The sequence below is a fragment of the Cibotium barometz genome, chromosome 56 (genome assembly GCF_041138505.1).
Source record: "Cibotium barometz isolate CiBa-2024 chromosome 56, ASM4113850v1, whole genome shotgun sequence".
Classification (NCBI taxonomy): domain Eukaryota; kingdom Viridiplantae; phylum Streptophyta; class Polypodiopsida; order Cyatheales; family Cibotiaceae; genus Cibotium; species Cibotium barometz.
Genome location: NC_141101.1, coordinates 19,272,490 through 19,416,668, shown reverse-complemented (window position 1 = coordinate 19,416,668; position 144,179 = coordinate 19,272,490). Strand labels below are relative to the sequence as shown.

The 144,179-nt window shown below is 40.1% G+C and overlaps 2 protein-coding genes across 4 annotated transcripts; both read right to left on the bottom strand.

Moving 5' to 3' along the window:
• Positions 1–37,331: 37,331 nt before the first annotated feature.
• LOC147606991 (wall-associated receptor kinase-like 6) lies at positions 37,332–89,437 on the bottom strand. 3 transcript variants are annotated; one of them, XM_086791100.1, is made up of 4 exons: positions 88,450–89,432; positions 38,868–38,924; positions 38,268–38,784; positions 37,924–38,229 (listed from the first exon to the last, which is right to left on the bottom strand). In XM_086791100.1, exons 1-4 carry the CDS (start codon positions 89,402–89,404, stop codon positions 38,070–38,072), a joined length of 1,689 nt encoding a protein of 562 aa, XP_086647226.1. In that variant the 5' UTR covers positions 89,405–89,432; the 3' UTR covers positions 37,924–38,069. The 3 variants fall into 3 exon arrangements, with proteins under 3 accessions (XP_086647225.1, XP_086647226.1, XP_086647227.1); XM_086791099.1 differs by having other exon boundaries at positions 37,332–38,784; positions 88,450–89,429; XM_086791101.1 differs by lacking the exons at positions 37,924–38,229; positions 38,268–38,784; positions 38,868–38,924 and adding exons at positions 86,801–88,212; positions 88,296–88,358 and having other exon boundaries at positions 88,450–89,437.
• LOC147606992 (uncharacterized) lies at positions 38,933–40,114 on the bottom strand. The gene has a single exon (XM_086791123.1). The coding sequence runs from the start codon at positions 40,016–40,018 to the stop codon at positions 38,933–38,935; it is 1,086 nt and encodes a 361-aa protein (XP_086647249.1). The 5' UTR covers positions 40,019–40,114.
• Positions 89,438–144,179: the final 54,742 nt, after the last annotated feature.

Below are 144,179 nucleotides of genomic sequence, written 5' to 3'. Positions count from 1 at the left end.
TCAACAAGAGAATGCCCTATATAAATATCAAGCATACCAAGGGGCTCAACCACTTTCTCTTTGTCTTTATGTGATGTATCAACAACATTTCGAGGACTGGTATTATGATGTAGCCTGCCACTCCATGGTCTATTAACAGAACCGTTGGATGTGGACTCTCCTGCTCCACTCAATGACTATGATTGCTGCATTCAGTGCAACCATGTTTCCACTTACATCAGCCCTAATAACATCTTTTTCAACAGCATACCATCTACTCATCTCATCGAATACAACATCCGTGCTTATCCTCAATTCATGTGTAGTAGGATTATAACATCTATATCTCTTTTCCTAAAGGGAATACCCAATAAACACACATTTTTTTGCCTTTGGATCCAGCTTGGTATGCAACTCATCTAGCACATGCACATATGTAATACATCCAAAAAATTTCAAGTGAGACAAATCATATTTCCTGGTAGTAAACTTCTCATCTGGTGTTACATTATGTATGGCTGCAGTAGGAGTCCTATTCATGATGTAGACATAGCCTCAGCCCAATAGCTATGTGGCATATTCTTCTCTACCATCAATGCTCGTGCTGTCTCTAAAATGTGCCAATTTTTTCGCTCAACAACTCCATTTTGCTACGGAGTATATCTACATGTAAATTGTCTCTGAATGCCATTCTTTCGTAAGAATTCAGAAAACTCATTGGAGAAGTATTCTCCCCTCCATCTGACCATAGGCACTTCACATGCTTTCCTGTTTGTTTTTCAGCCATCACTCTTAAAGTCTTAAAATGAGTGAACACTTCACTCTTCTCCTTCACGAAATACACCCACACTTTCCTCGTGTGGTCATCAATGAATGTTACGTAGTACCTATAGTCCCCCATAGACATAGTCTTCGCAGGACCCCATACATTTGAATGGACAACATCTAGTACATTCCTGCTCACATTTCTGTCATGTGGAAATAAATGCTTTGTTTGCTTCCAAATTGACATGCTTCACATACTTTCTGCATACTTTCAACCTTAAACTTAGGTAGCCTTGTCACAATTTCTTTAGTCTACATAGACTTCATTCTTTGCATATTTACATGCCCAATTCTCTTATGCCAAATGTATGTATGTGCAATAACTCCTGAACCATTTGCAAACATTACAGCACTCACTTCAGTTATATTTACATTCAATGTAAACATTCTTCTCACTCTGTTACCTTTTACAACAACCAACCTGCACTTATCTTTAAAGTCTTCTACATAACAGCCATCCGGACCTACAAACCCTACTCAATCATCTAGCCAAGTAAAACCATCTAGCCTACTCAATCATCTAGCCAAGTAAAACCAGATTCTTTGTAATGTTCAGAACTAGAAGTACATCTGGAAGATACTTCACCTAACCATCCTACATAGACAATGGCACATCACCAACATGGTGGGCGCAGTGCCAAGTAAAACTAGATTCTTTGTAATGTTCGGAACTAGAAGTACATCTGGAAGATACTTCACCTAACCATCCTACATAGACAATGGCACATCACCAACATGGTGGGCGCAGTGTCATCCCCTGTTTCAAAAAATCCTAGTCTTTCAAGACTCTTCATTTCCTTGAACTACTCACCATGACTTGTGATGTGATTCAAAGCACCTAAATCAACACACCATACATCATCCTTATATGCTGTTGCATCATTTCTAGACATAGAATTAACCACATGTTGCATAACAAACAATCTCTCATTATCCTCATTATTTTTGTTAGAGGATGTATAGTTGTTTTGCTGCACTTTTTCATTTCTCATGTGACTTTGCTTCTTATACCAATCTGCTTGCACTCACATGTCCAGGCTTACCATATTAAAAATAGCCTCATGTATCATTATGCTTCCTTTGCCAATTACCTCGACCTCGTTCGCTCCCCCTGCCTCTAAACTGGCCTCTTCCACCTGTGTGTTGTTGTGAATCCTGGGATTGTTGCTGCTCTGCTGACTATAGTTTTAATTACCTATTTGACCACCACCTTGGCCACATCCACGTCCACGTCCACGTCCACGACCTCTACCTCATCCTCTACATGAACATGTGTAGAAGGCTTGCTCCTCTAAATTATTTTTGTTTTGTGAAGACTATTGATCTTCACCCAAATTCTTCTCTTAAATGATAAGCATTGACACAAAATTTGTGAAGTTGGGAATGTTCTCCTGAGTTTGAATAGACGTCTTGAACACCTTGCATTGTGGCCCGAGACCACGTAGTCATCATCAACAAGAACACCAATTGATGATGCAAGGGATTCCACAACGCTCTTGATCTTCAAGGCATAATCATTCACATACCTATTTTTCTTCTCCACAGTATGAAGCTCATTATTCAACTAAATGTTTTGTGCCTTGGTGTTAGTTTCATATAGCTTCACCAAGGTATCCAATGCCTTCTTAGGTGACTTGGCATCCTGTATATGCCCAATCATAGTGTCCTATATACCAATAGAAAACCAATACATGAATTTCCTTGCTCCTTGATTCCAATCCTTGAATTATCTTACATCTACACCAGTTGGATTAATCTCCAGTATCTTTGGTGCCTTCTCATGTTCATCTTCAATGTAGTCCCAATAACCTTTTCCCATTAGGAAATTTTTCAATTTGAACCTCTAAGCATGGAAGCCGTTTATTTCATCATTCGACATCTTTTCTGCAACACAAATTTACCAAAAACAACACTCAGCTTGTTTGACCTGCATGCTATAAACTATTGTATTCTTTGTAGCGGTACTATACTGCACCAAACTATCACAACTAATGACTCCAATTTTCATACATACAACCAATGGCAACTTTGAGACATCTTTGAAGTACACACAGTGTCTGCATAACCAATCGCCCTTCCTACAATTCCAAAAACAAAGTTCTGTAGAGAATTGAAACTTACCCGTAGTGCGCGTGAATTCTTGTGAACTGAAAAATGAAGGTCCATATACAGACAGTAAAGTTACTCTTTGTAGCTCTGCTCCCACGAAGAAAGCTCCTCAATCAGAGTTCGTTTTCCAATTTCTCCCAAAGATCTGCCGACAAGGATGTAGTAACGAACATAAAGGGGGAAGAGTGGATGAAGCTCTTACCCTCATACCGCTTCCTGTGCTTCTCTTGCTTGTTGCTTAGTCCTTAGCATGAACTAGGCTATGATATCATAAAAAGATACAAGGGAGAAGGGAGCTTGAGCTCTTGCAAGCACACACACACTCACACAAACCCTAGAAGAGAACACACAAGGTGAGAGGCTAAAAAAACTTCCTCTTCTTCACAAAACAAAAGAGGTCTACAAAGAAGATAAAGTGACGAACACACATAATAGAGTATATATAAGTTGCCCATAATGTGAACACGCTAAGTTGAGTAGGTAGGTGTGGACTAGTCAATGTAGTCCAGCTATAGAATCTCTGGGGCGACGATATGTGAGTGCCAACTACTACCAAACCCGTCAGTGATGTAAATGTCGAACGCTCATGCAGGCGCCTCGTGAGTGTTAGCTCATGTTGAGCTTGACATCTCAACATCTCTTAAATAGTGCAGACATATCTATCTTTCTCTTTGTTGGTTCATGAGGGGGGCTGAGGGCACTGGGTGCAAACCAATAAAGTAAACAAAGACGATGAAAAGAAATAGTATTCGAAAGTCAAAACATTTTACAGGCTTAAGATATGTGAACAGAACCTCCATGCACCATCTCTCCCTGAAGGATTGGGAATGGAGGAGATGGATGGGAGACTGCCAATCTCTGATTATATGCCTCCACCCACTGTAGGATTTAATCAAAGAGTGGTAGGTAATCCGTGAGATGGGCAGCGATAGTCTATAAAGAAGCAAGGGCTAATTCACTGGTGGTGGTGCGAGTCACTCCAGATTGAGCATGGGAAACCTGGCTCCCCTGGCTCCAGGTAGAACCCAAGAGAGCAGAAATTTCATGTCCTTCATTGTCACCAGCACTTTCTTGCGATATGATGAACTTGGGCTTTGACTAGAAAGTTCCACCACCTCATCCACTAATGTCCACTTAGATTGGATCTCCTGCAGCTTGCCAAGCACCTCTTCCATTGTGGGCCTTTGATGCCCCTGCATAGCCAAGCAATGGATTGCTAGCTGTGCAACAGCTTGGATGGATGCCAACACGTTTGGGTGTGTGCTTAATCGAGGGTCGATGAGATATGTCAGCTTCCCAGCTCTAAAACGAGTTTGGAAGTGATAGGCGAGAATCCCTAGCTTTGTGCCAAGGTCCGCTGGCATGGCCGAGATGAGCTCAAGCAAGATAACACCAAAACTATACACATCACTTTTATTAGTGAATTGGCAGCTGAGGTGGTACTCAGGGTCCAGATAGCCATGGGTGCTTACCACTGCGGGCGAAGATGAGGTGGGTCGTGCCGGAGGTGAGGAAACGCGAGGCTCCAAAGTCGGCCACCTTGGGGTTGTAGGACATATCGATGAGGATGTTGGTGGACTTTATGTCCCGATGAAGAATAGGTGGGCTCATCTTGTGGAGATAACTAAGTGCCTTAGCGGTGTTCACCGCAATGCCAAGCCCTCTCCCCCAGCTCGACCCTAGCAGGCTTCTTTGGGCGGGGTCTGTGCCTGGATGCAATGATCCCAGAGTGTTCCATTCTCCACAAATTCATACACAAGGAGAGGCACTCGGGTCTCTACGCAGCAGCCCAATAGCCTGACAACATTTTCATGCACGGTCTTCCCTAACAGGAGTATCTCGAACACAAAGGATTTCATTTGGTCCTCTTCCCTGTCCGCATTAATGGCCACCTTGCCGTGGTTGATTAGGTTGCCCCAATAAACTGTGCCATAGCCCCCTTTTCCGAGCTCATGCTCCCGAGAGAAGTTGTTTGTGGCTCTCCTCAGCTCATCTTCAGAAAATAGCATGGACCGCAGCTCTTCACCTCCGTTGCGATGGAAATTTTCCTCTCTCTGTTGCTTCCGTCTGCGAGCTCTTCTCAACCAGCGGACGATGATAATGACTACGGTGATGATGAAGGCACCAGATAGAATTCCTGCGCAACGTTAATTTTGATGACTTTAGACTAGGGCTTCAACAGTAGTGTGGTACAATAATCTATGGCGCTCGCTTACCAAGAATTGGTAGTATGACCATAATCCATGGGTCGAAGTCATTTCCGAGCTTGTATAAATTGTCTAAAATGTAAAAAAAAACACAAGTTTAGAGTAACTTGAAATAGAAGGGATGTCGAAGCATTGTATGGTACGGATGTCCGGACAAGAGACTAATCCGGTGGCTCTTCTAACACCAAACCTAGAAAAAACTTCCCTCGCCCAGAAAACATAAGCGCTTCCTCCGGGAAAAATCTTCTAACATAGTCAAGAGCCTTAACTATCTTTTGTATTCCAACCGGACTCGCGGGTCACATGGCCAAATTAAAGGAGGAACTTGCACTTGGTTCATAGAGACCAACGCTTTTTTTCCCATCAAAAGAGGCACATCCGTTGATTCTTTTCTATAGAACAAGAATTATCCAGTGACTTACTTCAACTATCGTAACTTGAACATAATTGAATTTTATTATAGGAATCCATCGATCCAGCCTACCCCATCCAATCCCATGGGTTAGCCAACCGCCCAACCAGTGTATTGATAGGATCCATTATAAAAAATTTGGTTATGTTTTGTCTCGGGTAGTACCAGAAAAAAGAGTTCCCAGGTCCCCTAGTAGCCGGCTCTCATGCAAAACTTAAATAGACACACCACTTACCCAATATGAAATTGCCTTTTCTTAGACTCAACTATTTCCAAAACAGCACTGCAAAACCACAGTGTTTCTATCATAATCCTCAGTATTCCGGTTCCATGTCCAAATTCCAATCATTCCTTCCTCAATGTACCTATGGCATTATTGGCAACCAGAACGCTCACCACCTGCTCACTTGAAAAGATGTAGGGGAGAAGAGAGTTTGAGCTCTTGCAAGCACACACACACTCACAAAACCCTAAAAGAGAACACACAAGGTGAGAGGCTGAAAATCTTCTTCTTCACACAACACTCAGCACACCATATACAAAGATAAGAGTGCCCGTATATGAAAAGGTACTTAACCAAATACATACTAGGGTTCTCTATAGTGTGAACCCAACTAAATGAGCTGGCGTTATAACTATGCCAGTATATGGAATGGCTGTCACACAGCCTGTTATCCCACTGGCCACATATCACCCATGATCTCACCAACCATGCCAGTGGTGTAAGTGTAGGGCCTATCCCCCAGGCGGGTCATCAGCACCGCCTCACTAGATGAGCTCGATATCTCAACACTCCCCCTTGAGCTCAACTCTATCTCATGTACACCAAGCGAAGCCCTGAATCTGCGGAGCTTCTTTGTACCCAATGCTTTGGTGAAGATGTCAGCGACCTGATCCTGTGTGTTGACATAAACAAGGTCAACGTCTCTGCCAAAACTTTCTCTCTGACAAAATGGTAGTGGACCTCTATATGCTTCATACGTGCATGAAAAATGGGTTCCTGGCCAACTGTATACTGCTAATGTTGTCACAGAAAATGACAACTTGTCTATCCACCCAAATCTGCAAGTAGCTTTCTCAACCAAGCTACCTCACATGCTGCCATAGCAGCACCTCTGTACTCGGCCTCTGTAGTACTAGATAGAGCAACCGTAGGATACTTCTTGATGCTCCAAATTCTGATCCAATGGCACTGAGATAGGCTTATAGCCTGTCATACCATACTTGGACAACATGTACTGTCTCTTATTGGTTACATGAAAGCCAATAGTGACAAGATATTCAGAAATCTTGTCAGACCATGCTCTTGGTGCTTGTTTTAAGCCATACAAGACTTTCTTCAACTTGCACACATGCTCGAGGTGACTCACATCCTCATAACCAGGTGGTTGCAACATATATACCTCTTCTTACAAATCCCCATGCAATAATGCATTCTTTACATCCATCTGATGTAAAGACCATTGCTTTGATGCAGCCACTGCTATCACAACTCTCACTGTTGCCATCTTGGCAACTGGGCTGAAAGTTTCTCATAATCAATGCCATATGTCTGTGCATATCCTTTCGCTACCAATCTAACCTTGTACCTGCTTATGCTTCCATCACTGTTACGTTTTACTTTGTACACCCACAGTTTGCATCCCAATGGCTTTCTTGCCTTCAGGCAATTGCACTAAATCCCAAGTCTCATTTCCATATATGCATCCATCTCCTCATTCCCATAGCTTTCTCCCAACACACATTTCCAATAGCCTTATCAATGCATGTGGGCTCTACAACCTGTACAACTTTTGCCATGTATGCATAGTGATGTGCCACATCACCATCATAGGTAAACCTCTGCACAGGATTCTTCACTCTCCTAGATCTTCGCAGCTTTGCATTCATGGCTTCCATAGCCTTCTTTACACCAGGTGTTCTTATAGCTGGTATGCCAAGATCCTCATCAAGGCTCATCTCTGAGCCACTAGACTCTCCATCAATATGAGAATGCCCTGCAGAAATGTCAGGTATACTAAGGGGCTCAATCACTTTCTCTTTGCCTTTATGTGATATACTAATCATATTTGTAGGACTGGTATTATGACGCAGCCTACCACTCCATGGTCTATCAACTGAACCACTAGATGAGGACTCTTCTGGTCCACTCAAAGACTGTGATTGCTAACTTGCATTCTGTGCAACCACATTTCCACTCACATCAGCCCCAACAACTTCTTTTTCAGTAGCATACCAGGTGCTCATCTCATCAAAAACAACATCCCTGCTTACTCTCAACTCACATGTAGCAGGGTTATAACACTTGTATCCCTTTTGCTGAAGGGAATATCCAATAAACACACATTTTTTAGCTTTTGGATCTAGCTTAGTTCTCAGCTCATCTGGCACATGCACATATGCAATGCATCCAAAGACTTTTAGATGAGACAAATCAGGTTTTTTACCAGTAAACCTCTCCTCTGGAGTTACATCATGTATGGCTGCAGTTGGAGTTCTGTTCATGATGTAAACTGGTGTAGAAACAGCCTCAGCCCAATAGCTATGCAGCATATTCTTCTCTCCCATCAATGCTCGCGCAATCTCAGCAATGTGCCTGTTTTTCCGCTTAGCAACTCCATTTTGCTGCGGAGTGTATCTACATGTAAACTGTCTCCGAATACCATTCTTCTTAAAAAAATCAGAGAACTCATTGGAGAAGTGCTCTCCCCCTCCATCTGGCCTTAGGCACTTTACATATTTCCATGTTTGCTTTTTAACCATAACTTCAAAATTCTAAAAATGAGTGAACACCTCACTCTTCTCCTTCATGAAGTATACCCACACTTTCCTTGTGTGGTCATCAATAAATGTCACATAATACCTGCAGCCTCCCATAGACATGGTCTTCGTAGGACCCCATACATCTGAATGCACAACATCTAGTGCATCTTCGTAGGACCCCATACATCTGAATGCACAACATCTAGTGCATTTCTGCTCACAATTTTGTGACGTGGAAATACATGCTTTGTTTGCTTTCCAAATTGGCATGCTTCACATATTTTCTGCACACCTTCAACTTTAAACTTTGGCAGCCCTGTCACAATTCCTTTAGTCTGCATAGACTTCATTCTCTGCACATTCACATGTCCAATTCTTTTATGCCAAATGTCTGTGTCTGTAATAATTCCTGAACCATTTGTAAACATCGCAGCACTCACTTCAGGCATGTTTACATTCAATGTAAACATTCTGTCCACTTTGTTGCCTTTTGCAACCAACCTGCACACTTGTCTTTAAAGTCTTCAACATAACAACCATCAGGGTTAAACCGAACCTGCAAACCCTCCTCAATCATCTAGCCAACTGAAACCAGATTCTTTGTTATGTTTGGAACATGAAGTACATCTACAAGGTACTTCACTTTGCCATCCTGCATACAATGGCACATCTCCAACATGGGCAATTAGATGAGCAGTGTCATCCCTTGTTGTTTCCACAAAACCTGGTCTTTCAAGGTTTTTCATCTCCTTGAACCACTCCCTATGACTTGTCATGTGGTTCGAAGAACCTCAATCAACATACCATACATCATCTTTATGTGCTGCTTCAACATTTTCAGACATGGCATTAACGACATGCTACATAACAAACAACCTTTCATTATCCTCATTGTTTCTGCTCGAGGATGCATATGTTTTGCTGCAATTTTCCATTTTGCATGTCAGCCTGCTTCTTATAACAATCTGCCTGCACATGTCCAGGCTTACCACAATAAAAGCATCCACGTGTATCATTATATTGCCTTTGCTAATTTCCATGACCTCTTTGACTCCCGCTGCCTCTGAATTGGCCTCTTCTACCTGTGTGTTGTTGTTGTTGTAAATTCTGGGAGTGTTGTTGTTGCTCCTCTGCTGGCCATAATTCTGATTACCTGTTCGGCCACCTCCTTGGCCGTGTCCACGGCCTCGTCTACCTCGTCCTCTTCCTGAACTTGTATAGAAGTCCTGTTGCTCTGAACTGTTTTTGTTTTGTAAAGGCTGTTGGTCTTCACCCATGCTCTTTTCTTCTATAATCAACATAGACACTAAATCCGTGAAATTGGGAATGTTTTTCCGAGTCTAAATAGATGTCTTGAACGCCTTATATTGTGGCCGAGACCATGTAGACAGACTTCCATCTTATCATCATCATCTACTAAAACGCCAATAGATACAAGGGATTCCACAATACCCTTGATCTTTAATGCATAGTCATTCACAGACATACTCTTTTTCTCCACAGTATGAAGTTCATTCTTCAACTGTATCTTTCGTGCCTTGGTATTCGTTTCATAGAGTTTTACCAAGGGATCCCACGCCTCCTTGGGAGACCTGGCATCCTGTATGTGCCCAATCATGGTGTCATGTATACTGATAGAGAGCCAATACATAACTTTTCTGGCTCCTTGGTTCCAATATTTGAACTCTTTCACATCTGCAGCAGTCGGATTGTGATCTCGGATATCTCCGGTGCCTCTTCATGCTCACCTTCTATATAGTCCCAGGAACCCTTTCCCATCAGGAAATTTGTAAACCTGGACCTCCAAGCATGGAAGTTATTCTTATCAAGCTTCTCAGCAACAATCTGGTTTATGCCATCATTTGACATCTTGCCAGACACACAGATTTACTAGAAACAGCACTCTGGTTTGTCCTGCACAAGCTGCTATATTTTTTGCAGCGGTATTGTACTACACTCAAATGTCACAACCAGTGACCTCAATGTGCATACATACACCCAATGGCAACTATTGACCTCCTTGCAGCACACACAATGTCTGCACAACCAATCTGTCTTCTTGGAGTTCTTAAAACGGAGTTCTGCAGAGAATCGATGACTTACCCGCAGTGCTCGAAATCTCTTGCTTTCTGAAAAACGGAGGTTGTAACGCGCCCCAAATCGTTTTCGTACCGAAAAGAAGTTGTCCGATAGGACAGTATAGTTGCCTATAGCTTTACTCCCACGAAGAAAGCTCCTCAATCAGAGATCGTTTGCCGGTGCCTCCCGTAGAGCTCCCGACAAGGGTGTAGTCGCCGCTAACACAAATAAGGAAGAGTAGTTTAAGCTCTTACCCTCGTACGGCTTCCTGTGCTTCTCTTGCTTGCAGCTCAGCCCTTAGCATGAACTAGGCTCTGATACCATGAAAAGATGCAGGGGAGAAGAGAGCTTGAGCTCTTGCAAGCACACACACACTCACAAAACCCTAAAAGAGAACACACAAGGTGAGAGGCTGAAAATCTTCTTCTTCTTCACACAACACTCAACACACCATATACAAAGATAAGAGTACCTGCATATGAAAAGGTACACAACCAAATACATACTAGGGTTCTCTATAGTGTGAACCCAACTAAATGAGCTGGCGCTATAACTATGCCAGTCTCTAGAATGGCTGTCACACAGCCTGTCATCCCACTGGCCGCATATCACCCATGATCTCACCAACCATGCGAGTGGTGTAAGTGTGGGGCCTATCCCCCAGGCGGGTCTTCAGTGTCCACTGCCTCACTAGATGAGCTCGATATCTCAACATCACTCAGGGGCCTTTTCAATAGTACTTAGCCCATAGTACCCAGGAATATAATCAGTATTTCATTCATTCTTTCCTCAGTGTACCTATGGCATCATTGGGAACCAGAACGCTCACCACCTGCTCACTCAGGGGCCTTTTCATAGTTCCTAGCCCATAGCACCTAGGAGTGTAATCATATAAAATACATATAGACTCTCCATTGAAGATCAGCTAGATCAACCAACAAGATCCATGTAAAAGAGCCATGAACTCATCTGTTGAACACCAACAAGGCCAATCAACCAGATCCATGTCCGTGTTCCGAAAACAACTCCAACTCATTTTCTTCCTTGATGCACGCGCCGCCAACCCAGAGCTCGAGCACCGTATGGTCTTAACAACCTCTAGGTTCCTTCGTAGGTGACCTAGCGCTTCACTCATAGCCCGCTTCCTTGGTCCCTTGTCCACCGTACCAAAAGCTCACCATTTGAACAGAGCCGAGGCGGTCAAGATCTTGCCATGCGAGACATCCTTCTTTGACTCTTTGTCAGCTATTGCAACATTTCCACTTATGTCCCCCATGACCTCATTCCATAAGATAGTCAAAATGCTTGCCCCAGCATTCTTGATGTAAAACAGTCTTTAAAAAAATAGGTTTTACATACAAATACAATTTTCAAACAAAATTCCCACCTTTCCTCATCATTACACATCCCCATCTTTTCTCATCTTCCCACAACCTATCACATCACATCATTCCCACATTAATTCACATCCAATCGCATCCAATCACATCATCCATACATCAATTCACATCCAATCGCATCATTCACACATCAATCCACATCATCCATACATCAATCCACATAATCCACATCATCCATACATCCATCCACATCAATCCACATTATCCACACATCCATCCATGTCTTCCATACATCCATCTACATCAATCCACACGTCAATCCACATCATCCATACATCCATCCACATCAATCCACATCAATCCACACATCAATCCATACATCCATCCATCCACATCAATCCACATTATCCACACATCAATCCACATCATCCATGCATCCATCCACATCATCCACATCAATCCACGTCATTCACTCATCATACACACATCATCCACATCAATTTATATCATCCACTCATCAATCCACATCATCCACATCATTCACTCATCATACACACACCTATCCACATCATCCACATCAATTTATATCATCCACTTATCAATCCACATTATCCACATCAATCCACATTCATTTCATAAGTATTCCCATTCTCATCTAATCACATCTTTTTCTATCTCATCACTTATTTCCTCATTTATCCTCATCAGATCTCATCCACTTGCATCTACCCATACATCTCATCACTTCACATACATTGACATCTATCCAGTTTCATCGCATCTTATCACATCCATTTCACATCCCGATTCACATCACATCAGATCCATTCACATCCCATACCATTCCTTCTTATCCCGATTCACATACCATCACATTCATTCACATCCCATATCATTCATTCTCATCCCAATTCACATATCATCACATTCATTCATTCACATCCCGATTCACATCACATCACATCCATTTACATCCCATACCATTCATTCTCATCCCGATTCACATACCATTACATTCATTCACATCCCATACCATTCATTCTCATCCCATACCATTCATTCTCATCCTGATTCACATACCATCACATTCATTCACATCCCATACCATTCATTCTCATCCCGATCCACATGCCATCACATTCATTCACATCCCTTATCATTCATTCACATCTCGATTCACAGGCTATCACATTCATTCACATCCCTTATCATTCATTCATATCCTGATTCACATGCTAGCACATTCATTCACATCCTGATTCACAAGCTAGCACATTCATTCACATCCCTTATCATTTATTCACATCCCAATTCACAGGCTATTACATTCATTCACATCCTGATTCACATGCTATCATATTCATTCACAGCCCTTATCATTCATTCACATCCTGATTCACATGCTAGCACATTCATTCACATCCCTTATCATTCATTCACATCCCGATTAATAGGCTATCACATTCATTCACATCCCTTATCATTCATTCACATCCCAATTAACAGGCTATCACATTCATTCACATCCCTTATCATTCATTTCTATCCAATTTACATCACATCTCATCGCCTCTATTCTCATTCATATCCATCACATTCACATCCACATATATTCTTCCACATACATCCACATCCATACTTATCACATACACATCCACATCTATCCTTTCACATACATCCACATCCATCCTTTCACATAAATAAATCCACATCCATTCTTTCACATACTTCCACTTCCATTCTTCACATACATCCACATCATTTCTTCACATACATCCACATCCATCCTTTCACATACATACATCCACATCCATTCTTTCACATACATCCACATCCATTCTTCTCATACATCCACATCCATACTTTCATATACATACATCCACATCTATTCTTTCACATACATCTGCTTCCATTCTTTACATACATCCATATTCATCCATCCATTCATTCACATTTATCTGATTCACATCACATCTATCCATCCATTCATTCACATTTATCTGATTCACATCACATCTATTCATCCATTCATTCTTTTATAAAAATCAACTTAAGTGGGAATAACATTTTTATTAAAAAAATCCTTTTATACATCTATTTATGCATAAATTCAATTTTAAGAAAAATCACACTTTTGAAATAAAATTAAATCCTTTATGCATCTTTCTATGCATAAAATAAAAATTAATGAGAATAACTCTTTTGAAAAAAAAATGAATTCCTTTATGCATCTTTCTATGCATAAAATCAAAATCAATGAGAATAACTCTTTTGAAAAAAAAATAAATTCGCATCTTTCGATGCATAAAATCAAAATTAATGAGAATACTCTTTTGAAATAAAAATGAATTCCTTTATGCATCTTCCTATGCATAAAATCAAAATTAATGAGAATAACTCTTTTGAAATAAAAAAGAATTTCTTTATGCATCTTTTTATGCATAAAATCAAAATTAATGAGAATAACTCTTTTGAAATAAAAATAAATTCCTTTATGCATCTTTGCATAAAATTAAAATTAATGAGAATAACTCTTTTGAAATAAAAATGAATTTCTTTATGCATCTTTCTATGCATAAAATGAACATTAATGAGAATAACTCTTTTGAAATAAAAATAAATTTCTTTGTGCATCTTTTTATCCATAAAATCAAAATTAATGAGAAGAACTCTTTTGAAATAAAAATGAATTCCTTTATGCATCTTTCTATGCATAAAATCAAGATTAATGAGAATAACTCTTTTGAAATAAAAATAAATTCCTTTATGCATCTTTCTATGCATAAAATCAAGATTAATGAGAATAACTCTTTTCAAAAAAAAATAAATTCCTTTATGCATCTTTCTATGCATAAAATCAAAATTAATGAGAATACTCTTTGAAATAAAAACGAATTCCTTTATGCATCTTTCTATGCATAAAATCAAAATTAATGAGAATAACTCTTTTGAAATAAAAATGAAGGCCTTTATGCATCTTTCTATGCATAAAATCAAAATTTGATGAAAGTAACGCTTTTATAATTTAAAAAAATCTTTTATGCATAAAAATAAATTTTGATGAAAGTAACACTTTTATAATCAAAATATTCCCAATATGCATCTTTCTATGCATAGAAATTAATTCTAATGAAAATAACACTTTTATAATAAAAGTATTTCTAATATACATTTTTCTATGCATAGAATAAAAATAACACTTTTAGAATACACAAGCGGTGGGGATTACTCTTTTTGAATAATAAAAAGATAAAACTTATTTCACCAAATTTAAGAAAATTTTGCCATAACCTCCTTTGTATGCGTGACCATTTTTCAAATTTTTCACTCTAAAATTTACCTAATCTTATCAATTTCCACTTTATTAAGAGTAAACAATATGGAAAGTTTAATTCCATCAATTTGATTACACATCTAGAATAAAGAAAGGCTGAATTCAATAATGAAGAGAAGGGGGACAGCCTTTCCAGCAAGGCATAACATCCATTTTCATTTTAAAGAGCAAAAATCACAAAACCATAAAATAGAATAAGAAAAAGTAGAATTTCTAACTTACTAGGAGTTTTGTGAGCTTTCCTTTGGCTTGATGGTTTGAGGGATCTACTCTTGTTTACAACAAGAGTGGCCACTGTTGAAATTTGAGCTAAATGATGAGCTATGGTGGATCATACACTAGAATCAACATGATTAACAAAGTGATTAAGAAATGATTAAGACGTAATTAGTGAATAATTAGCAGATAGATTAATGTAGGCATGGATACTCAAAAACCAGCAAATTCTCATTAGGGCTATGCCTCAATTTATAGAGTTTACATCAAGCATCAAATCCCATTGATTTCTCCATGATTCACTCCCTGAATATCTCCACCTCTTGCCTGATTCTCTCCACCTCTTCTCTTTTCCCTGAATATCTCCCAAAATATCTCCACACTCCTAAATTCCCTCATGCTACCCATTATTCTCTCCCAGTAGATTCTCCTAACCTTTTCACAGGTTCTTTCACAATTACATCTCCTCTTTTACAGCCTCTATCCAAGAGCTTGTTCCCACACACACCCTATTCACTTGTATATTTCAACACCTCCCCTCAAGTGAATACTCCTAGTACACCTAGACCCTATACCAAGTTTGCCTCCCCTTACTTGGTAGTCCGCGACCAGTGTCTACTCCTCCCCTCAAGTTATCTCAGCACACCTGGACCCTGTATCAAGTTTCTTTCTTACTTGATAGTCCGCGACCAGTGCCTCAAGTCCCTAAACTCCATAGTCCTTGACACTCTCTCTCTCTATGTGTCCAAGGCTACTATAAGTGCCCGCGACCTTGACTAAAGTGCTCACACATACATCTACCACGTGGCCTACATCATCGGTGGCTCAGAGGTGGTTTTACTTTATTGGGGCAGGTTACATTGGGTTGTGGGGTCTCTCTCTCTCTCTCTCTCTCAGAGATTTTCACATGGCTCCTCACTCTTTGGAGCCTCACATCTTCTCTTTTCTTCAGTCTTCTTGTCGTGGCAGCATCTCTTCTCGTGTCCATGTCTTCCTTCAGGTCTTCTTCTCGGTGTGGATCCTCTTCTTGGGAAGAGATATTCTTCTACTTCCATGGCTGGGGCCATGAGCTCGTCCGTTAGGTCTTTTTGCTCCATGTGAGCAACATGTTTCAATGTTTTGCTGACAGTTCCTTTGGGCTTTTTATGTTTATTTTGTATCATTATGCAATGCAAACCCAAATTTATGCGGGAGGTCTTACCTCTTGCCTTAATCTGGACAAGGGCAGTGTCTGTTCCCATTTTTACACTGATAAAATGTGTCCAATACATAATGCGTATAGCATTCATTCTCATGCACATTCCAAATGCAACTCTAGCTGTGAATAATCTTGTATTTGAATGAAATTTACAGGCATTAACCAAGGGTTAAATGCAAAATGTTGATTTTCATAAATTTTATCAGCACAATTTTCCCAGAAATTACACTAAATTAAGGGTAACCAATTTGTACGGGATGGTTGGAGTATCAAACCAACTCCGATTTGCAATCTGAAGCTTAAGGGATCTGTATCAGATACCTAATGGTTAATTTGAACCCTCAATTGCACCAAAGTATAGTGATTAGCACTGATTAATCACTGATTAGCAAATTAATGCTCTGGTTTGTGTGCAGAAAACAGAGTATGCGGGGAGTTCAGATCTGGTGCCTTCCACTTCAAATGAGCTCAAATGCTTTCAAAGGCATCAATAGCAATGAGTCTAGTAGAGGATTAAGCCAAGAAACACAAGATTTGACCAAATAATGAAAGCTTAATCTCTGTTTTACCAAAGTCACCTGCTGATTTGATGAAGAGCTTGGATCTCACTGTAGACTTGATGAAATTGATTTCTGTCTTCACCAGCTTGTAGAGCATGCTTGATTACCCTTTGTGCTAAGAGGAATTGAAGACATTTGAACTGAGCAAGTAGGAATCTTAATTCTCCTTCAGAAAAACGGCGCCCTTCATTCTGCGAAAATCTGCTGCTGCCGTCGGCGGTTTGATGCGTGGAGTGGATGGGCTGGTAGCCAAGGACCTTAGCTAGCTTATGTTAGAAGCACAAGACCTAATTTTAACTGTGCTAGATGCTAGAGACCCTCCACTGGCTGGGGGTGAAGGGGAAGAGTGAAAACTCACTAAAAACCTGATTTTTTGCTAATTACCTACTAATCTTGATTAATTCACTAATGGGCTCATAAATCTGGTTGATTCTAGGCATGGCTCTGATACCATGTTGAAATTTGAGCTAAATGATGAGCTATGGTGGATCATACACTAGAATCAACATGATTAACAAAGTGATTAAGAAATGATTAAGACGTAATTAGTAAATAATTAGCAGATAGATTAATGTAGGCATGGATACTCAAAAACCAGCAAATTCTCATTAGGGCTATGCCTCAATTTATAGAGTTTACATCAAGCATCAAATCCCATTGATTTCTCCATGATTCACTCCCTGAATATCTCCACCTCTTGCCTGATTCTCTCCACCTCTTCTCTTTTCCCTGAATATCTCCCAGAATATCTCCACACTCCTAAATTCCCTCATGCTACCCATTATTCTCTCCCAGTAGATTCTCCTAACCTTTTCACAGGTTCTTTCACAATGACATCTCCTCTTTTACAGCCTCTATCCAAGAGCTTGTTCCCACACACACCCTATTCACTTGTATATTTCAACAGCCACCAATTCTTTTGAAGAGGAAATGGTCAAAAACAAATGAATTATCAATGAATTCACTGTTTTTGGCTCTGGGGAGGAGTAGAGTAGCAGTGTATAAAACACTATTAACTGACAAAGGGGGAGGCTTCATTTATAGGAAAAAGTGATCCTCTAACCAAGCAAACTGATTCTAGAAATTTCCAGATTAGTTTGGTCAATTTTTGACCATTTTTACGTCAGTTGAGCTTACTTTTTGGATCTAGTTGAAGCAGGAGAGAGGAGAGTTGAAAATATCTCATTATTGTGAGTTTAAAACTCAACCACACATGTGAAATAGGCACCTCCTTCATGAGGGAAATTCCCCACACTGAGGTGTCAAAAATGCATCATTTCCTCTAAATATCTCTTCTTTTTTAACTAATAACCTTGTCCTTAGTCAACTCTTCATCTTATGTGAGTATTCACTCATTTTTTGGGGATTTTTCTTTTATTCTTTAATTTATCTCCTCCCTACATTTGGATTAATCAAATTGGTCCATAGGAACCTTAATTCAAAAATTTCACAAAATCTAGACCCTTAGGCTAAGGTCCTTTTTACCTGATTTCAATTTATTTCAATTGCACATTGGAAAGTTCCTTTTGAATATCTGTTTCAGGGGAAACCATTTTAGACACTAGGAGGATTTTTACATCAAAAAATATCTCAATTTTGGATTACCTCTCTCTAGACATTTTCTCTCTCTAGGCCAAAATAGGTAAAACAGGATCTTTCTTTTATTTTAAAGAGGGGAATAATTATAAGATCAGAAGGGGAGGTTCTTATGCCTGCACACCACAAAAGCTGGAGGGAGGAATCTTACACATCCACATCTGAGGCGGCAGGGTATTATCGAGTTACTTCCCAAACAAACCTTCTGCTCCACTCTTTCTCATTGGAGGCCCATCACAATGCTCGGTATTGTCTATGAAATACTTTCCAAAGCAATAGCAACAAGGCCTAACCCCCTTCTCAATAAATAAAGTTTGGTTTTATAGGAGGGAGATCCATATATGACAAAATATTGGCTATACAACTTGATATTGAATATGCTCAAGCCTCAAGACAGGAGATAGTAATACTGCAGCTTGACTTTGCCAAGGCCTTTGATAGTGTTTTATCAAAGCTATGATGGGAAAAATGGTTTTTGGAAACAAAATGTCAACATCATATATTTACTAGCATCAAATGCCACCTCTGTCACTTATATTAATGGTAGACTATCTGAGGACATTGTCATTGCCAGATTTATTAGGCAGGGCTACCTCCCCTACTCTTTGCCTTGGCCACTCATCCTTTATTCTATCTACTAGAATCTTACGCCTAGTTAGGTTAGATAATAGGATTGCAAGTCCACAACAAGAATATTATGGGCCTTGGGTTTATAGATGATACTTTCATGTTTTTAAAGGCTTGTAATGTGAATATAGCAATTTGTATCTTTGTTTTAAATATGTACTCTGAAGCTACTGGAATGAATTTGAACATTGATGAGTTTTGGCTCATAGATTTGTCTTCCTTTGACTTTGATGCTCTTATCTCGTATGGCAAGAGGTTACCTACTACTGGTCGTGTTTTTAGGTACTTGGGATACCCTCTTGGTGTGAATGTGTCTAATGTAATACTCATGGATTGGGTTCTCAATAAAGTCAAAGCCAAAGTTCAGTATTGGAAGGCAGATGAATGGTCATTTCATGTGAGACTAAGAATTGTCCAAGCCATTCTCCTTCCATACTTCATGTATTATTTCCTTCTTTTGGATTGGAAAGCTTGCCATGTGAATAAAGTAAGGGCTGCCTCATTTCTTATTGCTTCTTGGAGCTGCCTCATTTCTTATTGCTTCTTGGAAAGCTTATTGTGTTGCACTCCTTTGCCATAGGAAGGGTTAGATACACTCGTAATTCTTTGTGTGCTGAAAATGTTCATTGGAGGTTTATATTCAAAAAACCTCTTGCTAGGATTATTGGTTCTGCATGCAAATATATGCATAAGAAGGGCGTGCACATGTTGGCCCAAGTACTAGACTCTAAGGGCACGTTTGTTTCTTTTTTTGTAGCTAGAAGGAGATATCAACTTGGATTACCCTGTAAGATACCTTGACACTTGCTTTGTACCATGGTTTTGAAATTGTAAGTGCTGATGATGACAGTGAACTTAGTGGACAAATTCAGAGACTAGGCTATCCCACATACTAGTATCAATTGGTGGACTACTAAAACCAAAGTTTTTTATCTGTTGTTGCTGAGAACAAGACATCTTTTACTGGAGAAATGCAATCAATTTTGGAAACTATAGAAATCAGATTCATGGTGGGACAAAAGATTTGAGGAACTATGGAAGTGTGATTTGGACTTTAAGGTTGAGGTATTTCTTTGGAGGACTATGGTGGGTTCACTCACGAGGCACCTCGTGAGCTAACACTCATGAGGCGCCTGCATGAGCGTTCGACATTTACATCACTAATGGGTTTGGTAGCTGGCACTGACATATCCTCGCCAGAGATTCTATAGCTGGACTACATTGACTAGTCCACACCTACCCACTCAACTTAGCGTGTTCACATTATGGGCAACTTATATATACTCTATTATGTATGTTCGTCACTTTATCTTCTTTGTAGACCTAGACTTTTGTTCTGTGAAGAAGAAGAAGATTTTTCAGCCTCTCATCTTGTGTGTTCTCTTCTAGGGTTTGTGTGAGTGTGTGTGTGCTTGCAATAATAGCTCAAGATCCCTTCTCCCTGGCGTATCTTTTTATGATATCATAGCCTAGTTCATGTTAAGGACTGAGCAGCAAGCAAAAGAAGCACGGGAAGCGGTACGAGGGTGAGAACTTCATCCACTCTTCCCCCTTTGTGTTTGTTACTACATCCTTGTCGGGAGATCTTTGGGAGAAATTGAAAAACAAACTCTGATTGAGGAGCTTTCTTCGTGGGAGCAGCGCTACAGAGGGTAACTTTACTGTCTATATATGGACCTTCATTTTTCAGTTCATAGGAATTCACGTGCACTGCAGGTAAGTTTTAATTCTCTGTAGAACTCTATTTTTGGAATTGCAGGAAGGGAGATTGGTTGTGCAGACACTGTGTGTACTTCAAAGATGTCTCAAAGCTGCCATTGGTTGTATGTATGCAAATTGGAGTCATTAGTTGTGATAGTTTGGTGCAGTATAGTACCGCTGCAAAAGAATACAATAGTTTGTAGCATGCAAGTCAAACAAGAGTGTTGTTTTTGGTAAATTTGTGTTGCAAAAAAGATGTCGAATGATGAAATAAACAGCTTCCATGCTTAGAGGTTCAAATTGAAAAATTTCCTAATGGGAAAAGGTTATTGGGACTACATTTAAGATGAACATGAGAAGGCACCAAAGATACCGGAGATTAATCCAACTAGTAGAATGTAAAATAATTCAAGGATTGGAATCAAGGAGCAAGGAAATTCATGTATTGGCTTTCTATTGGTATATAGGACACTATGATTGGGTATATACAGGATGCCAAGTCACTTAAGAAGGCATCGGATACCTTGGTGAATTTGTATGAAACTAACACCAAGGCACAAAATATTTAGTTGAATAAAGAGCTTCATACTGTGGAGAAGCAAAATAGGTATGTGAATGATTATGCCTTGAAGATCAAGAGCATTGTGGAATCCCTTGCATCATCAATTGGTGTTCTTGTTGATGATGATGATAAGGTGGAAGTGTGTCTATGTGGTCTCGGGCCACAATGCAAGGTGTTCAAGACTTCTATTCAAACTCGGGAGAACATTCCCAACTTCACAGATTTGGTGTCAATGCTTATCATTTAAGAGAAGAATTTGGGTGAAGATCAATAGACTTCACAAAACAAAAACAATTTAGAGGAGTAGGCCTTCTAGTTCATGTAGAGGATGAGGTAGAGGTCGTGGACGTGGACGTAGCCAAGGTGGTGGTCAAATAGGTAATCAAAATTATAGTCAGCAGCAGCAACAGTCCCAGGATTCACAAAACAACACACAGGTGGAAGAGGCCAATTTAGAGGCAGGGGAAGCGAACGAGGTCGAGGTACTTGGCAACGGAAGCATAATGATACATGAGGCTATTTTTAATATGGTAAGCCTGGACATGTGAGTGCAAGCAGATTGCTATAAGAAGCAGAGTGACATGAGCAATGGAAAAGTGCAGCAAAATAACTATACATCTTCTAGCAAAAATAATGAGGATAATGAGAGATTGTTTGTTATGCAACATGTGGTTAATTCTATGTCTAGAAATGATGCAACAGCATATAAGGATGATGTATGGTGTGTTGATTTAGGTGCTTTGAACCACATCACAAGTCATGGTGAGTGGTTCAAGGAAATGAAGAGTCTTGAAAGACTAGGATTTTTTGAAACAGGGGATGACACTGCTCATCCGATTGCCTACCATGTTGGTGATGTGCCATTGTCTATGTAGGATGGTAAGGCGAAGTATCTTTGGAGGATTATGATCAGTGACTATGATTTCATTAAATGATTGTTTTAAAGACAACTGAATCTATGAAAAAGGTAATTTCATATTGGGTGTGTAAGTGCCTTTTTTACAGTTGAATCTGTGAAAAAGGCAATTTCATATTGGGTGTGTAAGTGCCTTTTTTACAGTTGAATCTGTGAAAAAGGCAATTTCATATTGGGTGTGTAAGTGGTGTGACTAGTTTTAACTTTGCATGAATATTTGGCTCGCGATTCGCAATTTTTACCTTGACAGCGGGTTCCATGCCTGTATCCATCCCCTGTTGTGGGCACCCATGGATCATAAAGACACTCCGCCTCATTAGAGCAAGCGTAATCCGACTCGTGCTTTACCGTATAGCAGTTCTCCGAAACGCTGAGAATGAGAGCCCATGATATGACCAGGACATCGCCCGGTAAATTGGGGGTGTAAGGGATGAGCACAGTTGAGAGCCTATGATATGACCGGGACATCGCCCGGTAGATCGGGGGTGTAAGGGCTGAGCAAAGTGGAGAATCCACAGACACCAGGGAAGTCTGGGGAGGTTACTCCGTTTCCACTGAGGTGGAGGTGCCGAGAGCCACGCGGTATGCGTTGGAGACAGCAGTCGCAGGGGTAATAGAAAGGTCCATCATCATAGAAAGGTTCATCATAGAAATAATCTGTCGACATGTTTCTGAGACACCGCTGATTGTAGCAATCAGTGCTGCACTGATTATTGTAGTAATCAGTGCTGCAATTCATAGTCGAAGTGAACGACAAGCCGTTGGAAGAGACGTTGTTGGAAGACGAGGTGACACAGGAGCCTTGGGATCGGCATCCTATCACGGCAAAGAAGTTACCATCGGAGAGGACGAAAGGCCCACTGGAAGGGAGCTCCAATGAAGCCTCAGTGTAGCCATCTGATTTGCCGCAGTTATGAGGAGTGGGCATGGCCTTAAGCTCGGTAGAGTTAACGGCTATTTTGTTGCCATAAAGGAACTCCAGTACCTATAGCTCTGGGGTGGAGGCCATGCCCACCTGGAGGAAGGGCATGAGATCCTGTAGCCCCACAGCCCGCATTCACTCGACATCCCAAAAGGATAGGGTATGTTCATATTCCCGCAAGTTTGTGAGGTGGAGTTGCAAGGGCCGGAGGCAGCAGCTACCCAATTTAGACTGCTGCACGCCCAATAGCCCAGCAGCAGCAGGAACACTCCAAAAGACATCCAATGCTCCATGGAAAACAACAGCCGAATTAATAAAACCGAGGACATCGCCGTTTATATAAAATTAGAGCCAACGCTGAAGACGCTACTCGCTCACGATTTTGTGAGTCAATCAAGGTGGTCAGGACAAAGATAGGCTCGACGTAGCCTAAAATTTGTTGAAATTTGTGGAGAACGAGAAGAATCTCTTTAAGTTTGAGTTATATTTGTAAAATTTATAATGAAACACTTTTTTAAAATGGTCAATTTCCTCTTCAAATTATTTAAATTTATCAAAAAAAATATTTTTAAAATGGTCAATTTCCTCTTTAAATTATAATGAGAAGGTTTTCAGTTATGAAACTCTTAAACTTTAAGGATTCATTTATTATATATTTTAGTTATAAAACCTGCATGTAGTACACATTTTGCGAAACCAAAACCCAGTAGATTGAGAAATTATCCATATTTTGAGTGGTTGAACATCTTGTTTTTATCAAGAACTACCTTGGCCCGTAGAAAAGCAAGCCTAAGTACGATTATGTCCTTACTCATTTTTGGTTGTCTTTACACGTTTTTTTTTAATTTCATTAGGCTCGTCAAAAAGCAAGCTTGAGTACGATTATGTCCTTACTCATTTTTGTTTGTCTTCACACACATTTTTTGTTGCCTTTAGTGAAAGGAAAGTTAGAAAATCAAATAGTATCTACTTTTCTATGATTTGATAGCTAATGGTTCTTTTTTAAATAGACGCTACTCGCTCACGACTCTCTAAGTCAATCAAGACTTAACAAACGTGGTTGGGACAATGTGAGCACTCAATCAAGACTTGACAAGCCCACCGTGGCCCTTTGTAAAAGGATCATAAGTAATGTCACAATAAGCAATTATTTTCTAACCAATGAAAAAAGGATCACAATCAAGCTCAACCGTTTTTATGGAAAGAAATCCATAAGTTAGTTTGTTTTATAGCTAAGATTTCAAACTCTTAAATCTTGAAATTGATTAAGGCTATTTTTTCTCGATTTGAGTCGTGAAAGTTTCACTTTTTCTTGACACTTATCAAAAAGTTCCACTAAAGCACACATGTAGCTCTGTACCTCTGGGGTAACGGTTGTGCCCACCCAGAAGTTTGTGAGGTAGCAGGCGCAGCTACCAAATTTAGACTGCTGCACGCCCAATAGCTCGGCAAACATCTAGAGCATCCCAAAAGACATTCAGTGCCCCATGGAGAACAACAGCCGAATTAAGAAAACCAAGGACATCGCCGTTACTATAAAATTAGAACCAGCACTACTCTCTCACGACCATGTATGTGAGTCAATCAAGACTTAACAAGCATGGTCACCGAACCACCGTACAAGCGAACCTGGTCCATTGTGTAAGCAAGGTCAGAATAAACATTAAAAAAAAACCAAGCTCAACCGTTTTTATTGACAAAATCGGTTTTATAACTAAAATTTTAAAATTTTAAATTTTGAAATTAAGGCTTAATTGGCAAAATTACAATTTACCGATTTTATAACTAAAATTTTGAGTTTTTGAATCTTGAAATTCAAGGCTTCAAAACTACAATTGATCGGTTTTTCTCCATTTGAACCGTGAAAGTTACACTAAAGAACGATTTTTCTTGACAGTGATCATCAGAATTAAGCATGGTTCTCAGTGCTAGAAAAAAATATTTTCCTCAAAGATATTAATAAAAAGGATATAAACATCAATTGGTTTTCCATTAAAAAATACACATAAAAAATTTACATAGCAATTGGTTTTTTAGACATCAATTGGTTTGAAAACAAAAGGCTTCAAGATTACAGCATTATTTTCAAGGCAAGCCAAATCTACAAGTCAGGTTCACATGAAACGTAACCTCACACATGCTTTAAATGTGTGTGTGGGGTGGTGTGCATGAAACACACACGATGACATGAGTCTTAAGCAATGTAAGAGGTGTGGGATTAACTATTACCTCATGTGTGTGGCAGGGGACACAAGAATTTAGGAGGATACAAGGGAGTCTATCTTGGCTATCCAAAAGAAAAAACAAAATATATTATTCAATCATAAAATTTGTACAAATTACAATCTAACAATAAGTCCAACAATTCTGTCTCTCATGTTTGTATCATTGATAGGCAATTTACCATCTTCCATCAATTTTGTTCTTAGAGCTGGCCAAGGTAACCTTGAAGAGAATATTCCTGGACCTTGAAACACTGTTGTGTTTCTAGACAACCATATCAACCATAGCATCCAAAACCTAAGATGAGTAATGATCCACTAAAGTTCCTCCATTGCATAGTGTAAAGTACCAAAAGTAAGTTGATAACATGAGGTCTGTATCCCCAAGCTTGTTGAAATTCATGTTGCTTATGCTAGATCAAGATGAGTGGAGGAGAGAGACCCACAAAATACAAGAACAATTCTTGTTTATTAAGTTACTTATGCATACAACTTGGCTCTTGCACAATACATAATGCCTTCTAGCTTCACCTTTAAATAAGTGAGCTAGTGGACCATAAGTCCATTCATACACACACCCTTCTCCTACCCTTTATGACCTTAGTCTTTTAATACCCTCCCTTAATACCAACTATGAAAGAATTGGAATAGGTGGTATTGGACATAGGTTGCCTTTATAACATTAGGCGTACAAGGTGAGGAATATAGGTGTTGTTACATTGAGATTTAAAACAAGTGCTTAGAGGAGTTAGAGGTTGATACAAAGTTAGCCTCTGACTCCTTGTTAGGACATTTAGAAGTGATATCACTACTACATATTAGCCTAATACCGGGGCTTGTACCGGCGCTATTAAACGGGGTCTAAAAAAGCCTCGTCATCGGTATAAGCGCCGGTATAAGCGCCGGTATCGTACCGTCGGTATACCTGTCGGGGGATAATACCGGCGCAGATACCGGCGCCTATACCGACGCTAACCGGGGGTAATACCGGCGCTTAAACCGGCCTTTATACCGACTTGTATACCGACGTCTAAACCGGCCCCTATACCGTACCATATACCGAAGTGTAAACCGGCACCTATACCTAGGTATATACCGACGCTGATACCAGGGCAAATACCGACGCTGTAGCAGAAATTTTTTTTTGGGCAGAATAGTGCTGCCTGGCTGTTGCCTAGCTGCCTGCAATGAGCAGGATCAACAACAGCAGACAGACAGCACCATTCTGTCTACAATAGAGCACAAAAACAACCGTGCTCGTTTGCATATTTTCCTGATATCGACAAACAAGAAATTAAATTAAACATTAATACTCAAGAATGTTTTGATCATATTTCATTAGTTTGAAGGTCATCTTACATCATGGTAATGCCTCCCAATTGACGGTCTCTCCTTCTTCTTCAAGCATCTCAAACAAGGCCACAAGGCCATGTTTGTGAGCGTACTTCTCCTCTCGCCTGCTTGGTGGGCGATTCATGGCCAACTCCTGCACACACGATTAACAATTATAACTTTTAAAAAATCAACATTTAGCCCACATACATACATTCAAATAAATAAAATTGCTACAAACACTTACGAATTCATGGCGCATGGTTTCGTAACCACCACTCCCGAGATGAGAAGCCCCTATTGTTTGCAGTCTTGCCCTTGCCGCCTCTCTTTGTTGTTGAAACCTGTCTGGTGTCTCGGTGAGCTCCTGAGCAATGGCTGCCCACTCCGTGTCATCTAGCCAAACAGGTTTCTCCTTCCCCTCTCTGAATGCGTCCCTCGCCTCTGACCTACGATGCCCCATCAAAATGCGAGCTGTATACTGTATCCACTCATTAGAGACGACATTCATAGGGTCAGATGGCTGGAACTCTTGCTTTATCTTTGTGTTTATATAATTTTTCTTTCCCTTGTCTTGCTGATCCCATTTAGTCATGACAGAGTCATGAAACTGTATAGTGCACAATTGTCGAATGCGTGTCTTCATTGCCTTCCCTGCACTATCCATTATTGGTGCCCCATCCCTAATTGTGTAAATCTTGCTGTTGTCATGGTCATGTGCACCCCAGGGAGTGGAAGGTGACCCTATGGGTGTGCTATCAACAGATGAGAGCGAAGGACGACGCTCACGTGGTGGTGGTGTCACAGCATCTGTGGCACTACCACCACAACAACCTCCACCTGAAGACCTACTACGTGAGCGCCGTCTATGTGAAGACGTGGTAGATCGAGCTGTAACAGGAGTGGAAGGCTGTGTGGTACGAGGTGTGGGAGCTGCTGTCGTACCCACGGGTGTGGGAACTGGCGTCGGGAATCCAGATGGTGAGGCAGATGTCCCTGCTCCAGAACCCCAATAACTCTGAGCCATGGCTCTCTGCTCTGGAGTCATGGACGAAAGAAAACCATATAACTGCTGGGGACTCATGCCCTGCGGTGTAGGATTAAATGAGAAATCTGGACTGTAGTCGTAGGGCGGTGAGTCACCCATGGCCTGTTGGACAAAAAACCATATGACAAACTTGTACGGAATGAAAATTACACGGTAAACAATGAATGAAAGAACCATAAGATAAACATTAACATTGATAAACAACATTGGTAAAACTATATCAACTTGCTCCTACAGTAGTGATTATGATGGTAAACATTAACAATGGTGAACAATGAATGGACCTTCAATGTCATAAAACCATTACAAATATGTCATAACTATTTGCATAATCATTAAGATACATCATTTTATAAATCATTATCTATTCTATCATCCTCATTAAGATCAGTAGCCCCAAAGAGATCTATGTCTATGCACATTTCAGCATCCTCATCATTAAAAGTCCCTTGATGAAGGATGTCTTCATCATCTATGTCTTCTTCCTCAACTTGATTTTCAGCTTCCTTCGTTTGCAAGGGACTCTTGTATCAGCCACCCTTCTGACATACTACCCTCTGGGCGAGCCATTTCTTCACACCGGTGTACCTAATCCCCCTTCGTACCGCTTTACCAAGCAATCACGGCACAAAGAGTTCAAGCCATTCTCCCCTTGGCCTCTCCAACCAATGCCAAGGTACCCTTACACATTGCTAGATTCTATAGAAACTTGAAGTGGTTGCAATGGTGAGTGTAGGTACAAAATGATGTGGATAATATCAAATGATAGAACAAGTTTGTTGGCTTACAAGCATTGAGCATGACTCATGCCCTTTTACAATTTAGAACTCAGCAATAAAGCATGGACTCATGCCTCAATCCATCATCCAAAAGCTCCATTGGAAATTAACAATTCACAATGCCCTCACCATGGCATTTGCATAAGCATTTGTTAACCACAATCAAGGCATTTGCAATTGCATTTTAACAATCCCTTTCATATAAGCCATATGCATAAGTCTACCTGCGTACGCTCTATGCATAAGCCATATGCATAAGTCATATGCATAAGCCTTATGCATACGCTCTATGCATAAGTCTTATGCATACGCTCTATGCAAGACTTATGCATAATCTCTATGCATAAGCTCTATGCTATATGCCTTATGCACTATTATGCTAACCCTTAATCCCTTTCACATAAGCCTTACGCACACGCTCTATGCATAAGCCTTATGCACACGCTCTATGCATAAGCCTTATGCATAAGCTCTATGCATAAGCCATATGCATAAGTCTACCTGCGTACGCTCTATGCATAAGCCATATGCATAAGTCATATGCATAACTCTTATGCATACGCTCTATGCATAAGTCTTATGCATACGCTCTATGCAAGACTTATGCATAAGCTCTATGCATAAGCTCTATGCTATATGCCTTATGCACTATTATGCTAACCCTTAATCCCTTAAACATAAGCCTTATGCACACGCTCTATGCAATTACGCTCTATGCATAAGCCTTATGCACACGCTCTATGCATAAGCCTTATGCATAAGCTCTATGCATAAGCCATATGCATAAGTCTTATGCGTACGCTCTATGCATAAGCCATATGCATAAACTCTATGCATAAGTCATATGCATAAGTCTTATGCATACCCTCTATGCATAAGTCTCTTGCATACGCTCTATGCAAGACTTATGCATAAGCTCTATGCATAAGCTCTATGCTATATGCCTTATGCACTATGCTAACCCTTAATCCCATCACCCAATGGTGTAATAAACATGATCTTGTTTTACGTACATGGATAATAAAGATTGCAAGCTTATTATAGGTTTTATGCATAGATATTAAATTAATCGTATGTGTTGTAAGCTTACAAGAACCCAAAACTAACCCTAAACCATAAAACAAGGATGCAAAAATTCATATGAAATAGCATAAACAAGAAAAATCAAAAGAGGATCTACCTCTTTTTCGCAAAGCTGAAGGAGAGCTCGAGGATTGGTGAAAGATTGGTGAGGTGAAAGAGCTGCAAAACAAAATATTAAACAAACTAATTAGTAAATTAAACACAAAAAAAAGAACTAATACAAAACCCTAAAATCTCTATGCATGCATTAGGAGATCTATGCATACATAGAGAGCTCTAGATCTCAACATGCATAGAGAGCCAAAAAAAACACAAAACCCTAAATGTCTTAATTTTTCAATTAAAAACTAAAAGCAATTGCAATAACATGTTAGGAGAAGGAGAAGAGGAGAAAAGAAGAATGAAGGAGAAAAGAGGAGAGAGGAAAAAAGAGGAGAGAGAGGGAAAGAGAAGAGGGAGAGAAATTACCTCTTCCGCTTGATTTCTGCGAAAAACCAGAAAATAGGCTCTCGGCTTGTGAAAAACTTACGAGCGTCGGTATATGCGACGGAATATGTGTCGGAATATTCGTCGGTATATGCTACGGAATATGCGTCGGTATCGGCGTCGGAATAAGCGTCGGTATAGGCGTCGGTATACGCGACGGGAAATGAAAATTTAAAAAAACCCCGCCATACTTGTCTCCTCCAACATGACGACGGACATACCGACGTTCGACATTTGCGTCGGTATTTTGGCGTCGGTATGTCCTCAACCTCTTGTAGTGTATGTCCCGTTTGTTTACACTTGTTACATTTCATCTTGTTGGGATATTTGATCCAACAATTATTTACAAAATGACCTACCTTTTTGCAATGGGTACACCTTACTTTGCTCACTTGATGTGACAAAGCTTGTCCGATATTCAATGGAGTAGATGCACTTGAAGATTCAGCTCCTCCCTTTGGTCCTTTTCTTCATCAAGACAAGATTGAATGACTCCTTCAAGGGTGGGATTAGGTATGTTCTTCAGGGTGGTGAGACTAAGGTGGGGTACACCTTCTTGACTGCTTTTAACAAAACAACCACTGCATCATCTTCATCCATTCTCGCATTCACTGATGCAAGTTGAGCCATAAGGCCCTTCAAATGAGAGATAAATGCTCCAATGCCATCTCCCTCTTTGAGCTCCAAGCTGAAAAATTCAATTTTAAGTGAGATCTTGGAATTCTTACCACGAGCTCCATCAAGCTTGTCAAGCTTATCCCATTTCTCCTTTGCAGTTGGAAGCTGGTCCACATGGTGAATAAGAGCCTCATCAAGATATAGCATGATGATGGCTTGTGCCCTCTCATCATCTTCAATATCTTCAGCCTTAGTTTGATCAATAACCTTAGTGCTGGAGATGAATGGCCAAAAACCTTTGGACATCATCTTATACTTGACAAGAACTTGCCAAGTGTGGAAGCCCTCTCCTGAGAACTTCTTAATTTGGGTGTTTTTCTTTGACATTGGGTATTGAAGGGAGATTACAAGAGTGTTAATGGGCTGATTTATGAAGAAGAAAACCAAAAAATTTGTGATGTTTTGGCTGAAGTAGAAAGAGAATGGCTTATGAGAGTGCAACAACCCTTAATCAAGCCAAGGATGTTGCATAAAAAGAGATTAAGTTGATGAAGCTTATGGTTTAGCACTTAGGGTTTGTGCCCAACCACTAATTCTGATAAAGATGAGCTTCATTAGTGTCAAAGAACACTTTCTTTGGTAATTAAGATCACCATTAGTGTTTAGCAATACTATTAGTACTTAAGAGCACATTTTTAGTGTCTAATGACACTTGCATTGGTGATTAGATGTACCATTAGTGTTTAAGAACACTCTTAGTGCTTAAAAGCACTTCGTAATGTCAAGAGGCTCCCCTTTGCTAATGGCTACACCCACCAATGGTGTTTAGCAACACCTTTAGTGCTTATAAGCACACTTTGGAATGTTGAACACTTGATGAAGCTTGATGAAGCTTGATGACAATGAGACTTATTCAACACCTCATGGTGTATGCTAACAATTTTAGAGGATCTAGAGCAAAAGCACTTAAGTGATTAAGATTAATTAATCAAAGATTAGTGTAAAAAAACATTATTTTAAAGCTTTTATTGAAGCTTCCATGGCTTCCTCACATAGCTGCCCTAGTTTTATGCTTCTTGCGCGTGTGTCGAGCAAGCATTGGAGCTCGTCTCTTGACTGGAGCACCTTGAGACTATGGGCTTCAAAAGCCCTAACCTTGTGTGGCTTGAACTTTCCCACAGTCTGCGTATTTCTGTACGAAATCAGCGTTGCAGTGAAAGCATGCGTCGGCCTACTCAGAGATTAATGACGTGGCTAAGAGAGATGAAATCCAAAAATTGGCTGTACGAACCTGAGCGCCCAGAGGTATTCTTCATCTTCCTAGTTGAAAGCACGCGAAGATATGGCCTCCACTAGCCGGGGTAGATGAGATGCACTCAAAGAACACTTTTTTGACCTAGTCTACACCTTGCAAGCTACCTAGCTCTAGATACCATGTTGAAATTCATGGTGCTTATGCTAGATCAAGATGAGTGGAGGAGAGAGACCCACAAAATACAAGAACAATTCTTGTTTATTAAGTTGCTTATGCATACAACTTGCCCTTTGCACACTACATAATGCCTTCTAGCTTCACCTAGGTGCCTCATGAGTGTTAGCTCATGTTGAGCTTGACATCTCAACATCTCTCAAATAGTGTAGACATATCTTTGTTGGTCATGAGGGGGGCTGAGGGCACTGGGAGGCGCAAGGAGGGAGGGGCGGATGGAAAAAAGAAATTAAACTCCATTGTAATTTTTCTGATGTATTTTAAGAAATATGTATGGAGGAAAATCTATCATCAGCGTAGCAATTTGGGAGCTATTAATTTCAAGAGATAGTGAAGTGATTAGTAGAAGGCATACACATGAATAGGTATATGTGCGTGTTGTTTCTAGTACATATTTATTTATTAACACACCAAATTTAATTATTATCTTTTTATCTTCTGAAAAACCAAATAAAAACTTGCTTGATTACAAATATCTTGAAAATTACTATGGAACTCTATAAGAGGTGGCACTTGGTTTTGACCTAACAGTAGTGAATCGGTAGAAGGTTTCTCATGGTGGCTAGATATTAAGTGAGTCTTCTACCTCAAAAGGCTAAACACACACACCTTGCTTCCCTCTCTCAATGCATGATTAGAGTCATGGAAGGTAGGTCCTTATTCTTAAAGTAATATTAGGTCTTAGATCACAATCATCTCTAGTAATCTCTTTGCTATCTCGCTCGAGCAAAAAAGAGCTCATATGAGATGATAGGAGCTCTTCTTTGATTATATTACTTATAGAATCTCATGGGAGTCATTGTGTGGTGGAAACTCTTATAATCATATAAGATCAACTAATTCAATGTAGAGGACCATGAAGGAGCCACTTATTCATATGATTAACATCACTAGTAGGTTCTTCTTGTCATCATCAAGAGTTCATATGTGACCTCATGAGCTCTTTAAAAGGTCTTACAAGTTCTAGAGCTTTTCTCAACCCATATGTGATCCTACGGGCTTGTAGGAAGTCTTGTGGGTCTTATGATCTCATTAGATATTTAACAAGATTTTTGAAATTATATGAGATCTTACATGAGAGAATTACATTGAAGACTAAAGTAGGTGTAGCCTAGGTTAGAGCCCCAAGGCCCCAATTTCGATCCATCATTCAATCCCATTTTTTCTCTAAGGTTGTCCCATTTCTTCTTCTCTTTTCCCATCATAACTAAGCTTCCCCCACATCTGTCTAATTACTTCTCAGCCAAATTGAAATCCCCCATCATAATACAAGGGCATTGGATGCCCAACTTCCTGATCCACTCCCACATTTTCCCCTTGATTTTATGGTTATGAGCCCCATAGATATTGATTAACCGTAGCTTCTCATCCTCTAACTGGATCTCAACAACTAGAATCATAGCATTGGGATGGTTGGCAATAATAGTAGGCTTTAACTGTTTCTTAATGATAGACAGAACCCCACTGTAGCTTGATTTCACCTCCCCATCCCCATACAATACTACCTAGTCCCTGAAACATTCTCTCTTCCCCCCTTTAGCATCCATTAGATTATGTTTCTATATGGCCATTATGGACAGATTCCAATCCTTCACCATCCCCAAAAAAGTTTCATTTTTTCTCTTATCCTTCAAACCTTTAACATTCCACGTACACCCTCTAAACTTTTTTACCTTATTCATTCGAAAGTAGTAGAAGCAAGAACCATCTCTACCCCCAGCCCCTCTTCTGCTCATGTTTTTATCCTTAGCTCTTCAGTCTCTGTTTGAAGCTCCCTCCAAGTAGGATCCACTTGGCCAATTGAACCTCCCCATGGATGAGGTCTCACTATCATCCCCTAGAGGGCTAAAGGGACTAGAGTTATATATAGGAGGACTGAGCCCTTCCACACACAGACTTACCTACTTCTACCCCTTTCCCTCCAATTCTAAGTTGATTATTTCTAGCTTCCCCGTTTATATTTCTGAGGTTATTTTTTCCCTTGGATCTTTCTGTAACCCAAGTTAACCTAAGATTTTAAATGTCCTTTCTCTGCATATTCATCTTCTCTTTTCATTTGTCAACTTTGTTAACCTATACTCCTGGAGTTTCCCCTTTACCTACTCCAAAGATTATCCCTCTTCCTTGTTCTATTCCGCATTTTTTTTATGTCACTGCTCGCTCCACAATTTCTAGCGATATGACCATTCCACACCTAAAGAAAGCTCCCAGAAAATTTCCAAACTTTAACTTTAGCTCTATTTTTTGGAATTTCCCTAGGTCCATGTCAAGAAGCTTTGGGGTTTCAAATATAGTATTCCAAGATACACATACCTTACTAGAGTGGCAACTGTTGTCTTTATAATTAGTAGGTACAAAGTTGGTCTTCAAAGTTGGTCTCAACCAAGGGGGAGACCTATTATGTCCACCTAGACTAGACATGATTCCCTGAGGCTCCGGTTGACAATAAACGTGGGGTCAAAGGGCATCACATGAATTAACTTCGATCCCATAAACAATTGGGCTTTTGCAAATAAATCAACTACTATCTGTCTTTAACAAATATCACATTGAAAAACCCTTTTCAAAGGTAGTAAACTTGAGATACAACTCTGTCGTGGAAAACTTCATCTTGAAGCCATCTCCCCAACTTCTCTTTACTAGGCGGTTTCCTAGAGCAAAATAGAATTCTGTTGCTCAAGGAGAATTAACCAATTTGTCTTTTGACCACTTTAGATGAGACGTTAATGCATACCTTATTTCTGCGTAGATTTCTATGTAGATTCTCAAGGCGTTGCTGAGTATTCAGAGACCATCAGAAATTCAGTCATGGGGTGTCACTTCTTCATCTCTTCATTTGAGTCCCATTCTCCACACCCCCCCTCTCCAGCCTCTTCTGGAAGATCCCAACCACCCACCATTGCATCACTACATGCATGTGCTCACGTAAGGTGACCATGGTACTGTTGCATGCATAGCCATGTGAGAGAATAAACTTTACCACTACCTCGTATCCCAACAAAACCTTCACCTCGCAACTCAAGATTTTTCAATCTTGTGCTTACTCAATTTGCTAATCGACTCTTAAGCCTTGCATACAATTTTAGCTAATACTTTGAGGATGGGATTCTATACAATTTATGAACTCAAAGAAACTTTTTCACGTAAAAACAATCTACATACATCTTTAAACTAATCTTTAGAAGCTATGTAGGTGGCTTCTACATAAAACATAAACCCTTTAAAACAATCTACATGCATCTTCATACTAACCTTTGAAAGCTATGTAGGTAGATTCTGTCAAAACACTCACTCTTTCTCACCATTCCCATGCTTGTAGGTTCATTTGAATATCGTTTTAAACTCCAAACTTATGAAAAGCCTCCTCTTCTACACATCTGGTGCATGTCCCATGGAGTTCACTAAGAAACTTGTAAGATGACACACATTTCAATAATAGTTTTTTTTTCTTTTGTGGAGTTATGGAAAAATTTACATACTTAAGCATTATCTTGATTCAAAAAGTGACAAAATTTTCCATACAAAAGAGGCACTTTTATCATTAGATCTAAATTTACATATTGGATATATATAAGTTATAAAAATCTGTAGTTAGGGCCCTTGAACACACATGTTGTATGGGGTTTTTACATATTTGGACTCAAAATGGATGGATGAGGTCTATTTCTAGGAGCACTCAAACCTCTTAGGGGCCTACCAAAAATCTCTTCCCTCAGAAAAGTGATTAGACGAAGAGAGCGCATGTTGTAAAACCCCAACTTCTACACATCTAGTGCATGTCCCAGGGAGTTCACTAAGGAACTTGTAAGATGGCACACACGTTTCAGCAATAGAATTCTTTTTTGTGGAGTTATGGAAATTTTACATACTTAAGCAGTATGTTGATTCAAAAAGTTATGAAATTTTCCATAGAAGAGGTACTTTTATCATCAGATCTAAATTTACATATTGGATGCATATAAGTTATAAAAATTCGTAGTTTTAGGGCCCTTGAACACACATGTTGTATGGGTTTTTTACATAGTGAACATGCGAGGGTGCATGTTTGATGTAGGTATATGGATGGATGATATGGGTGGTACGTGTAAATGAAGGTATTCCCTTTCACCTTGCTACATAGCTTTTGACTTACTCAGTAACGTCTAACCTTGTTGTTGAATGGCATGTTAAATGAAACACACACATTAACATATTACTAACATTCCCCTTATATTTTTACACATAATCCTAGCCTACCATGATTTTCCATTCTTTCAAGAAGCCACATTTAACATCTTTTCTAACATATTGATGTGTTGTAAATATTGCACAAAACTGCTAAAACACTTCTCTCAACCCCTAAAAAAAGAGTTTCAATACACTTTTTTACATATGACCATTCCTTATATAAAGTACACGGTCCTTTTATTCACCACTCAAACCAACAATGGTCGAAAAAACCATATTTTTCAACCAATCAAAATAAGGACAACTCTTACATCTATCACGTTTTTGTTTCCTAGATCTCCACAATATGCCAGTTTTATAACTAAAATATATGAAAAAATTTCATTAAAATAAGAGCTCCTTAAAATCTTAGCTCTTTTTTATTATTGTGCTAGTACAAATACACTAGAATTGTGTTTTTTTGGTGGACTGATGCTCATGAATCCAACCATGCCTAACCTATAACTTTAAATAATTATACTTACTCTAAAGACCTAGTAGGAAAAAACAAAGAGACGTCACCTAATACTACTTTCTTTCCCTTAGATAGTCCAAAATGTATGAAAAGTTATTTATATCTTTTTGTCTCACAAGCTTAAATAGGCGGGATTTTTGCTCTAGCCGTATTTAAATTTTACAGTTACATGATAAAAAGGAGAGAGAAATCTTAGGGAAGTGATTTTGATCTCCTTTGGATGCAAACCAATAAAGTAAACAAAGACGATGAAAAGAAATAGTATTCGAAACTCAAAACATTTTACAGGCTAAAGATATGTGAACAGAACCTCCATGCACCATCTCTCGCTGAAGGATTGGGAATGGAGGAGATGGATGGGAGACCGCCAATCTCTGATTATATGCCTCCACCCACTGTAGGATTTAATCAAAGAGTGGTAGGTAATCTGTGACGGGCGGGGATAGTCTGTAAAGAAGCAAGGGTTATTTCACTGGTGGTGGTGGTGCGAGTCACTGCAGATTGAGAATGGGAAACCTGGCTCCCCTGGCTCCAGCTAGAACCCACGAGAGATGAAATTTCATGTTCTTCGTTGTCACCAGCACTTTCTTGCGATATGATGGGCCTTATAAAATGCTCAATTGATGAACTTGGGCTTTGACTAGAAAGTTCCACCACCTCATCCACTAATGTCCACTTAGATTGGATCTCCTGCAGCTTGCCATGCACCTCTTCCATTGTGGGCCTTTGATGCCCCTGCATAGCCAAGCAATGGATTGCTAGCTGTGCAACAGCTTGGATGGATGCCAAGACGTTTGGGTGTGTGCTTAATCGAGGGTCGATGAGATATGTCAGCTTCCCAGCTCTAAAACGAGTCTGGAAGTGATGGGCGAGAATCCCTAGCTTTGTGCCAAGGTCCGCTGGCATGGCCGAGATGAGCTCAAGCAAGATAACACCAAAACTATACACATCACTTTTATTAGTGAATTGGCAGCTGAGGTGGTACTCAGGGTCCAGATAGCCATGGGTGCCTACCACTGCGGCGAAGGTGAGGTGGGTCGCGCCGGAGGTGAGGAAACGCGAGGCTCCAAAGTCGGCCACCTTGGGGTTGTAGGACATGTCGATGAGGATGTTGGTGGACTTTATGTCCCGATGAAGAATAGGTGGGCTCATCTTGTGGAGATAACTAAGTGCCTTAGCGGTGTTCACCGCAATGCCAAGCCGTCTCCCCCAGCTCGACCCTAGCAGGCTTCTTTGGGCGGGGTCTTTGCCTGGATGCAAGTGATCCCAGAGTGTTCCATTCTCCACAAATTCATACACAAGGAGAGGCACTCGGGTCTCTACGCAGCAGCCCAATAGCCTGACAACATTTTCATGCACGGTCTTCCCTAACAGGAGTATCTCGGACACAAAGGATTTAATTTGGTCCTCTTCCCTGTCCGCATCCTCCATGTGCTTGGGTTTCTTAATGGCCACCTTGCCGTGGTTGATTAGGCTGCCCCAATAAACCGTGCCATAGCCCCCTCTTCCGAGCTCATGCTCCCGAGAGAAGTTGTTTGTGGCTCTCCTCAGCTCATCTTCAGAAAATAGCATGGACCGCAGCTCTTCACCTCCGTTGCGATGGAAATTGTCCTCTCTCTGTTGCTTCCGTCTGCGAGCTCTTCTCGACCAGCGGACGATGAAAATGACTACGGTGATGATGAAGGCAATTGATAGAATAACTGCGCAACGTTAATTTTGATGACTTTAGACTAGGGCTTCAACAGTAGTGTGGTACAAATTATAATCTATGGCACTCGCTTACCAAGAATATGTAGTATTATATTCCCTAGGACGAGCAAATCAGTAGTATTATCATCGCCTAAAATGTCAAAAAAAACACAAGTTAAGAGTAACCTGAAATAGAAGGGATGTCGAAGCATTGTATGGTTTCTTGGGTTCACGGTTTTTACCATTCCTGTATCCATCCCCTGTTGCATAATTCGAGGGGCAACGGCAAGTATAACCGGGCACCCATGGATCATAAAGACACTCCGCCTCATTAGAGCAAGCGTAATCCGACCTGTGCTTTACCGTAGAGCAGTTCTCCGAAACGCTGAGAATGAGAGCCCATGATATGACCAGGACATCGCCCGGTAGATTGGGGGTGTAAGGGCTGAGCACAGTGGAGAATCCACAGACACCAGGGAAGTCTGGGGAGGCTACTCCATTTCCACAGCTGAGGTGGAGGTGCCGAGAGCCACGCGGTATGCGTTGGAGACAGCAGTCGCAGGGGTAATAGAAAGGTTCATCATCATAGAAAGGTCCATCATCATAGAAATAATCTGTCGACCTGTTTCTGATCAGACACCGCTGATTGTAGCAATCAGTGCTGCACTGATTATTGTAGTAATCAGTGCTGCAATTCATAGTCGAAGTGAACGACAAGGCGTTGGAAGAGACGTTGTTGGAAGACGAGGCGACACAGGAGCCTTGGGATCGGCATCCGATCACGGCAAAGAAGTTATCATCGGAGAGGACGAAAGGCCCACTGGAAGGGAGCTCCAAGGAAGCCTCAGCGTAGCCATCTGATTTGCCGCAGTTATGAGGAGTGGGCATGGCCTTAAGCTCGGTAGAGTTTACGGCTATGTTGTTGCCGTAGAGGAAACTCAGCACCTGTAGCTCTTGGGTGGAGGCCGTGCCCACCTGGAGGAAGGGCAGTAGGCCCGTGCCATAGCTTGGATTGAGCTTGCACGAGATCCTGTAGCCCCGCAGCCCGCATTCACTCGACATCCCAAACGGATAGGGAATGATCATATTCCCGCAAGTTTGTGAGGTGGAGTTGCAAGGGCCGGGGGCAGCAGCTACCCAATTTAGACTGCTGCACGCCCAATAGCCCAGCAGCAGCAGGAACACTCCAAAAGACATCCAGTGCTCCATGGAAAACAACAGCCGAATTAAGAAAACCGAGGACATCGCCGTTTATATAAAATTAGAGCCAACGCTGAAGACGCTACTCGCTCACGATTCTGTGAGTCAATCAAGGACAAAGATAGGTTCCACGTAGCCTAAAATTTGCTCGAGAACAAGAAGAAACTCTTTAAGTTTGAGTTATATTTTGTAAAATTTATAAAGAAACACTTTTTCAAAATGGTCAATTTCCTCTTCAAATTATTTAAATTTCTAGAAAAATATATTTTTAAAATGGTCAATTTCCTCTTTAAATTATAATTAGAAAGTTTTTAGTTATAAAAAACTCTTAAACTTTAAGGATTCATTTATTATATATTTTAGTTATAAAACCTACATGTAGTACACATTTTGGGAACCAAAACCCAGTAGATTGAGAAATTATCCATATTTTGAGTGGTTGAGAATTTTGTTTTTATCAAGAACTACTTTGGCCTGTAGAAAAGCAAGCCTAAGTATGATTATGTCCTTACTCATTTTTGGTTGTCTTTACACGTTTTTTTAAATTTCATTAGGCTCGTCAAAAAGCAAGCTTGAGTATGATTATGTCGTTACTCGTTTTTGGTTGTCTTCACACGTTTTTTTGTTGCCTTAGTAAAAAGAAAGTGTTAGCAACACTCCAAAATGTTGGCTAAATGATAATCTTGAAAACTTCAAAGAAAATCAAATAGTATCTACTTTTCTATGATATGATAGCTGATGGTTCTTTTTCAAATAGACGCTACTCGCTCACGACTCTCTAAGTCAATCGAGACTTAACGAGCGTGGTTGTGACCTTGTGAGCACTCAATCAAGACTAAAATTCATAGGTAAATCGGTTTTATAACTAAAATTTTAAATTTTTGAATTTTGAAATTATTTTCCTCAAAGATATTAATAAAAAGGATATAAACATCACCCACTGTAGGATCTCTGATTATATGCCTCCACCCACTCATAAGAGTGGTAGGTAATCTGTGACGGGCGGGGATAGTCTGTAGGGCTATTTCACTGGTGGTGGTGCGAGTCACTGCAGATTGAGCATGGGAAACCTGGCTCCCCTGGCTCCAGCTAGAACCCAAGAGAGCAGAAATTTCATGTCCTTCGTTGTCAGCAGCACTTTCTTGCGATGTGATGGGCCTTATAAAATGCTCAATTGATGAACTTGGGCTTACGCTACTCGCTCACGATTCTGTGAGTCAATCAAGGTGGGCAGGTTCGACGTAGCCTAAAATTTGCTCAAATTTGTGGAGAACGAGAAGAATCTCTTTAAGTTTGAGTTATATTTTGTAAAATTTATAAAGAAACACTTTTTCAAAATGGTCAATTTCCTCTTCAAATTATTTAAATTTCTAGAAAAATATATTTTTAAAATGGTCAATTTCCTCTTTAAATTATAATGAGAAAGTTTTCAGTTATAAAACTGTTAAACTTTAAGGATTCATTTATTATATATTTTAGTTATAAAACCTGCATGTAGTACACATTTTGGGAACCAAAACCCAGCCGATTGAGAAATTATCCATATATTGAGTGGTTGAAAATTTTGTTTTTATCAAGAACTACTTTGGCCTGTAGAAAAGCAAGCCTAAGTATGATTACGTCCTTACTCATTTTTGGTTGTCTTTACACGTTTTTTTTAATTTCATTAGGCTCGTCAAAAAGCAAGCCTGAGTACGATTATGTCCTTACTCGTTTTTGGTTGTCTTCACACGCTTTTTTGTTGCCTTTAGTAAAAGGAAAGTGTTAGCAACACTCCAAAATGTTGGCTAAATGATACTCTTGAAAACTTCAAAGAAAATCAAAGAGTATCTTCTTTTCTATGATATGATAGCTGATGGTTCTTTTTCAAATAGACGCTACTCGCTCACGAGTCTCTAAGTCAATCAAGACTTAACGAGCGTGGTTGGGACTCTGTGAGCACTCAATCAAGACTTAACAAGCCCACCGTGGCCCTTTGTAAAAGGATCGTTAAGTAATGTCACAATAAGCATTTTTTTCTAACCAAAAAGGATCACAATCAAGCTCACCCGTTTTTATTGAAAAAAAATGCATAAGCTAGTTTGTTTTATAGCTAAGATTTCAAACTCTTAAATCTTGAAATTGATTAAGGCTGGTTTTTCTCGTGAAAGTTCCACTTTTTCTTGACACTTATTAAAAAGTTCCACTAAAGCACACATGTGGGTAGCGGCCGTGCCCACCCGAAAGTTTGTGAGGTGTAATTGTAAGGGCCGGAGGCAGCAGGTGCAGCTACCAAATTTAGACTGCTGCTCCAGTGCCCCATGGAGAACAACAGCCGAATTAAGAAAACCGAGGACATCGCCATTACTATAAAATTAGAACCAACACTACTCTCTCACGACCATGTATGTGAGTCAATCAAGACTTAACAAGTGTGGTCGTCACGAAACCACCGTACAAGCGAACCTGTAAAAGCAAGGTGAGAATAAACATTTTAAAAAAAACCAAGCTCAACCGTTTTTATTGACAAAATTCATAGGTAAATCGGTTTTATAACTAAAATTTTTGAAATTTGAAATTATTTTCCTCAAAGATATTAATAAAAATGATATAAACATCAATTGGTTTTCCATTAAAAAATACACATCAAAAATTTACATAGCAATCAGTTTTTTAGACATCAATTGGTTTGAAAACAAAAGGCTTGAAGATTACGGCATTATTTTCAAGGCAAGCCAAATCTACAAGTCAATTGCACAATGCCAATTTTAGAAATCACATCAATCGGTTTCAAAACAAAAAATTTCAAGATGTTAGGCCTGCATTAAATGTAAGTCAATCTAATTAATTTTTATCTCTGAATATTTTTCAATCTTAGCCATAAAAAATATGCGAGAGGATAGCATTGATTGTTATAACAAGGCCACGCTTTAAAATTTAACTCCACATATTGGCCATTGAAAAGGGACATTTGACCTACTTCTCTCTTCTTCTGACTTCACAACTTGTTCAACTCAAGAGTGGTATATTTCCAAGAGCTTTCTTTATACTTTTCTTTGAATGTCTTTAAAAGATTTTATTTTTTACAAAAAATGCTTGGGGAGGTTCCCATGGTAAGTCACTTTAAATGTGTGTGTGTGTGTGTGTCCCCTCCCACAACACACCTAGAGCCCGATAACGATTCCCCCAATAGCTGTCTCTGCGAGCACCACACGATGATGTGATAAGGTCGTAGAGTCTTAATTTATACATATATATAAAACATGTTTTGTAGGAGGTTCACACAAAACATAACCTCACACATGCTTTAAATGTGTGTGTGGGGTGGTGTGCGTGAAACACACACGATGACATGAGTCTTAAGCAATGTAAGAGGCTCGGGGGGGTCACTATATGTAAATCCTCTATATCACGTGCGTTCACTACAAGGGATTGGGCTCATACCCGCGCTCCTAGCCGCTAAAAATGACTTGTGAAAAAAAGTAGCGGGCCCGTGTATCAGCACGTGTATCATCGCGGCCACAGACATGCGTGTAAAAGCACGTGTATTGCACTCTTAGACGCGCTTATACACGGGTGTGTAGCCGCGTTTTTTTTACAGACGCGTTGATACATGCCGCTATACACGCTTTTTTTTAATTTAGCCGCGCTTATACACGGGTGTATAGCCGCGTTTTGTTCAGTTCAGAAACGCGTTGATACCTGCGTCTATACACGCGTTTCTTTAATTTAGATGCACTTATACATGCGTAATTGTCAGTTTTGATGCATTAATACACGCGTATTTTACAGAGTATCCGCGTAGATACACGCGAGTTTTAGCAGTTCTGACGCGTTTATACACGCGAACAGAGAGCAAAAAAAAAAATCCAGAGAGTGCTTTTTGGTGCCTGAATACTGTTCCAGCATTCCAGCACCCAATAACACTCTCTGGATTTTTTTTTTGTGCATTAGACCATCCCATTAGACCATCCACGCGAAGAACATATGCACGAGGGAGATTAAGACAAGAACGACATGAATGCATACATTGTCAATACACGATTCAAGACAGACATGAATGTAATACTATCGATCAATCAATTCAATATTACTATCAAAATTTCATACATGTATACAAGGGAGTCCATATCTCGAAGTAGCCCATGGCTTCAGTTTACAAAAAAATATATACAATCACATCCTCAATATGGAATGTGATACTATAAGTCTGAGTACTACTCAGACCCAGATGATGACTCGGTGCTCCCTCCATGCTCAGATGAGCTCACATCGGTCGGAATGTTCGATGAGTAGTGCTCACGTCCACCCTCTGCAGTGGCGGCCGGTGGATCATCAGCAGCTTGTGCCTGTTCAAGTAATATATAGTATATAAGTATATATATATGTAATTCAATAAACCAAAATCATTCGTTTAGAATTTTCAAGTACCTGTCGACCGTATGGTCTCATGGCCATCTCAAATTGCGCGTCCGTAATACGTCCCTCGGCTCTGAAGATGGCCCACGTGTCACGTCTGCTATGCCGGCGAGCATACGCAGTATCGTGGGTTGTGGGCTTCCTCCCCGTAACCTGTCGCTGTATCATAATCAACACAATTTGTAAGATTAAAACAATCATAGAATCAATGAATTAAGTAAACAATCAAATAAAGTGGCAAGATACGAACTCTGCCTCCCATGACTCGACGCCGCCAGATCCGAAATGCAAAGATCCAATGGTCTCCATCTGGATCCGTCGTGCCTCCACATGCTGCCTGCTCTTCACGCCACCCTCTGCTCGTTTCTTTGCCTCCTTCCACTCGCGTTTGTGCGCAGTGGCAGGTTTCTCGGCAGGATAGCCACCCGCAGCTACATTTAGCCGGTCATCGTACGCGAGTTTTTTAAGGTGAGATCTTTTATTACTTAAGATCTCCCTTATTCGCGTCCTTCCCCATACATCCGAGAATGTAGCATGTGGGGGATTGGGGTACCGACTATGTACAGCCTCTATCACCTCCCCAACTAATCGGCTATTTTGATCTTTAAATTTAATAAAACACTACCCCACGCATGTACTCCATTACCCCCCTCCCCCTCGCATCCATCACTATCCCGCCCCTATCCGTCACATCGTAGCAGACCACTCTCTCCATCTCTCTCATCTCCTCCTCTTCCGAACTGTCTCCTCTAACTCTTCTCCCTCTATCTCCTCTCTCACCGCGTGCCCTACTACCTCCCCCACCTCCCCCACCTCCCCCACCAAAGCACCCGCCGCATCCTCCACTCCCACTCTTCCTACTGCTGCGGGTGGAGTCACGACTGGGGGATTGTCTACGTGACGGTGGCTGTGAGCCCTGACGTGACGGTGGCTCTAAGGGAGCACGTGATGGTGGCTGTGAGGGTGTACGTGAGTGTGTCTGGGACGAGGTATGTCTCCTCGGTGGACGTGGAAGAGGAGAAGCTGCATGCCGTCTCGTCGGACTCGGAGGAATAGACGGCACTGGAGTGCCCTGGATACTCGCTGTAGGGGTATAGACACCAGGCAGGGAAGGAGGGGGATGGGCATACATATACTCTGTAAGCTCAATCGGACTAGGATGGCGCCCAAAATGATTGAGCATCTCCATCTGTACGCAAATGGATTGGATGAAGAACCTGGAATATCCATAAAGAACCTGCAACAAACATCTTCATGTACATCATGGGCTGTCTCTTGACTCACACAAATATCATCATTCAAGTCAGTTGTGTTGCCTGCAAATCATGAATTCTGAAACGCAGTCTCGTGTATACACCCGTGCAGAAACGCGTGTATACACCCGTCACAAAACGCGTATATACACCCGTCCAGAAACGCGTGTATATCCGCGTGAACAGACTGTGCAGACAGATTACACGCGTTTTTACACGCGTTTCTACACGCGACCTGCGAAAATTTTTTTTCAAAAGGACCGACCCCCGACAAAGACAAAGTGTCCTTATAAAAGGACCATTGTCGCCCTTGTCAGAATCATTCACCCAATCGTGTGCACAGAAGCAAAAGGACGGAGACAAACCCAAAAAGCAAAGAGCAAATAGCATAAACAAATCTGAGGAAAAAGACAAGGCACAGGTTAAAGTGACTCACCTCTGAAAAAGTGAGTCTTCTCTGCTCCTTCTCTGCTCCCTCCTTCTCCCGTGTGTGCTCCTTTCTCTGCTCCCTCCTTGCTGTTGGAAGAGGCGAAAACAGGCGAAAACGCAAGCAGTGTTGATATGTTAGTTCAAAATCTATATTTGGAGAAGGCGGGCTATTTTTAGTTTAAACATATCGTCGCATTTATAAACGCGTGTATATTCGCGTGTATGATATTTTAGCTGCGTTAATACACACGTTTTGCAGAAATTACCCGCGTTAATACACGCGATTTTTAGGAAATAGCCGCGTGAATACATGCAATTTTTAGGAAATAGCCGCGTCAATACACGCGATTTTTGTACTTTCATTAAAAACATATTATGATTTTGTGTTTTCTGGTTTGTACACAGGATGTCATCAACCTCTTCCAGCAGTTCTGGGGAAGATGAGACAATGCGTCATCGTAATCGCGATGTGTGGTTGGGACAACAGATCAAATGTATGTGTAATCGATGTCAAGGATGCATTGTACGAGCATTTGATGTACCTCGTAAAGTCTTGCGACACTTTCCTATAATTCCTCGCATCAAACACATGTTCAAGTGTAAATCCATAGCAGAGCTCATGTCATGGCATTCCTCACATCGATCGGATGATGGCATGTGGAGAATTCCTGCAGACACTCCTGCTTGGAAGCATATTGAAGATGAGTGGCCCAGCTTTAAAACAGAGCCCAGAAACTTGAGACTTGGCCTGGGTATGGATGGAGTGAATCCATTTGGTTTCAAAAGCACCGCATACAGCGTGTGGCCAGTTGTGTTGGTGAATTACAACCTTCCACCATCAATGGCGATCAAGAAGGGACATCTTATGTTATCCCTTCTAATTCCAGGGAAACATAAAGTCAAGCATATGGATGTTTATCTTGAACCATTGATTGATGAGTTGGAGGAACTATGGAGAGGTGTTGCGGTGGTGGACATTAGTAGGCCTCCCTCCTCTCGACACTTCCACTTAAAAGCAGTGTTGATGTGGACAATGCATGACTTTCCAGGATACAGCGATTGTTCTGGTAAGAATTCTAATTACCTCCCTACTCTATTACTATTGGCTATATATATTAATTAGACGGTTTGACTTTATTATTTTAACTTTTATTTATATTTTAACAGGTTTGAAAACATCGGGTAAACATGCATGTCCTGTTTGTGGCCCTTCGTTAGTACATGAGTATGCTGACGGTTTGTGTAAGACTATATTCAATAATCATCATCGATTTCTCCCCTCAGATCATCCTAAATATGTTGCTAGTAAGAGTAACATTCCTCCACAGACACTTCGTGCAAAAGATTGGAAGCGTATTTGGGAGTCTACAACTATTCTTCCTCCAGATGGCATGAACAGGTATAGTGATGTTTTTTCAATCTTGTTTTGTGTAGTCTCTAATTGGATTAAAGGTCACATAGAGCAATCCCTTGTGTAGGTACTCCATTTTTTTTCGGCTGCCATATTGGACCCATCTTAAGATCAACCATCTTCTTGATCCCATGCACATCTTCAAGAATGTGGGATCTGGTATTTGGGAACATATTATTGGTAAACGAGACAATGTTACCGTACGTGAGGACTTGCGGGTCGCAGGACGTATGCGTCAAGCTTGGCCACGAGAGGTGGGTGGGCACGTTCGTCTTCCGCTTGCACCATGGATTATATCAAAGAAAGAGGAGAAGCAGGTAAAGCAGGCCATCACCACTTTGCGTACTCCCACTGGATGCATGAGATCATTGAAGGGAGCCTTTACAACCACTAAGAAAAGAGGCGTTGAGCAACTATATGGGTTGAAGTCCCACGATTGGCACAAGATGCTTCAAGTAAGTGTTTTCCAAGTCTTGTACGTACGTTGAAATTAAATTTTGTAATGCCATAAACCATACATACATGTGCTCTTATGTGCGCAGTTCATACTACCTACTAGCATCGACCATTGTGCAAATAAGAGTTTGAAAAAATGTATTTATAAGATGGGCGAGCTTGTGAGGTATGTAAAACCCATGCTCAGATCACCCTTCATTATACCTTGCAAAATGAACGTGCATGAGGTATAACGTACTATTTATTTATTTTTCAGATATGTTAGTTCCAAAGCAATTGATCCAGCCACGTTGGATGATGCGCGTGTTATGGCAGTGGAGGTGGTTTGTTTGGTAGAGGAGACTTTTCCGCGAACCATTCTCACGAGTCAACTACATCTCATTGTGCATTTAGTGGACGAAATTGCTTTATGTGGTACTGTGCATGCACGCTGGATGTTCTTCCTAGAGCGCTTCATGAAGACCTTAAAAGACTTTGTGAGGCAAAGTGTAAGGCCTGAAGGAAGCATGGCCGAGGGTTGGTTGATACAAGAGTCTCTTGTATATATTTCAGAATTTCTTGGTCAGGTGGACAGCTCTTTGCCACGACTATGGAGCAATGAAGAGGACTTGAGGATGACCTCTATTGTGCCTCAAGGAAAAGGACAGAGTAGAGTAATTGACAGAACATTGATTGATGATCTCAATTTCACTTGTATCCTTAATAGTGATGTGATGAGCAGATGGGTTACAAGATATGAGGATGCAAAGACAAAAAGGCAAGCAGAAAGAGCTCTCTTTCGGAGGCAACATGGCTCTCGGAAGGCGTACCCTAAGCATCTAGCAACACTTCCGAATGATATCCATGTTGATTGGTTGCATGAGGAAATGGAGAGAGCAGAGAGCGACGAGGGGCTGCATATCACGGCAGAAGAATGGGAGTATGCACGAGGATGCATGTCAAAGGTACATAGAACTAATGTTTTGCATTAGTTGTAAGTGATTTTCTTTTAATATTTATTCACATTGCTTATACAAATATTGCTTCTATTTTGGTCCAGTGCACTATGTTCAATGCTATATGGTGTGAAGGCAAGCATTTTCGAATACAAAGAATTGATGAAAAGAGAAATACACAAGATTGCGGTGTCATTAGTAGCTTTGAGGGAGCTAATGGAAAAATGGATGATTATTGTGGCATAATCCAAGACATATTTAGGCTTGACTTTCGTCGCTTCTTTGTGTATGTTTTGGATGTCAAATGGCAAATGAACGTGGTGGAAAAAGGGCCTGATGCAACGATAAAACGCCATGTAAGTGGATATGTAACTATTGACTCTACAAAGTTCTGGCAAACAAAGAAAGATAGGCTCGTATTGCCACAACAATGTGAGCAGGTATGCATTTTTTTACTAATGTGTTTTATGTACATATATATCTAAGCTCGCGTACCCCTTGACTTTTGATATGCTAATTAATTACTGTACTATGTGTATTTGAGTAGGTTATCTATCTACCAATGGTGCATGACATCAAATGGTGGTACGTCATCCCTATTGCACCACGTTCCAAAGTGATGTATAATACATTCACTGATATGGAGCATATGGAGGATGTAACAAGCCGCAATGAAGATGATGTCGAACATGCCATTGAAGATGTTGTGATCAATGATCAAGAAATAAGAGATGATCATGATAATGAGGATGAGCATGCCATTTCTCATGATCATGAGAATGACCCTACCATTGAGGATGATGGTGATATTGATGAGGATGATCAGGACATCGATACCATTATCAATGGAGTACAGAATATCGATAGTGGAATAAATTTAATCGTAGCCTTACAAATTGATGAAATGGATATTGATGTTGATCGTTTGGCAAGGATGGATCTTATTGAAGATGAGATCAAACCCTAACCAATCCGTCACACTGTACGTTCTAAATTGATGACATTTCTATCATCTCATATGCATGATTTATTTTTGAATATATTTCATTGTTGTAAATGCATGTAGTGGGATTGTGTAATGATGTATACTGTAATGTACTATGAGATGGTTTAAAGAAAATAGTTTTTAATTTTGTAAAGGAATTCAGTTTTTCTCTGCCATGCGTGTATTAATCCGTGTATAGTGGCGTGTATTGATCCGTGTATAATAGCGTGTATTAATCCGTAAATATTACCGTTGTTGGAATGACAAGAAAACAAAACACCTCTATAGCAAGGTCTCCCAAAAGTGCTCAAGATACAAGATCAGCTCCACAAATCACAACACACAATCCTCCATGAACCATGAGGATTCAAAGACATGATCTCATGGGAGTTTACTAGCACACGCCCACCCGTAAGATCACTCCATACATCCAGAAAGCATCTGTCTTGACACGGAATTACGACACATGTCTACCCATGCACTTAAAGGCAAAAGCTTCCTCTTTAGTAATTCAATACCCAAATCATTCACTTCAGCCATATCCCTCATAATTTGTATACATATGTAGGTAGCGTCCACTACACGGAATTACACCAAAGCTGCCGCAAACTGCAGCAAGATTGACGAGGAGGAGATGTTGTCCTGTGTTGACACTTCTCTATCTCTCTTCTGGCTTATCTAGATTGATTTCTACCTCAGTATTCTGATGCAGGATTCCACTTTCAAAATCTTTACAGACACAAATCTTTCCCTTTGTGTACCACACACTCTCCCTAACCCTCAGATTACATCACCATGCAAAGATACCACACATAGCATAGCTAAATATCAAAGAAGGAAATTGACACGACTGACATAAGCCCCTCTCTGTCTTCTTCATATACAAGATCATTACAACATCTCAACAACCTTGAGACATGGACAAAATCAGACAAGAGGAAGCTCCACAAAAACTCAGGTATCTTCCATAGCAGATAGACTCTAACAACAATACTTCAAAGCCCCTTGTTCAATGGACGCTGTCAAAGAAGAAAACGAACCGGATCATGTATTTAACAGAGGGGCTGCACTGAGAACCTTGGAATATATCATGACCAATTCTCTGGCATTCAACCCTCCCTTTGCTTGTTTCCATGGGCTGCTATTCACATGCTGCGCTGGCCATCACTGCAAAACTGAAAAGAACTATATCTACACTAACCTGCATGCGTTGAAAAAAAAAAATCAAACCTGCAGGAGTCCCTCCCATAAGCGTCCATTCCTTTCCTTTTTTGTGGCAGCCCGAACTGCGCTCACTTCCCCAGTCGATGCCGCCTTCACTTTCTCTCTAGAATTTTGCTCCACCCTATCTCCTCGTGATCATTATGTATCTTCTATTTTGGACTGCAGACCAGTGTTTTTCTTTTAGTTGCCACACGGGCCTTTTTCACCACTCTGAATTAACCATGCATCACCATTCTTTTGCCTTTACATTGTGTTTGTGAGGAATTTATTCTGCCCTTCACATATAACCCTCCTGGATTAAAGGGGAACAGTAAAATGTTGCAAAATCACTTAGCTGCACTGATCCTACTGCCCGGATGAACAACCTGCAGCCTGCTTTCAAACTACAACTGTGCCTTTTCCTCCGCAACTAGCTGCATCTCTTGGTCAACATCCACAAACTCTTTATTCTCCAACCTACTCACGGCATTCCAAATTTGATTATCTCCCATGCATTTTTCAGCATTCTCCTGAGCACCAAATAGCTCACCATCATCCATACCTATATACTCTTCAAACAAGTCATGGACACCTTCAGGGTGTCCTCCCACAGCAGATCCTCAACACTATCTACATCACACCTTCATCAGCTTATGCACACATATATACAATAGGTACAAAAGTTTTCCAAAATGCGCGTGACACCGTGTATAGATGCGTGTATTACTGCGTGTATATAAACACGTTGATAAATGCAAACATACACGCGAACTTAAATGCTAAAATACACGCGCCCGATTCTATTCAAATACAGACGCGACCATACACGCGTTCGTAATTTATCGCGTGTATGAAACGCGTGTATGGCAGCATTGTCTTGTAGTGGTTCAAGGCCTATTTAAAAAGTCCCTTATCTGTGAATTTTTTAGTGAATATAATGTATCCTTTCCTATTCAAATCTGTAATTTTTTTTAAAAATACAATAAATAAATCCCCTCTGTAAATATATTTCTGTAAGTTTTAAATATTTAAAATGACCTTCTGTTGAACCCACACGATACTTACATATTTATACGAGTGACCCCCCCCGAGGTAAGAGGTGTGGGATTAACTATTACCTCATGTGTGTGGGAGGGGGACACAAGAATTTGGGAGGATACAGGGGAGTCTATCTTGGATTTAAAAAAAAACAAAACAAAATATATTATTCAATCATGAAGTTTGTACAAATTACAATCTAACAATAAGTTCAACAATTATGTCTCTCATGTTTGTATCATTGATAAGCAATACCTTCTTCGATCGATTTTGTTTTTAGAGCTGGCCAAGGTAACCCAGAAGAGAATATTCCTTGACCTTGAAACACTGTTGTGTTTCTAGACAACCATATCAACCAGCATCCAAAATCTAAGATGAGTAATGATCCACTAAAGTTCCTCCATTGCATAGTGTAAAGTACCAAAAGTAAGTTGATAACATGAGGTATGTATCCCCAAGCTTGTTGAAATTCGTGGTGCTTATGCTAGATCAAGATGAGTGGAGGAGACAGACCCACAAAATACAAGAACAATTCTTGTTTATTAAGTTGCTTATGCATGCAACTTGGCCTTTGCACACTACATAATGCCTTCTAGCTTCACCTTTAAATAAGTGAGCTAGTGGACCATAAGTCCATTCACACACATACACCCTTCTCCTACCCTTTTACATGACCTTAGTCTTTTAATACCCTCCCTCAATACCAACTATGAAAGAATTGGAATAGGTGGTATTGGACATAGGTTGCCTTTATAACATTAGGCGTACAAGTTGAGGAATATAGGTGTTGTTACATTGAGATTTAAAATAGGTGCTCAGAGGAGTTAGAGGTTGATACAAAGTTAGCCTTGTTAGGGCATTTAGAAGTGATATGTCCTGTTTGTTTACGCTTGTTACATTTCATCTTGTTGGGATATTTGATCCAACAATTATTTGTAAAATAACCTACCTTTTTGCAATGGGTACACCTTACTTTGCTCACTTGATGTGACAAAGCTTGTCCGATATTCAATGGAGTAGATGCACTTGAAGATTCAGCTCCTCCCTTTGGCCTCTTTTCTTTATCAAGACAAGATTGAATGACTCCTTCAAGGGTGGGATTAGGTATGTTCTTCAGGGTGGTGAGACTAAGGTGGGGTACACCTTCTTGACTGCTTTTAACAGAACAACCACTGTATCATCTTCATCCATTCTCACATTCACTGATGCAAGTTGAGCCATAAGGCCCTTCAAATGAGAGATAAAGGCTCCAATGCCCTCATTTGTCTCATCTGAAAGTCTTTGGATGCATTGCATATGTGCATGTGCCAGATGAGCTGAGAACTAAGCTGGATCCAAAAGCTGAAAAATGTATGCTTATTGGATATTCCCTCGAGCAAAAGGGATACAGGTGTTATAACCCTGCTACACGTGAGTTGAGGGTAAGCAGGGATGTTTTTTTTATGAGATGAGCAGCTGGTATGCTGCTGAAAAAGAAGCTGTTGGGGCTAATGTGAGTGGAAATGTGGTTGCACAGAATGCAAGTTAGCAATCACAGTCTTTGAGTGGACCAGAAGAGTCCTCATCTAGTGGTTTAGTTGATAGACCATGGAGTGGTAGGCTGCATCATAATACCAGTCCTGCAAATGTGATTAGTACATCACATAAAGGCAAAGAGAAAGTGATTGAGCCCCTTAGTATGCCTGACATTTCTTCAGGGCATTCTCATATTGATGGAGAGTCTAGTGGCTCAGAGATGAGCCTTGATGAGGATCTTGGGATACCAGCTATGAGAACACCTGGCGTAAAGAAGGCTATGGAAGCCATGAATGCAAAGCTATGAAGATCTAGGAGAGTGAAGAATCCTGTGCAGAGGTTTATCTATGATGGTGATGTGGCACATCACTATGCATACATGGCAAAAGTTGTGCAGGTTGTAGAGCCCACATGCATTGATAAGGATGTTGGAAATGTGTGTTGGGAGAAAGCTATGGGGATGAGGAGATGGATGCACTATATGGAAATGAGACTTGGGATTCAGTGCAATTGCGTGAAGGCAAGAAAGCCATTGGATGCAAGTGGGTGTACAAAGTAAAACATAATAGTGATGGAAGCATAAGCAGGTACAAGGCTAGATTGGTAGCGAAAGGATATGCACAGACATATGGCATTGATTATGAGAAACTTTCAGCTGAGTTGCCTGCATTCTTGCATGGGGATTTGCAAGAAGAGGTGTATATGTTGTAGCCACCTGGTTATGAGGATGTGAGTCACCCCGAGCATGTGTGCAGGTTGAAGAAAGCCTTGTATGGCTTAAAACAAGCACCAAGAGCATGGTTTGACAAGATTTCTGAATATCTTGTCACTATTGGCTTTCATGTAACCAATGCAGATTTCTCCCTGTATGTGAGACACAATGATAGAGGGGTTGTGCTTGTTGTCATCTATGTAGATGATCTGATCATTACGGGGGACCATGATGTAGAGATCTTTGATATAAAGATCTTGCTTAGACAAAAGTTTGAGATGAAGGATCTGGGGAGCTCAGATATTTCTTGGGCATTGAGGTGATTAGGTCACCACATGGTATTGGATTGCTGCAAAAATAGTATGGCTTGGACATGTTCTCTAAGTATGGTATGACAGGCTGTAAGCCTATCTCAGTGCCATTGGATCAGAATGGCAAGTTGAGTGCAGATTCAGGAGAGATTTTGGAGGATCCTACTATGTATCGGCACATAGTAGGAAGCTTGATCTACATGACGATCACTAGGAAAGATTTGAGCTATGCTGTTGGGTTGGTGAGTCACTTTATGTAGGTTCCTCGAAAGCCGCATTTGGATGCATTGAGACGCATACTGAGGTATGTGAGGTCTACTTTGCATTGAGACGCATACTGAGGTATGTGAGGTATGCATTGAGACGCATACTGAGGTATGTGAGGTCTACTTTGCATTGTGGACTATTTTATGAAACTGGGACATAGATATGTGTACATGGGTAGGCAGATGCTGATTGGGCTGGTAGTATCTTAGATAGAAGATATGTGAGGTCTACTTTGCATTGTGGACTATTTTATGAAACTGGGACATAGATATGTGTACATAGGTATGCATTGAGACGCATACTGAGGTATGTGAGGTCTACTTTGCATTGTGGACTATTTTATGAAACTGGGACATAGATATGTGTACATGGGTACGCAGATGCTGATTGGGCTGGTAGTATCTTAGATAGAAGATCTACTAGTGGCTTCATGTTTTCTTTGGGGAGTGCTGCTGTGACTTGGAGCAGCAAGAAGAAGCCTACGGTTGCTCTATCCAGTACAGAGGCCGAGTACAGAGGTGCTGCTATGGCAGCATGTGAGGTAGCTTGGTTGAGAAAGCTACTTGTTGTAGATTTGGGTCTATCAGTGGATAGACAAGTTGTCATTTTCTGTGACAACATTAGCAATATACAGTTAGCCAGGAACCCAGTTTTGCATGCTCGTACGAAGCATATAGAGATCCACAACCATTTTGTCAGAGAGAAAGTTTTGGCAGGAGACATTGACCTTGTTTATGTCAGCACACAGGATCAGGTCGCTAACATCTTCACCAAAGCATTGGGTACAGAGAAGCTCTGCAGATTCAGGGCTTCACTTGGTGTACATGAGATGGAGTTGAGCTCGAGGGGGAGTGTTGAGATATCGAGCTCATCTAGTGAGGCGGTGCTGATGACCCGCCTACTGTGTAACAGTCATTCTAGAGACTGGCATAGTTATAACGCCAGCTCATTTAGTTGGGTTCACACTATAGAGAACCCTAGTATGTATTTGGTTGAGTACACCTTTTCATATGCGGGTACTCTTATCTTTGTATATGGTGTGTTGAGTGTTGTGTGAAGAAGAAGAAGATTTTCAGCCTCTCACCTTGTGTGTTCTCTTTTAGGGTTTTGTGAGTGTGTGTGTGCTTGCAAGAGCTCAAGCTCTCTTCTCCCGTGCATCTTTTCAAGTGAGCAGGTGGTGAGCGTTTTGGTTGCCAATAATGATGTATCAACAACATTTCTAGGACTGGTATTATGATGTAGCCTGCCACTCCATGGTCTATTAACAGAACCGCTGGATGTGGACTCTCCTGCTCCACTCAATGACTATGATCGCTAACTTGCATTCGGTGCAACCATGTTTCCACTTACATCAGCCCTAATAACATCTTTTTCAATAGCATACCATCTACTCATCTCATCGAATACAACATCCGTGCTTATCCTCAATTCATGTGTAGTAGGATTATAACATCTATATCCCTTTTCCTAAAGGGAATACCCAATAAACACACATTTTTTTGCCTTTGGATCCAGCTTGGTATGCAACTCATCTGGCACATACACATATGCAATACATCCAAAAAATTTCAAGTGAGACAAATCATATTTCCTGGTAGTAAACTTCTCGTCTGGTGTTACATTATATATGGCTGCAGTAGGAGTCCTATTCATGATGTAGACATAGCCTCAGCCCAATAGCTATGTGGCATATTCTTCTCTGCCATCAATGCTCGTGCTATCTCCAAAATGTGCCTATTTTTTCGCTTAGCAACTCCATTTTACTGCGGAGTATATCTACATGTAAATTGTCTCTGAATGCCATTCTTTCGTAAGAATTCAGAAAACTCATTGGAGAAGTATTCTCCCCCTCCATCTGACCATAGGCACTTCACATGCTTTCGTGTTTGTTTTTCAGCCACCATCACTCTTAAAGTCTTAAAATGAGTGAACACTTCACTCTTCTCCTTCACGAAATACACCCACACTTTCCTCTTGTGGTCATCAATGAATGTTACGTAGTACCTATAGTCTCCCATAGACATAGTCTTCGCAGGACTCCATACATTTGAATGGACAACATCTAGTACATTCCTGCTCACATTTCTGTCACGTGGAAATAAATGCTTTGTTTGCTTCCAAACCGACATGCTTCACATACTTTCTGCATACTTTCAACCTTAAACTTAGGCAGCCTTGTCACAATTTCTTTAGTCTACATAGACTTCATTCTTTGCATATTTACATGCTCAATTCTCTTATGCCAAATGTATGTATATGCAATAACTCATGAACCATTTGCAAACATTATAGCACTCACTTCAGTTATATTTACATTCAATGTAAACATTCTTCTCACTCTGTTACCTTTTGTAACAACCAACCTGCACTTGTCTTTAAAGTCTTCTATATAACAGCCATCCGGACCTACAAACCCTACTCAATTATCTAGCCAAGTAAAACCAGATTCTTTGTAATGTTCGGAACTAGAAGTACATCTGGAAGATACTTCACCTTACCATCCTACATAGACAATGGCACATCACCAACATGGTGGGGCAGTGTCATTCCCTGTTTCAAAAAATCCTAGTCTTTCAAGACTCTTCATTTCCTTGAACTACTCACCATGACTTGTGATGTGGTTCAAAGCACCTAAATCAGCACACCATACATCATCCTTATATGTTGTTGCATCATTTCTAGACATAGAATTAACCACATGTTGCATAACAAACAACTCTCATTATCCTCATTATTTTTGCTAGAGGATATATAGTTGTTTTGCTGCACTTTTCCATTTCTCATGTGACTCTGCTTCTTATACCAATCTGCTTGCACTCACATGTTCAGGCTTACCATATTAAAAATAGCCTCATGTATCATTATGCTTCCTTTGCCAATTACCTCTACCTCGTTCGCTCCCCCTGCCTCTAAACTGGCCTCTTCCACCTGTGTGTTGTTGTGAATCTTGGGACTGTTGTTGCTGCTGCTGACTATAATTTTGATTACCTATTTCACCACCACCTTGGCCACGTCCACGTCCACGACCTCTACCTCATCCTCTACATGAACATGTGTAGAAGGCCTGCTCCTCTAAATTATTTTTGTTTTGTGAAGACTATTGATCTTCACCCAAATTCTTCTCTTAAATGATAAGCATTGACACAAAATCTGTGAAGTTGGGAATGTTCTCCCGAGTTTGAATAGACGTCTTGAACACCTTGCATTGTGGCCCGAGACCACGTAGTCATCATCATCAACAAGAACACCAATTGATGATGTAAGGGATTCCACAACGCTCTTGATCTTCAAGAGCGTTTCTCCCAAAGATCTCCCGACAAGGTTGTAGTAACGAACACAAAGGGGGAAGAGTGGATGAAGCTGTTACCCTCGTACCACTTCCTGTGCTTCTCTTGCTTGTTGCTCAGTCCTTAGCATGAACTAGGCTATGATATCATAAAAAGATACAAGGGAGAAGGGAGAAGGGAGCTTGAGCTCTTGCAAGAACACACACACTCACACAAACCCTAGAAGAGAACACACAAGGTGAGAGGCTAAAAAATCTTCTTCTTCTTCACAAAACAAAAGAGGTCTACAAAGAAGATAAAGTGACCAACACACATAATAGAGTATATATAAGTTGCCCATAATGTGAACACGCTAAGTTGAGTGGGTAGGTGTGTACTGGTCCAGCTATAGAATCTCTGGGGCGACGATATGTGAGTGCCAGCTACTACCAAACCCGTCAGTGATGTAAATGTCGAATGCTCTGAGAACAAGACATCTTTTACTGGAGAAATGCAATCAATTTTGGAAACTGTAGAAATCAGATTCATGGTGGGACAAAAGATTTGAGGAACTATGGAAGTGTGATTTGGACTTTAAGATTGAGGTATTTCTTTGGAGGACTATGGTGGGTTCATTACCTCTAGAAACTAAGGTGCTCCCCTGTCCCTTACTTCACCTCAGTGCGAATGGACTTATGGTCCACTAGCTCACCTATTTAAAGGTGAAGCTAGAAGGCATCATGTAGTGTGTAAAGGGCAAGTTGTATGCATAAGCAACTTAATAAACAAGAATTGTTCTTGTATTTTGTGGGTCTCTCTCCTCCACTCATCTTGATCTAGCATAAGCACCATGAATTTCAACATGGTATCTAGAGCTAGGTAGCTTGCAAGGTGTAGACTAGGTCAAAAAGTGTTCTTTGAGTGCATCTCATCTACCCCCAGCTAGTGGAGGCCTTCCAGCTGCTTGTGGAGGCCATATCTTGGCGTGCTTTCAACTAGAAAGATGAAGAATACCTCTGGGCGCTCAGGTTCGTACAACCACTTTTTGGATTTCATCTCTCTTAGGCACGTCATTAATCTCTGAGCAGGCCGACACATGCTTTCACTGCAGTGCTGATTTCGTATAGAAATACACAGACTGTGGGAAAGTTCAAGCCACACAAGCTTAGGACTTTTGAAGCCCATATTCTCAAGGTGCTCCAGTCAAGAGATGAGCTCCAATGCTTGCTCGACGCACGTGCAAGAAGCATAAAACCAGGGCAGCTCTGTGAGGAAGCCATGGAAGCTTCAATAAAAGCTTTAAAATAGTGTTTTTTTACACTAATCTTTGATTAATTAATCTTAATCTCTTAAGTGCTTGTGCTCTAGATCCTCTGAAATTGTTAGCATACACCATGAGGTGTTGAATAAGTCTCATTGTCATCAAGCTTCATCAAGTGTTCAACATTCCAAAGTGTGCTTATAAGCACTAAAGGTGTTGCTAAACACCATTGGTGGGTGTAGCCATTAGCAAAGGGGAGCCTCTTGACATTATGAAGTGCTTTTAAGCACTAAGAGTGTTCTTAAACACTAATGGTACATCTAATCACCAATGCAAGTGTCATTAGACACTAAAAATGTGCTCTTAAGCACTAATAGTGTTGCTAAACACTAATGGTGATCTTAATTACCAAAGAAAGTGTTCTTTGACACTAATGAAGCTCATCTTTATCAGAATTAGTGGTTGGGCACAAACTCTAAGTGCTAAACCATAAGCTTCATCAACTTAATCTCTTTTTATGCAACATCCTTGGCTTGATTAAGGCTTGTTGCACTCTCATAAGCCATTCTCTTTCTACTTAAGCCAAAACATCACAAATTTTTTGGTTTTCTTCTTCATAAATCATCCCATTAACACTCTTGTAAGATCTTCCTATTTTTGCGTTCAAGGCTTCCATAGCCTTTTTCATACTAGGTGTCCTAATTGCTGGAATCCTAAGATCCTCATCAAGGCTCATGTCCGAGCTACTAGACTCTCTATCGCGACAACACAAGAATGCCCTATAGAAATATCAGGCATACCAAGGGGCCCAACCACTTTCTCTCTGCCTTTATGTGATGTATCAATAACATTTCCAAGACTGGTATTATCATGCAGCCTGTCACTCCATGGTCTATTAACAGAACCGTTGGATGTGGACTCTCCCTGCTCCACTCAATGACTATGATTGCTGGGTGCAACCATGTTTCCACTTACATCAGCCCTAATAACATCTTTTTCAGTAGCATACCATCTACTCATCTCATCGAATACAACATCCCTGCTTATCCTCAATTCATGTGTAGTAGGATTATAACATCTATATCCCTTTTCCCAACAAAGGGAATACCCAATAAACACACATTTTTTTGCCTTTTGATCCAGCTTGGTATGCAACTCATCTGGCACATGCACATCTGTAATACATCCAAAAAATTTCAAGTGAGACAAATCATATTTCCTGGTAGTAAACTTCTCGTCTGGTGTTACATTATGTATGGCTGTAGTAGGAGTCCTATTCATGATGTAGACACAGCCTCAGCCCAATAGCTATGTGGGATATTCTTCTCTCCCATCAATGCTTGTGCTGTCTCTAAAATGTGCCTATTTTTTTGCTCAGCAACTCCATTTTGCTGCGGAGTATATCTACATGTAAATTGTCTCTGAATGCCATTCTTTCATAAGAATTCAGAAAACTCATTGGAGAAGTATTCTCCCCCTCCATCTGACCATAGGCACTTCACATGCTTTCGTGTTTGTTTTTCAGCCATCACTCTTAAAGTCTTAAAATGAGTGAACACTTCACTCTTCTCCTTCACACGAAATACACCCACACTTTCCTCGTGTGGTCATCAATGAGTGTTACGTAGTACCTATAGTCCCCCACCATAGACATAGTCTTCGCAGGACCCCATACATCTGAATGGACAACATCTAGTTCATTCCTGCTCACATTTCTGTCATGTGGAAATACATGATTTGTTTGCTTCCAAATCGACATGCTTCACATACTTTCTGCATACTTTTAACCTTAAACTTAGGCAGCCTTGTCACAATTTCTTTAGTCTACATAGACTTCATTCTTTGTACATTTACATGCCCAAATCTCTTGTGCCAAATGTATGTATGTGCAACAACTCCTGAACCATTTGCAAACATTACAGCACTCACTTCAGTTATATTTACATTCAATGTAAACATTCTTCCCTCTCTTACCTTTTGTAACAACCAACCTGCACTTATCTTTAAAGTCTTCTATATAACAACCATCCGGACCTACAAACCCTACTCAATTATCTAGCCAAGTAAAACCAGATTCTTTATAATGTTCAGAACTAGAAGTACATCTGGAAGATACTTCACCTTACCATCCTACATAGACAATGGCACATCACCAACATGGTGGGCAATCGGATGAGCAGTGTCATCCCCTGTTTCAAAAAATCCTAGTCTTTCAAGACTCTTCATTTCCTTGAATCACTCACCCATAACTTGTGATGTGGTTCAAAGCACCTAAATCAACACACCATACATCATCCTTATATGCTATTGCATCATTTCTAGACATAGAATTAACCACATGTTGCATAACAAACAATCTCTCATCATCCTCATTATTTTTGCTAGAGGATGTATAGTTGTTTTGCTGCACTTTTCCATTGCTCATGTCACTCTGCTTCTTATAGCAATCTGCTTTGCACTCACATGTCCAGGCTTACCATATTAAAAATAGCCTCATGTATCATTATGCTTCTGTTGCCAAGTACCTCGACCTTGTTCGCTCCCCCTGCCTCTAAACTGGTCTCTTCCACTTGTGTGTTGTTTTGTGAATCTTGGGATTGTTGCTGCTGCTGACTATAATTCTGATTACCTATTCGACCACCACCTTGCCCACGTCCACGTCCACGACCTCTACCTCATCCTCTACATGAACTAGAAGGCCTGCTCCTCTAAATGGTTTTTGTTTTGTGAAGTCTATTGATCTTCACCCAAACTCTTCTCTTGAATGATAAGCATTGACACCAAATCTGTGAAGTTGGGAATGTTCTCCCAAGTTTGAATAGACATCTTGAACACCTTGTATTATGGCCCGAGACCACGTAGACACACTTCCACCTTATCATCATCATCAAACAAGAACACCAATTGATGATGCAAGGGATTCCACAACGCTCTTGATCTTCAAGGCATAATCATTCACATACCTATTTTTCTTCTCCACAGTATGAAGCTCTTTATTCAACTAAATGTTTTGTGCCTTGGTGTTAGTTTTATACAGCTTCACCAAGGTATCCGATGCCTTCTTAAGTGACTTGGCATCCTGTATATACCCAATCATAGTGTCCTATATACCAATAAAAAGCCAATACATGAATTTCCTTGCTCCTTGATTCCAATCCTTGAATTATTTTACATCTACCAGTTGGATTAATCTCCGGTATCTTTGGTGCCTTCTCATGTTCATCTTAAATGTAGTCCCAATAACCTTTTCCCATTAGGAAATTTTTCAATTTGAACCTCTAAGCATGGAAGCCATTTATTTCATCATTCGACATCTTTTTTGCAACACAAATTTACCAAAAACAACACTCTTGTTTGACTTGCATGCTACAAACTATTGTATTCTTTTCCAGTGGTACTATACTGCACCAAACTATCACAACTAGTGACTCCAATTTGCATACATACAACCAATGGCAACTTTGAGACATCTTTGAAGTACACACAGTGTCTGCACAACCAATCTCCCTTCCTGCAATTCCAAAAACAAAGTTCTATAGAGAATTGAAACTTACCCGCCCGCAGTGCGCGTGAATTCCTGTGAACTGAAAAATGAAGGTCCATATACAGACAGTAAAGTTACCCTCTGTAGCTCTGCTCCCACGAAGAAAGCTCCTCAATCAGAGTTTGTTTTCCAATTTCTCCCAAAGATCTCCCGACAAGGATGTAGTAACAAACACAAAGGGGAAAGAGTGGATGTTCTTACCCTCGTACCGCTTCCTGTGCTTCTCTTGCTTGCTGCTCAGTCCTTAGCATGAACTAGGCTATGATATCATAAAAAGATATGCAAGGTAGAAGGGATCTTGAGCTGTTGCAAGCACACACACACTCACACAAACCCTAGAAGAGAACACACAAGATGAGAGGCTGAAAAATCTTCTTCTTCTTCACAGAACAAAAGAGGTCTACAAAGAAGATAAAGTGACGAACACACATAATAGAGTATATATAAGTTGCCCATAATGTGAACACGCTAAGTTGAGTGGGTAGGTGTGGACTAGTCAATGTAGTCCAGCTAGCAGTGCCAGCTCCCAAACCCATCAGTGATGTAAATGTCGAACGCTCATGCAGGCGCCTCGTGAGTGTTAGCTCACGAGGCGCCTCGTGAGTGTTAGCAGGTGCCTCATGAGTGTTAGCTCATGTTGAGCTTGACATCTCAACATCTCTCAAATAGTGCAGACATATCTTTGTTGGTCATGAGGGGGGCTGAGGGCACTGGGAGGCGCAAGGAGGGAGGGGCGGATGGAAAAAAGAAATTAAACTCCATTGTAATTTTTCTAATGTATTTTAAGAAATATGTATGGAGAAAAATCTATCATCAGCGTAGCAATTTGGGAGCTATTAATTTCAAGAGATAGTGAAGTGATTAGTAGAAGGCATACACATAAATAGGTATATGTGTGTTTTGTTTCTAGTACATATTTATTTATTAACACACCAAATTTAATTATTATCTTTTTATCTTCTGAAAAACCAAATAAAAACTTGCTTGATTACAAATATCTTGCGAATTACTATGGAACTCTATAAGAGGTGGCACTTGGTTTTGACCTAACAGTAGTGAATCGGCAAAAGGTTTCTCATGGTGGCTAGATATTAAGTGAGTCTTCTAGTACCTCAAAAGGCTAAACACACACACCTTGCTTCCCTCTCTCAATGCATGATTAGAGTCATGGAAGGTAGGTCCTTATTCTTAAAGTAATATTAGGTCTTAGATCACAATTATCTCTAGTAATCTCTTTGTTATCTCGCTCGAGCAAAAAAGAGCTCATATGAGATGATAGGAGCTCTTCTTTGATTATATTACTTATAGAATCTCATGGGAGTCATTGTGTGGTGGAAACTCTTATAATCATATAAGATCAACTAATTCAATGTAGAGGACCATGAAGGAGCCACTTATTCATATGATTAACATCACTAGTAGGTTCTTCTTGTCATCATCAAGAGTTCATATGTGACCTCATGGGCTCTTTAAAAGGTCTTACAAGTTCTAGAGCTTTTCTCAACCCATATGTGATCCTATGGGCTTGTAGGAAGTCTTGTGGGTCTTATGATCTCATTAGATATTTAACACGATTTTTGAAATTATATGAGATCTTACATGAGAGAATTACATTGAAGACTAAAGTAGGTGTAGCCTAGGTTAGAGCCCCAAGGCCCCAATTTCGATCCATCATTCAATCCCATTTTTTCTCTAAGGTTGTCCCATTTCTTCTTCTCTTTTCCCATCATAACTAAGCTTCCCCCACATCTGTCTAATTACTTCTCAACCAAATTGAAATCCCCCATCATAATACAAGGGCATTGGATGCCCAACTTCCTGATCCACTCCCACATTTCCCCCTTGATTTTGTGGTTATGAGCCCCATAGATGTTGATTAACCGTAGCTTCTCATCCTCTAACTGGATCATCTCAACAACTAGAATCATACCATTGGGATGGTTGGCAATAATAGTAGGCTTTAACTGTTTCTTAATGATAGATAGAACCCCACTGTAGCCTGATTTCACCTCCCCATACAATACTACCTAGTCCCTGAAACATTCTCTCTTCCCCCCTTTAGTATCCATTAGATTATGTTTCTATATGGCCATTATGGACAGATTCCAATCCTTCACCATCCCCAAAAAAGTTTCATTTTTTCTCTTATCCTTCAAACCTTTAACATTCCACGTACATTCCACGTACACCCTCTAAACTTTTTTACCTTATTCATTCTAAAGTAGTAGAAGCAAGAACCATCTCTACCCCCAGCCCCTCTTCTGCTCATGTTTTTGTCCTAACCTCTCCAGTCTCTGTTTGAAGCTCCCTCCAAGTAGTATCCACTTGGCCAATTGAACCTCCCCATGGATGAGGTCTCACTATAATCCCCTAGAGGGATAAAGGGATTAGAGTATATAGGAGGACTGAGCCCTTCCACACACAGACTTACCTACTTCTACCCCTTCCCCTCCAATTCTAAGTTGATTATTTCTAGCTTCCCCTTTTATATTTCTGAGGTTATTTTTTCCCTTGGATCTTTCTGCTGTAACCCAAGTTAACCTAAGATTTTAAGTGTCCTTTCTCTCCATATTCATCTTCTCTTTTCATTTGTCAACTTTGTCAACCTATACTCCTGGAGTTTCCCTTTTACCTACTCTAAAGATTATCCCTCTTCCTTGTTCTGTTCCCCATTTTTTTCATGTCACTGCTCGCTCCACAATTTCTAGCGATATGACCAAAGTTTCCACACCTAAAGAAAGCTCCCACAAAATTTCCAAACTTTAACTTTAGCTCTATTTTTTAGAATTCCCCTAGGTCCATGTCAAGAAGATTTGGGATTTCAAACATAGTATTCCAAGATACACATACCTTACTAGAGTGGCGACTATTGTCTTTATTAGTAGGTACAAACAATAGTAGATACACATACCTTACTAGAGTGGCGACTATTGTCTTTATTAGTAGGTACAAACAATACCATGCCAAGTGCACTAGCCAAGTTCTTCAAAGTTGGTCTCAACCAAGGGGGAGACCTATTATGTCCACCTAGACTAGACATGATTCCCTGAGGCTCCGGTTGACAATAAACGTGGGGTCAAAGGGCATCACATGAATTAACTTCGATCCCATAAACAATTGGGATTTTGCAAATAAATCAACTACTATCTGTCTTTAACAAATATCACATTGAAAAACCCTTTTCAAAGGTAGTAAACTTGAGATACAACTCTGTCGTGGAAAACTTCATCTTGAAGCCATCTCCCCAACTTCTCTGTACTAGGCCGTTTCCTAGAGAAAAATAGAATTCTGTTGCTCAAGGAGAATTAACCAATTTGTCTTTTGACCACTTCAGATGAGACGTTAATGCATACCTTATTTCTGCGTAGATTCTCAGGGCGTTTGCTGAGTATTCAGAGACAGTCAGAAATTTAGTCACACGGTGTCACTTCTTCATCTCTTCATTTGAGTCCCATTCTCCACACCCCCCTCTCCAACCTCTTCTGGAAGATCCCAACCACCCACCATTGCATCACTACATGCATGTGCTCACGTAAGGTGACCATGGTACTGTTGCATGCATAGCCACGTGAGAGAATAAACTTTACCACTACCTCGTATCCCAACAAAACCTTCACCTCGCAACTCAAGATTTTTCAATCTTGTGCTTACTCAATTTGCTAATCGACTCTTAAGCCTTGCATACAATTTTAGCTAATACTTTGAGGATGGGATTCTATACAATTTATGAACTCAAAGAAACTTTTTCACGTAAACCCTTTAAAACAATCTACATACATCTTTAAACTAATCTTTAGAAGCTATGTAGGTGGCTTCTACATAAAACATAAACCCTTTAAAACAATCTACATGCATCTTCATACTAACCTTTGAAAGCTATGTAGGTAGCTTCTGTCAAAACACTCACTCTTTCTCACCATTCCCATGCTTGTAGGTTCATTTGAATATCGTTTTAAACTCCAAATTTATGAAAAGCCTCCTCTTCTACACATGTGGTGCATGTCCCATGGAGTTATAAATTTACATATTGGATATATATAAGTTATAAAAATCCGTAGTTAGGGCCCTTGAACACACATGTTGTATGGGTTTTTTACATATTTGGACTCAAAATGGATGGATGAGGTCTATTGCTAGGAGCACTCAAACCTCTTAGGGGCCTACCAAAAATCTCTTCCCTCATAAAAGTGATTAGACGAAGAGAGCGCATGTTGTAAAACCCCAACTTCTACACATCTAGTGCATGTCCCAGGGAGTTCACTAAGGAACTTGTAAGATGGCACACACGTTTCAGCAATAGAATTCTTTTTTGTGGAGTTATGGAAATTTTACATACTTAAGCGGTATGTTGATTCAAAAAGTTAAGAAATTTTTCATAGAAGAGGTACCTTTATCATCAGATCTAAATTTACATATTGGATGCATATAAGTTATAAAAATTCGTAGTTTTAGGGCCCTTGAACACACATGTTGTATGGGTTTTTTACATAGTGAACATGCGAGGGTGCATGTTTGATGTAGGTATATGGATGGATGATATGGGTGGTACGTGTAAATGAAGGTATTCCCTTTCGCCTTGCTACATAGCTTTTGACTTACTCAGTAACGTCTAACCTTGTTGTTGAATGGCATGTTAAATGAAACACACACATTAACATATTACTAACATTCCCCTTATATTTTTACACATAATCCTAGCCTACCATGATTTTTCATTCTTTCAAGAAGCCACATTTAACATCTTTTCTAACATATTGATGTGTTGTAAATATTACACAAAACTGCTAAAACACTTCTCTCAACCCCTAAAAAAATTGTTTCAATACACTTTTTTACGTATGACCATTCTTTATATAAAGTACACGGTCCTTTTATTCCCCACTCAAACCAACAATGATCGAAAAAACTATATTTTTCAACCAATCAAAATAAGGACAACTCTTATATCTATCACGTTTTTGTTTCCTAGATCTCCACAATATGCCAGTTTTATAACTAAAATATATGAAAAAATTTCCTTAAAATAAGAGCTAGCTCTTTTTTATTATTGTGCTAGTACAAATACACTAGAATGCTGTTTTTTTGGTGAACTGAATCTGCTCATGAATCCAACCACGCCTAACCTATAACTTTAAATAATTATACGTACTCTAAAGACCTAGTAGGAAAAAACAAAGAGACGTCACCTAATACTACTTTCTTTCCCTTAGATAGTCCAAAATGTATGAAAAGTTATTTAGATCTTTTTGTCTCACAAGTTTAAATAGGCAGGATTTTTTGCTCTAGCCGTATTTAAATTTTACAGTTACATGATAAAAAGGAGAGAGAAATCTTAAGGAATGAAATTTAGTGATTTTGATCTCCTTTGGATGCAAACCAATAAAGTAAACAAAGACGATGAAAAGAAATAGTATTCGAAACTCAAAACATTTTACAAGGCTTAAGATATGTGAACAGAACCTCCATCTCTGATCATATGCCTCCACCCACTGTAGGATCTCTGATTATATGCCTCCACCCACTGTAGGATTTAATCAAAGAGTGGTAGGTAATCTGTGACGGGCGGGGATAGTCTGTAGGGCTATTTCACTGGTGGTGGTGGTGCGAGTCACTGCAGATTGAGCATGGGAAACCTGGCTCCCCTGGCTCCAGCTAGAACCCAAGAGAGCAGAAATTTCATGTCCTTCGTTGTCAGCAGCACTTTCTTGCGATGTGATGGGCCTTATAAAATGCTCGATTGATGAACTTGGGCTTTGACTAGAAAGTTCCACCACCTCATCCACTAATGTCCACTTAGATTGGATCTCCTGCAGCTTGCCATGCACCTCTTCCATTGTGGGCCTTTGATGCCCCTGCATAGCCAAGCAATGGATTGCTAGCTGTGCAACAGCTTGGATGGATGCCAAGACGTTTGGGTGTGTGCTTAATCGAGGGTCGATGAGATATGTCAGCTTCCCAGCTCTAAAACGAGTCTGGAAGTGATAGGCGAGAATCCCTAGCTTTGTGCCAAGGTCCGCTGGCATGGCCGAGATGAGCTCAAGCAAGATAACACCAAAACTATACACATCACTTTTATTAGTGAATTGGCAGCTGAGGTGGTACTCAGGGTCCAGATAGCCATGGGTGCCTACCACTGCGGCGAAGGTGAGGTGGGTCGCGCCGGAGGGGAGGAAACGCGAGGCTCCAAAGTCGGCCACCTTGGGGTTGTAGGACATATCGATGAGGATGTTGGTGGACTTTATGTCCCGATGAAGAATAGGTGGGCTCATCTTGTGGAGATAACTAAGTGCCTTAGCGGTGTTCACCGCAATGCCAAGCCGTCTCCCCCAGCTCGGCCCTAGCAGGCTTCTTTGGGCGGGGTCTTTGCCTGGATGCAAGTGATCCCAGAGTGTTCCATTCTCCACAAATTCATACACAAGGAGAGGCACTCGGGTCTCTACGCAGCAGCCCAATAGCCTGACAACATTTTCATGCACGGTCTTCCCTAACAGGAGTATCTCGGACACAAAGGATTTAATTTGGTCCTCTTCCCTGTCCGCATCCTCCATGTGCTTGGGTTTCTTAATGGCCACCTTGCCGTGGTTGATTAGGCTGCCCCAATAAACCGTGCCATAGCCCCCTTTTCCGAGCTCATGCTCCCGAGAGAAGTTGTTTGTGGCTCTCCTCAGCTCATCTTCAGAAAATAGCATGGACCGCAGCTCTTCACCTCCGTTGCGATGGAAATTTTCCTCTCTCTGTTGCTTCCGTCTGCGAGCTCTTCTCGACCAGCGGACGATGATGAAGGCACCAGATAGAATTCCTGCGCAACGTTAATTTTGATGACTTTAGACTAGGGCTTCAACAGCAGTGCGGTACAAATTATAATCTATGGCACTCGCTTACCAAGAATTGGTAGTATTATAATCGATGGGGGGTCGATGTCATTTCCGGGCTCGTTCACGGTTAGGTTATTACCTTGACAAGAAAAAAAAAAAAAGTTAAGAGTAACCTGAAATAGAAGGGATGTCGAAGCATTGTATGGTTTCTTAGGTTCACGGTTATTACCTTGACAGCCGGTTCCATTCCTGTATCCATCCCCTCTTAGATAGTTCCTGGGGCAACGGCAAGTATAACCGGGCACCCATGGATCATAAAGACACTCCGCCTCATTAGAGCAAGCGTAATCCGACCTGTGCTTTACCGTAGAGCAGTTCTCCGAAACGTTGAGAATGAGAGCCCATGATATGACCAGGACATCGCCCGGTAGATAGGGGATGTAAGGGCTGAGCACAGTGGAGAATCCACAGACACCAGGAAAGTCTGGGGAGGCTACTCCATTTCCACTGAGGTGGAGGTGCCGAGAGCCACGCGGTATGCGTTGGAGACAGCAGTCGCAGGGGTAATAGAAAGGTCCATCATCATCATAGAAATAATCTGTCGACCTGTTTCTGAGACACCGCTGATTGTAGCAATCAGTGCTGCACTGATTATTGTAGTAATCACTGCTGCAATTCATAGTCGAAGTGAACGACAAGGCGTTGGAAGAGACGTTGTTGGAAGACGAGGCGACACAGGAGCCTTGGGATCGGCATCCGATCACGGCAAAGAAGTTATGATCGGAGAGGACGAAAGGCCCACTGGAAGGGAGCTCCAAGGAAGCCTCAGCGTAGCCATCTGATTTGCCGCAGTTATGAGGAGTGGGCATGGCCTTAAGCTCGGTAGAGTTTACGGCTATGTAGTTGCCGTAGAACTCCAGCACCTGTAGCTCTGGGGTGGAGGCCGTGCCCACCTGGAGGAAGGGCAGTAGGCCCGTGCCATAGCTTGGATTGAGCTTGCACGAGATCCTGTAGCCCCGCAGCCCGCATTCACTCGGCATCCCAAAAGGATAGGGAATGATCATATTCCCGCAAGTTTGTGAGGTGGAGTTGCAAGGGCCGGAGGCAGCAGCTACCCAATTTAGACTGCTGCACGCCCAATAGCCCAGCAGCAGCAGGAACACTCCAAAAGACATCCAGTGCTCCATGGAAAACAACAGCCGAATTAAGAAAACCGAGGACATCGCCGTTTATATAAAATTAGAACCAACGCTGAAGACCCTACTCGCTCACGATTCTGTGAGTCAATCAAGGACAAAGATAGGTTCGACGTAGCCTAAAATTTGCTCGAGAACGAGAAGAATCTCTTTAAGTTTGAGTTATATTTTGTAAAATTTATAAAGAAACACTTTTTCAAAATGGTCAATTTCTTCTTCAAATTATTTAAATTTCTAGAAAAATATATTTTTAAAATGGTCAATTTCCTCTTTAAATTATAATGAGAAAGTTTTTAGTTATAAAAAACTCTTAAACTTTAAGGATTCATTTATTATATATTTTAGTTATAAAACCTGCATACATGTAGTACACATTTTGGGAACCAAAACCCAGTAGATTGAGAAATTATCCATATTTTGAGTGGTTGAAAATTATGTTTTTATCAAGAACTACTTTGGCCTGTAGAAAAGCAAGCCTAAGTATGATTATGTCCTTACTCATTTTTGGTTGTCTTTACACGTTTTTTTTAATTTCATTAGGCTCGTCAAAAAGCAAGCCTGAGTACGATTATGTCCTTACTCGTTTTTGGTTGTCTTCACGCGCTTTTTTGTTGCCTTTAGTAAAAGGAAAGTGTTAGCAACACTCCAAAATGTTGGCTAAATGATCATCTTGAAAACTTCAAAGAAAATCAAATAGTATCTACTTTTCTATGATTTGATAGCGGATGGTTCTTTTTCAAATAGACGCTACTCGCTCACGACTCTCTAAGTCAATCAAGACTTAACAAGCGTGGTTGGGACTTTGTGAGCACTCAATCAAGACTAAAATTCATAGGTAAATCGGTTTTACAACTAAAATTTTAAAATTTTGAATTTTAAAATTATTTTCCTCAACGGTATTAATAAAAAGAATATAAACATCACCCACTGTAGGATCTCTGATTATATGCCTCCACCCACTCATAAGAGTGGTAGGTAATCTGTGACGGGCGGGGATAGTCTGTAGGGCTATTTCACTGGTAGTCACTGCAGATTGAGCATGGGAAACCTGGCTCCCCTGGCTCCAGCTAGAACCCAAGAGAGCAGAAATTTCATGTCCTTCGTTGTCAGCAGCACTTTCTTGCGATGTGATGGGCCTTATAAAATGCTCAATTGATGAACTTGGGCTTACGCTACTCGCTCACGATTCTGTGAGTCAATCAAGGTGGGCAGGTTCGACGTAGCCTAAAATTTGCTCAAATTTGTGGAGAACGAGAAGAATCTCTTTAAGTTTGAGTTATATTTTGTAAAATTTATAAAGAAACACTTTTTCAAAATGGTCAATTTCCTCTTCAAATTATTTAAATTTCTAGGAAAATATATTTTTAAAATGGTCAATTTCCTCTTTAAATTATAATGAGAAAGTTTTCAGTTATAAAACTGTTAAACTTTAAGGATTCATTTATTATATATTTAGTTATAAAACCTGCATGTAGTACACATTTTGGGAACCAAAACCCAGCCGATTGAGAAATTATCCATATATTGAGTGGTTGAAAATTTTGTTTTTATCAAGAACTACTTTGGCCTGTAGAAAAGCAAGCCTAAGTATGATTATGTCCTTACTCATTTTTGGTTGTCTTTACACGTTTTTTTTTATTTCATTAGGCTCGTCAAAAAGCAAGCCTGAGTACGATTATGTCCTTACTCGTTTTTGGTTGTCTTCACACGCTTTTTTGTTGCCTTTAGTAAAAGGAAAGTGTTAGCAACACTCCAAAATGTTGGCTAAATGATACTCTTGAAAACTTCAAAGAAAATCAAAGAGTATCTACTTTTCTATGATATGATAGCTGATGGTTCTTTTTCAAATAGACGCTACTCGCTCACGAGTCTCTAAGTCAATCAAGACTTAACGAGCGTGGTTGGGACTCTGTGAGCACTCAATCAAGACTTAACAAGCCCACCGTGGCCCTTTGTAACCCACCGTGGCCCTTTGTAAAAGGATCGTTAAGTAATGTCACAATAAGCATTTTTTTCTAACCAAAAAGGATCACAATCAAGCTCACCCGTTTTTATTGAAAAAAAATGCATAAGTTAGTTTGTTTTATAGCTAAGATTTCAAACTCTTAAATCTTGAAATTGATTAAGGCTGGTTTTTCTCGTGAAAGTTCCACTTTTTCTTGACACTTATTAAAAAGTTCCACTAAAGCACACATGTGGGTAGCGGCCGTGCCCACCCGAAAGTTTGTGAGGTGTAATTGTAAGGGCCGGAGGCAGCAGGTGCAGCTACCAAATTTAGACTGCTGCTCCAGTGCCCCATGGAGAACAACAGCCGAATTAAGAAAACCGAGGACATCGCCATTACTATAAAATTAGAACCAACACTACTCTCTCACGACCATGTATGTGAGTCAATCAAGACTTAACAAGTGTGGTCGTCACGAAACCACCGTACAAGCGAACCTGTAAAAGCAAGGTGAGAATAAACATTTAAAAAAAAACCAAGCTCAACCATTTTTATTGACAAAATTCATAGGTAAATCGGTTTTATAACTAAAATTTTTGAAATTTGAAATTATTTTCCTCAAAGATATTAATAAAAAGGATATAAACATCAATTGGTTTTCCATTAAAAAATACACATCAAAAATTTACATAGCAATCAGTTTTTTAGACATCAATTGGTTTGAAAACAAAAGGCTTGAAGATTACGGCATTATTTTCAAGGCAAGCCAAATCTACAAGTCAATTGCACAATGCCAATTTTAGAAATCACATCAATCGGTTTCAAAACAAAAAATTTCAAGATGTTAGGCCTGCATTAAATGTAAGTCAATCTAATTAATTTTTATCTCTGAATATTTTTCAATCTTAGCCATAAAAAATATGCGAGAGGATAGCATTGATTGTTATAACAAGGCCACGCTTTAAAATTTAACTCCACATATTGGCCATTGAAAAGGGACATTTGACCTACTTCTCTCTTCTTCTGACTTCACAACTTGTTCAACTCAAGAGTGGTATATTTCCAAGAGCTTTCTTTATACTTTTCTTTGAATGTCTTTAAAAGAAAACCTATAGTTTATTTTTTACAAAAAATGCTTGGGGAGGTTCCCATGGTAAGTCACTTTAAATGTGTGTGTGTGTGTCCCCTCCCACAACACACCTAGAGCCCGATAACGATTCCCCCAATAGCTGTCTCTGTGAGCACCACACGATGATGTGATAAGGTCGTAGAGTCTTAATTTATACATATATATAAAACATGTTTTGTAGGAGGTTCACACGAAACGTAACCTCACACATGCTTGTGGGGTGGTGTGTGTGAAACACACACGATGACATGAGTCTTAAGCAATGTAAGAGGCTCGGGGGGGGTCACTATATGTAAATCCTCTATATCACGTGCGTTCAAGGCCTATTTAAAAAGTTCCTTATCTGTGAATTTTTTAGTGAATATAATGTATCCTTTCCTATTCAAATCTGTAATTTTTTTAAAAAATACAATAAATAAATCCCCTCTGTAAATGTATTTCTGTAAGTTTTAAATATTTAAAATGACCTTCTGTTGAACCCACGTGATACTTACATATTTATACGAGTGACCCCCCCGAGGTAAGAGGTGTGGGATTAACTATTACCTCATGTGTGTGGGGGGGGGGACACAAGAATTTGGGAGGATACAGGGGAGTCTATCTTGGCTTTAAAAAAAAAACAAAATATATTATTCAATCATGAAATTTGTACAAATTACAATCTAACAATAAGTCCAACAATTCTGTCTCTCATGTTTGTATCATTGATAAGCAATACCATCTTCCATCGATTTTGTTTTTAGAGCTGGCCAAGGTAACCCAGAAGAGAATATTCCTTGACCTTGAAACACTGTTGTGTTTCTAGACAACCATATCAACCAGCATCCAAAATCTAAGATGAGTAATGATCCACTAAAGTTCCTCCATTGCATAGTGTAAAGTACCAAAAGTAAGTTGATAACATGAGGTCTATATCCCCAAGCTTGTTGAAATTCGTGGTGCTTATGCTAGATCAAGATGAGTGGAGGAGACAGACCCACAAAATACAAGAACAATTCTTGTTTATTAAGTTGCTTACGCATACAACTTGGCCTTTGCACACTACATAATGCCTTCTAGCTTCACCTTTAAATAGGTGAGCTAGTGGACCATAAGTCCATTCACACACACACACCCTTCTCCTACCCTTTTACATGACCTTAGTCTTTTAATACCCTCCCTCAATACCACCTATGAAAGAATTGGAATAGGTGGTATTGGACATAGGTTGCCTTTATAACATTAGGCGTACAAGTTGAGGAATATAGGTGTTGTTACATTGAGATTTAAAATAAGTGCTCAGAGGAGTTAGAGGTTGATACAAAGTTAGCCTCTGACTCCTTGTTAGGGCATTTAGAAGTGATATGTCCTGTTTGTTTACACTTGTTACATTTCATCTTGTTGGGATATTTGATCCAACAATTATTTGTAAAATAACCTACCTTTTTGCAATGGGTACACCTTACTTTGCTTACTTGATGTGACAAAGCTTGTCCGATATTCAATGGAGTAGATGCACTTGAAGATTCAGCTCCTCCCTTTGGCCTCTTTTCTTTATCAAGACAAGATTGAATGACTCCTTCAAGGGTGGGATTAGGTATGTTCTTCAGGGTGATGAGACTAAGGTGGGATACACCTTCTTGACTGCTTTTAACAAAACAACCACTGCATCATCTTCATCCATTCTCACATTCACTGATGCAAGTTGAGCCATAAGGCCCTTCAAATGAGAGATAAAGGCTCCAATGCCCTCATTTGTCTCATCTGAAAGTCTTTGGATGCATTGCATATGTGCATGTGCCAGATGAGCTGAGAACTAAGCTGGATCCAAAAGCTGAAAAATGTGTGTTTATTGGATATTCCCTCGAGCAAAAGGGATACAGGTGTTATAACCCTGCTACACGTGAGTTGAGGGTAAGCAGGGATGTTTTTTTTATGAGATGAGCAGCTGGTATGCTGCTGAAAAAGAAGCTCTTGGGGCTGATGTGAGTGGAAATGTGGTTGCACAGAATGCAAGTTAGCAATCACAGTCTTTGAGTGGACCAGAAGAGTCCTCATCTAGTGGTTTAGTTGATAGACCATGGAGTCGTAGGCTGCATCATAATACCAATCCTGCAAATGTGATTAGTACATCACATAAAGGCAAAGAGAAAGTGATTGAGCCCCTTAGTATGCCTGACATTTCTGCAGGGCATTCTCATATTGATGGAGAGTCTAGTGGCTCAGAGATGAGCCTTGATGATGATCTTGGGATACCAGCTATGAGAACACCTGGCGTAAAGAAGGCTATGGAAGCCATGAATGCAAAGCTATGAAGATCTAGGAGAGTGAAGAATCCTGTGTAGAGGTTTATCTATGATGGTGATGTGGCACATCACTATGCATACATGGCAAAAGTTGTGCAGGTTGTAGAGCCCACATGCAGGTTGTAGAGCCCACATGCATTGATAAGGCTGTTGGAAATGTGTGTTCGGAGAAAGCTATGGGGATGAGGAGATGGATGCACTATATGGAAATGAGACTTGGGATTTAGTGCAATTGCATGAAGGCAAGAAAGCCATTGGATGCAAGTGGGTGTACAAAGTAAAACATAACAGTGATGGAAGCATAAGCAGGTACAAGGCTAGATTGGTAGCAAAAGGATATGCACAGACATATGGCATTGATTATGAGAAACTTTTAGCCCAGTTGCCTGCATTCTTGCATGGGGATTTGCAAGAAGAGGTGTATATGTTGTAGCCACCTGGTTATGAGGATGTGAGTCACCCCGAGCATGTGTGCAGGTTGAAGAAAGCCTTGTATGGCTTAAAACAAGCACCAAGAGCATGGTTTGACAAGATTTCTGAATATCTTGTCACTATTGGCTTTCATGTAACCAATGCAGATTTCTCCCTGTATGTGAGACACAATGATAGAGGGGTTGTGCTTGTTGTCATCTATGTAGATGATCTGATCATTACGGGGGACCATGATGTAGAGATCTTTGATATAAAGATCTTGCTTAGACAAAAGTTTGAGATGAAGGATCTGGGGAGCTCAGATATTTCTTGGGCATTGAGGTGATTAGGTCACCACATGGTATTGGATTACTGCAAAAATAGTATGGCTTGGACATGTTCTCTAAGTATGGTATGACAGGCTGTAAGCCTATCTCAGTGCCATTGGATCAGAATGGCAAGTTGAGTGCAGATTCAAGAGAGATTTTGGAGGATCCTACTATGTATCGGCGCATAGTAGGAAGCTTGATCTACATGACGATCACTAGGAAAGATTTGAGCTATGCTGTTGGGTTGGTGAGTCACTTTATGTAGGTTCCTCGGAAGCCGCATTTGGATGCATTGAGACGCATACTGAGGTATGTGAGGTCTACTTTGCATTGAGACGCATATTGAGGTATGTGAGGTATGCATTGAGACGCATACTGAGGTATGTGAGGTCTACTTTGCATTGTGGACTATTTTATGAAACTGGGACATAGATATGTGTACATGGGTACGCAGATGCTGATTGGGCTAGTAGTATCTTCGATAGAAGATCTACTAGTGGCTTCATGTTTTCTTTGGGGAGTGCTGCTGTGACTTGGAGCAGCAAGAAGCAGCCTACGGTTGCTCTATCCAGTACAGAGGCCGAGTACAGAGGTGCTGCTATGGCAGCATGTGAGGTAGCTTGGTTGAGAAAGCTACTTGTTGCAGATTTGGGTCTATCAGTGGATAGACAAGTTGTCATTTTCTGTGACAACATTAGCAATATACAGTTAGCCAGGAACCCAGTTTTGCATGCTCGTACGAAGCATATAGAGATCCACAACCATTTTGTCAGAGAGAAAGTTTTGGCAGAAGACATTGACCTTGTTTATGTCAGCACACAGGATCAGGTCGCTGACATCTTCACCAAAGCATTGGGTACAGAGAAGCTCCGCAGATTCAGGGCTTCACTTGGTGTACATGAGATGGAGTTGAGCTCGAGGGGGAGTGTTGAGATATCGAGCTCATCTAGTGAGGCGGTGCTGATGACCTGCCTACTGTGTAACAGTCATTCTAGAGACTGGCATAGTTATAACGCCAGCTCATTTAGTTGGGTTCACACTATAGAGAACCCTAGTATGTATTTGGTTGAGTACACCTTTTCATATGCGGGTACTCTTATCTTTGTATATGGTGTGTTGAGTGTTGTGTGAAGAAGAAGAAGATTTTCAGCCTCTCACCTTGTGTGTTCTCTTTTAGGGTTTTGTGAGTGTGTGTGTGCTTGCAAGAGCTCAAGCTCTCTTCTCCCGTGCATCTTTTCAAGTGAGCAGGTGGTGAGCATTCTGGTTGCCAATATTGCCATAGGTACATTGAGGAAGGAATGATTAGAATTTGGACATGGAACTGGAATACTGAGGATTATGATAGAAACACTGTGGTTTTATTGCAGTGCTGTTTTGGAAATAGTTGAGTCTAAGAAAAGGCAATTTCATATTGGGTGCGTAAGTGGTGTGTCTATTTAAGTTTTGCATCGCCTATGTTTTCTAGGCGAGGGAGGTTTTTTCTGGGTTTGGTGTTGGAAGAGCCACCGGATTAGTCTCTTGTCCGAACATCCGTGGGTGAGGCCCCGAGTGGGAAGCTCTGCCCTGTGCGCAAGGTTGCTACTTCCGCTGCCAGCACTCCAGAGTCCAATGCGCAGAGGGGATGCACAGAGGGGGTATGGATCTCACACTTACAGTTGCCATCTTTTCAACCGGAACAAATGTATCCTCATAATCAGTCCCATGTGTTTGTGCATATTCCTTGGCTACCAATCTAGCCTTGTACCTGCTTATGCTACCATCACTGTTATGTTTCACCTTATACACCCACTTACAACTAATAGCTTTCTTGCCTTCAGAAAATGGCACCAAATCCCAAGTCTCATTTCCATACAATGCATCCATCTCCTCATCCATAGCTTTCTCCCACAACACACAATTCCAATAGCCTCATCAAAACATGTGGGTTCTATAATCTACACAACTTTTGACATATAAGTATAGTGATGGCCACATAACCATCATAAGTCAACCTCTGCACAAGGTTTTTGACTCTTCCAGATCTTCCTATTTTTGCGTTCATGGCTTCCATAGCCTTCTTTATACTAGGTGTCCTAATAGCTGGAATCCCAAGCTCCTCACATCAAGGCTCATCTCCGAGCCACTAGACTCTCCAGAATGCCCTATATAAATATCAGGCATACCAAGGGGCTCAACCACTTTCTCTTTACCTTTATGTGATGTATCAACAACATTTCCAGGACTGGTATTATGATGTAGCCTGCCACTCCATGGTCTATTAACAGAACCGCTGGATGTGGACTCTCCTGCTTTACTCTGCTAACTTGCATTCGGTGCAACCATGTTTCCACTTACATGAGCCCTAATATCTTTTTCAATAGCATACCATCTACTCATCTCATCGAATACAACATCCGTGCTTATCCTCAATTCATGTGTAGTAGGATTATAACATCTATATCCCTTTTCCTAAAGGGAATACCCAATAAACACACATTTTTTTGCCTTTGGATCCAGCTTGGTATGCAACTCATCTGGCACATACACATATGCAATACATCCAAAAAATTTCAAGTGAGACAAATCATATTTCCTGGTAGTAAACTTCTCGTCTGGTGTTACATTATATATGGCTGCAGTAGGAGTCCTATTCATGATCTAGACATAGCCTCAGCCCAATAGCTATGTGGCATATTCTTCTCTGCCATCAATGCTCGTGCTATCTCCAAAATGTGCCTATTTTTTCGCTTAGCAACTCCATTTTACTACGGAGTATATCTACATGTAAATTGTCTCTGAATGCCATTCTTTCGTAAGAATTCAGAAAACTCATTGGAGAAGTATTCTCCCCCTCCATCTGACCATAGGCACTTCACATGCTTTCGTGTTTGTTTTTCAGCCACCATCACTCTTAAAGTCTTAAAATGAGTGAACACTTCACTCTTCTCCTTCACGAAATACACCCACACTTTCCTCTTGTGGTCATCAATGAATGTTACGTAGTACCTATAGTCTCCCATAGACATAGTCTTCGCAGGACTCCATACATTTGAATGGACAACATCTAGTACATTCCTGCTCACATTTCTGTCATGTGGAAATAAATGCTTTGTTTGCTTCCAAACCGACATGCTTCACATACTTTCTGCATACTTTCAACCTTAAACTTAGGCAGCCTTGTCACAATTTCTTTAGTCTACATAGACTTCATTCTTTGCATATTTACATGCTCAATTCTCTTATGCCAAATGTATGTATATGCAATAACTCCTGAACCATTTGCAAACATTATAGCACTCACTTCAGTTATATTTACATTCAATGTAAACATTCTTCTCACTCTGTTACCTTTTGCAACAACCAACCTGCACTTGTCTTTAAAGTCTTCTATATAACAGCCATCCGGACCTACAAACCCTACTCAATTATCTAGCCAAGTAAAACCAGATTCTTTGTAATGTTCGGAACTAGAAGTACATCTGGAAGATACTTCACCTTACCATCCTACATAGACAATGGCACATCACCAACATGGTAGCGCAGTGTCATTCCCTGTTTCAAAAAATCCTAGTCTTTCAAGACTCTTCATTTCCTTGAACTACTCACCATGACTTGTGATGTGGTTCAAAGCACCTAAATCAACACACCATACATCATCCTTATATGTTGTTGCATCATTTCTAGACATAGAATTAACCACATGATGCATAACAAACAACTCTCATTATCCTCATTATTTTTGCTAGAGGATATATAGTTGTTTTGCTGCACTTTTCCATTTCTCATGTGACTCTGCTTCTTATACCAATCTGCTTGCACTCACATGTTCATGCTTACCATATTAAAAATAGCCTCATCGGTATCTTTGGTGCCTTCTCATGTTCATCTTAAATGTAGTCCCAATAACCTTTTCCCATTAGGAAATTTTTCAATTTGGACCTCTAAGCATGGAAGCCATTTATATCATCATTCGATATCTTTTTTGCAACACAAATTTACCAAAAACAACACTCTTGTTTGACTTGCATGGTACAAACTATTGTATTCTTTTCGAGTGGTACTATACTGCACCAAACTATCACAACTAGTGACTCCAATTTGCATACATACAACCAATGGCAACTTTGAGACATCTTTGAAGTACACACAGTGTCTACACAACCAATCTCCCTTCCTGCAATTCCAAAAATAAAGTTCTATAGAGAATTGAAACTTACCCGCCCGCAGTACGCGTGAATTCCTGTGAACTGAAAAATGAAGGTCCATATACAGACAGTAAAGTTACCCTCTGTAGCTCTGCTCCCACGAAGAAAGCTCCTCAATCAGAGTTTGTTTTCCAATTTCTCCCAAAGATCTCCCGATAAGGATGTAGTAACAAACACAAAGGGGAAAGAGTGGATGAAGTTTTTACCCTCGTACCGCTTCCTGTGCTTCTCTTGCTGCTCAGTCCTTAGCATGAACTAGGCTATGATATCATAAAAAGATATGCAAGGTAGAAGGGATCTTGAGCTGTTGCAAGCACACACACACTCACACAAACCCTAGAAGAGAACACACAAGATGAGAGGCTGAAAAATCTTCTTCTTCTTCACAGAACAAAAGAGGTCTACAAAGAAGATAAAGTGACGAACACACATAATAGAGTATATATAAGTTGCCCATAATGTGAACACGCTAAGTTGAGTGGGTAGGTGTGGACTAGTCAATGTAGTCCAGCTAGCAGTGCCAACTACCAAACCCATCAGTGATGTAAATGTCGAACGCTCATCAAGGCGCCTCGTGAGTGTTAGCTCACGAGGCGCCTCGTGAGTGTTAGCAGGTGCCTCATGAGTGTTAGCTCATGTTGAGCTTGACATCTCAACATCTCTCAAATAGTGCAGACATATCTTTGTTGGTCATGAGGGGGGCTGAGGGCACTGGGAGGCGCAAGGAGGGAGGGGCGGATGGAAAAAAGAAATTAAACTCCATTGTAATTTTTCTAATGTATTTTAAGAAATATGTATGGAGAAAAATCTGTCATCAGCGTAGCAATTTGGGAGCTATTAATTTCAAGAGATAGTGAAGCGATTAGTAGAAGGCATACACATAAATAGGTATATGTGCGTTTTGTTTCTAGTACATATTTATTTATTAACACACCAAATTTAATTATTATCTTTTTATCTTCTGAAAAACCAAATAAAAACTTGCTTGATTACAAATATCTTGCAAATTACTATGGAGCTCTATAAGAGGTGGCACTTGGTTTTGACCTAATAGTAGTGAATCGGCAAAAGGTTTCTCATGGTGGCTAGATATTAAGTGAGTCTTCTAGTACCTCAAAAGGCTAAACACACACACCTTGCGTCCCTCTCTCAATGCATGATTAGAGTCATGGAAGGTAGGTCCTTATTCTTAAAGTAATATTAGGTCTTAGATCACAATTATCTCTAGTAATCTCTTTGTTATCTCGCTCGAGCAAAAAAGAGCTCATATGAGATGATAGGAGCTCTTCTTTGATTATATTACTTATAGAATCTCATGGGAGTCATTGTGTGGTGGAAACTCTTATAATCACATAAGATCAACTAATTCAATGTAGAGGACCATGAAGGAGCCACTTATTCATATGATTAACATCACTAGTAGGTTCTTCTTGTCATCATCAAGAGTTCATATGTGACCTCATGGGCTCTTTAAAAGGTCTTACAAGTTCTAGAGCTTTTCTCAACCCATATGTGATCCTACGGGCTTGTAGGAAGTCTTGTGGGTCTTATGATCTCATTAGATATTTAACAAGATTTTTGAAATTATATGAGATCTTACATGAGAGAATTACATTGAAGACTAAAGTAGGTGTAGCCTAGGTTAGAGCCCCAAGGCCCCAATTTCGATCCATCATTCAATCCCATTTTTTCTCTAAGGTTGTCCCATTTCTTCTTCTCTTTTCCCATCATAACTAAGCTTCCCCCACATCTGTCTAATTACTTCTCAACCAAATTGAAATCCCCCATCATAATACAAGGGCATTGGATGCCCAACTTCCTGATCCACTCCCACATTTCCCCCTTGATTTTGTGGTTATGAGCCCCATAGATGTTGATTAACCGTAGCTTCTCATCCTCTAACTGGATCATCTCAACAACTAGAATCATACCATTGGGATGGTTGGCAATAATAGTAGGCTTTAACTGTTTCTTAACGATAGATAGAACCCCACTGTAGCCTGATTTCACCTCCCCATACAATACTACCTAGTCCCTAAAACATTCTCTCTTCCCCCCTTTAGTATCCATTAGATTATGTTTCTATATGGCCATTATGGACAGATTCCAATCCTTCACCATCCCCAAAAAAGTTTCATTTTTTCTCTTATCCTTCAAACCTTTAACATTCCACGTACACCCTCTAAACTTTTTTACCTTATTCATTCTAAAGTAGTAGAAGCAAGAACCATCTCTACCCCCAGCCCCTCTTCTGCTCATGTTTTTGTCCTAACCTCTCCAGTCTCTGTTTGAAGCTCCCTCCAAGTAGTATCCACTTGGCCAATTGAACATCCCCATGGATGAGGTCTCACTATAATCCCCTAGAGGGCTAAAGGGATTAGAGTATATAGGAGGACTGAGCCCTTCCACACACAGACTTACCTACTTCTACCCCTTCCCCTCCAATTCTAAGTTGATTATTTCTAGCTTCCCCTTTTATATTTCTGAGGTTATTTTTTCCCTTGGATCTTTCTGCTGTAACCCAAGTTAACCTAAGATTTTCAGTGTCCTTTCTCTCCATATTCATCTTCTCTTTTCATTTGTCAACTTTGTCAACCTATACTCCTGGAGTTTCCCTTTTACCTACTCTAAAGATTATCCCTCTTCCTTGTTCTGTTCCCCATTTTTTTTATGTCACTGCTCGCTCCACAATTTCTAGCGATATGACCAAAGTTTCCACACCTAAAGAAAGCTCCCACAAAATTTCCAAACTTTAACTTTAGCTCTATTTTTTAGAATTCCCCTAGGTCCATGTCAAGAAGATTTGGGGTTTCAAACATAGTATTCCAAGATACACATACCTTACTAGAGTGGCGACTATTGTCTTTATTAGTAGGTACAAACAATAGTAGGTACAAACAATAGTAGATACACATACCTTACTAGAGTGGCGACTATTGTCTTTATTAGTAGGTACAAACAATACCATGCCAAGTGCACTAGCCAAGTTCTTCAAAGTTGGTCTCAACCAAGGGGGAGACCTATTATGTCCACCTAGACTAGACATGATTCCCTGAGGCTCCGGTTGACAATAAACGTGGGGTCAAAGGGCATCACATGAATTAACTTCGATCCCATAAACAATTGGGCTTTTGCAAATAAATCAACTACTATCTGTCTTTAACAAATATCACATTGAAAAACCCTTTTCAAAGGTAGTAAACTTGAGATACAACTCTGTCGTGGAAAACTTCATCTTGAAGCCATCTCCCCAACTTCTCTGTACTAGGTGGTTTCCTAGAGAAAAATAGAATTCTGTTGCTCAAGGAGAATTAACCAATTTGTCTTTTGACCACTTCAGATGAGACGTTAATGCATACCTTATTTCTGCGTAGATTCTCAGGGCGTTGCTGAGTATTCAAAGACAGTCAGAAATTTAGTCACATGGTGTCACTTCTTCATCTCTTCATTTGAGTCCCATTCTCCACACCCCCCTCTCCAACCTCTTCTGGAAGATCCCAACCACCCACCATTGCATCACTACATGCATGTGCTCACGTAAGGTGACCATGGTACTGTTGCATGCATAGCCACGTGAGAGAATAAACTTTACCACTACCTCGTATCCCAACAAAACCTTCACCTCGCAACTCAAGATTTTTCAATCTTGTGCTTACTCAATTTGCTAATCGACTCTTAAGCCTTGCATACAATTTTAGCTAATACTTTGAGGATGGGATTCTATACAATTTATGAACTCAAAGAAACTTTTTCACGTAAACCCTTTAAAACAATCTACATACATCTTTAAACTAATCTTTAGAAGCTATGTAGGTGGCTTCTACATAAAACATAAACCCTTTAAAACAATCCACATGCATCTTCATACTAACCTTTGAAAGCTATGTAGGTAGCTTCTGTCAAAACACTCACTCTTTCTCACCATTCCCATGCTTGTAGGTTCATTTGAATATCGTTTTAAACTCCAAATTTATGAAAAGCCTCCTCTTCTACACATGTGGTGCATGTCCCATGGAGTTCACTAAGAAACTTGTAAGATGACACACATTTCAATAATAGTTTTTTTTTTCTTTTGTGGCATTATGGAAAAATTTACATACTTAAGCATTATCTTGATTCAAAAAGTGACAAAATTTTCCATATAGAAGAGGCACTTTTATCATTAGATCTAAATTTACATATTGGATATATATAAGTTATAAAAATCCGTAGTTAGGGCCCTTGAACACACATGTTGTATGGGTTTTTTACATATTTGGACTCAAAATGGATGGATGAGGTCTATTGCTAGGAGCACTCAAACCTCTTAGGGGCCTACCAAAAATCTCTTCCCTCATAAAAGTGATTAGACGAAGAGAGCGCATGTTGTAAAACCCCAACTTCTACACATCTAGTGCATGTCCCAGGGAGTTCACTAAGGAACTTGTAAGATGGCACACACGTTTCAGCAATAGAATTCTTTTTTGTGGAGTTATGGAAATTTTACATACTTAAGCGGTATGTTGATTCAAAAAGTTATGAAATTTTTCATAGAAGAGGTACCTTTATCATCAGATCTAAATTTACATATTGGATGCATATAAGTTATAAAAATTCGTAGTTTTAGGGCCCTTGAACACACATGTTGTATGGGTTTTTTACATAGTGAACATGCGAGGGTGCATGTTTGATGTAGGTATATGGATGGATGATATGGGTGGTACGTGTAAATGAAGGTATTCCCTTTCGCCTTGCTACATAGCTTTTGACTTACTCAGTAACGTCTAACCTTGTTGTTGAATGGCATGTTAAATGAAACACACACATTAACATATTACTAACATTCCCCTTATATTTTTACACATAATCCTAGCCTACCATGATTTTCCATTCTTTCAAGAAGCCACATTTAACATCTTTTCTAACATATTGATGTGTTGTAAATATTACACAAAACTGCTAAAACACTTCTCTCAACCCCTAAAAAAATTGTTTCAATACACTTTTTTACGTATGACCATTCTTTATATAAAGTACACGGTCCTTTTATTCCCCACTCAAACCAACAATGATCGAAAAAACTATATTTTTCAACCAATCAAAATAAGGACAACTCTTATATCTATCACGTTTTTGTTTCCTAGATCTCCACAATATGCCAGTTTTATAACTAAAATATATGAAAAAATTTCCTTAGAATAAGAGCTAGCTCTTTTTTATTATTGTGCTAGTACAAATACACTAGAATGCTGTTTTTTTGGTGGACTGAATCTGCTCATGAATCCAACCACGCCTAACCTATAACTTTAAAGAATTATACGTACTCTAAAGACCTAGTAGGAAAAAACAAAGAGACGTCACCTAATACTACTTTCTTTCCCTTAGATAGTCCAAAATGTATGAAAAGTTATTTAGATCTTTTTGTCTCACAAGTTTAAATAGGCAGGATTTTTTGCTCTAGCCGTATTTAAATTTTACAGTTACATGATAAAAAGGAGAGAGAAATCTTAAGGAATGAAATTTAGTGATTTTGATCTCCTTTGGATGCAAACCAATAAAGTAAACAAAGATGATGAAAAGAAATAGTATTCGAAACTCAAAACATTTTACAAGGCTTAAGATATGTGAACAGAACCTCCATCTCTGATCATATGCCTCCACCCACTGTAGGATCTCTGATTATATGCCTCCACCCACTGTAGGATTTAATCAAAGAGTGGTAGGTAATCTGTGACGGGCGGGGATAGTCTGTAGGGCTATTTCACTGGTGGTGGTGGTGCGAGTCACTGCAGATTGAGCATGGGAAACCTGGCTCCCCTGGCTCCAGCTAGAACCCAAGAGAGCAGAAATTTCATGTCCTTCGTTGTCAGCAGCACTTTCTTGCGATGTGATGGGCCTTATAAAATGCTCGATTGATGAACTTGGGCTTTGACTAGAAAGTTCCACCACCTCATCCACTAATGTCCACTTAGATTGGATCTCCTGCAGCTTGCCATGCACCTCTTCCATTGTGGGCCTTTGATGCCCCTGCATAGCCAAGCAATGGATTGCTAGCTGTGCAACAGCTTGGATGGATGCCAAGACGTTTGGGTGTGTGCTTAATCGAGGGTCGATGAGATATGTCAGCTTCCCAGCTCTAAAACGAGTCTGGAAGTGATGGGCGAGAATCCCTAGCTTTGTGCCAAGGTCCGCTGGCATGGCCGAGATGAGCTCAAGCAAGATAACACCAAAACTATACACATCACTTTTATTAGTGAATTGGCAGCTGAGGTGGTACTCAGGGTCCAGATAGCCATGGGTGCCTACCACTGCGGCGAAGGTGAGGTGGGTCGCGCCGGAGGTGAGGAAACGCGAGGCTCCAAAGTCGGCCACCTTGGGGTTGTAGGACATGTCGATGAGGATGTTGGTGGACTTTATGTCCCGATGAAGAATAGGTGGGCTCATCTTGTGGAGATAACTAAGTGCCTTAGCGGTGTTCACCACAATGCCAAGCAGCTCGGCCCTAGCAGGCTTCTTTGGGCGGGGTCTTTGCCTGGATGCAAGTGATCCCAGAGTGTTCCATTCTCCACAAATTCATACACAAGGAGAGGCACTCGGGTCTCTACGCAGCAGCCCAATAGCCTGACAACATTTTCATGCACGGTCTTCCCTAACAGGAGTATCTCGGACACAAAGGATTTAACTTGGTCCTCTTCCCTGTCCGCATCCTCCATGTGCTTGGGTTTCTTAATGGCCACCTTGCCGTGGTTGATTAGGCTGCCCCAATAAACTGTGCCATAGCCCCCTTTTCCGAGCTCATGCTCCCGAGAGAAGTTGTTTGTGGCTCTCCTCAGCTCATCTTCAGAAAATAGCATGGACCGCAGCTCTTCACCTCCGTTGCGATGGAAATTTTCCTCTCTCTGTTGCTTCCGTCTGCGAGCTCTTCTCGACCAGCGGACGATGATAATGACTACAGTGATGATGAAGGCACCAGATAGAATTCCTGCGCAACGTTAATTTTGATGACTTTAGACTAGGGCTTCAACAGTAGTGTGGTACAAATTATAATCTATGGCACTCGCTTACCAGAAATTGGTAGTATGACCATAATCCATGGGTCGAAGTCATTTCCAAGGTCGTACAAATTGTCTAAAATGTAAAAAAAAACACAAGTTAAGAGTAACCTGAAATAGAAGGGATGTCGAAGCATTGTATGGTTTCTTAGGTTCACGGTTTTTACCTTGACAGCGGGTTCCATTCCTGTATCCATCCCCTGTTAGATAATTCAAAGGGCAACGGCAAGTATAACCGGGCACCCATGGATCATAAAGACACTCCGCCTCATTAGAGCAAGCGTAATCCGACCTGTGCTTTACCGTAGAGCAGTTCTCCGAAACGCTGAGAATGAGAGCCCATGATATGACCAGGACATCGCCCGGTAGATCGGGGCTGAGAACACCAGGGAAGTCTGGGGAGGCTACTCCATTTCCACAGCTGAGGTGGAGGTGCCGAGAGCCACGCGGTATGCGTTGGAGACAGCAGTCGCAGGGGTAATAGAAAGGTCCATCATCATAGAGAGGTCCATCATCATCATAGAAATAATCTGTCGACATGTTTCTGAGACACCGCTGATTGTAGCAATCAGTGCTGCACTGATTATTGTAGTAATCAGTGCTGCAATTCATAGTCGAAGTGAACGACAAGGCGTTGGAAGAGACGTTGTTGGAAGACGAGGCGACACAGGAGCCTTGGGATCGGCATCCGATCACGGCAAAGAAGTTATCATCGGAGAGGACGAAAGGCCCACTGGAAGGGAGCTCCAATGAAGCCTCAGCGTAGCCATCTGATTTGCCGCAGTTATGAGGAGTGGGCATGGCCTTAAGCTCGGTAGAGTTTACGGCTATGTTGTTGCCGTAGAGGAACCTCAGCACCTGTAGCTCTGGGGTGGAGGCCGTGCCCACCTGGAGGAAGGGCAGTAGGCCCGTGCCATAGCTTGGATTGAGCTTGCACGAGATCCTGTAGCCCCGCAGCCCGCATTCACTCGACATCCCAAACGGATAGGGAATGCTCATATTCCCGCAAGTTTGTGAGGTGGAGTTGCAAGGGCCGAAGGCAGCAGCTACCCAATTTAGACTGCTGCACGCCCAAATATAGCCCAGCAGCAGGAACACTCCAAAAGACATCCAGTGCTCCATGGAAAACAACAGCCGAATTCAGAAAACCGAGGACATCGCCGTTTATATAAAATTAGAGCCAACGCTGAAGACGCTACTCGCTCACGATTCTGTGAGTCAATCAAGGACAAAGATAGGTTCCTCGAGAACGAGAAGAATCTCTTTAAGTTTGAGTTATATTTTGTAAAATTTATAAAGAAACACTTTTTCAAAATGGTCAATTTCCTCTTCAAATTATTTAAATTTCTAGAAAAATATATTTTTAAAATGGTCAATTTCCTCTTTAAATTATAATGAGAAAGTTTTTAGTTATAAAAAACTCTTAATTTTAGTTATAAAACCTGCATGTAGTACACATTTTGGGAACCAAAACCCAGTAGATTGAGAAATTATCCATATTTTGAGTGGTTGAAAATTTTGTTTTTATCAAGAACTACTTTGGCTTGTAGAAAAGCAAGCCTAAGTATGATTATGTCCTTACTCATTTTTGGTTGTCTTTACACGTTTTTTTTAATTTCATTAGGCTCGTCAAAAAGCAAGCCTGAGTACGATTATGTCCTTACTCGTTTTTGGTTGTCTTCACACGCTTTTTTGTTGCCTTTAGTAAAAGGAAAGTGTTAGCAACACTCCAAAATGTTGGCTAAATGATCATCTTGAAAACTTCAAAGAAAATCAAATAGTATCTACTTTTCTATGATTTGATAGCGGATGGTTCTTTTTCAAATAGACGCTACTCGCTCACGACTCTCTAAGTCAATCAAGACTTAATAAGCGTGGTTAGGACTTTGTGAGCACTCAATCAAGACTTAACAAGTCCACCGTGGCCCTTTGTAACCCACCATGCCCCTTTGTAAAAGGATCGTAATAAGTAATGTCACAATAAGCATTTTTTTCTAACCAATGAAAAAAGGATCACAATCAAGCTCACCCGTTTTTATTGAAAAAAATCCATAAGTTAGTTTGTTTTATAGCTAAGATTTCAAACTCTTAAATCTTGAAATTGATTAAGGCTGGTTTTTCTCATGAAAGTTCCACTTTTTCTTAACACTTATTAAAAAGTTCCACTAAAGCACACATGTGGGTAGTGACCGTGCCCACCCGAAAGTTTGTGAGGTGTAGTTGTAAGGGCCGGAGGCAGCAGGCGCAGCTACCAAATTTAGACTACTGCACGCCCAATAGCTCAGCAGCTCGAGCATCCCAAAAGACATCCAGTGCCCCATGGAGAACAACAGCCGAATTAAGAAAACCGAGTCCACATCGCCGTTACTATAAAATTAGAACCAACACTACTCTCTCACGACCATGTATGTGAGTCAATCAAGACTTAACAAGCATGGTCGTCTCAGGGAACCACCGTACAAGCGAACCTGTAAGCAAGGTGAGAATAAACATTAAAAAAAAACCAAGCTCAACCGTTTTTATTGACAAAATTCATAGGTAAATCGGTTTTATAACTAAAATTTTCTAATTTTGAAATTATTTTCCTCAAAGATATTAATAAAAAGGATATAAACATCAATTGGTTTTCCATTAAAAAATACACATCAAAAATTTACATAGCAATTGGTTTTTTAGACATCAATTGGTTTGAAAACAAAAGGCTTCAAGATTACGGCATTATTTTCAAGGCAAGCCAAATCTACAAGTCAATTGCACAATGCCAATTTTAGAAATCAGATCAATCGGTTTCAAAACAAAAAAATTCAAGATGTTAGGCCTACATTAAATGTAAGTCAATCTAATTAATTTTTATCTCTGAATATTTTTCGATCTTAGCCATAAAAAATATGTCAGAGGATAGCATTGATTGTTATAACAAGGCCACGCTTTAAAATTTAACTCCACATATTGGCCATTGAAAAGGGACATTTGACCTACTTCTCTCTTCTTTCGACTTCACAACTTGTTCAACTCAAGAGTGGTATATTTCCAAGAGCTTTCTTTATACTTTTCTTTGAATGTCTTTAAAAGAAAACCTATAGTTTATTTTTTACAAAAAATGCTTGGGGAGGTTCCCATGGTAAGTCACTTTAAATGTGTGTGTGTGTGTCCCCTCCCACAACACACCTAGAGCCCGATAACGATTCCCCCAATAGCTGTCTCTGCGAGCACCACACGATGATGTGATAAGGTCATAGAGCCTTAATTTATACATATATATAAAACATGTTTTGCACGAGGTTCACACGAAACGTAACCTTACACATGCCTTAAATGTGTGTGTGTGGGGTGGTGTGCATGAAACACACACGATGACATGAGTCTTAAGCAATGTAAGAGGTGTGGGATTAACTATTACCTCGTGTGTGGGGGGGGGACACAAGAATTTGGGAGGATAGAGGGGAGTCTATCTTGGCTTTAAAAAAAAACAAAACAAAATATATTATTCAATCATGAAATTTGTACAAATTACAATCTAACAATAAGTCCAACAATTCTGTCTCTCATGTTTGTATCATTGTTAGGCAATACCATCTTCCATCAATTTTGTTTTTAGAGCTGGCCAAGGTAACCCTGAAGAGAATATTCCTTGACCACTGTTGTGTTTCTAGACAACCATATCAACCAGCATCCAAAATCTAAGATGAGTAATGATCCACTAAAGTTCCTCCATTGCATAGTGTAAAGTACCAAAAGTAAGTTGATAACATGAGGTCTGTATCCCCAAGCTTGTTGAAATTCGTGGTGCTTATGCTAGATCAAGATGAGTGGAGGAGACAGACCCACAAAATACAAGAACAATTCTTGTTTATTAAGTTGCTTATGCATACAACTTGGCCTTTGCACACTACATAATGCCTTCTAGCTTCACCTTTAAATAGGTGAGCTAGTGGACCATAAGTCCATTCACACACACACCCTTCTCCTACCCTTTTACATGACCTTAGTCTTTTAATACCCTCCCTCAATACCAACTATGAAAGAATTGGAATAGGTGGTATTGGACATAGGTTGCCTTTAAACATTAGGCGTACAAGGTGAGGAATATAGGTATTGTTACATTGAGATTTAAAACAAGTGCTCAGAGGAGTTAGAGGTTGATACAAAGTTAGCCTCTGATTCCTTGTTAGGGCATTTAGAAGTGATATGTCCCGTTTGTTTACACTTGTTACATTTCATCTTGTTGGGATATTTGATCCAACGATTATTTGTAAAATGACCTACCTTTTTGCAATGGGTACACCTTACTTTGCTCACTTGATGTGACAAAGCTTGTCCGATATTCAATGGAGTGGATGCACTTGAAGATTCAGCTCCTCCCTTTGGCCTCTTTTCTTTATCAAGACAAGATTGAATGACTCCTTCAAGGGTGGGATTAGGTATGTTCTTCAGGGTGGTGAGACTAAGGTGGGATACACCTTCTTGACTGCTTTTAACAAAACAACCACTGCATCATCTTCATCCATTCTCGCATTCACTGATGCAAGTTGAGCCATAAGGCCCTTCAAATGAGAGTTAAAGGCTCCAATGCCGTCTCCCTCTTTGAGCTCAAAGCTGAAAAATTCAATTTTAAGTGAGATCTTTGAATTCTTACCACGAGCTCCATCAAGCTTGTCAAGCTCATCCCATTTCTCCTTTGCAGTTGGAAGCTGGTCCACATGGTGAATAAGAGCCTCATCAAGATGGAGCATGATGATGGCTTGTGTCCTCTCATCATCTTCAATATCTTCAGCCTTAGTTTGATCAATAACCTTAGTTTGATCAATAACCTTAGTGCTGGAGATGAATGGCCAAAAACCTTTGGACATCATCTTATACTTGACAAGAACTTGTCAAGTGTGGAAGCCCTCTCCTGAGAACTTCTTAATTTGGGTGTTTTTCTTTGACATTGGGTATTGAAGGGAGATTACAAGAGTGTTAATGGGTTGATTTATGAAGAAGAAAACCAAAAGGCTTATGAGAGTGCAACAACTCTTAATCAAGCCAAGGATGTTGCATAGAAAGAGATTAAGTTGATGAAGCTTATGGTTTAGCACTTAGGGTTTGTGTGCCCAACCACTAATTCTGATGGAGATGAGCTTCATTAGTGTCAAAGAACACTTTCTTTGGTAATTAAGATCACCATTAGTGTTTAGCAACACTATTAGTGCTTAAGAGCACATTTTTAGTGTCTAATGACACTTGCATTGGTGATTAGATGCACCATTAGTGTTTAAGAGCACTCTTAGTGCTTAAAAGCACTTTGTAATGTCAAGAGGCTCCCCTTTGCTAATGGCTACACCCACCAATGGTGTTTAGCAACACCTTTAGTGCTTATAAGCACACTTTGGAATGTTGAACACTTGACGAAGCTTGATGACAATGAGACTTATTCAACACCTCATGGTGTATGCCAAAAACTTCAGAGGATCTAGAGCAAAAGCACTTTCAAAAAGCACTTAAGTGATTAAGATTAATTAATCAAAGATTAGTGTTAAAAAAATACTATTTTGAAGCTTTTATTGAAGCTTCCATGGCTTCCTCACAGGGCTACCCTAGTTTTATGCTTCTTGCGCGCGCGTCGAGCAAGAATTGGAGCTCATCTCTTGACTCGAGCACCTTGAGACTATGGGCTTCAAAAGTCCTAAGCTTGTGTGGCTTGAACTTTCCCACAGTCTACGTATTTCTGTACGAAATCCGCGCTGCAGTGAAAGCATTTGTCGGCCTGCTCAGAGATCAATGATGCAGTTGAGAGATGAAATCCAAAAATTGGCTGTACGAACCTGAGCGCCCGAAGGTATTCTTCATCTTCCTAGTTGAAAGCACGCCAAGATATGGCCTCCACAAGCAGCTGGAAGGCCTCCACTGGCTGGGGGTAGATGAGATGCACTCAAAGAACACTTTTTTGACCTAGTCTACACCTTGCAAGTTGCCTAGCTCTAGATACCATGTTGAAATTCATGGTGCTTATGCTAGATCAAGATGAGTGGAGGAGAGAAACCCAAAAAATACAAGAACAATTCTTCTTTATTAAGTTTCTTATGCATACAACTTGGCCTTTGCACAGTACATAATGCCTTCTAGCTTCACCTTTAAATAGGTGAGCTAGTGGACCATAAGTCCATTCACACACACACCCTTCTCCTACCCTTTTACATGACCTTAGTCTTTTAATAAAGCTATCATGGAGTATTCTCCTAAGCTGATTCCACCACTCTTTAAAAATGTTACAGTACCAAAAGGCATGCCTGATAGATTCCATAGAAATATTACATCTTGAGCACTGACCATTAGTGAAGCCTCTTTTTTGGAGCTTAGTTTCTAGAGGTAATGAACCCACCATAGTCCTCCAAAGAAATACCTCAACCTTAAAGTCCAAATCACACTTCCACTGTTCCTCAAATCTTTTGTCCCACCATGAATCTGATTTCTACAGTTTCCAAAATTGATTGCATTTCTCCAGTAAAAGATGTCTTGTTCTCTCAGCACCAACAGATAAAAATCTTTGGTTTTAGCAGTCCACCAATTGATACTAGTATGTGGGATAGCCCGGTCTCTGAATTTGTCCACTAAGTTCACTGTCATCATCGGCACTTACAATTTGAAAACCATGGTACAAAGCAAGTGCCAAGGTATCTTATAGGTTAATCCAAGTTGGTATCTCCTTCTAGAAAGAAACAAACGTGCCATTAGAGTCCAGTACTTGGGCCAGCATGTGCACCCCCTTCTTATGCATATATTTGCATGCAGAACCAATAATCCTAGCAAGAGGTTTTTTGAATATAAACCTCCAATGAACATTTTTAGCAGACAAAGAATTACGAATGTATCTAACCCTTCCTAACCAAATGAGTGCAACACAATAAGCTTTCCAAGAAGCAATAAGAAATGAGGCAGTTCTATGCTGGACCATGAGAGGAGCATGAGAAAACAACTTGTCCTAGCCAAACAGTTCCGACAGACCATGAAACTGAACTCTACCTATGTGTACTAGCTCCCACAAGCACCAAGTCCACATAAGCTTTTTCTCAAACAGATGCTTGATGAAAGTGGCTCCTCGGCCATCAAATGTGAAGCTATGTGTAGGATACCAAGACCTCCCCTATTTTTAGGCTGCGTGATAAGCTCCCAAGGCACCAGCACTAAGGGTTTTTTACCCTTCCCATGCGAAATAAAGATGGACAGCAATGAGTTTACTTTATTCACATGGCAAGCTTTCCAATCCAAAAGAAGGAAATAATACATGAAGTATGGAAGGAGAATGGCTTGGACAAATCTTAGTCTCACATGCAATGACCATTCATCTGCCTTCCAATACTGAATTTTGGCTTTGACTTTATTGTGAACCTAATGTATGAGTATTACATTAGAGACATTCACACCAAGAGGGTATCCCAAGTACCTAAAAACACGACCAGTAGGTAACCTCTTGCCAGACGAGATAAGAGCATCAAAGTCAGAGGAAGACAAATCTATGAGCCAAAACTTATCAATGTTCAACTTCATTCCAACAGCTTCAGAGTACATATTCAAAACAAAGATACAAATTGCTATATTCACATTACAAACCTTTAAAAACATGAAAGTATCATCTATAAACCCAAGGCCCATGATATTCTTGTTGTGGACTTGCAATCCTATTATTTGACCTAACTAGGCATAAGATTCTAGTAGATAGAATAAAGGATGAGTGGCCAAGGCAAAGAGTAGGGGACTTAGTGGGGGTAGCCTTGCCTAACAAATCTGGCAATGACAATGTCCTCAGATAGTCTACCATTAATATAAGTGAAAGAGGTGGCATTTGATGCTAGTAAATATATGATGTTGGCCATTTTGTTTCCAAAAACCATTTTTCCTATCATAGCTTTGATAAAACACTATCATTGGCAAAGTCAAGCTGCAGCATTAGTATCTCCTGTCTAGAGGCTTGAGCATATTCAATATCAAGTTGTATAGCCAATATATTATCATATATGGATCTCCCTCCTACAAAACCAGAATGACTGGAGTGCACATATTTATTGAGAAGGGGGTTAGGCCTTGTTGCTATTGCTTTGGAAAGTATTTCATAGACAATACCGAGCATTGTGATGGGCCTCCAATGAGAAAGAGTAGAGCAGAAGGTTTGTTTAGGAAGTAACTTGATAATACCCTGCCAGATGTGGATGTGTAAGACTCCTCCCTCTAGCTTTTGTTGTGTGCAAGCATAAGAACCTCCCCTTCTCTCTCTCCTCTCTGAAATAAAAGAAAGATCCTTTTTTACCTGTTTTGGTCTAGAGAGAAAATGTCTAGAGGGAGGTAATCCAAAATTGAGATATTTTTGGATGTAGAAATCAGGGATTTAATATTCACGTGATCACAAGATTTTTTGTGATAATAACACATGTGAACAAGTTATTCACATGTTCTCATGTTACCGTTCACAAAATAACAGGTCACTTGCCATTTGGGAACCCCTTAAAAGCTTGGCTACACATGGGAATAAGCTATTCACATGTTCTCATGTTACCATCTTCACATAATAGCAGGTCAGTGGCCACCTAAGAAGATTTTTTATGCCCGACAAAGATAATTTTTTTAGGCCCTTGTGAAAGCTTTGTGAATATAACATGTGATCACAAGATTTTTTGTGTTATTAACATGTTCACATGTTCTCGTTTACGTCAGTGAAATCCCTAGTAGAAATCCTCCTAGTGTCTAAAATGGTTTCCTCTGAAACATATATTCAAAAAGAACTTTCCAATGTGCAATTGGAATAAATTGAAATCAGGTAAAAAGGACCTTAGCCTAAGGGTCCAGATTTTGTGAAATTTTTGATTTAAGGTTCCTATGGACCGATTAGATTAATCCAAATGTAGGGAGGAGATAAATTGAAGAATAAAAGAAAAATTCTCTAAAAATGAGTAAATACTCACATAAGATGAAGAGTTGACTAAGGACAAGGTTATTAGTTAAAAAAGAAGAAATATTTAGAGGAAATGATGCATTTTTGACACCTCAGTGTGTGGGGAATTTCCCTCATGAGGGAGGCGCCTATTTCACATGTGTGGTTGAGTTTTAAACTCACAAATAATGAGATATTTTCATCTCTCCTCTCTCCTGCTTCAACTAGATCCAAAAAGTAAGCTAAACTGATCTAAAAATGGTCAAAAATTGACCAAACTGATCTGGAAAATTCTAGAATCAGTTTTCTTGGTTAGAGGATCACTTTTTCCTACAAATGAAGTCTCCCCCTTCGTAAATGGTTAATAGTGTTTTATGCACTTTTACTCTACTCATTGATAATTCATTTGTTTTTGACCATTTCCTCTCCAAAAGAATTGGTGGCTACTCTTGTTGTAAATAAGAGTAGATCCATCAAACCATCAAACAAAAGAAAAGCTCACAAAACTCCTAGCAAGTTAGAAATTCTACTTTTTCTTATTCTATTTTATGGTTTTCTAATTTTTGCTTTCTTTAAAATGAAAATGGATGTTATGCCTTGCTGGAAAGGCTTTCCCCCTTCTCTTCATTATTGAATTCAGCCTTTCTTTATCCTAGATGTTTAATCAAATTGATGGAATTAAACTTTTCATATTGTTTACTCTTAATAAAGTGGAAATTGATTAGATTAGAATGATTTAAATCATCTTGGATAATTTTTAGTAAATTTTAGAGTGAAAAAATTAAAAAATGGTCAACCATACAAAGGAGGTTATGGTAAAATTTTCTTAAATTTGGTGAAATAAGTTTTATCTTTTTATTATTCAAAAAGAGTAATCCCCATCGCTTGTGTATTCTCAAAGTGTTATTTTTATTCTATGCATAGAAAAATGCATATTAGAAATATTTTTATTATAAAAGTGTTATTTTCATTAGAATTAATTTCTATGCATAGAAAGATGCATATTGGGAATATTTTGATTATAAAAGTGTTACTTTCATCAAAATTTATTTTTATGCATAAATAGATGCATAAAAGATTTTTTTAATTATAAAAGCATTACTTTCATCAAATTTTGATTTTATACATAGAAAGATGCATAAAGACATTCATTTTTATTTCAAAAGAGTTTTTCTCATTAATTTTGATTTTATGCATAGAACGATGCATAAAGGAATTCATTTTTATTTCAAAGAGTATTCTCATTAATTTTGATTTTATGCATAGAAAGATGCATAAAGGAATTTATTTTTATTTCAAAAGAGTTTTTCTCATTAATTTTGATTTTATGCATAGAAAGATGCAGAAAGAAATTTATTTTTATTTCAAAAGAGTTTTTCTCATTAATTTTGATTTTATGCATAGAAAGATGCATAAAGGAATTCATTTTTATTTCAAAAGAGTTCTTCTCATTAATTTTGATTTTATGCATAGAAAGACACATAAAGGAATTTATTTTTATTTTAAAAGAGTTATTCTCATTAATTTTCATTTTATGTATAGAAAGATGCATAAAGAAATTCATTTTTATTTCAAAAGAGTTATTCTCATTAATTTTAATTTTATACATAGAAAGATGTATAAAGGAATTTAATTTTATTTCAAAAGAGTTATTCTCATTAATTTTGATTTTATGCATACAAAGATGCATAAAAGAATTTATTTTTATTTCAAAAGAGTTATTCTCAATAATTTTGATTTTATGCATAGAAAGATACATAAAGAAATTTATTTTTATTTCAAAAGAGTTATTATCATTAATTTAGATTTTATGCATAGAAAGATGTATAAAAAAATTTATTTTTATTTTAAAATAGTTATTCTCATTAATTTTGATTTTATGCATAGAAAGATGCATAAAGGAATTCATTTTTATTTCAAAAGAGTTATTCTCATTAATTTTGATTTTATGCATAGAAAGATGCATAAAGGATTTAATTTTATTTTAAAAGAGTTATTTTTCTTAAAATGAAATTTATGCATAAATAGATGTATAAAAGAATTTTATTTATAAAAGTGTTATTCCCACTGAAGTTGAATTTATACAAGAATGAATGGATGAATAGATGTGATGTGAATGAATGGATGGATAGATGTGATGTGAATCAGATAAATGTGAATGAATGGATGGATGAATATGGATGTATGTGAAGAATGGAAGTAGATGTATGTGAAAGAATAGATGTGGATGTATGTATATGAAAGTATGGATATGGATGTATGAGAAGAATGGATGTGGATGTATGTGAAAGAATGGATGTGGATGTATGTATGTGAAAGAATGGATGTGGATGTATGTGAAGAAATGATGTGGATGTATGTGAAGAATGGAAGTGAAAGTATGTGAAAGAATGGATGTGGTTTTTTTTATGTGAAAGGATGGATGTGGATGTATGTGAAAGGATAGATGTGGATGTGTATGTGATAAGTATGGATGTGGATGTATGTGGAAGAATATATGTGGATGTGAATATGATGGATATGAATGAGAATAGATGCGATGAGATGTGATGTAAATTGGATAAAAATGAATGATAAGGGATGTGAATCACTCACACAAACCCTAGAAGAGAACACACAAGGTGAGAGGCTAAAAAATCTTCTTCTTCTTCACAAAACAAAAGAGGTCTACAAAGAAGATAAAGTGACGAACACACATAATAGAGTATATATAAGTTGCCCATAATGTGAACACGCTAAGTCGAGTGGGTAGGTGGGGACTAGTCAATGTAGTCCAGCTATAGAATCTCTGGGGCGACGCGAGGCGTGGCAAACCTCTTATTAACAACAAGAGGGAGGCTTAGAACCTTGAAGCTAGCAATCACTTGTGGATCTTGGAGGTCATGAAGATCCTGGGCTCGAAAGTAATGTATCCCCATGATGATTGTTTTGCTTGTTTCCATACCCACCTGAATGACAGAGAGTTCTTGAAGTGGTAGAAACATTCCATAAAATTTTTGGCACCATTATCAGAAGGTACTAATCTGCCTTTCTATGTTTTGTGAGAGAGTGTAGAGAGTGAAAGAGTTGTGCCCTTGTAAGGGCCCTTGCAAGGAGGTGTGGCAAACCTCTTATTAACAACAACAGGGAGGCTTAGAACCTTGAAGCTAGCAATCACTTGTGGATCTTGGAGGTCATGAAGATAGCTACTACCAAACCCGTCAGTGATGTAAATGTCGAACGCTCATGCAGGCGCCTCGTGAGTGTTAGCTCATGTTGAGCTTGACATCTCAACATCTCTTAAATAGTGCAGACATATCTATCTTTCTCTTTGTTGGTTCATGAGGGGGGCTGAGGGCACTGGGTGCAAACCAATAAAGTAAACAAAGACGATGAAAAGAAATAGTATTCGAAAGTCAAAACATTTTACAGGCTTAAGATATGTGAACAGAACCTCCATGCACCATCTCTCCCTGAAGGATTGGGAATGGAGGAGATGGATGGGAGACTGCCAATCTCTGATTATATGCCTCCACCCACTATAGGATTTAATCAAAGAGTGGTAGGTAATCTGACGGGCAGCGATAGTCTATAAAGAAGCAAGGGCTATTTCACTGGTGGTGGTGCGAGTCACTCCAGATTGAGCATGGGAAACCTGGCTCCCCTGGCTCCAGGTAGAACCCAAGAGAGCAGAAATTTCATGTCCTTCGTTGTCACCAGCACTTTCTTGCGATATGATGAACTTGGGCTTTGACTAGAAAGTTCCACCACCTCATCCACTAATGTCCACTTAGATTGGATCTCCTGCAGCTTGCCAAGCACCTCTTCCATTATGGGCCTTTGATGCCCCTGCATAGCCAAGGAATGGATTGCTAGCTGTGCAACAGCTTGGATGGATGCCAACACGTTTGGGTGTGTGCATAATCGAGGGTCGATGAGATATGTCAGCTTCCCAGCTCTAAAACGAGTTTGGAAGTGATAGGCGAGAATCCCTAGCTTTGTGCCAAGGTCCGCTGGCATGGCCGAGATGAGCTCAAGCAAGATAACACCAAAACTATACACATCACTTTTATTAGTGAATTGGCAGCTGAGGTGGTACTCAGGGTCCAAATAGCCATGGGTGCTTACCACTGCGGGCGAAGATGAGGTGGGTCGCGCCGGAGGTGAGGAAACGCGAGGCTCCAAAGTCGGCCACCTTGGGGTTATAGGACATATCGATGAGGATGTTGGTGGACTTTATGTCCCGATGAAGAATAGGTGGGCTCATCTTGTGGAGATAACTAAGTGCCTTAGCTGTGTTCACCGCAATGCCAAGCCGTCTCCCCCCCCAGCTCGACCCTAGCAGGCTTCTTTGGGCGGGGTCTTTGCCTAGATGCAAGTGATCCCAGAGTGTTCCATTCTCCACAAATTCATACACAAGGAGAGCCTGACATTTTCATGCACGGTCTTCCCTAACAGGAGTATCTCGAACACAAAGGATTTCACTTGGTCCTCTTCCCTGTCCGCATTAATGGCCACCTTGCCGTGGTTGATTAGGCTGCCCCAATAAACTGTGCCATAGCCCCCTTTTCCGAGCTCATGCTCCCGAGAGAAGTTGTTTGTGGCTCTCCTCAGCTCATCTTCAGAAAATAGCATGGACCGCAGCTTTTCACCTCCGTTGCGATGGAAATTTTCCTCTCTCTGTTGCTTCCGTCTGCGAGCTCTTCGATGATAATGACTACGGTGATGATGAAGGCACCAGATAGAATTCCTGCGCAACGTTAATTTTGATGACTTTAGACTAGGGCTTCAATAGTAGTGTGGTACAAATTATAATCTATGGCGCTCGCTTACCAAGAATTGGTAGTATGACCATAATCCATGGGTCGAAGTCATTTTCGAGCTCGTATAAATTATCTAAAATGTCAAAAAAAAACACAACTTAATAGTAACTTGAAATAGAAGGGATGTCGAAGCATTGTATGGTACGGATGTCCGGACAAGAGACTAATCCGGTGGCTCTTCTAACACCAAACCTAGAAAAAACTTCCCTCGCCTAGAAAACATAAGCGATTCCTCCGAGAAAAATCTTCTAACATAGTCAAGAGCCTTAACTATCTTTTGTATTCCAATCGGACTCGCGGGTCACATGGCCAAATCAAAGGAGGAACTTGCACTTGGTTCATAGAGACCAACGCTTTTTTCCCCATCAAAAGAGGCACATCTGTTGATTCTTTTCTATAGAACAAGAATTATCCAGTGACTTACTTCAACTATCGTAACTTGAACATAATTGAATTTTATTATAGGAATCCATCGATCCAGCCTACCCCATCCAATCCCATGGGTTAGCCAACCGCCCACCAACCACTGTATTGATAGGATCCATTATAAAAAATTTGGTTATGTTTTGTCTCGGGTAGTACCAGAAAAAAGAGTTCCCAGGTCCCCTAGTAGCCGGCTCTCATGCAAAACTTAAATAGACACACCACTTACGTACCCAATATGAAATTGCCTTTTCTTAGACTCAACTATTTCCAAAACAGCACTGCAAAACCACAGTGTTTCTATCATAATCCTCAGTATTCCGGTTTCATGCCCAAATTCCAGTCATTCCTTCCTCAACGTACCTATGGCATTATTGGCAACCAGAACGCTCACCACCTGCTCACTTGAAAAGATGTAGGGGAGAAGAGAGTTTGGGCTCTTGCAAGCACACACACACTCACAAAACCCTAAAAGAGAACACACAAGGTGAGAGGCTGAAAATCTTCTTCTTCACACAACACTCAGCACACCATATACAAAGATAAGAGTACCCGTATGAAAAGGTACTTAACCAAATACATACTAGGGTTCTCTATAGTGTGAACCCAGCTAAATGAGCTGGCGTTATAACTATGCCAGTCTCTAGAATGGCTGTCACACAGCCTGTCATCCCACTGGCCACATATCACCCATGATCTCACCAACCATGCCAGTGGTGTAAGTGTGGTGCCTATCCCCCAGGCGGGTCATCAGCACCGCCTCACTAGATGAGCTCGATATCTCAACACTCCCCCTTGAGCTCAACTCCATCTCATGTACACCAAGCGAAGCCCTGAATCTACGGAGCTTCTTTGTACCCAATGCTTTGGTGAAGATGTCAGCGACCTGATCCTGTGTGTTGACATAAACAAGGTCAACGTCTCCTGCCAAAACTTTCTCTCTGACAAAATGGTAGTGGACCTCTATATGCTTCATACGTGCATGAAAAAATGGGTTCCTGGCCAACTGTATATTGCTAATGTTGTCACAGAAAATGACAACTTGTCTATCCACCGATAGACCCAAATCTGCAAGTAGCTTTCTCAACCAAGCTACCTCACATGCTGCCATAGCAGCACCTCTGTACTCGGCCTCTGTACTAGATAGAGCAACCGTAGGATACTTCTTGATGCTCCAAGTCATAGTAGCACTCCAAAAAAAAAACATAAAGCCACTAGTAGATCTTCTATCTGAGATACTACCAGCCCCCAATCAGCATCTGCGTACCCATGTACACATATCTCTGTCCCACTTTCATAAAATAGTCCACAATGCAAAGTAGACCTCACATACCTCAGTATGCGTCTTAATGCATCCAAATGCAGCTTCCGAGGAACCTGCATAAACTGACTCATCAACCCAACAACATAGCTCAAATCTGGCCTAGTGATCGTCATGTGGATCAAGCTTCCTACTATGCGTCTATACATAGTAGGATCCTCCAAAATCTCTCCTCAATCTACACTCAACTTGCCATTCTGATCCAATGGCACTGAGATAGGCTTATAGCCTGTCATACCATACTTGGACAACATGTCCAAGCCATACTGTCTCTGCAATAATCCAATACCATGTGGTGACCTAATCACCTCAATGCCCAAGAAATATCTGAGCTCCCTCAGATCCTTCATCTCAAACTTCTATCTAAGCAAGATCTTTACATCAAAGATCTGTGCATCATGTTCCCCCGTAATGATAAGATCATCTACATAGATGACAACAAGCACAACCCCTCTATCACTGTCTCACATATAGCGAGAAATCTACATTGGTTACATGAAAGCCAATAGTGACAAGATATTCAGAAATCTTGTCAGACGATGCTCTTGGTGCTTGTTTTAAGCCATACAAGACTTTCTTCAACTTGCACACATGCTCGAGGTGACTCACATCCTCATAACCAGGTGGCTGCAACATATATACCTCTTCTTGCAAATCCCCATGCAATAATGCATTCTTTACATCCATCTGATGTAAAGACCATTGCTTTGATGCAGCCACTGCTATCACAACTCTCACTGTTGGGTGTAGTCGCCGCTAACACAAATAGGGAAGAGTAGTTGAAGCTCTTACCCTTGTACGGCTTCCTGTGCTTCTCTTGCTTGCAGCTCAGCCCTTAGCATGAACTAGGCTCTGATACCATGAAAAGATGCAGGGGAGAAGAGAGCTTGAGCTCTTGCAAGCACACACACACTCACAAAACCCTAAAAGAGAACACACAAGGTGAGAGGCTAAAAATCTTCTTCTTCTTCACACAACACTCAACACACCATATACAAAGATAAGAGTACCTGCATATGAAAAGGTACACAACCAAATACATACTAGGGTTCTCTATAGTGTGAACCCAACTAAATGAGCTGGCGCTATAACTATGCTAGTCTCTAGAATGGCTGTCACACAGCGTGTCATCCCACTGGCCGCATATCACCCATGATCTCACCAACCATGCGAGTGGTGTAAGTGTGGGGCCTATCCCCCAGGCGGGTCATCAGTGTCCACCGCCTCACTAGATGAGCTCGATATCTCAACATCACTCAGGGGCCTTTTCAATAGTACTTAGCCCATAGTACCCAGGAATATAATCAGTATTTCATTCATTCTTTCCTCAGTGTACCTATGGCATCATTGGGAACCAGAACGCTCACCACCTGCTCACTCAGGGGCCTTTTCATAGTTCCTAGCCCATAGCACCTAGGAGTGTAATCATGTAAAATACATATGGACTCTCCATTGAAGATCAGCTAGATCAACCAACAAGATCCATGTAAAAGAGCCATGAACTCATTTGTTGAACACCAACAAGGCCAACCAACCAGATCCATGTCCGTGTTCAGAAAACAACTCTAACTTATATCTTCCTTGATGCACGCGCTGCCGACCCAGAGCCCGAGCACCGTATGGTCTCAACAACCTCTAGGTTCCTTCGTAGGTGACCTAGCACTTCACTCATAGGCCGCTTCCTTGGTCCCTTATCCACCGTACCAAAAGCTTACCATTTGAACAGAGTCGAGGCGGTCAAGATCTTGCCATGCGAGACATCCTTCTTTGACTCTTTGTCAGCTATTGCAACATTTCCACTTATGTCCCCCATGACCTCATTCCATAAGATAGTCAAAATGCTTGCCCCAGCATTCTTGATGTAAAACAGTCTTTAAAAAAATAGGTTTTACATACAAATACAATTTTCAAACAAAATTCCCACCTTTCCTCATCATTACACATCCCCATCTTTTCTCATCTTCCCACATTTTTTTTCATCGATCCCTATCACATCACATCATTCCCACATCAATTCACATCCAATCACATCATCCATACATCAATTCACATCCAATCGCATCATCCACACATCAATCCACATCATCCATACATCAATCCACATAATCCACATCATCCATACATCCATCCACATCAATCCACATTATCCACACATCCATCCATATCTTCCATACATCCATCTACATCAATCCACACGTCAATCCACATCATCCATACATCCATCCACATCAATCCACATTATCCACACATCAATCCACATCATCCATGCATCCATCCACATCATCCACATCAATCCACATCATTCACTCATCATACACACACCAATCCACATCATCCACATAAATTTATATCATCCGCTCATCAATCCACATCATCCACATCATTCACTCATCATACACACACCTATCCACATCATCCACATCAATTTATATCATCCACTTATCAATCCACATCAATCCACATTCATTTCATAAGTATTCCCATTCTCATCTAATCACATCTTTTTCTATCTCATCACTTATTTCCTCATTTATCCTCATCAGATCTCATCCACTTGCATCTACCCATACATCTCATCACTTCACATACATTGACATCTATCCAGTTTACATCGCATCTTATCACATCCATTTCACATCCCGATTCACATCACATCACATCCATTCACATCCCATACCATTCATTCTTATCCCGATTCACATACCATCACATTCATTCACATCCCATATCATTCATTCTCATCCCAATTCACATATCATCACATTCATTCATTCACATCCCGATTCACATCACATCACATCCATTTACATCCCATACCATTCATTCTCATCCCGATTCACATACCATCACATTCATTCACATCCCATACCATTCATTCTCATCCTGATTCACATACCATCACATTCATTCACATCCCATACCATTCATTCTCATCCGATCCACATGCCATCACATTCATTCACATCCCTTATCATTCATTCACATCTCGATTCACAGGCTATCACATTCATTCACATCCCTTATCATTCATTCATATCCTGATTCACATGCTAGCACATTCATTCACATCCCGATTCACAAGCTAGCACATTCATTCACATCCCTTATCATTTATTCACATCCCAATTCACAGGCTATTACATTCATTCACATCCCTTATCATTCATTCACATCCTGATTCACATGCTATCACATTCATTCACAGCTCTTATCATTCATTCACATCCTGATTCACATGCTAGCACATTCATTCACATCCCTTATCATTCATTCACATCCCGATTAATAGGCTATCACATTCATTCACATCCCTTATCATTCATTCACATCTCAATTAACAGGCTATCACATTCATTCACATCCCTTATCATTCATTTCTATCCAATTTACATCACATCTCATCGCCTCTATTCTCATTCATATCCATCACATTCACATCCACATATATTCTTCCACATACATTCACATTCATACTTATCACATACACATCCACATCTATCCTTTCACATACATCCACATCCATCCTTTCACATAAATAAATCCACATCCATTCTTTCACATACTTCCACTTCCATTCTTCACATACATCCACATCATTTCTTCACATACATCCACATCCATCCTTTCACATACATACATCCACATCTATTCTTTCACATACATCCACATCCATTCTTCTCATACATCCACATCCATACTTTCATATACATACATCCACATCTATTCTTTCACATACATCTACTTCCATTCTTTACATACATCCATATTCATCCATCCATTCATTCACATTTATCTGATTCACATCACATCTATCCATCCATTCATTCACATTTATCTGATTCACATCACATCTATTCATCCATTCATTCTTTTATAAAAATCAAGTTAAGTGGGAATAACATTTTTATTAAAAAAATCCTTTTATACATCTATTTATGCATAAATTCAATTTTAAGAAAAATCACACTTTTGAAATAAAATTAAATCCTTTATGCATCTTTCTATGCATAAAATCAAAATTAATGAGAATAACTCTTTTGAAATAAAAATGAATTCCTTTATGCATCTTTCTATGCATAAAATCAAAATTAATGAGAATAACTCTTTTGAAATAAAAATAAATTCCTTTATGCATCTTTCAATGCATAAAATCAAAATTAATGAGAATACTCTTTTGAAATAAAAATGAATTCCTTTATGCATCTTCCTATGCATAAAATCAAAATTAATGAGAATAACTCTTTTGAAACAAAAAAGAATTTCTTTATGCATCTTTTTATGCATAAAATCAAAATTAATGAGAATAACTCTTTTGAAATAAAAATAAATTCCTTTATGCATCTTTCTATGCATAAAATTAAAATTAATGAGAATAACTCTTTTGAAATAAAAATGAATTTCTTTATGCATCTTTCTATGCATAAAATGAACATTAATGAGAATAACTCTTTTGAAATAAAAATAAATTTCTTTGTGCATCTTTTTATCCATAAAATTAAAATTAATGAGAAGAACTCTTTTGAAATAAAAATGAATTCCTTTATGCATCTTTCTATGCATAAAATCAAGATTAATGAGAATAACTCTTTTGAAATAAAAATAAATTTCTTTATGCATCTTTCTATGCATAAAATCAAGATTAATGAGAATAACTCTTTTCAAATAAAAATAAATTCCTTTATGCATCTTTCTATGCATAAAATCAAAATTAATGAGAATACTCTTTGAAATAAAAACGAATTCCTTTATGCATCTTTCTATGCATAAAAACAAAATTAATGAGAATAACTCTTTTGAAATTAAAATGAAGGCCTTTATGCATCTTTCTATGCATAAAATCAAAATTTGATGAAAGTAACGCTTTTATAATTTAAAAAAATCTTTTATGCATAAAAATAAATTTTGATAAAAGTAACACTTTTATAATCAAAATATTCCCAATATGCATCTTTCTATGCATAGAAATTAATTCTAATGAAAATAACACTTTTATAATAAAAATATTTTTAATATTCATTTTTCTATGCATAGAATAAAAATAACACTTTTAGAATATACAAGCGGTGGGGATTACTCTTTTTGAATAATAAAAAGATAAAACTTATTTCACCAAATTTAAGAAAATTTTGTCATAACCTCCTTTGTATGCCTGACCATTTTTCAAATTTTTCACTCTAAATTTTACTAGAAATTATCCAAGATGATTTAAATCATTCTAATCTTATCAATTTCCACTTTATTAAGAGTAAACAATATGGAAAGTTTAATTCCATCAATTTGATTACACATCTAGGATAAAGAAAGGCTGAATTCAATAATGAAGAGAAGGGGGACAACCTTTCCAGCAAGGCATAACATCCATTTTCATTTTAAAGAGCAAAAATCACAAAACCATAAAATAGAATAAGAAAAAGTAGAATTTCTAACTTACTAGGAGTTTTGTGAGCTTTCCTTTGGCTTGATGGTTTGAGGGATCTACTCTTGTTTACAACAAGAGTGGCCACCAATTCTTTTGAAGAGGAAATGGTCAAAAACAAATGAATTATCAATGAATTCACTGTTTTGGGCTCTGGAGAGGAGTAGAGTAGCAGTGTATAAAACACTATTAACTAACAAAGGGGGAGGCTTCATTTATAGGAAAAAGTGATTCTCTAACCAAGCAAACTGATTCTAGAATTTTCTAGATTAGTTTGGTCAATTTTTGACCATTTTTACGTCAGTTGAGCTTACTTTTTGGATCTAGTTGAAGCAGGAGAGAGGAGAGTTGAAAATATCTCATTATTGTGAGTTTAAAACTCAACCACATATGTGAAATAGGCACCTCCTTCATGAGGGAAATTCCCCACACTAAGGTGTCAAAAATGCATCATTTCCTCTAAATATCTCTTCTTTTTTAACTAATAACCTTGTCCTTAGTCAACTCTTCATCTTATGTGAGTATTTACTCATTTTTTTGGGGATTTTTCTTTTATTCTTCAATTTATCTCCTCCCTACATTTGGATTAATCAAATTGGTCCATAGGAACCTTAATTCAAAAATTTCACAAAATCTAGACCCTTAGGCTAAGGTCCTTTTTACCTGATTTCAATTTATTCCAATTACACATTGGAAAGTTCTTTTTGAATATCTATTTCAGGGGAAACCATTTTAGACACTAGGAGGATTTTTACATCAAAAAATATCTCAATTTTGGATTACCTCTCTCCAGACATTTTCTCTCTCTAGACCAAAATAGGTAAAATAGGATCTTTCTTTTATTTCAGAGAGGGGAATAATTATAAGATCAGAAGGGGAGGTTCTTATGCCTGCACACCACAAAAGCTGGAGGGAGGAATCTTACACATCCACATCTGAGGCGGTAGGGTATTATCAAGTTACTTCCCAAACAAACCTTCTGCTCCACTCTTTCTCATTGGAGGCCCATCACAATGCTCGGTATTGTCTATGAAATACTTTCCAAAGCAATAGCAACAAGGCCTAACCCCCTTCTCAATAAATAAAGTCTGGTTTTATAGGAGGGAGATCCATATATGACAAAATATTGGCTATACAACTTGATAAACTGAGTTTACTTTATTCACATGGCAAGCTTTCCAATCCAAAAGAAGGAAATAATACATGAAGTATGGAAGGAGAATGGCTTGGACAATTCTTAGTCTCACATGCAATGACCATTCATCTGCCTTCCAATACTGAACTTTGGCTTTGACTTTATTGAGAACCCAATCTATGAGTATTACATTAGACACATTCACACCAAGAGGGTATCCCAAGTACCTAAAAACACGACCAGTTAGTAGGTAACCTCTTGCCATACGAGATAAGAGCATCAAAGTCAAAGGAAGACAAATCTATGAGCCAAAACTCATCAATGTTCAAATTCATTCCAGCAGCTTCAGAGTACATATTTAAAACAAAGATACAAATTGCTATATTCACATTACAAGCCTTTAAAAACATGAAAGTATCATCTATAAACCCAAGGCCCATAATATTCTTGTTGTGGACTTGCAATCCTATTATCTAACCTAACTAGGCGTAAGATTCTAGTAGATAGAATAAAGGATGAGTGGCCAAGGCAAAGAGTAGGGGACTTAGTGGGTAGCCCTGCCTAACAAATCTGGCAATGACAATGTCCTCAGATAGTCTACCATTAATATAAGTGACAGAGGTGGCATTTAATGCTAGTAAATATATGATGTTGACCATTTTGTTTCCAAAAACCATTTTTTCCATCATAGCTTTGATAAAACACTATCAAAGGCCTTGGCAAAGTCAAGCTGCAGCATTACTATCTCCTGTCTTGAGGCTTGAGCATATTCAGTTATGAAACTCTTAAACTTTAAGGATTCATTTATTATATATTTTAGTTATAAAACCTGCATGTACACATTTTGCGAAACCAAAACCCAGTAGATTGAGAAATTATCCATATTTTGAGTGGTTGAACATCTTGTTTTTATCAAGAACTACCTTGGCCCATAGAAAAGCAAGCCTAAGTACGATTATGTCCTTACTCATTTTTGGTTGTCTTTACACGTTTTTTTTAATTTCATTAGGCTCGTCAAAAAGCAAGCTTGAGTACGATTATGTCCTTACTCATTTTTGTTTGTCTTCACACACTTTTTTTGTTGCCTTTAGTGAAAGGAAAGTTAGAAAATCAAATAGTATCTACTTTTCTATGATTTGATAGCTAATGGTTCTTTTTTAAATAGACGCTACTCGCTCACGACTCTCTAAGTCAATCAAGACTTAACAAACGTGGTTGGGACAATGTGAGCACTCAATCAAGACTTAACAAACGTGGTTGGGACAATGTGAGCACTCAATCAAGACTTAACAAGCCCACCGTGGCCCTTTGTAAAAGGATCGTAAGTAATGTCACAATAAGCATTTTTTTCTAACCAATGAAAAAAGGATCACAATCAAGCTCAACCATTTTTATGGAAAGAAATCCATAAGTTAGCTTGTTTTATAGCTAAGATTTCAAACTCTTAAATCTTGAAATTGATTAAGGCTGTTTTTTCTCGATTTGAGTCGTGAAAGTTTCACTTTTTCTTGACACTTATCAAAAAGTTCCACTAAAGCACACATGTAGCTCTGTACCTCTGGGGTAACGGTCGTGCCCACCCAGAAGTTTGTGAGGTAGCAGGCGCAGCTACCAAATTTAGACTGCTGCACGCCCAATAGCTCGGCAACAGCTAGAGCATCCCAAAAGACATCCAGTGCCCCATGGAGAACAACAGCCGAATTAAGAAAACCGAGGACATCGCTGTTACTATAAAATTAGAACCAACACTACTCTCTCACGACCATGTATGTGAGTCAATCAAGACTTAACAAGCATGGTCGTCACGGAACCACCGTACAAGCGAACCTGGTCCACTGTGTAAGCAAGGTCAGAATAAACATTTAAAAAAAAACCAAGCTCAACCGTTTTTATTGACAAAATCGGTTTTATAACTAAAATTTTAAATTTTTAAATTTTGAAATTAAGGCTTAATTGGCAAAATTACAATTGACCGATTTTATAACTAAAATTTTGAGTTTTTGAATCTTGAAATTCAAGGCTTCAAAACTACAGTTGATCGGTTTTTCTCCATTTGAACCGTGAAAGTTACACTAAAGAACGATTTTTCTTGACAGTGATCATCAGAATTAAGCATGGTTCTCAGTGCTAGAAAAAAATATTTTCCTCAAAGATATTAATAAAAAGGATATAAACATCAATTGGTTTTCCATTAAAAAATACACATAAAAAATTTACATAGCAATTGGTTTTTTAGACATCAATTGGTTTGAAAACAAAAGGCTTCAAGATTACAGCATTATTTTCAAGGCAAGCCAAATCTACAAGTCAATTTCACAATGCCAATTTTAGAAATCACATCAATCGGTTTCAAAACAAAAAATTTCAAGATGTTAGGCATTAAATGTAAGTCAATCTAATTAATTTTCATCCCTGAATATTTTTCGATCTTAGCCATAAAAAATATGCCAGAGGATAGCATTGATCGTTATAACAAGGCCACGCTTTAAAATTTAACTCCACATATTGGCCATTGAAAAGGGACATTTGACCTACTTCTCTCTTCTTCCGACTTCACAACTTGTTCAACTCAAGAGTGGTATATTTCCAAGAGCTTTCTTTATACTTTTCTTGGAATGTCTTTAAAAGAAAACCTATAGTTTATTTTTTACAAAAAATGCTTGGGGAGGTTCCCATGGTAAGTCACTTTAAATGTGTGTGTGTGTCCCCTCCCACAACACACCTAGAGCCCGATAACGATTCCCCCAATAGTTGCCTCTGCGAGCACCACACGATGATGTGATAAGGTCGTAGAGCCTTAATTTATACATATATATAAAACATGTTTTGCAGCAGGTTCACACGAAACGTAACCTCACACATGCTTTAAATGTGTGTGTGTGGTGGTGTGCATGAAACACACACGATGACATGAGTCTTAAGCAATGTAAGAGGTGTGGGATTAACTATTACCTCATGTGTGTGGCGGGGGACACAAGAATTTAGGAGGATACAAGGGAGTCTATCTTGGCTATAAAAAAGAAAAAACAAAATATATTATTCAATCATGAAATTTGTACAAATTACAATCTAACAATAAGTCCAACAATTCTGTCTCTCATGTTTGTATCATTGATAGGCAATTTACCATCTTCCATCAATTTTGTTCTTAGAGCTGGCCAAGGTAACCTTGAAGAGAATATTCCTTGACCTTGAAACACTGTTGTGTTTCTAGACAACCATATCAACCATAGCATCCAAAACCTAAGATGAGTAATGATCCACTAAAGTTCCTCCATTGCATAGTGTAAAGTACCAAAAGTAAGTTGATAACATGAGGTCTGTATCCCCAAGCTTGTTGAAATTCATGTTGCTTATGCTAGATCAAGATGAGTGGAGGAGAGAGACCCACAAAATACAAGAACAATTCTTGTTTATTAAGTTACTTATGCATACAACTTGGCTCTTGCACACTACATAATGCCTTCTAGCTTCACCTTTAAATAAGTGAGCTAGTGGACCATAAGTCCATTCATACACACACCCTTCTCCTACCCTTTATGACCTTAGTCTTTTAATACCCTCCCTCAATACCAACTATGAAAGAATTGGAATAGGTGGTATTGGACATAGGTTGCCTTTATAACATTAGGTGTACAAGGTGAGGAATATAGGTGTTGTTACATTGAGATTTAAAACAAGTGCTTAGAGGAGTTAGAGGTTGATACAAAGTTAGCCTCTGACTCCTTGTTAGGACATTTAGAAGTGATATGTCCCGTTTGTTTACACTTGTTACATTTCATCTTGTTGGGATATTTGATCCAACAATTATTTACAAAATGACCTACCTTTTTGCAATGGGTACACCTTACTTTGCTCACTTGATGTGACAAAGCTTGTCCGATATTCAATGGAGTAGATGCACTTGAAGATTCAGCTCCTCCCTTTGGTCCTTTTCTTCATCAAGACAAGATTGAATGACTCCTTCAAGGGTGGGATTACGTATGTTCTTCAGGGTGGTGAGACTAAGGTGGGGTACACCTTCTTGACTGCTTTTAACAAAACAACCACTGCATCATCTTCATCCATTCTCGCATTCACTGATGCAAGTTGAGCCATAAGGCCCTTCAAATGAGAGATAAATGCTCCAATGTCATCTCCCTCTTTGAGCTCCAAGCCGAAAAATTCAATTTTAAGTGAGATCTTGGAATTCTTACCACGAGCTCCATCAAGCTTGTCAAGCTTATCCCATTTCTCCTTTGCAGTTGGAAGCTGGTCCACATGGTGAATAAGAGCCTCATCAAGATACAGCATGATGATGGCTTGTGCCCTCTCATCATCTTCAATATCTTCAGCCTTAGTTTGATCAATAACCTTAGTGCTGGAGATGAATGGCCAAAAACCTTTGGACATCATCTTATACTTGACAAGAACTTGCCAAGTGTGGTTCAAGCCCTCTCCTGAGAACTTCTTAATTTGGGTGTTTTCCTTTCACATTGGGTATTGAAGGGAGATTACAAGAGTGTTAATGGGCTGATTTATGAAGAAGAAAACCAAAAAAATTTGTGATGTTTTGGCTTAAGTAGAAAGAGAATGGCTTATGAGAGTGCAACAACCCTTAATCAAGCCAAGGATGTTGCATAAAAAGAGATTAAGTTGATGAAGCTTATGGTTTAGCACTTAGGGTTTGTGCCCAACCACTAATTCTGATAAAGATGAGCTTCATTAGTGTCAAAGAACACTTTCTTTGGTAATTAAGATCACCATTAGTGTTTAGCAACACTATTAGTACTTAAGAGCACATTTTTAGTGTCTAATGACACTTGCATTGGTGATTAGATGTACCATTAGTGTTTAAGAACACTCTTAGTGCTTAAAAGCACTTCGTAATGTCAAGAGGCTCCCCTTTGCTAATGGCTACACCCACCAATGGTGTTTAGCAACACCTTTAGTGCTTATAAGCACACTTTGGAATGTTGAACACTTGATGAAGCTTGATGAAGCTTGATGACAATGAGACTTATTCAACACCTCATGGTGTATGCTAACAATTTTAGAAGATCTAGAGCAAAAGCACTTAAGTGATTAAGATTAATTAATCAAAGATTAGTGTAAAAAACACTATTTTAAAGCTTTTATTGAAGCTTCCATGGCTTCCTCACATAACTGCCCTGGTTTTATGCTTCTTGCGTGTGTGTCGAGCAAGCATTGGAGCTCATCTCTTGACTGGAGCACCTTGAGACTATGGGCTTCAAAAGCCCTAAGCTTGTGTGGCTTGAACTTTCCCATAGTCTGCGTATTTCTGTACGAAATCAACGCTGCAGTGAAAGCATGCGTCGGCCTACTCAGAGATTAATGACGTGGCTAAGAGAGATGAAATCCAAAAATTGGCTGTACGAACCTGAGCGCCCAGAGGTATTCTTCATCTTCCTAGTTGAAAGCACGCGAAGATATGGCCTCCACAAGCAGCTGGAAGGCCTCCACTAGCCGGGGTAGATGAGATGCACTCAAAGAACACTTTTTTGACCTAGTCTACACCTTGCAAGCTACCTAGCTCTAGATACCATGTTGAAATTCATGGTGCTTATGCTAGATCAAGATGAGTGGAGGAGAGAGACCCACAAAATACAAGAACAATTCTTGTTTATTAAGTTGCTTATGCATACAACTTGCCCTTTGCACACTACATAATGCCTTCTAGCTTCACCTAGGTGCCTCATGAGTGTTAGCTCATGTTGAGCTTGACATCTCAACATCTCTCAAATAGTGCAGACATATCTTTGTTGGTCATGAGGGGGGCTGAGGGCACTGGGAGGCGTAAGGAGGGAGGGGCAGATGGAAAAAAGAAATTAAACTCCATTGTAATTTTTCTGATGTATTTTAAGAAATATGTATGGAGGAAAATCTATCATCAGCGTAGCAATTTGGGAGCTATTAATTTCAAGAGATAGTGAAGTGATTAGTAGAAGGCATACACATGAATAGGTATATGTGCGTGTTGTTTCTAGTACATATTTATTTATTAACACACCAAATTTAATTATTATCTTTTTATCTTCTGAAAAACCAAATAAAAACTTGCTTGATTACAAATATCTTGAAAATTACTATGGAACTCTATAAGAGGTGGCACTTGGTTTTGACCTAACAGTAGTGAATCGGTAGAAGGTTTCTCATGGTGGCTAGATATTAAGTGAGTCTTCTACCTCAAAAGGATAAACACACACACCTTGCTTCACTCTCTCAATGCATGATTAGAGTCATGGAAGGTAGGTCCTTATTCTTAAAGTAATATTAGGTCTTAGATCACAATCATCTCTAGTAATCTCTTTGTTATCTCGCTCGAGCAAAAAAGAGCTCATATGAGATGATAGGAGCTCTTCTTTGATTATATTACTTATAGAATCTCATGGGAGTCATTGTGTGGTGGAAACTCTTATAATCATATAAGATCAACTAATTCAATATAGAGGACCATGAAGGAGCCACTTATTCATATGATTAACATCACTAGTAGGTTCTTCTTGTCATCATCAAGAGTTCATATGTGACCTCATGAGCTCTTTAAAAGGTCTTACAAGTTCTAGAGCTTTTCTCAACCCATATGTGATCCTACGGGCTTGTAGGAAGTCTTGTGGGTCTTATGATCTCATTAGATATTTAACAAGATTTTGGAAATTATATGAGATCTTACATGAGAGAATTACATTGAAGACTAAAGTAGGTGTAGCCTAGGTTAGAGTCCCAAGGCCCCAATTTCGATCCATCATTCAATCCCATTTTTTCTCTAAGGTTGTCCCATTTCTTCTTCTCTTTTCCCATCATAACTAAGCTTCTCAACCAAATTGAAATCCCCCATCATAATACAAGGGCATTGGATGCCCAACTTCCTGATCCACTCCCACATTTTCCCCTTGATTTTATGGTTATAAGCCCGATATATATTGATTAACTGTAGCTTCTCATCCTCTAACTGGATCTCAACAACTAGAATCATAGGATTGGGATGGTTGGCAATAATAGTAGGCTTTAACTATTTCTTAATGATAGACAGAACCCCACTGTAGCTTGATTTCACCTCCCCATACAATACTACCTAGTCCCTGAAACATTCTCTCTTCCCCCCTTTAGCATCCATTAGATTATGTTTCTATATGGCCATTATGGACAGATTCCAATCCTTCACCATCCCCAAAAAAGATTCATTTTTTCTCTTATCCTTCAAACCTTTAACATTCCACGTACACCCTCTAAACTTTTTTACCTTATTCATTCGAAAGTAGTAGAAGCAAGAACCATCTCTACCCCCAGCCCCTCTTCTGCTCATGTTTTTATCCTTAGCTCTCCAGTCTCTGTTTAAAGCTCCCTCCAAGTAGTATCCACTTGGCCAATTGAACCTCCCCATGGATGAGGTCTCACTATCATCCCCTAGAGGGCTTAAGGGATTAGAGTATATAGGAGGACTGAGCCCTTCCACACATAGACTTACCTACTTCTACCCCTTTCCCTCCAATTCTAAGTTGATTATTTCTAGCTTCCCCTTTTATATTTCTGAGGTTATTTTTTCCCTTGGATCTTTCTGTAACCCAAGTTAACCTAAGATTTTCAACGTCCTTTCTCTGCATATTCATCTTCTCTTTTCATTTGTCAACTTTGTTAACCTATACTCCTGGAGTTTCCTCTTTACCTACTCCAAAGATTATCCCTCTTCCTTGTTCTATTCTGCATTTTTTTTATGTCACTGCTCGCTCCACAATTTCTAGCGATATGACCAAAGTTTCCACACCTAAAGAAAGCTCCCAGAAAATTTCCAAACTTTAACTTTAGCTCTATTTTTTGGAATTTCCCTAGGTCCATGTCAAGAAGCTTTGGGGTTTCAAATATAGTATTCCAAGATACACATACCTTACTAGAGTGGCGACTGTTGTCTTTATAATTAGTAGGTACAAATAATACCATGCCAAGTGCACTAGCGAAGTTCTTCAAAGTTGGTCTCAACCAACTTTGAAGGGGGAGACCTATTATGTCCACCTAGACTAGACATGATTCCCTGAGGCTCCGGTTGACAATAAACGTGGGGTCAAAGGGCATCACATGAATTAACTTCGATCCCATAAACAATTGGGCTTTTGCAAATAAATCAACTACTATCTGTCTTTAACAAATATCACATTGAAAAACCCTTTTCAAAGGTAGTAAACTTGAGATACAACTCTGTCGTGGAAAACTTCATATTGAAGCCATCTCCCCAACTTCTCTTTACTAGGCGGTTTCCTAGAGCAAAATAGAATTTTGTTGCTCAAGGAGAATTAACCAATTTGTCTTTTGACCACTTCAGATGAGACGTTAATGCATACCTTATTTCTACGTAGATTTCTCAACTTCATCTTGAAGCCATCTCCCCAACTTCTCTTTACTAGGCGGTTTCCTAGAGCAAAATAGAATTCTGTTGCTCAAGGAGAATTAACCAATTTGTCTTTTGACCACTTCAGATGAGACGTTAATGCATACCTTATTTCTGCGTAGATTTCTATGTAGATTCTCAAGGCGTGCTGAGTATTCAGAGACCGTCAGAAATTCAGTCATGGTGTCACTTCTTCATCTCTTCATTTGAGTCCCAATCTCCACACCCCCCCTCTCCAGCCTCTTCTGGAAGATCCCAACCACCCACCATTGCATCACTACATGCATGTGCTCACGTAAGGTGACCATGGTACTGTTGCATGCATAGCTATGTGAGAGAATAAACTTTACCACTACCTCGTATCCCAACAAAACCTTCACCTCTTTATCAATCTTGTGCTTACTCAATTTGCTAATCGACTCTTAAGCCTTGCATACAATTTTAGCTAATACTTTGAGGATGGGATTCTATACAATTTATGAACTCAAAGAAACTTTTTCACGTAAACCCTTTAAAACAATCTACATACATCTTTAAAATAATCTTTAGAAGCTATGTAGGTGGCTTCTACATAAAACATAAACCCTTTAAAACAATCTACATGCATCTTCATACTAACCTTTGAAAGCTATGTAGGTAGCTTCTGTCAAAACACTCACTCTTTCTCACCATTCCCATGCTTGTAGGTTCATTTGAATATCGTTTTAAACTCCAAACTTATGAAAAGCCTCCTCTTCTACACATCTGGTGCATGTCCCATGGAGTTCACTAAGAAACTTGTAAGATGACACACATTTCAATAATAGTTTTTTTTCTTTTCTGGAGTTATGGAAAAATTTACATACTTAAGCATTATCTTGATTCAAAAAGTGACAAAATTTTCCATACAAAAGAGGCACTTTTATCATTAGATCTAAATTTACATATTGGATATATATAAGTTATAAAAATCCGTAGTTAGGGCCCTTGAACACACATGTTGTATGGGGTTTTTACATATTTGGACTCAAAATGGATGGATGAGGTCTATTTCTAGGAGCACTCAAACCTCTTAGGGGCCTACCAAAAATCTCTTCCCTCAGAAAAGTGATTAGACGAAGAGAGTGCATGTTGTAAAACCCCAAATTCTACACATCTAGTGCATGTCCCAGGGAGTTCACTAAGGAACTTGTAAGATGGCACACACGTTTTAGCAATAGAATTCTTTTTTGTGGAGTTATGGAAATTTTACATACTTAAGCGGTATGTTGATTCAAAAAGTTATGAAATTTTCCATAGAAGAGGTACTTTTATCATCAGATCTAAATTTACATATTGGATGCATATAAGTTATAAAAATTCGTAGTTTTAGGGCCCTTGAACACACATGTTGTATGGGTTTTTTACATAGTGAACATGCGAGGGTGCATGTTTGATGTAGGTATATGGATGGATGATATGGGTGGTACGTGTAAATGAAGGTATTCCCTTTCACCTTGCTACATAGCTTTTGACTTACTCAGTAACGTCTAACCTTGTTGTTGAATGGCATGTTAAATGAAACACACACATTAACATATTACTAACATTCCCCTTATATTTTTACACATAATCCTAGCCTACCATGATTTTCCATTCTTTCAAGAAGCCACATTTAACATCTTTTCTAACATATTGATGTGTTGTAAATATTGCACAAAACTGCTAAAACACTTCTCTCAACCCCTAAAAAAAGAGTTTCAATACACTTTTTTACGTATGACCATTCCTTATATAAAGTACACGGTCCTTTTATTCACCACTCAAACCAACAATGGTCGAAAAAACCATATTTTTCAACCAATCAAAATAAGGACAACTCTTACATCTATCACGTTTTTGTTTCCTAGATCTCCACAATATGCCAGTTTTATAACTAAAATATATGAAAAAATTTCATTAAAATAAGAGCTCCTTAAAATCTTAGCTCTTTTTTATTATTGTGCTAGTACAAATACACTAGAATGCTGTTTTTTTGGTAGACTGATGCTCATGAATCCAACCATGCCTAACCTATAACTTTAAATAATTATACGTACTCTAAAGACCTAGTAGGAAAAAACAAAGAGACGTCACCTAATACAGTTTCTTTCCCTTAGATTTTGATCTTCTTTGGATGCAAACCAATAAAGTAAACAAAGACGATGAAAAGAAATAGTATTCGAAACTCAAAACATTTTACAGGCTAAAGATATGTGAACAGAACCTCCATGCACCATCTCTCGCTGAAGGATTGGGAATGGAGGAGATGGATGGGAGACCGCCAATCTCTGATTATATGCCTCCACCCACTGTAAGATTTAATCAAAGAGTGGTAGGTAATCTGTGAGACGGGCGGGGATATCCAGGTTATAGGCATGTTATCCAGGTCCCACCTTTTTAGTATTCAAAAAATGGGAGTTGGGAAATTCCCAAACACACGAATATAGTGTTTTCAGAACATCTCATTCATATCTTTAACACAATATTGATCCATTAGATCGAAATTTTCATCTGAACGGTCCTCCATGGGAAATTCAATTATATAGATTTTTAATTTGTCATCCCTTAACTTGATCCATTGGATCAAGTGTTAACAGTAGCAATCTGTCAACACAGTCCACTAATCTCATAGTGATTTGCTGAAGTCATTATCGTCATTCCAGTCACACACGAACATCATCACAGGGACTCGTCCCACTCATCCTCATTGTGGTTTTACTCAGCTTATCGCTTTTCAACCAAAATTTAGGAATCATCATTTTTCAATCAGAATCCAAATCAACTCATCAGTTCTCAACCAGAATTTTAAAATCATATCAACAACATTCAAATTCATCATCTGGATAGCATTTTTGCTTAAAATTTTAAGATCTTATATTTACTCGTATATACTGCCAGTAAAGAGTTGCAGTTATATCCTCGGTATATATGGGTAGTCACGGTCCTTGGAACTATAAGGTAAATACCATCATGTCTAGGCCTCAAGCAAGTCAGGGATTCCATACAATTGTGAAGACCCAATTATCAATTTATGAATTTCATTTTGAATATCAATTTGTATGATTTTCATCACACAATTCTAACCTTTTACTGCTACTTCATAAATACATCTCATCCATTCATATCTATCTCGATTCACATCCCATCACATCTCATCCATTCACATCAAATCTCATTCATTCACATCTATCCCATTTCACATCACATCATATCACATTCATTCACATCACATATCATCCATTCATATCTATCCCAATTTACATCACATCTCATCACATCCATTTCACATCATATTCATTCATAACCATCACATTCATTCATTCATCTCCACCACATTCATTCTCATAATCATCCCATCACATGTATTCTATCCATAATATATCACATCACTTCTATTCACATCATATCTCATTCATACACATCTCATCTCATTCACCCACATCCATCCAATCGTTCACATGTACGACTACTCACATCTATCCATACATTCATATCTATCACTTAATATCCACATATATTCATGTCACATTCTTTCACATACACATCCACATCAATTCTTTCACATACATTCACATCCATTCTTTCACATACATCCATATCTATTCTTTCACATACACATTCACATCCATTCTTCACATACACATTCACATCCATTTTCATCACATATCATCCACTCACATCCCATATCATTCATTTACATCCTGATTTACATGACATATCATCACATCTATTCACATCACATCTCATCCCTTCATTCTGGCGCAAGACGGTCCTTTAAAAAAACAAGATTTCTAAGCAAGTTTTCAGTTTGATTTTCTTTTGAATACAAGAGTATTTCTTGTATACAAGAGTAGTATTTCTTGAATCAGTATCCCCAAAACTTCTTGATCGGAGTTTTGAATTTCATACCAGAGTTTTTGGAATTCTATAACCTTGATCCACAGATCAATTCGAAGGGTCTTAAACTTAGTTTCAGATTTGGCGAGAGTTTTGAGTGCATTTTTCTAAACTGGTCACACCTTCTTTCCTCAAAACTGACGAAAGAGTTTGGTCTTGGTCATAGTCTGATTCAAGGCTCGAGTCGGATAAGATTTTTCTTGATCTATCTTTCTCGAAAAGGTTTGATAATTCAGTTACTATTTTACTGAATTTCTTTCTTTGAATATTCACTTAACTGATTTCTAAATTAGATACGAATTCTAGCGAGGAATAAATCAATCATTTATCTGAATAATTCGATCTTGATAGATGTTTTGAATTTTCTTTTTACAAATCGCGAATATAATACGAAAGAAATTTCTCTCTTAGAGTATGTAACTATTCATTTATCAATTACTCACATAGAATTTCAACATAGAATTTAAGAGATTCTAATTTTGATATAAAAATTCTTTATGCATCTATTTATGCATAAAAATCAACTTCAATGGGAACAATACTTTTATATAAAAGAAATTCCTTTTGTGCATCTATTTATGCATAAAATCAATTTTATAGGAATAACACTTTTAGAATAAAAAAAATTTCTTTATGCATCTTTCTATGCATAAAAATTAAATTTAATGAGAATAACACTTTTATAATAAAAAATTTTTAATGCATCTTTCTATGCATAAAAATTAAATTTAATGAGAATAATACTTTTATAATTAAAAAAATTTATTTATGTATCTTTCTATGCATAAAAATTAAATTTAATGAGAATAACACTTTTATGATAATTTTTTTAAATGCATCTTTTTATGTATAAAAATTAATAATTAATAATTAATATCAGTGATATCCATGCATATTCATAGGTGAATATATGTACATGGAGTAATTAGAATATTTCTTTTAGATGAAAAAATGATGGGAATTACTCTTTTGGAATAACATAAAAACAAACTTTCTTTTTCATAAAATTTTGAAAACTTTTGTCATAACCTGCTTTGTATGACTGACCATTTCTCATTTTTATCATTCTTTATTTGACTTAATTTAACCCAAATTAGATTCACAGAACTCTAATCTATTTTATGAAATTGGGACAGAGATGGGTACAGAGATGCTGATTGGGCTGGTAGTATCTCAGATAGAAGATCTACTAGTGGCTTCATGTTTTCTTTGGGGAGTGCTGCCATGACTTGGAGTAGCAAGAAGCAGCCTACGGTTGCTCTATCCAGTACAGGGGCCGAGTACAGAGGTGCTGCTATGGCAGCATGTGAGGTATTTATCTTTCTGAGGTTATTTTTTCCCTTGGATCTTTCCGTAACCCAAGTTAACCTAAGATTTTCAGTGTCCTTTCTCTCCATATTCATCTTCTCTTTTCATTTGTCAACTTTGTCAACTTATACTCATGGAGTTTCCCCTTTACCTCCTCCAAAGATGATTCCTCTTCCTTGTTCTCTTCCCCATTTTTTTTATGTCACTGCTCGCTCCACAATTTCTAGCGATATGACCAAAGTTTCCACACCTAAAGAAAGCTCCCGAAAAATTTCCAAACTTTAACTTTAGCTCTATTTTTTAGAATTCCCCTAGGTCCATGTCAAGAAGCTTTGGGGTTTCAAACATAGTATTCCAAGATACACATACCTTACTAGAGTGGCGACTGTTGTCTTTATTAGTAGGTACAAACAATACCATGCCAAGTGCACTAGCCAAGTTCTTCAAAGCCGGTCTCAACCAAGGGGGAAACCTATTATATCCACCTAGACTAGACATGATTCCCTGAGGCTCCGGTTGACAATAAACGTGGGGCCAAAGGGCATCACATGAATTAACTTCGATCCCATAAACAATTGGGCTTTTGCAAATAAATCAAGTACTATCTGCCCTTTAATAAATATCACATTGAAAAACCCTTTCAAAGGTAGTAAACTTGAGATACAACTCTGTAGTGGAAAACTTCATCTTGAAGCCATCTCCCCAACTTCTCTTTACTAGGCGGTTTCCCAGAGCAAAATAGAATTTTGTTGCTCAAGGAGAATAAACCAATTTGTCTTTTGACCACTTTAGATGAGACGTTAATGCATACCTTATTTCTACGTAGATTCTCAAGGCGTTGCTAAGTATTCAGAGACAGTCAGAAATTCAGTCATGGTGTCACTTCTTCATCTCTTCATCTGAGTCCCATTCTCCCCATCCCCCCTCTCCAGCCTCTTCTGGAAGATCCCAACCGCCCACCATTGCATCACTACATGCATGTGCTCACGTAAGGTGACCATGGTACTGTTGCATGCATAGCCACGTGAGAGAATAAACTTTACCACTACCTCATATCCCAACAAAACCTTCTGTTAACCCATGGCGGACGCACTATGTTTTACGTCATTAATTTAAATATTCTGAGTCATGGGCCGGGCTTGTCGGCACCATATATTAAGGATAAAGGGATTGGGTGATCGCCGATGAGAGGCGCACCTTGGATATCAGTAGGATAAGGGTTAGGGTCGGCCGGCCATGTATGGGCGCCCAAGTGTGAACGGCCAAGTCACCTATAAGAGTCAAATGTAACCCTAAACTCCTCATTCTCATGTGTTGTGAATACAAGAGTGCTTTTGGTTTCCTTCTCCTGCGTTTGTGAGAGAGAGAGAGTGAGTGAGAGAGCGATCGAGCACTGTGTAGCGGCACGACGGCGGCGGAGAGGCGGTAGAGCGACGACGGCGGCTCCTCCTTCACGGCTGCGACGCGGGAATCCTTCAAGGCGGCGGTTGAGCGGTGAGTGACACACCCTTTGGCATTCTGTTTGAGCTTCCTTCCCTGGTTGTATGCTTGCAGCCATTCGTGGCTCGCATACGGTGTCTGGCAAGTCCCCAGCTACGACCTGTGCGACAAAAGCGCACATTTTTGGCGCCGCTGCCGGGGAGTTGCCCTGCACCAAGCTCCAGTTTGCAGCTCGGCTACTGCGTGAAGTTTAATCTACACTGTAGGAAAGCGACTGTGTGTTTGTTGTTAAGGTGTTTCTGAGTTTTGCAATCTGTTTCTGCAATTTGTCTGTTGCATTTCTGTTTCTTTTGTTATATTTTCGCTCCGCGTGTGGGCGTGCATTCTGTTATCTGGTCTCTGCGTGTGGGAGGGATTTTTGAATCCCCAGATCTGTGCTGTGTGTGCGAACCGCGCCGCGGCCAAGGCTGAACCCTAAGGAAACCGTAGAAAACTTATCTCACAAAAAAAAAACAGAAAATAAAAAATTAAAAAAAATAAAAAAGAAAAAATTAAATTTTATTTTCAAAGAAAGAACCGAACGTGTGGAGAGGAAAGATTTTCTAATTGGAGAAAAATTTTTTGAAAAGAAAGAACCCCAATCGACCCACGACCCACGACCCCGGCCTCGGTCTCGGTCTTTTGATATATATATATAGGAGAGTGAGCCTCCATAGCTTTCTTTCAAGTGAGAGCTTATGGGAAGTTGTGCCCTATATGTAGCCCACTCCCCAAGGAGTAAAGTGAGCATGTGGGATAAAGTCCTCACCCTTTCCTCCACAAGCAAATAGGCTTTTGCCCCTTTCCCCCAAAGGAAACGGACTGTTTTGAGGACTACATGAGCTCTGGATAGGCAAACACGGTGCTGTAAAGCACACTAGGACCCTTTAAACGATACGCTCGTTTCGAGCTATCACACGCCCTAGTCCACGTTCGACCGTAAGTAAGGGGGTCAAAAACGGGTTAAAAACAACACAAAAACAAGTAAAAACGGGGTACGAAACACCTAAGAAACCACTTGTGTGAGTTTCAAGGGTAGTTACCAACGCACGTAGGGTACCCACGTCACATGCATCTACGCTCTGGTCGGGTGGTGGAGTCTGAGCCACTAGAAAGCGTTTCAGTCTACGCAGGCTCACACCATCCCTCCACGTTGGCATCTTGGCCTTCGGCTGGAACCCAAGGGAGTGCAACCCAAGATCCACGAATAGTGGATAGTGACTCATCTTCTGACTCAGAAGCCATGGAAGGACACCCTACCAAGAATCCTGAGGAGACAAGCCAAAACATGCCAGTGTGGGCCCCACAACCTGGATCTAGCATGTTTAGTCGTCTAATAGAGACTTTTAGTAGAGCTACACGCTCTGAACATGCGACAAGCAAAGTAAATGAAGAAGGAGGGGTAGTGGATTCGCCATTCACATCTTATGTAGACCCTACCCTCCCAAAGAGTGTCCATGTGGATATTCTACCCACTTCGTTTAATGAGGGCCCTACTGAGCTACCACATTCCGATGCTCTTCCTAAAGTAGAGGTCCCTAGAAGCCACTCCATTAGAAGTGACATTGCGTCCACTTCAAGAGAACCATTTGGCACACCAAGTCTAGATGGGATATTTCTCAATGAAAATTGGGAATATGATCTACACACAGAGACTCTAACGGACCTATACACGGGTTACACATACCATGTAGGTTGGTTAGAAGTCCTACGATCCACATCTAGCGCCACTAATCTAGAGGAGCAACAGCAAATGATATGTGATGTTATTCATAGAATTATCCAAATTGAGAGACAAAATAGGGGAGTGGACCTAGTTTCCACTGGCCCTATGAGGTTTTTGGATACGGGCAAGGCCAAACAACCAACCCTATCACAATTGGAGACTCCCTCGGTGAGTCCCATAGACCCTTCGTATGTTGTTTCGCCTGGAGTCTCAATGCAGGTTGAGCCCACGAGTAGTAACTTTAGCTTTCCAACCTTGGCTCAACTTTCCATTGGGGAATCCGCAATGCCTACCCCAATGATGAGCATAGCTGAAAGTGCACCTGTTACCGCTGTAGTTAGTACGACACCGCTACCTAGTGGAACAGTACCTACAATAGTGCGTGCCAGTGCCTATCGACCCTATGTACCTATCGCTACTCATGCTCAGGTAGCTCCTACGCCTCTTAGTATGCCAATGGCGTATGCTCCACGACCGCCTTATCATAACCCTTATCCAAGAGGAGCTAGGCCTAGCCACATATCATACCCTACGTCATTTGCCAACCTACTCAGACCAACGCCAACTCCTATCAGCCAGGCTATCCCAGAAGTACCTCCACCAACTATCCCAGAAGTGCCTCCACCAACTATGCCTGCTCACTTAGGTGATCTTGCAGCGTTTGCTCAGATGATCGGACGATCCATTGCAGAAAACATGCGGGGTATGCCTGACAGAGAACCTAGAAGCAAGGCAGTACAAGTGGCTAAGCTCACTCAAAACTTCAGTGGTAACGAGGATGTTAGGAAGCACATTGAAGTCTTTGAACACGTGTGTGATTCCTTGGAAGAGCACAATGAGCTGCACAAGTGTAAAGCCTTAGGCTTAACCTTGAGTGGGAAGGCCGGAGATTGGTATCGAACCTTAAGGGTTGAAGAGCGCACTCACTACCCCACTCTCAAGAGATTGTTCTTGAAAGAATACATACGCGAGGGTGTGCTTTGGTGGGGGGTAGCATCTCAACTCCAAAAAGCTGAACGCGAGGAAGGGGAGTCAGTGAGAGACTTTATAAGTCGATTGAAGCATCTAAATTCTCGCTGCACTCCCGATGAACGCTTCAATAACAACCAACTCCTCGATAGATTCATCCGAGGATTACGCCACGAGGACATTTACAATGGCCTAGTCATTAGAGGTCTTACAATGTGGGAAGCAGTCACTGCCAATGCAATCCAGTTAGAAGACAACTTGATGATTGCAGGTAAAAAGGTGTCTTCAGAAACAAAATCGTTAGTTCGCAAGTATCTGGGCACGAGCCAATGACGGTAAAACCAATTGCCAAGGAGCCCAAGATATCTGAAATGTCCGTGACCGACCTTACTAAGGCTCTCCAAGAATACTTTAGGGGTAATCGAGCTCCTCAGAATAGCCATATGTACCCAAGAAGAGAGCAACAATGGTGTTCGGTGTGCTTAGGACCACATAGCACGAGTGAATGTCCCACATTTAGAGTCAAATTCAATGGGAATTGCAATGCATGTGGTAAGTATGGCCATCAATCTAAAGATTGCCTAACACTTAAGCGAATGTTGGCAAACCAGGCACCACTAGCTTGGTCAAACACACCTCAAGTACCCGCGCTAATGCCTGCACAACCTATCGAGCAACCGTCACAGCACATAGTTCCAAGGAATCCGAATGTAGTCCAGTCTGTGCCGTTACCACCGCCAGTGCTAGGACCACAACCTCCACATCCAAGGATTACCCCAATAAACCAGATGGGTTGTGAGTCACATAGTGCATGTGGGGATTATGAAGAGGAGATAGACCCTACTGCTCCATACGGGATTGATATGTTTGAAATGATTCCCCAGTACTACATGGAGGATCATTTCGGGCAAGTCAAGCCTGTATATCAAGCGGCTGCTCTTGCCACAAGAGGGCAAAACCTTAATACCTTGGCGAGGAGACCACCTCTTCAATGCTATGAGTGTGGTGGACCGCATCGTGTAGCGGAGTGCCCTAATAGGCTACAGAAGATCGCTACTCAAATGCAACCAAATCAAGGGAGCACATCGGGAATGCCGGTACTTACATGTAATCGTTGTGGCATAGATCATTTGATCGCTCAATGTCCACATAATCCTAATGCACCCAAGATTACGCCATTGAATTTGGTTGAGGTCACCAACCAAGCACAAGGAACCACACCCATTGTACCCGTGAATGTAGTTACACGGTCAATGCTTCAAAATCAAAACTACATTCTTGAAGAGAGGGATACTGCATCAATCGCTCAGGCAAAGAAAAAGAAAACACGGCGAAAGAGATCGCTTAATGCCACGAGCTCCAAGCCCAGTTCAAAGACCAACATAGCGACACGGGAGACGACCCCGTGTATATGAATGATCCTGAAGATGATTCCGATTCAATAGAAACCATGGGGACCAAAGCCACTACCTTAAGGGAGGAACCCACTCGGGAGCTCAATGAAGGAGAATCAAGCGAGTACATAAATAAGGGGAAACAGAAGGAAACTTCCTCGGCCCCACAACCAAGTCAGTTAATGCCCTCTCGACCACCCAAACTGACTGCGACTCCCCAAGACAAGCCACGTGGACCAAAAACCCTTAAGAAAAAGATTGGAACTTACCCAAACCCAGTTGAGGAGATTGAACAAGTGCAACACTTAAGGGGTTTGGTGGAAGAAACACAAAGAGAACTGGAGCCAAACCCGAGAAAAATCAAAATTCCAGACACAGTGTTTCCTACGCAAGTTCAGCCTCACCGGAACCATAAACCGTTAGCTATACCTAGTATCATTCGGGAAGAAAGTGAGGATAGGACCTCCGGAAGTGGGCAAACACCCTTCTTGCTGGAAAGAATGTTTAGTGAGGGAATGCCTGACCCCATTGAAGAGGAAGTGATTCCATCTTCACCAGTTCCTAGTCAAGGAGCGATATCTCGAAAAGTACCATTGAATGTGTCCAAGCTAATGGATTTCATGTCCTCTGAAATCAGAACCATGATCATATCCAAATTATACGGAGATCCTGAGCTATTCTTAGCTCTTCGGGCATTTCTCAATGGAGAACTAAAGGCGGGGTTACCACAATTTGCAAATATGGATAGACCCGACACGCTTCAAGATGAAGGGGAACATTGGGATCTACAACCCAACTTTGATGAAGATTCGGTCGTGGAAATACCTGTGAACAAGTTGGGACAGTACTTTGAAGGTGACGAATCTAATGCCACCCTCCCCATTACTACCAAGGGATTAACTCTAAAGGGAATCCTTGATGGTGGTGCTGGAGTGAGCATTGTGACTAAAAACTGTTAGGAATCCATGGGGAGACCTCACCTCAAAGTCACAAACATAGTGGTTAAGATGGCAAATGGAACTATTGCTAAACCTATTGGAATGTTAAGGGACCTTAAGATCAAGGTTCTGGGATACAAGGTACGACATACCTTCATTGTAATGGATTTCTCCAAGCATCCTATGTCATATCAAATGATCTTAGGACGTCCTTTCATGAGGGAAGCACAAATGGTGCATGACTGGTCGAAAAACCATGTCTATCTACAATTCCAGGACTCTGTCATTCGAGTTGATCTTGAGAATGGTCGTGCACATCCCTTAGGAAGCAAGGTTATCATTGATAATCGATCGGATACCACTGTTCACTCTGCCCCATTAAGGTATTGCTATACATGCAAAAAAGAGACTGATGATGGAAAAGATTCTCCTTATATGGATGTTCTACCGGGTATGACTGAGTCCGATAACGTGGATTGGGTACACCTAGCGGCAACCATAGACACATGGGGAAATAGAGGCACAAGTTGGGTAACACCTGAGGGGCAAGATATGCCACCGTTAGTGCCAATAAACATGATAGGTGTTATGCACTTGACTCCTGATGGCGAGAACGTGGCAAACTCCACCGAAACTGAAGGTAGCGAAGACTCTGACCAATGCAACTCTGAGTATGAATCTCAAGAAGAAACTGACCCTGAGCTTGATGGGAAAAATGAATCAAATATTCACCCAAATGTGGAAGCAAGGTGCTCAAGGCCTAGGACAGTGGCCTCCTCCAGTTCATCCGAAAGTGAAGATCGACCAAGTGAGTCCGAATCTGATAGAAACAAAAATCAAAAACTTGGTAAGAAGAAAACGAGACATAAGCGCCAACGCTATCGAGCTAATGTACGCACTGCAATAAACAAGGAAAGATCCACTGTAGAATGGCTCAGTTATGTAGGAGCCATCGATGCTCATCGAAAGATTGCTAATAATTGGGGACAATATCTCCAAAGTGTCATGTGGTGTATTCCGCAACCTCATGACATCGCCCAATTAGAAATCGAAGAGAAGCCGAAACTAAGTCGTACTGCAAGAAGGCGGCAAAACCAAGAGTTGGCTCAGCAACAAAAGGAAGCGGAATTGAAAGAAAAAAGCCTGGCACAACAAGAACCAGTAGACTTACACCCCGCACCCGAGCATTTCAAATCATTCACCACAGGGGAACGTAAAGTAGTCTACACAAAAGCCCAACGAACACCTACCAATGGGAGTAGCGGTGTCTACGATGGCCCTGCGGGTAGTTAAGGAGATAGACTTAGCAGATCCGGGTGAGGATTCTAAACCAGTTTTTATTGCTCAAGACCTCACCACGGCGGAAGAAGTTGCACTTACGAAGCTTCTTAAAGAATTTAAGGACATATTTGCTTGGACATATCATGATATGAAGGGTGTTCCACCCTCGGTGGTGCAACACACGATTCCAATGATTAGCACTGCTAAACCAGTCCAGCAACGTCCCTACCCAATGAATCCTAAGTACGCAAAGATTGTACAAGAGGAAATTGAAAAGCTTGTAAAATGTGGATTCATATACCCTATTGAGCACTCAGAATGGGTTTCTCCGATAGTCATCGTACCAAAGAAGAATGGGAAACTCAGAGTGTGCGTTGATCTCAAAAAGGTTAATGCAGCCACCAGAAGGGATCATTACCCCTTGCCATATTCTGAACATGTGCTTGAACGAGTGGCAGGCAAAGAGGCATATAGCTTTTTAGATGGGTACTCGGGTTACAATCAGATCACAATTGCAGTCGAGGACCAAGCTAAAACAGCATTTATCACGGAGTTTGGAGTGTTTACTTTTCGCGTCATGGCCTTTGGCTTGACCAATGCACCTGCAACATTCCAACAATTGATAAACACGGCCTTTAAGGAATATCTAAGGGACTTCTGTGAAGCTTTCTTAGATGATCTTTGTGTTCATTCCTCTTGGGACGAGCACTTGATGTGTTTACGAAAAATATTTGAAAGGTGTAGATTATATCGCATCTCCTTGAATCCTTTCAAATGCCAATTCTGGGTTAAACACGGAGTTATCTTAGGGCATATAGTGTCCAAAAATGGGATTTCCACTGACGAGAGTAAAATCAAGGTCATTCTGGAATTACCCCCACCCACCAACTACAAGGGAGTCCAACGCTTTATGGGCCACGTTGGTTATTATCGAAGATTTATTCTATTCTTCGCCGAGATAGCTCGACCATTGTATAAGCTTCTCATCGAGTTTATTTGGACCGAAGAATGTGATCGTGCCTATGAGCTATTAAAGAAGGCCTAGGCGAGTGCTCCAATCTTGAGAATGCCTAACTGGGATTTACTCTTCCATGTGCATATTGATGCATCAAACTTTGCTATTGGGTGTGTGTTAACTCAACCTGGAGAACACAAGCTAGACTACCCCATTAGCTTTGCCAGTCGTCGCCAGTTGAACGATGCTGAGATGAACTACACCACTACGGAGCGAGAAGGGTTGGCAATGATATATGCAGTAAGGAAATTTCGTTATTACCTCCTTGCCACCAAGTTTGTTTTCTATGTGGATCATCAAGCATTGTTGTATCTGGTAAACAAACCATGCTCCACAGGAAGAATCACGCGATGGCTATTGATTCTTCTTGAGTTTGATTTCACGGTTGTTGTGAGACCTGGCAAAAAACATATTATGGCTGATCATTTGTCTCGCATACCTAATGGTGAAGCTCCTATGGGGGTTGATGATGACTTACCGGACACTTCCCTGTTCATGGTGGAGACAATGCCTGAATGGAGTGAGAAGATTGTTAACTTTTTGGTTAATGGCTTTCCACCCAAGGAGCTTCGTAAAGATCTAGCTCGAAAGCTAATCAAAGAATGCGAGCCCTATTTCCTGATAGCTGGGACTCTTTATAAAAGAGGAAAGGATGACGTTCTTAGGCGTTGTGCCCGAGAGGATGAGTATCTATACATTTTGCAAGAGGCACATATGGGCGTAGCCGGTGGTCACTTCTCAGGAGACTTAACTGCGCGAAAGATCTTACAATCAGGGTATTGGTGGCCCACTATGTTCCAAGATGCATCACTCTTTGTGAAGGGTTGCGATGAATGCCAACGATATAAGAAACCCCAGAGGAAAGATCAGATTCCCCTACATCCAATCAAAGTAAACCAACCATTTGAAAAGTGGGGTTTAGACTTTGTAGGTCCAATTAGCCCACCTGCCCGAAACACACAATCTCGCTATATTATTGTGGCCACTGACTATATGACCAAATGGGCTGAAGCGAAAGCGACACCTAAGGTAGATGCGAGGACAACAGCCAAGTTCCTCTTTGAAAATATAATCACACGCTTCGGTTGTCCTTTTGAACTTGTGAGTGACAATGGTACGCATTTTATAAATGAAGTGATTAAGGAGCTCACAACAAATTTCATGATATCCCATCATAAATCTACTCCTTATTATCCGCAAGCGAATGGCCAAGCCGAGAGTACAAACAAGACATTAATCTCTGTTTTGACAAAGACAGTTGAAGCTCATCGCACGGATTGGGATCTAAAGCTCACGACAGCTTTATGGGCCTATCGTACTGCGTACAAAGTGGCTATTAATTGCACACCATTCAAAATGGTATATGGCCAAGAAGCAGTCATGCCATGGGAATTTGTCATTCCTAGTCTTCGTGTTGCTACTCAAGAGGGTTGGGATGGTAATCCCTTAGTAGAGCGTCTATATATCCTTGAGCGGCTAAACGAAGAAAGACAATTGGCTGTATACAATGCCCTTGTGGAGAAGGATAGAAGGAAAAAATGGTTTGATCGCCATCTAAAGGACAAGGACATCAAGGTTGGGGATAAAGTCTTGATGTATGGAGTGCGAAACGAAAAGAAGAAGCTCAAATATGCTGGTAAGGGACCGTATAGAGTATGTGAAATTACACCGCAAGGTACCATCAGAGTGGAGACTCTCGACGGAGTTGAAACCATTGGATTCCTTAATGGGAGTAAATTCAAAAGATACTATGACCCCCTGAGCCAGGAGGAATTACACGCAATCCATCAAAAGAAGGCAGCTTAAGAACAGGCTGAGCTTAAAAAGATACAAGCAAGAGTCGAAGCCAAAGAACGTCAACAGCGTGCTAGGAGACAACGAGAAGCCAACTTGGGAATTACGCAAGTATTTTTCGAGGAAGCAGAGGAGGATGCATTGGAATCTGACCCACCTCTAAGATACCCAATTGAGTTACAGAGTCCTTACGGGGAGGTGCTGTATAATGCATTATTGGATACAGGAGCTCAGCACAATTTGCTATCATATGGCGTGTGGTGTCAACTGGGAAAACCACCTTTATCCAAGAGTTCTATCCAAGTTCAAGGAATCAACAAGAAGAAAACCCCTGTCTCAGGAATTCTGCACACTCCGGTTGCTTATGACAAGGGAACCATAATTCAAAGCTTTTTGGTTATGCCTGCTGGTACCATGGAAGGGACTGTAATCTTAGGGCGCAAATGGATGAGGGCCACCAAGTGCAATATCGATTGGGCAACCAGACAAGTCACAACGCAAGAACCAACACTAGGTCTGACCGCTCAAAATCCCGCACCTAAGTCATCCACTCAAATATTAGATAACAAAAAACCACAAAGTCCAGTGGCAAAACCATCTTTGATTGTTTGCCACCCCTCTAATGCTTCAACTCCAAGAGTGGAAACATGCAGGATGATCTCTAAAGCTCCGCTTACTATGCCAAAAAACACATACAAATGGGTCCCGAAAGCTTCGTTAATAGCTACTTTCCCTGCTCAATCTCGTTCAGCCACCAAGAAGCCTCGTAAAAGGAAAGTAGCTACCCACCCGAGAAAGGGCAATGTAACATCGCGGTGGATCCCTAAAAAATTATTAGTAGCCCAAGGGTACTACGAGGGGAATGACCAGATTTGGGTCCCTAAACATAAGGTGAATCCCTCTACATCACCTGTAAAACCTGGCAAACCAATTGTTGCCACCCCAATGACAATTCAAGACCGTGGTAAGGGAAAGGTAACAGAGTGCTCTGCACCACTTCTTCCAGAGTTAGTTTGGATTCCCAAACGATATCGATCATTACCACTTAGCTCAGGAAGGGGGGAGCCACATGAAGCTTCTAGCTCCTCATGCCAGGCACACAATCATATAGAAGTTTCTACATGCTCTACACCTACTCTTGTCAACACCCAACAAAAAACTGATGAGTCTACGTCTCCCCTTGTAATAGTATCGTCGGAAGCCATTTCCTCCATTCGTCAATGGGAGCGTACACTACCATCTCTACAATTGGATGTGGCCACAAGGGTCATAAAAAGCTATCTGCCCACATCACAACCTATGACCCGCTGGACAAATTGGTTCCAAGAGGCTGCAACATCATTGCAAATAATATGATCTACCCAAGGAAAGGGGAAGCATGTACTCACGCTCGACATTCTAATGTTTCCTCCTTAACCTTCTCCCCTAACCATGTAATTGCCAAATTCAAGGGGATGTATATATATAGCTTCATACATAAACAAAACAAAGAAAACAAAATAAAAAAATAGTAAAAAGAGCAAGAGCACGTTAAGAGCAGAGATATCCGTATACAATCAAGAACTAGATTGACCTGTCACAAACCTACTGATGCTATATCTGTGTTTGCAGATATGGCAGATGCACGATCATCATACACTTCATCCACTCCTACCTTTGGTGAGAGGTATCATCTGTACCTTTCTCAGATATTCCACATGTGCTATCCTGTAATTGAAACCGAATGGGATCATATAGATGTACTAGCCAATGAGGAAAATGTTGAGGAATTAGAATGGCTAATTCGCCTATTGACCATGACTGACCCCTACTCCGTAGAGGACATATCCCCAATAGCCCAATGCTTTCCTTTTCCACAAGATGACTATCCTCGCATGGTTACATTCTTGATGAGTCTATGTGGATGGGAAAATGAAAAGGAAATATCTGACAATGATGAATGGACGGATGAAACTCATGGCACTACTGAGGTTGATTTTATTTATTTGGATGATGCGGATAGAGGCTTAGCCTTAGGGCTAGAGCCAGGACTCTACAACATCCTCTTACCGTATCCTCAGTAGTAGTGTGGTGACTGGTAGGTAGGTTAGTGTTTTCAAGTTTTTTCTAGTTTAGATTCCTTAAACAAGTCTTGAAATTTTCCACACTGATGTGCCTCTCGAGGTATAGTGCTTGTTAGTTGATTGTACAGGTTAAAAGGTTTGAGGTGGGTTCGCTTTCAAGTCCTGAGACTGCCGCAACGTTCATCAAAATATATCTACATCAAATTGCAAGCTATCTCGTCAAATCAAGGAGATCTCCAATTACAGGTGTAATTCTTCCATACCCACTCTCTTTTGTTTTTAATGTTCAATTAATTTCATAAACTATAAGGCATGACCACATGGAAATTGTCAATGTACTACTTAGTTTTTGAAGTTGCTTGCATGCTAGTGTAAATCATTAATGAGCTTAACTTTATTGGAAATATTCCTAGGCAGCATGACATCTTTAGTTAACCTTGGAATACGATTGTCTTAGGTCTAAGGTCAAACCATCTTAATGTTTGAACACCTGGCTGTGTGTGTGTTGACCTCTAGGACATAGCTTTTACCCCTTGTCGAAAGGATGTAAGAACACATTTTAGTTCAGGAGCGAAGATCAAAAGAAACTTTATAATTTAAAAAAAAAACAAGCCTACAATAAATGGCAATACAAGTCTATGATGTGCTTTAATGTTGGCCTATCGCCTTATTGATACTTGGTAGGCGAGGAGTATTCTACTCCAGACCGATGCCTTGGTTGGTAGGGGGTAGCCTTGCCTAAAGTGAGCTAATAGATTCCTGGATAATGCCTTGTGTTAAACATGGTACCAGGATCGATGTTAGTTTTGCCTTAGGAAGGTCGCCATTGTGTATAAAAATTGTCACGTGCGTGAAGAAATAAAGGCAAAAGGCTCCTGTAACTCTAATGTTTCTTGTGTCCCTAGGCTTGGGGTATAAACTTGTTCTTAGAGTAGACACCGTGTGGTCATCTGTTTATTTATTAAGCTTGGTTCTTTTCCTTGACTTAGGCCAGTTATAAACCTTGCTTAACCTTTGACACCTTGCTAACTCTTGATTTACTTTCAATAATTTTAAACTCCTGTTAATTTACTACACTAGCTCATTCATGTGACCCTTAAACTAAGTTCTCATCGCAACATCCATTGTGGTCTAACATGCTTGAATTTCTACACTTTATATCTTTTGAATTCTAGCATACTTTCACTCTACTTCCCTATTTTGCAGACAGCCTACCACAACAACCCTCTCGAGCTTACCATACCATAGCTTCCGAGGACGGAATCTACATCAGGAAGGGGGGCATGTTAACCCATGGCGGACGCACTATGTTTTACGTCATTAATTTAAATATTCTGAGTCATGGGCCGGGCTTGTCGGCACCATATATTAAGGATAAAGGGATTGGGTGATCGCCGATGAGAGGCGCACCTTGGATATCAGTAGGATAAGGGTTAGGGTCGGCCGGCCATGTATGGGCGCCCAAGTGTGAACGGCCAAGTCACCTATAAGAGTCAAATGTAACCCTAAACTCCTCATTCTCATGTGTTGTGAATACAAGAGTGCTCTTGCCTTATCTCTTTGGTTTCCTTCTCCTGCGTTTGTGAGAGAGAGAGAGTGAGTGAGAGAGCGATCGAGCACTGTGTAGCGGCTGTTACCATATTATAGTAGTGATGTGTGTGAACACACTTAGGACCGCCGGGGCACTTTTTCCCTCACTAGGAGGTTTTTTCCCCCGTGCATTGTATATACGCCCATTATCTTCTAGGGCTTGTAATCTTTCATTTTTGGCACTCATAATACACTACTGTGTTGTGCTCAAGCTTCCTCATCTTCTTGAAGTTGTGTGTGCATTCCTGCAACCCTAATTCCAACAATTGGTATCAGAGCAGGCTTCCTCCTCCCGGGCAGCATCACCAGCACCTGCCGCTTCATTTCCTCCGATTGCGACGAGGTTTCACGAGCGACTGCAGGTTAGTATATGCCGTGGGTGAGCCCGTAGGGCTCGGTCATTTCAGAATTTTGATCTGAGGTCATTTCGCCCTCCGTTTTTGCATTCCAAGTACTGCGCAGGCAAAATCGTCCTACTGTGCAGATTTTCTGTCAAGATTAAAATCTGCAGGACAGGTGCCCATTCGTCTGTTTTGGGCTGTGCTACATAGCACAGGTCGATTTTATACAGGTTTACCTCTTACAGACAGCATTTACATCTAGTAGTACAGTCATTGGCCATGGCTGACAACAATGATGTATTCCGCATGTTGGCTGCTGAGGATAAGTTGGATGGCACCAACTATCCATTGTGGGCATATATGATGCGACATGTATTGGTAGCAAAGGGGTTATGGAACATTGTGCAGGGTATTGATGCACGTCCTATTGTGGCTGGGAATGCTGCAAACACATCAGAAACAGGTACTGTTGATGATGGTGCAGGCACAAGTGCTGTAGCAGCTGTTCGAGAACCACCACTTTCAGCAGAGCAGATTCGTTGGGATGGTAGAGATGCGCAGGCTCATGCCTTGATTGCGCTGTCTGTCAAACGTACCATTATCCCACATATTCGCTCCTGCAGGACTTCTAAGGATGCTTGGGATGTACTTACCACATTGTATCAGGCAAGAAATGAGGCTCGTGTTGCTTACCTCCGAAAACAGTTGGAGAGTGAGCATATGAACGAAGGTGATTCTATGGATAGCTTTTTGACAAAGATCAAGGATTTCAAAGAGCAGCTCATTTCTGCAGATGAAATCCTGTCAGACAGTTCACTTGTGCAGACTGTTTTGAATGGTCTACCAGATTCTTATCAGGGTTTTGCTTCCACTCTTCGCTTGATGATGAAAGGCAATCCCAATGCCTTATCATTTGAGGAGTTAGTTTCTGTTTTGCTGCAAGAAGACCAGTCAAGGCAAAACAGGAATATTATGCGTGTCGCAGATCAAGCTTTCGTTGCTAGTCAGAGAAGCGGGAAAGGTAAAGCTGGCTTTTCTTCTAGTAAGCAGAAATCTGCAAATGCTGCGCAACCAAAGAAGGAAGACAAAGATGAGAAGAAGGGTGACAAACAGAAGACATTTTGCAAGTACTGTAAGGGAAATGATCATGTCATCAAAGCGTGTCCTAAGCTGGCTGCGAAAGAGGCTAAGAAGAAAGAGGCTGGTATGGCTGTTGCAGATGCCTCTCCTTCTAACAATGAATCTGCTAATGTTGTGCTAGATACAGAATGGGCATTCAATGCGCAGTGCAGTTATGACCCATCTTTGCATGACACATGTATGTCTGCAGTAGATTCAGATGTATGGTACTTTGACAGTGGTGCCACTAAGCATATCACCTCGCAGCGCAGTTTATTCACTTTCCTTGAGTCTGCTCCCACAGGGAATACTGTCACTTGTGCCAATAACTCCTCTTATCCCGTTAAAGGAGTTGGACAGATTGTGCTGAATGTTGCAAATGGCAACACCTTTACACTTTTTGATGCATTGTATGTGCCAGGGATCAAAAAGAATCTGCTGTCAGTATCCGCATTTGCCAAAACAGGTTTGGTTGTAAAATTTGTGGATGACAGATGTACTGTTCATGATCTCTCTTGTGGTGACATCATTGTAGCATCTGGTTCACTATGTCGAGGGCTGTATAAGCTCAATATGGATGGCAAATGTGTAGAGGATTCAGCATGTGCTATTATGGATACGCAGGCTATTTCAAATGCAAAACTGTGGCATGCACGTTTTGGTCATCTGAATTTTGCAAGTTTGCTGCGCCTGCAGAAATCTGAAATGGTGTCTTCTTTGCCTAAGCTTGAGGCACCTGTCAAGCATGTTTGTGAGGGCTGCATATTGGGTAAAATGCAGCGTGCTTCCTTTCCCAAAGATGGATCAGTGAGAGCTGAACGCAGATTGCAGCTTGTTCACAGTGATGTTTGTGGTCCCATGCAAACTCCATCATTTGGAAACTACCTTTACTTCGTGACTTTCATTGATGATTTTACCAGGCATGCATGGGTATATCCTTTGAAGGCAAAGTCCGAAGTGTTTTTGTGCTTCAAACAGTTTTTGGTTATGGCTGAAAATGTGTCAGAAAGTAAGATGGGCACCCTCCGTTCAGATCGAGGGGGGGAGTATATGTCTTCGGAATTTAATGCATTTCTGGCTGAGCGTGGGATAAAACACCAATGTACAGTGCCGTATACACCACAGCAAAATGGTGTGGCTGAGAGAAAAAACAGGTCTCTCATGGAAATGGCAAGATGTATGGTTAAGAGTCAAAGTCTACCACATGGTTTTTGGCTTGAGGCTGTCATGTGTGCCACTTATGTACTAAACAGGTGTCCCACCAAAGCATTACAGGTTGTCACTCCATATGAGGCTTGGCATAGCTGCAAGCCATCTGTTGGCCATTTACGTGTTTTTGGTTGCCTGGCATATGCATTAGTGCCTGTGCAACATCGCAGAAAATTGGATGACAAAGCTGTCAAATGTATTTTTGTTGGATATAGTGCTGAGAGCAAAGGCTATCGTTTGTATCATCCACAAACAAAGCGCATTTTGGTTAGCCGTGATGTTGTATTTGTGGAAGATGCAGTTCAGCCCTTGGTTTCATGTACTAAGGAGACAGATATCAGCTCACGTGATGTCTATGATACATTGTTGCCTCTTTTCAGTGGTGCACAGTCAAGTGCAATACCCCATGAGGCAGTTTTTCAGCCTACGCAGGTTTTAAATGATGGCACAGATCAGCCTATATCTGATGCAGATGTGCATGATGCACTTGAGGATGAGAGACAAGAGATTGAGGGCTCTAGGAACATGCCTAGATGGCTGGTGCAGACTTTGCGTGACAGCAAGTTGGATGCCCCTTTGTCTAGTCACACTCGTTCTGGCTCTCATGGTGCCTCTTATGCGTCAGATTGTTATGCATTGGCTGTTTCTAGTATGTGCGATGAAAGTGAGCCTGTTTCATTTGATGAGGCACAAAGTTCAGAAAATTGGATGGCTGCTATGCAAGCAGAATATGATGCTATTATGAAGAATGGTACATGGTCTTTATGTGACTTGCCCCCTGGCAAGAAGGCCATTGGCACTAAGTGGGTATACAAATTGAAGCGTAAGCCTGATGGCACAGTGGATCGCCATAAGGCTAGGCTTGTTGCAAAAGGTTATGCTCAAGAGAAGGGCATTGATTTTGATGAGACTTTTGCTCCCACATGTCGTATGACCACTGTTCGTAGCATCTGTGCATTAGCAGCTCATAATGGTTGGAATGTACATCAGCTGGACATAAAGACTGCGTTCTTAAATGGAGATTTGCATGAGGAGGTGTATGTATCGCAGCCTCGTGGTTTTGTTCAAAGAGGGCAGGAAAACAAAGTGTGCAGGTTAAAAAAGGCTTTATATGGTTTAAAGCAAGCTCCACGAGCTTGGTATGAAAAAATACATGCATATTTGACTGCACATGGGTTTCAGAATAGTCCAACAGAAAGCACTTTGTATGTTAAACGTGTGGATGGTGTACATCTAATCATTGCTCTCTATGTCGATGACATGCTGCTCACAGGACCAAATGAGAGTCATATTGCTGATTTTAAGGCTGATTTGAATGCCTCTTTTGAGATGTCAGATTTGGGGCATTTGCATCATTATTTGGGGATACAATTTAAGCAGTGTGATGGAGGTATTGCTTTGTGTCAGACAAAGTATATTGAAACATTGTTGCGGAGATTTGGCCTTGAAGACTGCAAGCCTATTGCTACTCCAATGGAGACAGGTTTGAAGTTGAGTCTTCATGATGCTGGAGATCACTTTGATGTCACACTCTATCAGACAGCTGTTGGTTGCCTCATTTATGTATGCATTACAAGGCCAGACATTCAGTTTGCAGTCTCACAGGTGAGCAGATTTATGCATAGCCCAGGCATTAAGCATTGGCAGGCAGTGAAGCGTATCTTTCGCTATTTGAGTGGTACTCGGCATCTTGGGTTGTTTTATCCCAAGGGGGGATCATTGCCGCCAGATTTACATGTTTTTTCAGATTCTGACTGGGCTGGTTGTTATGACACACGCGTGTCCACGAGTGGTTTTTGCTTCATGCTTGGAAGCTCATGCATATCATGGTTGAGCAAGAAGCAGCCTACTGTGGCCACTTCTAGTTGTGAAGCTGAGTACAGGGCAGCTTTCACAGCTACGGTTGAGTGTGTGTGGCTCAGACGCCTTATGGCTGATTTGGGTGTTGGGCAGCCATCTGCCACCACCATCTTCACTGACAGTCAGAGCGCATTGGCAGTTGCACGGAACCCAGTGTTCCATGCTCGTACGAAGCACATTGAGGTGCACTACCATTATGTCAGGGAGAGACTCTCTGCAGGAGAGATCAGTTTGGCTTATGTGCCAACACAGGATAACCTTGCAGACCTTTTCACAAAGGCTCTGCCTCGTGAGAAGTTCGAAGCTTTTCGCAAAGCTTTGGGCTTACTCCCTTTTGTGGATTCGTCCACATAGCTAGACACTTCCCTATACATGAGTGCTAGCTCTTGTTCACCGCATCACTCCAGGGGGGATTTGTTACCATATTATAGTAGTGATGTGTGTGAACACACTTAGGACCGCCGGGGCACTTTTTCCCTCACTAGGAGGTTTTTTCCCCCGTGCATTGTATATACGCCCATTATCTTCTAGGGCTTGTAATCTTTCATTTTTGGCACTCATAATACACTACTGTGTTGTGCTCAAGCTTCCTCATCTTCTTGAAGTTGTGTGTGCATTCCTGCAACCCTAATTCCAACAGCGGCACGGCGGCGGCGGAGAGGCGGTAGAGCGGCGACGGCGGCTCCTCCTTCACGGCTGCGACGCGGGAATCCTTCAAGGCGGCGGTTGAGCGGTGAGTGACACACCCTTTGGCATTCTATTTGAGCTTCCTTCCCTGGTTGTATGCTTGCAGCCATTCGTGGCTCGCATACGGTGTCTGGCAAGTCCCCAGCTACGACCTGTGCGACAAAAGCGCACACCTTCACCTCACAACTCAAGGTTTTTCAATCTTGTGCTTACTCAATTTGCTAATCGACTCTTAAGCCTTGCATACAATTTTAGCTAATACTTTGAGGATGGGATTCTATACAATTTATAAACTCAAAGAAACTTTTTCACGTAAACCCTTTAAGACAATCTACATACATCTTTAAACTAATCTTTAGAAGCTATGTAGGTAGCTTCTACATAAAACATAAACCCTTTTAAACAATCTACATGCATCTTCATACTAACCTTTGAAAGCTATGTAGGTAGCTTCTGTCAAAACACTCACTCTTTCTCACCATTCCCATGCTTGTAGGTTCATTTGATTATCGTTTTAAACTCCAAACTTATGAAAAGCCTTCTCTTCTACACATTTGGTGCATGTCCCATGGAGTTCACTAAGAAACTTGTAAGATAACACACATTTCAATAACTTTTTTTTTTTTGTGGAGTTATGGAAAAATTTACATACATAAGCATTATCTTGATTCAAAAAGGACAAAATTTTCCATACACAGAAGAGGCACTTTTATCATTAGATCTAAATTTACATATTGGATATATATAAGTTATAAAAATCGGTAATTAGGGTCCTTGAACACACATGTTGTATGGGGTTTTTACATATTTGGGCTCAAATCCGTAGTTAGGGCCCTTGAACA

Coding starts and splice junctions, on each gene's coding strand:
- LOC147606992 (XM_086791123.1), bottom strand. CDS start 40,018: ATGTCCTCGGTTTTCTTAATTCGGCTGTTGTTTTCCATGGAGCACTGG.
- LOC147606991 (XM_086791099.1), bottom strand. CDS start 89,404: ATGGAGCACTGGATGTCTTTTGGAGTGTTCCTGCTGCTGGGCTATATT. Junction 38,925..88,449: donor GAATGGAACCCGCTGTCAAG/GTAAAAACCGTG, acceptor TTGACATTTTAG/GCGATGATAATACTACTGAT. Junction 38,785..38,867: donor TATAATACTACATATTCTTG/GTAAGCGAGTGC, acceptor AACGTTGCGCAG/TTATTCTATCAATTGCCTTC.